Raw genomic sequence first — 115,000 nt, 5'->3', positions numbered from 1 at the left:
TCAACATGGAGCCCCTTCAGGAAGGAACGGTGCATTTGTTAGCTAGTTATTGAACAACACGTCATGATTGAACCCTTTTTGCAGTAACAAATGATTTTATCACCACGAGTCTGATCTACGAGTGGATCATCCTCCACGTCTCCACTAGCTAGTGGACCCCAACTCTTGTAGTCTATTGCGCGGCCGGGCACCTTGTCCTCCCTCTTCCCACGACCCACGCCTAGCTCCGACCCAGCCTCGCACATCGCATACCGCTCGCTCGCTTATGTTGGGGGGGTCCCCTCTGGCATATGGTTTTGTTTTGGGGGTCTATTCATTCCCCAGCGCTGCCTCCCCGCCCCGTACATGCATGCGCACGGACAGGCGCGTGGGAAAATTCTCCCAGAACAGAACCATCCCGCCAACACTAACTGTATGCTCGCTAACCTTCATTTACGAAGTGGTCCTGTCTGAAACAGATTTATTTGTCTTTTTTAAAGATCCGGTTACTATAGAAACGCTAACATATTACAAAGAGCTCTTAAATAGAAACCTGGGATTTCTAGCTGCACAAACATCAGACCTGCTAATCCAATCAACTCCTTCTCTCCTGACCAATCAGACTCCACAGTGCTACTGGAACCTGTACACCTATTACCTGATTTGTGCTTTTGATACAGAAACGATCTGATAGTTTGGTGTTGTTTTGTTCCACAGTCTGCATGTACCGGGAGCCTTCGCTGCACGAGATCGAGGAGAAGCATCGCTCCAGGAAAAGCTCAGGAACTCCAGCCATGAACGGAGGCAAAGCAGTGAACCAGAACTCTACATAGCAGGACCTGGACATGCAACAATAACAACAACAACAACAACAACAACAACAACAACAAATCCACACACACAAAAAAACACACACACACTCACACATCACCTGCTGAAGAGAACAAGCCTTCAGAAAAACACCATGGAACTCAGCGCTCAACCGATACGACCAAGTCTCACCTGTGAAAAGTGTTCGATACCAAGACATGCTTTCGGAGGAGGAAGAGGGGGTGAGGAAGGGGGAGGGGCTTTATTCTGCAACCGGGGAAAAAGCCGCCAATCAGGGCTCGAACTCTCCTTTTATGCAACGAATCGATGATGACGATCGAGTCAGTTCTGAATCAATACTGTGTAGACAAAAGCGGGCTTTAAAAAGCGGGCTTCTCTCTCTCTCTCTCTCTCTCTCTCTCTCTCTCTCTCTCTCTCTCTCTCTCTCTCTCACATACCTTCTCTTGTATTATTAGTTTTGAAGACAACAATATCTTCTCCTTCTCCATTCATCCTCTTGTTTGTGTTTTTATCCAGACTGCACATGCTTAAACAAAAATCATCATCGTCATCATCATCGTCATCATCACAATTCTTATTAATCAATCAATTAACTATTATTTAACTTGCGAAACTAAACAAATCGACAGCGGTGTCAGTTTGTGACTGTGTTAAAATCGTACTTAAAAAAAATTGGCCTGTAGGTTATGAAGGGGAAATGGGGATTTGTTATTGTTTGTTTATTTATTTATTTATTTATTTATTTATTTATTTATTTATTAATCTGTCTTCCTGGATGCTTAAGCAGGCTTGCAGCGAAGCTTGTGAGATGCGTTCAGCTGCAGCAATCATGTTCGTTTGCCTGCTTGTTGCTTTGTTTGTTCGTTTGTTCATTTCATGCAGAGCTGCTGTCTGTCTTGAAAAAGCAATATCGTTTTGATTAAAGTGCAGTCACATGAGACGTCGTTCTCCACCTGCTTCGACCTGGAACAAACTCGGATGGACGCCCTGGTGTAAATAGCTACAATTTGGATTTCGTCCCCAAATCTTCCTGGTATTCTTCTAATCCCTGATGAGCACTACTGAGCTGGAGAAAAAAATAAGAAATCTTCGCTGCGCCAGCATAAGCCTCACCCAACGGCGAAATACCTCTTCTCCCAAACGTTCTCCAACTCAGGAAGCCCTGATCTAAGAAAGGTCTAGCGTTTTTTTTTTCTTCGCCAACCCGCTCACCCCGTCTGGGCCAAAGCACAAAGACTGGCCTGTAGGCTGTAGGTGTGGACGGGGGAGTGGCTGGGCATGTGGTGGGCGGGGTTTGTTTGGGTGTCACAAACAAGCCAAGTTCCAGCAAAAAAAAAAAAGTTCTCCGTTTGAGAATCTCCGCACGTTATTCACCAGTCTTCCACTAGGGGCAGCAGTGAGCGCTGAACCCGAGAGTCTGCCACAAAAGAGGTGACGAAAATCATTTTATTTATTATTTTATTCTTGCAAAGGACTCAAAAACGCATGAATCAGGAATGCTGTGTTTCTTCTTAACCTAGAGTAGACATGCGAGGGGATTTTGTGCGTGTGAGGGTGTGTGTGAGGGTGTGTGTGTGAGAGGGTGTGTGTGAGAGGGTGTGTGTGAGGCGGAGGGTGGGATTCTTAGGACATGAATGATGAGCGTACTGTCTCAGGACAGATACTGAACGATGAGGATGAGGCTAATTAAAACGGCGAGATTGTTTTATCTTTCTTTCTTTCTTTTCTTTCTTTCTCTCTCTCTCTCTCATTTCTTTTCTTTTCTTTTCTTTTTTTGCCGTGTAAAAACAGAAGTTTATTTTTCATGTTTGCGGATGTTTTCACCTTTACCAGAACATTATGATATAAATATGAATATGCATTATGAATTATTATGAGATGTACAAAAAAATATGCATTGACATTAAGAAGAATGAAGTTAGAGATTGTTCAAGAATAAAGGTATGATAATAAGCTTTCACTCTGGTCCCAGGATTTATTTATTTATTTATTTATTTATTTATTTTGTATATCTTTTTTATTTATTTTAAATGCTAAGAAGGAAAGTATTTACAGTCTAATGAAAACGAGACGTCAGTTAAAGCTCAGCTCTGCTTGTCTCATCCCGTGTGTAAGGCTGGAAATTAAAGTGCCAATCCACTGTGTGAATTTTTTTGGGGATGGTGTTCCTGTGCCCTTCATCCTCCCGTTGTCATGGAAACAGACTTTTTCTCCCGAGAATGAGAATGATTTCGTGTCTGACTTGTACCGTTTGTGTGTGTGTGTGTGTGTGTGTGTGTGTGTGTGTGTGTGTGTGTGTGTGTGTGTGTGTGTGTGTGTGTGGGCAAGAAAATGTGTGTATGTCCATATTACAAATGAGCTGCTCACCTCAACGCCAAGCTCCAAATGTTATGTCAGGTTCCTCTAATGGCACTGTGTGTGTGTGTGTGTGTGTGTGTGTGTGTGTGTGTGTGTGTGTGTGTGTGTGTGTGTGTGTGTGTAAATGGGGGAGTGTATTTTCTCCTCTCGGAGATGCTATCAGACAGCTCAGTTCCTTCATTGACCCCCTCTGGTGCAGTCGGAGGTAAAACACGCAACGAAGGTCACGAGCGACCGCGAGGAGATGAAAAAACGAGCAGAAACACAGCTAGAGTTTAGAAAAGTTTCGTTTTTAATTAGAAAGATAAGAAATTTAACAGGAGAGACATTTTTTCTGCTACAGTTTACATCCCAATTTAAACTGATTCATAGCAAAATAAATAGAAATTGAAATATCATTATTTTTAAAATTAGGAATAAATATATTATTAATTTTTAACTGTTATTTTTATTCTGGATTTTCATTTTATTTATTTCATCATTTATATTTTATTGTTTTTTTTATTTCTTTATATAGAAATCTTATTCGTAAAGCTGCTTTGAGACAACATCCATCGGTAAAGTCAAAAGAATTTTGAAATTTGAATTTAAAGAATCGACCTTCTATCGTATATCGTATATCGACCTTATATCGTACTTTCTATCCATTTCTTATTCCGTTTAATGCTGTCCAAGTTCCTTTATCGCTTACGTTATAGCAGCTACAAACGATCGTACTGTCGCAAGCCCAAAGTTTATCAATGCCTTAATACGTTCATTTCGCTTTGATGAAATGTTTCAATGATGTTAAAGACTATCAGTTAACCTTCTACTTGTTAAGGCACAGTATTCATATTCATCCCTGATTATTTGTTTGGGTGTCACAAACAAGCCAAATTCCAGCAACAAAAATGTTCTCCGTTTGAGAATCTCCGCACGTTATTCACCGGTCTTCCACTAGGGGCAGCAGTGAGCGCTGAACCCGAGAGTCTGCCCCAAAAGAGGTGACAAAAATCATTTTATTTATTATTTTATTCATGCAAAGGACTCAAAAACGCATGAATGCTGTGTTTCTTCTTAACCTAGAGTAGACATGCGAGGGGATTTTGTGCGTGTGAGTGTGTGTGATGAAATGTTTCGACGATGTTAGCGACTATCGGTTAACCTTCTACCTGTTAAGGCACAGTATTCATATTCATAACTGATTATAAAAGCTTATTATTACATCCTGAGATTTTGCTCCTTATAGAATGACGGAAAAATCTTCCTGGATAGATTTAGTCTCTCCTCATGCACGACTGGCTCTGTTCGTCGGATCGCTGGGGAAACCGAGAACAGATTAGCTGATTGCTTTTTTGAGCTGATGAAGGACTTTTGGAATTTTGTACAAGGCATCCAACTTTTACTACTGCGGTGGTATTGATGTAAGCGCTTGTATAGCTGTAAGGCTTCGGACAGAGCCGATAAGTGAGGCCCTGGGGTCTGCTAAACATAAGTCTACAGCACCGGCTGAGAAAAAAAACAGAGATACACAACAAAAGGAGAGCAATAAATAAGGATAGCAATAATCCCGAGGTTTCCCTGCGATAAACTCTGCAGCCGTGGATCTGACAAGATCTGAACGGGGAGAAAAAAGCATGAGGGAGAAAGAAATCATATAACAAACGTGTTCCGTGGTTAAGAGACCCTGGATAAACGGTGTTGAACCCTCACAAGGGTCTATAACAGATAGATATACACCTACAAATAACTGAGGATCCTGGAAACCTGAAGGTAGAAGGTAGGACAGAAACATTAAAGTACTTGCATGGAGGAAGATAAAGGAAGAAGAAGAAGGAAATCAGAGACTGATATCTGTATGCCAAAGCTGCCGAGATCAGCACATGGAAACCTTGGAAGAAAATTGGACATTTAGAGCCTTTCATTGTTCTTTATTCCCTCAGAGCCAACGTTGAAATATTTAAAAACAATCAGTGTTTCCTTTTAGACAGATTTTCAGGTAGAACCTTATCAGAAGCCCAATGAACCTTTAACAAACCCACAAAGATCATTTTTTCAAACAGTCACCCGAGTAGCCAGAAGATAGCTGACATGTTCTAGGTGTTAAGGAGAAAACTAGAACTAGTTCCATAAAAGACCCTACACTCCTCATGGGTTCTTCAAGGCTAATGAACATCCAAAAAAGTGTTCTACCTAGCACTCATGTTATCTCATCTAACAGACGTTTGGAATTCGAGACCAGGGGACGTGTTACAGCATCTCAGGAAGAAGAAATTACTGTCTTTCTTTCCAAAGAACCACAACAGCTTTGTTTCATAATGCGTTTTCTTCTTGTGGTTAGATGCTGTGTTCCACGGGGATTCTCCCATTTTGTTTTATCCTCATCCTCTGTCTCTAACAGAGAGCCTCGGTCTCAGCTGGAATGCAGAGAGCCTCATTAAAAAAATAATCAGTTACTCATTATTACCATGTCTCTGAGTTTGAAGTGGGAAGAAAAAACAAACCCTGCTCAGGTTGAAAGATGTAATGTGTTCCCATGAAACGCTGGAGTTAAAAGAAAACACACCCAACCGCAGCATCAATAAAGAAGCTTCTTTCTTTGATGCTGACTTTCCTTATTTGGTTCTTTTGTTATTCTGCTAGGCCGAAGAACCAAATTCAAAACCCTTAATTACCCTTAAAGTTTCTTCTCATCTTAAACATCATGTGTGTTTCCAAGGAGCCTTTAATTAATTATCCAATTAACCCTTAAAGAATAGAAGACTTTATTTTGTCACATATGCTGTACATTACTGTGAAACTTTTCCTATACATAACCCAACTGTGGGAGGTTGTGGTCCAGAGCACAGGGTCAGCCATGATACAGGACCCTGGAGCCCATTAAGGGCCTTGCTCAAGGGTCCAACTGTCAGTAGTGCTGGGGCTTGAACCCTGATCCACCAATCAACCCAACCAATCCAGTGCCTTAACTGCATGAGCCACTATTGCTCTCACCATTGAAACCTAGAAGAACCCTAGGAGAACCTTCTCAAACATTATAACTAGTGCAGGTTTGTGACCTGTAGGCGGTAAATTTAAATCCCAGTACTGTCTTAAACATAAAGGTTCCAGGAAGAACCAAAAAAAAAAACAAAAACCAGGAAGAACAATATTCACACTGATACAACTCAAGGACCATATTTAAGTTCCCTAAAGAACCTTTCAGAGAATGGTTCTTAAAAACCCATCTTTTTCTCAGTGCCGTGAAAAACTTTCTCCTCTACAAAAAGTTTTTTATGTTCTATGGATGTTAAAGGTTCTTTAGAGAACAATAAACCCTGAGAAGGAACCGTAATTATTAAGGGTGCTTTCACACCTATAGTTCGGTTCATTTGGTCCGGACCAAAAGCAAATAATGATACATTGTATATTTTCAGCAGTTTTGGTTCCTTTACACACCACATCGATCGTTCTGTTCCGCACCAGTTGAAACGGACCAAAATGCAGTCATGTGATAACATCCACATCACTCATTGGCCACATGTATTCCCTAAACTGCTTCTCGATTGGTCAGAATAAACGTGCGGGAAATTTCAACAAAACTCCGGAAGTAAACAAAAAGAGGAAACTACAGCATACAGTACACCATGGAGAGACGACTGCGCTGCAGTTATGTTCGTGGTTGTAATCTACTACATCGCTCGTATACAGCATTCTATGCAAAGTCTTCATTTTCAGAATGAAGCGCGGATGCGGCTTGAAAATATCATTTTAATGCACTGCAATCGGCGAAGACGCATCGCAAGACACTTCAGGAGGCGGCGAGCATTTCTTTTGCGAAACGGTGACATGCTCATCTTCCGAAAATATTGCCAACGACCCACTACGGCAGCTGGTTTAGTACAAAATGCGCAATACTTATTGCAGTCAGGGCTATTCGATCTCGGATCGTGTTCTCACCACAAACTAACCGTACCAGAGTTCATTTGAAAGCATACCGAGACCACCTCTTCAAGGAGGTCTCGGTACTCTTGTTTGGTCCGCTTTTGGTGCGATTGCTGCGTTCTCACCTGCCCAAACGAACCGCACAAATGAGCAATCGAACTCTGGTACGATTCAACCGAACTAAACAAGGCAGGAGTGAAAGCACCCTTAGAGTCTAAATATTAGGAACCTTAATTACAACATGTTGTCTTTAGCGCTGTGTTTAGATTGTTCTTCACTGCACTTCAGTAGATGTGGATAAAGAACATGTTCTGAAATTTTTGGAAAATAATATCGATTTTTTTTTTTTACTGAACACATATTTAGAGAAGCAGAATGTCAAAAGTTTTATATTCATTGCTAAAGTTTTATATTCTGGACTGTTTTTTTTTTCCTTAATGGAGTGACAGGACCCAGGGAGGGCTGTCTGATTCTGTTCATAGGAGTCTGACACACACACACACACACACACACACACACACACACACACACACACACACACACACACACACACACAAACCTCATCTCATCTCCAGCTTATTCCCACACAGCTGACATGTCATCAAAATTCTGATGGGTCACACTGACAGAGTTTTTCAGTTACATTGCTGCTCCAACAGAAACCAAACAGTGTCTAAAACTCGAGTCCCAGAAGAACCAGAGGAACCAGAACCAGAGCAGGGACGTTCTCAAATCTTAACTTAAACCATATGGGACTCCAGCGAGTGAAATTCTTCATAATTTGGAATGTTTTTAATCATCACCTTCATCTCGTCTCTGGCTTCTTCGTTAGGGAGAAGTTTAGAAGAGTAAAAAAAAAATTACGCTGGAGTTATAGATTTCTGTAAAACTGCCTGGTGACAACATTCGATGTGTCTGGTGATCTTCAGACTGATATGCAACCCGAGTGTTAAAAGTCAGTTTAACTTTCTGTACAAACTGCCTGCTGGAACTCCTACGTCGTTCATGTGGTGATTTCATCTACAGCTAAAGCCTTCACTTTGAGCTCATATACAGTATTATGTATGAATTATTATTAGAAGAAGCCTTTATTTTGTCACACATCACTGTGAAATTCTTTCTTCACATATCTCAACTTTGGAAGTTGGGGTCAGAGATTATACAGCACCAATGGGAGTTAAGGGCCTTGTTCAAGGGCCCAACAGCAGCAGATTGGCAGTGCTGGGGCTTGAACCTTGATCCACCAATCAACAATCCTTAACAAAGCCTTAACCACATGAGCCACCACTGAACCCTGGAAGAACCCTAGAAGAACCCTAGAAGAACCCTCTCAACCGTTATAACTAGAGCAGGTTTTGTTACCTGCGGGTTGTGAATTCAAATCCCATTACTCTCTTAAACATAAATGATCCAGGAAGAACCAAAAAAAGAACCAGGAAGAACAATATTCACGGTGATTCCACTAAAGGACCATATTTAATTTCCATAAAGATCCCTTTTTTTCCTCAATGCCGTGAAAAATGTTTTTCCACTACAAATTTTTTTTTATGTTCTATGGATGTTAAAGGTTCTTTAGAGAACAATAACATCAACACCCCAGAGCCTTAAACACTAGAGCCTCCAAAGCCCCTAAAGCTATATAGAAACTCTAATATACTGTGGGAGGGGGGGCATGGTGGTTTAGTGGTTAGCACGTTCTCCTCACACCTTCAGGGTTGGGGGTTCGATTCCCGCCTCCACCTTGTGTGTGTGGAGTTTGCATGTTCTCCCCGTGCCTCGGGGGTTTTCTCCGGGTACTCCGGTTTCCTCCCCTGGTCCAAAGACATGCATGGTAGGTTGATTGGCATCTCTGGAAAATTGTCCATAGTGTGTGAGTGTGTGAGTGAATGAGAGTGTGTGTGTGCCCTGTGATGGGTTGGCACTCCATCCAGGGTGTATCCTGCCTCGATGCCCGATGACACCTGAGATAGGCACAGGCTCCCCGTGACCCGAAAAGTTCAGATAAGCGGTAGAAAATGAATGAATGAATGAATAATATACTGTGGGGACAAAAACCTTGTCAACGTCCAAATATTTATCTCACTGTATACATAAGAATTTAGTGTTAGAAGCTCATCCACAATTAATAGATTATCTGGAATGATTTGTTTTCCAATCATTTCCCAAAGTGTAGTCGTATGTCGTGGAACGTCTGTGAAACGTTCCTGTTCTCGGTCACGTACTAACAGCTGCTGTAAACAACTCTAACCTCATTTCTCTTATATAACGATAAAAACCTGCAGCTTGTCAGAAATCGTAAATCGTTCAGATATTTCTCAGTAGTCTATAACAGAACCGTGTGTGGGTTCACCTCTAGACCGAGCAAGTGAAAAAAGTTCTTCTCGTGAAGGATGTCGAGTTCAAACTTCAGCTTCATCCAGCTGGTGACGGCAGCTCGCTGACAGGAGGAGGAGAAAAAAGATTCCTCTGATCCGTCACATCCCTCTGATGCTTGGAATATTCAGTAAATCTTTTGGCACCGTGTCAGTGTCCTCGACTCAGCCCTGTCTCTCTGCTCAGGCTGAAAACCATGTCTCCTTAAACTCCTCAATACCACAGACACCTATTTATATCACCACAAGAGCTTCTTATCAAAATCACCCAAGCACAAAAGCTACCTTTTTTTTAAATCCATTAATTTTTATTAAAAAATAGTTTCATAAATCATCTGCAGACTCAAGTGAGCTTCGTTAATAATAATTAGACGATGGAACCGTTTCAGCTTAGTATCTGTATACACACCTTTCTCAACTATGAGCTTTATTTCTTTAATAATTCACATGATTCGATCATAAATCAAACAGAGCGTTATCGGCTGTTTTTAGAGCTTTTATACAATTAAGGCTTTAATATTTCTTATGTTGTTAACAGAACATTTATCGCTTGTTTCTAGGAATACTGAAGAATTCAAATAGAAAAGCCTTTTGTTTGTAAAATGTTTTATAATTTTAATAACTATTCAGATATAGGATTTATTCTACTACTACTACTACTACTACTACTACTACTACTAATAATAATAATAATAATAATAATAATAATGAATTATATTTAAGAAAGAAATATAGAAAGAAGAATTAAATTTTTTGTATTAAATGAAAAATATTACGAATAATATTAATGCTTCTTATTATTTTTAAAATCTACTTCTACTAATAACAATATGTAAGAAAGAAAGAAAGAAAGAAAGAAAGAAAGAAAGAAAGAAAGATAATAAATACAATTTTATTAAATAAAAAATTTTAATATGCTGCTGCTATTAATCTTTTAATATACTACTACTAATAATAGTAGATAAAAAAATTTAATTGAGTATTATAATTAGTAGCAGTAGCATTACTATTATCCGTATTAAAAATAATACGGATAATAGTAATGCTACTGCTACTTATTATAATATTTTTAAAAAAAATCATTAAAATTACATTTTATTACATTATAAGTATTAATAAATTGAATACTACAATTAACTAAAAATAAATATTATTATAAAGTTATTATTATAAATGATTGATTATTATATTATTATTTTTATAATTAAAAAGAAATACTCATAATAACACTACTACTACTACTAATAATAATAATAAGTATTATTATTATTATTATTATTATTATTATTATATTCAAGATATTTTCACTTGCTAAGATGTGGGGAGTTTTTTCCTTACAAGAAAAAAGCTGCAAAATAAGACACGTTAATAAGGTTCAAATGCTGCACAGAAATGTGTCATATCTAATAGAAATTATATTTATATTTATACAAGTACTCAATTAAAATGAGTCAGTCTAGTTTTAAATCCAGCATCACTGAAGAAAAAAACCCTTAACTTCATTCCTGCTTAAAATCTGCTGTGAAACACGATTACGCTTAGAGTCCGAGAGCTTCGGTGAGAGTTAACAGGAGCGTAATAAGGAGCGTGATACGTCTTTACAGCTTTGCGTACTGCACACGGCTGATAAAATTATAACCCAATTTTCACTCTGAGCCTGTTTTTTTTCTCTCTTTGCTATCCTGTGCACGGATGGATGAATCTTTGTATGGGGAACGGTGTGAAGCAGGATCCTCCATCCTCAGTCTACTATAAAGTCACTGATGGGAACTGAACGTCTGTTTAAAGCTAAATAAGAAAATAAAAAGGAAGTCAGACTCCGGGGTTCCTGTGTGCTGAACGTTATTAACGTAGAAATGTGATAAGATGCTATCACTTTATATTGTAAAGCACAGGTTTTTTTTTTAACGAGAAATCTATCTTTTTGAAGTCTACACGCTAGTGTTTTGAGACGTGAAGGTTAAAGCGATCGGTTCGGACGAGGTTCAGCGGGGTTTATATATATCAGGGCTGACACGGGAGATTCTGCATTTCTTTCTTATCTCTTGAAGAATAAAAACTTTCAGTTGCTGGATGGCTGAAAATTCAATTTCTTGGGAAAAAAAAACATCTGAATCCATTTCTTGCTCAAGCTACACATAGAGAAGTTTGAGAGAGAGAGAGAGAGAGAGAGAGAGAGAGAGAGAGAGAGAGAGAGAGAGAGAGAGAGAGAGAGAGAGCGCTAAAGAAATCTGACATCCAGCTGTAAACCACAATCCTACTGCTGGGGTGACGATAAGCCCTGGAGTAAAATAAGTACATTAGTTACAGTACAGCGGCTGTAGACGTTGAATGTGAATAGAGCTAATTCGGCTAATGCTAATGCTAGACACGAGTTGCTAAATCTAAAGGAAGTCATCACTCTTGCGTCATGCTGCGAACGGAATATAATCGACCACATGGTGGTGTGAATCATCCTATTTTTTATCCATTTATAGTTACATTTCATGCTCCATAGAAGGTTTGTACCCGTTCTCACTTATGCTATAGCAGCTGGAAAGTTAAAGTGTAAACAAACCTTCCTGAAAGCTTCCTAAAAAAGATACAGTAAACCTAATTACAAGAATCGTCTGTTATAGACGACAATATAGTTCAAGAACGAGAGCATCGCTGAACCGACACCTTTTCTACATTAACCAATCAGTATAGAGCTCTTGAAAAAAGCTGCAATGATAATTGGCTGACTGTAGGAAATGTTCGTCTGCTGGGATTCGTTACGTCATCGCTTCTTGCTCGTTAGAAATATTTCTGTTTTTGGTTCCGTATCTATGAATAAAAGAGCAATCGTTCTCTCAGGGACCTCCTGGTCACATTAGTCACACTGCATTGTTCTTTTCTGCTACACTGTTACACCAATTCCCCCATTAAGCCGTTGTGTGTATGTGTGTGTGTGTGTCTGCTGTCAGCGTTTATGATAAATGTTCCCTCTGACTGTGAGTCTCAGGTTTCTCCCCTCAGAGAGTTGGTGGACCGCCTCATATCCTGCTCTAGTGGCCTTGTTTTATTAGATTACGAGCTGAAATACTTCACTCTGGTAAGTCACCGGCGTCCAATCTTATTCACGACGCCACGTCGAGGCTGAAGCTTTTTCTGTTCCTAATCCTCCAGCTGGAATCGATATGTCTCGATCTTCTAACGACTGATGACTCGCATCGATTCGGCACAACTTTAAGATCTCGGATGGATCGAAATAAGAAGATGAATAAGACTAAGCTAACGGTGTCGGTGTCATGCTGTGAGGATGTGTTTATAAATCTGTGATGCATCAAATATGTGAAAACATTAAAGGGCTCTTTCAGGTGCAGAACATCTTACAGGTTCCTTATATAGAACTTTTTAGAGCTTCATTCATTCATTTATTCTTTGACATACATCGTTCTCTGGTGCTGAGTATCAACACGAAGGAGTGTGTGTGTGGGTAGAACATTACAATACTGCATCAACACTCTCTATTTAATTAGTTCCTCTCTATTTACACTATTTAAATGAGCCGCTGTTATGCTCGATTCTGATTAGTCGGAAGATTATCGCTTCGTATAAGAGCAGCTTCAAATCACACTCGTTAGAAGATGTTAGCGATTTTATTCTTTCCTATAATATAGGAAGAGTCTCTGGTGTCAGATCTAATTAACAGACAATGTTAAAAAAATATAAATGAGTAAAAGCCTGGGAGAGTCTAGAGAGGGAATGATACGAGGGAATGACATTTATAGCTGCAATAACATACAGGAGAATTTATTTCTGGAAGGTTCCACAGTTACACAGATGGATGTAACACAGTAACACTAGATGGATAAACAATATACGTCAACTTCACCTTAATTAAAGGAGCTTGAGGATATCATGTACCTCTAGAACTTATCCAAGGAATATAATTACACCGAGAAAGCTATTCTCATACTTTTGACTGCACATTTTCGTTCTTTATACTCTAGGAAGGAGCAGCGTAGCTGTTCGTGGAGTGTTACACTCTGGATAAAACACTGAAGTTATAGGAAAGAAGGTGTTGTTCTAAACATTAAATATATCTTCTAAAAAGCACTAAAAGAAAAGCAAACACACTCGGTGAAAATAGAGTCAGACACTTTCTACTAAGTCTATTCTAACGCTAAGCTTAAAGATAACAAATATCTTTTATTTTCAGCTCCTCGGGTAAAATTCGCTTCGGTCGCCGGCTGCCAAGTTCGGCTCCGACACCCTGAGAGTGTGGCTGAGACAAAGCACTTCAAGACAGATCAGCATCTTCTCAGGCAGGATATAAAGAGAGAGAGAGATGCTGGAACTCACTCAGCAATAAAAGTTTTACAGCTAATAGAATTCAACTAGGAGCTTTAATCAAATTATGCATAATTAAAGAGCTGCTTGCAGTTAAGAGGTCGACTTCTCTTCAGAATTCTTCAGCATTGTCCTGGAACACGACCCAAACCGTATTTCCTGCTAGAGACGATTCGTCACGTCTCAGAAAAGTATATTTTCCATCAAGAAATAGGCTGCTTTTAAGTGCTTTTTTAATCATTTAAAAATGTAATTTAAAAACTATGATTTTTGATTTGCATTCTTTTTTATTGAACAGTCTTTGCATTTTTTTCTGACTCTTCAAAATGGAGATCAAGTAGAGGAGAAAACTTTCTGGGAAAACTCGATTTATTTGGGTTCGCTGTCGGGGATTTTGCTTGGCCGTAGAACTATGCTAACTTATTAGCAATTTTTGCTAGCTTTGTCTTAATGTGGAGCACTTTGCTTACTCGTTAGCTAGTTTTGCTAGCTTTTTCCTGTAGTAGATCTTGCTTAGACAGTAGCATTATGCTAACTCATTAGCTAGTTTTGCTAGCTTTGTCTTGGAGTGGAGTAATTTGCTAATTCATTAGCTAGTTTTGCTAGCTTTTTCCTGTAGTGGAGCTCGCTTCAACAGTAGCATTATGCTAACTCGTTAGTTAGTTTTGCTAGCTTTTTCCTGGAGTGGATCTTGCTTAGACAGTAGCACTATGCTAACTCATTAGCTAGTTTTGCTAGCTTTGTCTTGGAGTGAAGCAATTTGCTAATTCATTAGCTAGTTTTGCTAGCTTTTTCCTGTAGTAGATCTTGCTTAGACAGTAGCATTATGCTAACTCATTAGCTAGTTTTGCTAGCTTTGTCTTGGAGTGAAGCAATTTGCTAATTCATTAGCTAGTTGTGCTAGCTTTTTCCTGTAGTGGATCTTTCATCAATAGTAGCATTTTGCTCGCTTGTTAACTATCTTTGCTATACTGTATTTGCCCCAGAATAGGTTTTGGTCTACAGTAGTACTTTGCTAGTTTGTTAAAGGCTCATTAACATTCTTTGTCATGTCAAGTTCTACTTTTTTTTATTTAGAACACATTTAACAGATGTTGACTGGTGAAGTTGACTGACATAACAAAAGCTAAAAAAAAAGTAGCATTAAAGTTTAACATTGGTATTAAAAGATGGACTGTCGAGTTGAGCACATGATCTTAGTGACGTTTACAGCTGAAGGAGATTGCAGATATAATCAGCAGACATTTTGTGTGTCAGTTTGTACCCCAACAGAAGTGTACCGTCTAAACTTCTGTCCCTTTTGTTCAGATTCAGTCGATGATCTCAGGCTATTTAGTTAGTTGCCTTACTGCTTATCCAGATAAAACGGGTGAATATCCCATCAACATACAACAACTCGATTCATTACATACTGAATATATCCTGTATCTGTAATTGAATCTCCCCAATGGTCTCCTGGCTTGGTTTTTTTTTTTTCACCTTTGTTAGAAACAGTGCTTTTATCTTGATTTAAAGGTTTCAGAAGCTTTACGTAGAATGTGCATTGATTTGATTTTTTGGAGCCAACATCCAACCCTGGCTTATCAAAGCAAATACTATTTAAATAATCATTTTAAAATATTACTTTTTTCCCCACATCAAGACGCAAAGATAATTTCAGTAATGGGTAATTATTTAATAGAAACATCGGCCAAGATTAGCATTACAAGCATTCTACAGTGGTTTATGAGCACCGTTAGGACGTAAAAGTAAAGAACAGCGATTCGTTCTGATGTGCTTTCTGCTCCGGTGGATAATCCAATACAGATACATTGATTTTCCCAAAGTTTATTGGGAAAAGTTCATTGTTTCTGTCGTCTCTAGTCGACTTCGTCACATTGTGAGGGACAAAAGGGAGTTTTTTTTATCCTCACTGTATTGGCTGTTGTACAGTATAAGATACTGTAGAATTGATTCAAATTGAATTGAACTTAATGGGATATGCCTAAAGTTTAAAAAAAAAAAAAAAGCTTGAGTAAAAAGAAATATAGCATTAGTTTAGGACAAGAAATTAAACCATGTGAAATGGCCAATTCATGATATTCCTCATATTCTATAAATTGCAGCATTTTCGTTGTTGTGTATCCTTCAGAATTCCCTTACAATTACTGTAGCATTTTGTAAAAACCCTTAACAATTAAAGTAAAAGAAAATTGTCTTTAAAAATGTTGTCTAAACACAATTAAGATTTCTTAAACTTGATCTATCCAAGTATTTTAGCCAAAAACTAGCGGCGGTACTTTCGAATAATCCAAGTGACTCATCAAAAATATTCGTTCTGATTCTTCACTGATTCATTACGTGATGTATGTATTTAATACATAAACTGAGTTTACTTATGCTTCGTGAACAGATATAAAACCTATCCAAAGCGCTATGTCCTCTTCACACCATAGCTCTGCCCCCTTTTCGTATCTCTTTCGTTCCTCTCATTCACGAGCCAGTTCCTTCGATTTGTAAAGTTTGTACCGAGCCACAAATCCAAATTCATACAGAATCAGTGCCATTTTCATTTCGACTCACTAACAATTCTCGTTCAGTACCAAGCTGATTCTTTCAGTACAACCGAGCCGCCACATGCTTTTTCTCACCCGGCTCTTTAACACCAAACTGACACGTGTTTTACATGCATGGCACTTTAGGTAATGAAAAATATACAATATACAAGTTTCGTTCACTTGAAAGATTCATTTAATAAGAATGATTCACGAATCACAACGCAGATACCCGACTGGTTTTCCCATACCACCTCACAAAGTGTACCTGCGAACTGGGCCACAATTGCATTTACATTTCCAGCATTTAGCAGAAGCCCTTATCCAGAGTAACTTAGATTTTATCTCCTTTTTTATACATCTGAGCAATTGAGGGTTTAGGGCTTTGCTCAGGGGCCCAGCAGCGGCAGCTTGGTATGTGGGAATCAAACTCACAACCTTCTGAATTGGTAATCCAGCACCATAACCACTAGACTACCACATCCCTCATTCACATATTCAAAATGACTCTTACAGACACATTTATTTTTCATCATTCAGAATATCTACAGTACATAATGTGTATATGTGTTGATCTGTGAATGTAAGAATATTTTCTCATTATCCAGCTAACTCGCTTCAGACAAGCAATCTGTCGAAGAAAAAAAACAAACAAACCAGGGATGTAAACTTAGGTTAATAGCTTTTCCAGAACCGGTGTCCATTTCTCTTCCTCTTCTTCGTATACGTTGCCAAGAACGAGCTGGTTCGCGCATTAAACGGATAAATTAACTGGAGGTTGTAATTTTTGAAATTTTGGTATTATATTTTGTTTTGTGTCTACATTACATGCATTTTTTTGCGCGACTTAGCACCTTGTACTCGAGTTCTCCCAAAGAGCTCATTTGGAAATCTGTCTGCTCGACCACCGTCTCGGTGTAGTTTCAAGGTATTCCCAAGCAAGACAAAACGAACTAACTACAAGAAAATGGACACACAAATCCATAGTAATGTTTGTATCTTCAGAGTAAATGTTGATATCAAGCCCATTTCTGCTCTCTGAGATGCTCTGAGTGTTTGTTCATCTAAAAAGCAGCTCTAATTTACCTTCAACACTAAAATTCAGTGTAAGATTATCAACAGAGGGACAAACACATGTCTCACACTGAAAGCTGACAAGAGTCCAGACTCATTTTAGATCAGACTCACAGCTTGAATTTTATTCGTCTGTTTATACGGAATGAAAAACTCCCATGAATAATGAGTAAAGGGTTAATGTTGGCCAAGAACCGTTCAAGACTCTAAATCTGTGCTTTTGTATCATATAGATGGGACTCTGTGCTGTTTATGGGGTTCTCTTTCTCTTTAATTAAAGGACAGATTTTATAATAATGATAATATTAACAATTTTTTATCATGTTTAGAATGACGAATGCCGTCCCTTTGTAACGTTTCTGTTCGTTTTGATGCAGTCTAGGTCCCTCAGACCACAACATCTCATTGTAACCCACTTCAGAACTTCCTGCATTGGAATGCAGCAGTTATTCCATTGAAGCTTTTTCAGAGGATCTCTGAAGCATTCGCTCCTCCTGCTGGCGAAGACGAGACGTCTCTCACGCGCTCGCAACATCCAGCCCATCGACTGTCATCACGTAGAGAATGCCTCCGAGGCTGTTAGTGATCTGTCTGCCGTTCCCCTGCACCCAGACTAAACAGGATGTCGGATTCATGTCGATTATGCCGTGCATGTGTTTGAAATGCCTGTGTGTGTGATACTCGTGGCTCTGCCTCTGATGGTATCGCTGAGTGTAATTCGGCCGGGGCGGCCAGCCGTCATCAGCCCGGGTGTGATTTTATTAGCGTGCGTGCACGGGGGGCATTAAAAGGTCATCCTCATTCAGACAGACCCTGGCAGTGATCACCGAGGCTAATAAAAGCTCCAAGGCCCAGTGATGGCCTTAAAATTAAACTGGACTGCAAGAGCACCATGACGAACACCAATCAGGTGCGAGAATCACATTAAACCGTTAATTATACATCCAATAAATCGCAGGGTGAGAGGAAAGCATCCAGCGGTCCTGGCACAAAGGTTTCTCAAGCTACAGGTTACAATGGGCTTCTAGGGAAGGGTGATGATGACGTAACTGGAAACAAGGGCCCCGATTGGACGGACGGGAACCCGAGAAAATCTATAAACAAGTTATTAGTGAGGGGCAGATGAGATAGAAGTGTGCATGAAGAGAGAAGGAAAAAGAAGAGAAGAGAGGTCAGTTGAATTAAAGGCAGTGAGATCTGAGTCTGAAGAAAGGTGAGAGAAAATGATGAATGATGGAATGATGAAGGATCCTTTTCTTTTTAACAGAAACGTTTTAGTATAAAATTGAAAGAAAGTGAAAGAAACTTTAGGAAACCATGTTAATGTACGTGAATTTGTGTATATGATGTGAAACGTTCTGATCGGATAATGAACTTTGTGAACAAATTGTGTTGATTGTTTACAATGTCTGCTTAAAATGCCTGAAATGACAAATCTTAATAAAGAAAGCATCAGAGATGAGCGCGTAAACCTATCAGCTCATTGTATTGTGCATGCAAGAACTCGTGATGTGTTACACGATCCGTATTAAGCACAATAACCTCTTCTTCTTCTTCTTCTTCTTTTTCATGTGTCAAGCCGTACACCTTAGAACGTGTGTTCAATGTCAAAGCGAGATGCTGCACGTCTCCGTCTCGCGTCTAATTGAATTTCCACTGGCTTTTTTTAAAGCAACATTTTCCCATAAACTATTTCTGGCGAGGGTCAGTCCTGGTTGAACCGATTAGTGCTGCATCCTCTGCTTTTTGACAGGTTTGAAGTGTCAGTCCGATGCTTAGGATGATCCGGATTGCTGCTCACATGGTGGGGGGGTGGGTAGCGGTGTTGGGCAGGATGAATGTTGATGGTGGTAGGGGGTAGGGGGGATTTCTCTAGAGGGACGCGGTGCCTCTCTGTTCAGAAATAGCTGAATTATTTCCATCACTTTGACCTTTTTAATGAAGATGAGACGCCAGGGCTTGGACACATGTCGCCGCCTGGGAAGGGCAGGACTAATCCCGAGTCGCATTCCATCGAAAAAAAAAAGGTCTCGCAGGGCCTCACGCAGCATGAGGGGATGTGGGTTTGTTTCCAGCGTGACTCTCTTGCTGAAGCTTTTTATTTTAGAGGAAACGTCCTCATGACTTTAATAAAACATGACTATTTCAGATCGCTCTCTTTTTTTCTCTTTCTCTCTCTCCTTCTTTCTCTTGGGGTGTTTTACAGATGCGGATCTGGGAGTGTTTCACCCTGTTCTGTATCTTCATGATCGGCCCGCCACACGCCAGCACTGCGTCTATCATCCAGCAGCAGGTAACTGGATAAAAGTTCATCATGAGATTTCTCCGAAAATCCAAATCCAAATCCATCCATCTGTCCGTCCGTCCGTCCTTCACCGATGAATGAAATAAATTTCAGCCTGTTGCTTGTTGCTCTTTAGTTTAACATCTAAAAACATTTATTTTTTTAAAAAGAAGAAAGAAAGTAATGATCAGACACACATTTTAACTTTGATCCAAGGTTAATTCCTTTCGCTGTTACACCACTGAGGAGAAACAGAACAGCTGCTCAGCTCTGGGTCTCCGTTAGAAGAGAAATTCTTCTGGAAAATATTTAGAAATATCTGTGGATGTCAAAGCAGTCAAGGTCAAGTTCACTCTTAATTTAACACAAACCTGCTTGTTAAAAAAAAAAATTTTATACAGTGCTTATAATGATGTTATGTATTGAATTAAATCACACAATAATTTAAGTGAACTTAATTAAATTTGGCTGTTGGTTTTTCTGAAACAATTAAAATATGTTCTTTGGATTTTCACCAAATAACCAGCAACAAAAACAACTGTGAATAGATAGATTTTAGAAGCAGAATTTAAAAGCATTTTTAAGTAAGTGTCTTATTAAATTTATTTTTATTGTCATTCTTCTTCCTCTTCTTCTTCTTCTTTTTCTTCTTCTTCTTCTTCTTCTTCTTCTTCTTACTATTATTGTTATTGTTGTTGTTTTGTCATTTTTCCTCTTCTTCTTTATTATTATTATTATTATTATTATTATTATTATTATTATTATTATTATTTTCTTCTTCTTCTTCTTCTTCTTCTTCTTCTTCTTCTTCTTCTTCTTCTTATTATTATTATTATTATTATTATTATTATTATTATTTTCTTCTTCTTCTTCTTATTATTATTATTATTATTATTATTATTTTAATACTTTGGTTTATTTGATTATTAACTCAAAGTGTTTTTTTAAGGTTAAAATGAGGCTTTTAATTTTTCTGGAAAAGCTGCAACTTGTTTAAGAAAGCAGGTAATAAAGCATTAGAAATAAAAGTGAGCAATAAAAAATGAGCTAAAGTGATTTAGGGATCAAATGCAACCCCGGAACATGTTTGAAGTGCAAATTAGGCACTAATGCAATCAGTGGAATTGTGTAGATTTGAACTGAAAGTGAACCAGTTTTAATTTTAGTCCTTAAAATAACTGAGATAAGATCTGATCAGAGTCTGACAAAAAAAACAACAACACTCAGTCGTCACTCAGTTGCTGTCTAGCTATCAAATATAATTTAGATTTAAGCTTTTAAACAATTCCTTAAGATCTTAATGAATCAAACCACCTTCTTGTCCTCATCAGCATTTGCTAACATTAACATTTTTTATATTTATATTTATATTCATATTTATTCTTTTGACGATGAACAATTCTGGAAAAAAATATTGAGGAAAAAAAAGAGAATCTTCTGCTTTTCGCAGCTATAAAAGTTACTGATTCTGTAAATCCTTTAAATGTGCAGCCAAAAAACAAGGATTTCAGTGCTAGCAGCACACTAGCAGCACACTAGCAGCACATTAGCAGCACATTAGCAGCACACTAGCAGCACACTAGCAGCACACTAGCAGCACATTAGCAGCACACTAGCAAAACACTAGCAAAACACTAGCAGCACACTAGCAGCACACTAGCAGCACATTAGCAGCACACTAGCAAAACACTAGCAAAACACTAGCAGCACACTAGCAGCACACTAGCAGCACATTAGCAGCACACTAGCAGCACATTAGCAGCAGGCTTGTTGTTGCTAGGTGAGTGAAAACTTAGCCTAAGTCAGTACACATGTTCTTTTTGATGATCAGCCTCTTTAAATAATCCGACAGTAAAACGTCTGATTATTGTAGTAAAGTAACAAATCTACAGAAAGGTTTTTAATTCCAAAACAATCCCTACATGAGCTAATGCAGCCTGCTAATACGTTTCAGTTAGCTGAGCTAGCTAATGTTAAAGCATTAGCATACATGCTTGGACTTGCACATGAGCAGTATTTAAATAGAACAGAGCTAATAAACATGTTCTAATGAATGCTAACTAGATTAGTTATCAGTGCTCGATAGTGCATAAAGAAATGGCACCCCTTCAATACATGGAACATAGTCGTACAAAGCGATACATTCACAGCATCAAGTTTGATGCATCATTTCCTTCATTTTTGCTGTGTTTCATTAGGAAATAAGACTTTAACGCTGTGATTTTCTGATTCCGTTCTCAGAATCAAACACCTCTGCCTCCGAGCTCGATCCGTCTGGCTGATGTCACCGTACAGCCTTGCGGCCAACCCGAGACCAACGGCAAAGTCCAGCAGGATCACAGAAAATCCCGGGGCTTTCCCGAAGGAAAAAGTCCTCTGGACCCTCTGTCTATCAGCCCCGTGAAGCTGAAAAGAAACCAGAAAGAGAAGCAGAGGTACCACTCTGGCAGGCTGTTCGTTTTGTTTTCGTTTTTTTGTTTGTTTTTTTTAATGAAAGGTCATTGGGTGCACTTTTCTCTAAATATCCATCACGCCATCGCAGACTTCGGAGAAGCCTGAAGTTACTCAGGCGGTGATGCTGAGATCACACAGCCTCTAATTAAGGTGCTACGTTACCAGACGGCGTGTTGTGATAACAGACTGAGCCAGTCACAACTGATCCGCCAGAACAGACCGTTCGCGAGGAAACGCTTCCCAATGGTCCGTCATCCGCCGTGAATAGATCTAACAGCGAGGGTTCTCTAGAGAGCAAACGCTTCAGGCTGCGGGTTAAACAGAGGATTAAAGGAATATGATTAGAGATATGAACGGATAAAGTGGAGGTCCTGTGGACCCCTGTAGTGGAAACAATCTACACTGGCCCACACACACACACACACACACACACACAAGCTAGCATTCAGTTTATAGAATGAACTGACAGAAAATTTCCAAATGGCTCTATAGTTTTATATACAACCAGAAACTGCTTCCTATAATTTCTTCAACTGAGCTGCTGAATTGTGGATTCTGATTGGTTAGAAGAGTTTGAATGATTAACAGCTCTGACTTTACCACAGTTCCAAATTGCAGGTTTATATTAATGCACATGTTCTAACATGTTATAGTTCCCATAGTAACCGCTGGTTCGTAGGAACTCGTCCGGTGAGTTATTAACACTTAAAAGAATGGACTAGCAGCGAGATATTTCATATATCGTATAAGCAGTGTCCCATATGACGTCCTACGCACTTCCAATATGCCATACGTAATCTATCGTATAGCGCACGAATGTTAGAAGAGCGTATCGTATCGAATCGTCTCTCATGCCTATAACACTAACAAGAAGTATACAATGTTTTCAAGTCCAATGCACATAATGTGTAGCTTGGGATCATTTCAAAGTCTGTAAGAAGTCTCAACCACTGGCGTGTTGTCGGCCATCTTGAAATTTTCTCCCCTAGCATCAGCACCTGGTCTTCTACTGTATGTTACCAAAGCTGTGAGCGTCAAGTGTGTAAAGTTTGTGTCCAACATTCTACAGTGGGTTTTTTCAGGGTTGAGTATCCAGGTACTTCTTAGAGTTTTCAGCATGAAGACACTTCTCACACTGTTTATACTACACAATGGTGTAAGGTGTAAGTTTACAATTTGCGACACAACCTTAGATTCCAACACCACACGACTCCGCTTGTGTCCGGTTTCTCTCAAGGTTTTGTCATCATATCATTTCATCACCGTTGCCTCAGGCTTGTTTTTTCAGATTAATAAAAATGTCTTTTTTATTATTATTTATTTTTATATTTCTATAAAGCTTCTTTGTGACCCTTTGTCCATTGTTAGATGTGCTAGAATAATCGAATCGAATCAAAACACTGGTATAAAATATTTACCCAATGCTTTTGTTCGACATTCAAACATTAAATAGTTCCTCTAGATAGATTTTTTTTTATCTCCAAACCAGATCAAACCATCTATATAGAGAGAGATAGAATTGATGACCATATCGAACAATATAGCCATGTATTAATAAATCATCACACAGCTAAATCCATGCTAACTGCCTTTATTCCCCCAGCAGGCGGCCCAAGGGCTCTCAGAAAAGGCGAGGAGGAGGAGCAGGTTCACTTCAGATCACGAGCGGGCAAAACGCTTCATTCACCGAGGTCAGATCTGAGCAGAGTGCGTCTGTAGGTCCAACTGAAAAGACCAACAACACCGCCACCATCACTACCACCAGAAGCACCCAGCAACGTTTGGAGACATCCGGAGCCACGTCCATCACGAACACGGAGAAAAATCCATCTGGCAGAACGAGAACTTCTAAACCGGGGTCCAGGACCGGCTTCGTTCTTCCAATCGATCGCATCGGGCTCGGACGCCTACCAAGTGGAAGACGCTAGAAAATCAAACTTTTTTTTTTAGTTGTTTAGTTTATGTCTAAATGCTAAAGTTTTAGAAGTTTCAGATTGTTTGCAGTGGAAAATCTGTTTATTGTCTGAGAAATCACCGTAATATCGTGTTGCACTGAGTATCCAATACAGAAAGGGTTTGATTTCATGCAGAACATTGCACGAGTAGATCTCTGAGTGGATTTTCTGGTTTATTTAATGCAGATAAAAAAACTATTTTCAAATAAATATAAGTGGAATCTGTCAGAGAATGGGAGCCTTTTACGAGAAAACAGAATCCAGACCCAAACACAGGGATAGAAGACAGATGGGGTTTTATTAATAACAGCAAACAGTAAGAAACTGGGAGAAAAAAAACGAGCAACTAAAATACAAATTAAAAAACAAACAAACACATAAAACCGAGAACACTGGGTAACAAACGAGGGGACTGTCCAAACCAACATCACCAAATCGATGTTATTTTTAAAAGAAAAGAATGTAGTGTTCATTAAATGGAATTAAAAGACTTTTTTTTTCAATTGTGGTATTTATTTCTCTGTATAACAAAATCTTATTTATTGGATTTCTAAACCTATTGATAGTATTTGCACATTACTTTGAAGACACCATCCTAAATGTTGTAGTTTGAAGCTAAATCCGACAAACAAACATATAAATGTATAAGTTTCATAAATCAGCTTGATATTGATAAGAATTCTTAATTTACAGCAAAATATAGATGTAAAAAACAAACAAACAAACAAAAAAATTAGGCCTCAATCGGGTCCCAACAATAACATTATACACAAGTTTATCATGTGGAGTAAAAAAAAAGAAGGCAACAATTCAGTAAAAGTGTATAAAAAAATACTAAAATTAAACTTTCAGACTTTTGGGATTCATCATTTCTGTATTCACTTGTAATTCCCATCACAGAATAATCCACTTTTTAAAAAGAAGAAAAGAAGCTTATTCATTTTTTAATCCTGTTATAATTTTATACATCATCAAAAAGAAATACAGTGATATCCTGCACCACTTATATCTTATCTACACTATATATTTAAAAAAAAAAGTTTTTTGTGCATGTGAAGTTTATAATCATCATCTATAGGCAACTGTTACATCCCAGCTGTGATATACTTACAGTTTAATTATACAATACACCAAAATTATAAAATACACCTTGGGCTTGATTGCAGTTTTAACAGAAAGGAAGCAAGAAAAACCAGCAAAGATTCAGGAAAGAAATGGACAGAAAATGAACAGAAACATCAAGATCCTGAACTGCATTTATATATGGAGTCTAACTGATGAGTAAAAAAAACACCAGCGACTTCCCCACACGACTCAGCAGGAGGTGTAAAGCAATAAAATCCATTTAGCAAGATGTAGATGTTTCTACAAGAGCGTTAGGTCTCCTCTATAAAATGTCCAATGACCATTTCGTATGAAATAAAATGAGGCTTAAAATATCCATGCTTTGGAGAAGTGTGATGTTTTAAGGACCCTGGAGAGCTCCACACAGCAGCGCTGTTTCTAGCAACCTGAAACATTTAGCTTCTGTAAAACGCTTCATCCTGACCAGGGTCACGGAGATCCAGAGGAGAAGTGATGATGCTGCCTGGAAGCGACACCGGTTTGTCACGAAGCAACCTGAACTTTCATTAGAAATGCTATGAATGTAAAGCGTGGATCTTTTCAACAAAAATGCACATTTAATTCACTAAGACTAGCTCCTGTGTTAGAGGATTTTTATAGGTTTGAGCAATGTGGTATTTTTTGACCTTGGTGAAGTGTTTCACAAAGAAAATTTTTAAAACTAAAAATCACTAATAAAGAATCTTTTGCTATGTTTTTACCAGCAAATACTGAAATATATTACCAGAAATATATTTATCTAAGAATATGTTTTAGGATGTCTTTCTTTTGAGGCCTGGTGAGCTTAATATGAGCTTAATAATATAATAAGAATAATAATGAGATCAGCAAAACTACACACAGGTTTATGACATAATGAGGCTTTGTTTGCTTGAGTCAAATGGGACATGTCACAAGCAAACGAGTTGGCTCATTGACTTTTGGGCTCTTTTCTTTTTTATTTTCTGTCAGTTCATTATTCTTTCTTTCTTTCTTTCTTTCTTTCTAGGCAATCTTGTATTTCTTGTACTGTAATTTAATCAAGTTGTTTTAAATGGTTGTTTTTCTTTCTTTCTTCTCTTCCTTTCTTGCACAGACAGAGCAGCACAATATGATGATGATGATGATGATGATGATGATTATTATTATTATTATTATTATTATTATTATTATTATTATTATTACTTGTTTGTAGTTCCATTCTGGCTGATTTTGTTTTCTAGTTTTTATAACTTAATCAAACTTTATAGAAATTAAAAAAACAGTGTCACCGGTTACACTCTCAGTAAGCCGTTTATGTCGACTAAGCTGAATCAAATGAGTCGACTCTCTGTAAAGAGCCAAATGAGTTTTCTCTGTGTTAAGAGCCAAATGAGTCGACTCTCTGTAAAGAGCCTATCAATAAGACGTGTCGGATCATGATTGTGACCTCACTGTTTAGCGCATGCGCTTTGCGACCGGAACGAGCTTCGTTCTCTTCCAAAACAGATTAGACAACCGTGTGAGAGAGAAAAACAACAGCGCTTGAATAATTTCACGCGTATTGGATTGTTTTCAGCAACATGGGAGGCGGTGATCTTGTACGTATTTTGCTAAGCTAACTAAATAATTTAAATAAATATGTTAGAAATTTTCCGCCTCGATAAAGCTGTTTAGCTTAGCTTGTTGTGCTAATTAGCCTAGCAAGAAGCTAATTAGCTTAGCAAGCAGCTAATATACTGTTAGGCTAATTCGTGTGCGGTTATTTCTTTCATTTTAATGATTAATATGTGGTTTATGACATAGATTCATGAACATAAAAACGCCTAGGAATAAAATGTGTACTAAAAGTGTGCTGTACATTGGGGACTAAAAGACAAAAACATTAGCATTACTACATCCTGAGATCTACATGGCATTGTCACCCTTATTTGTATTTTAATATGATATAGTGTTTTGGTGTATAGAAGGAAAGATGTAAAGAAGAGACTATACTAAAGTAAAGATGAAGTGAGGACTAAATTCCACTACACGCCTGATAGAATGACGTGTGACAGAACAGATTTTAATAGATGTAGGTCATTCAGGATTGATTTGATGTCAATCAGACGAGCTGTTCAGTTTATAATATGTGAATTTAATCTATGCGCATGTAATCCATGGCTCTTAGTTTCATGTTTTATTTATTTATTTTTTCATTTCCTCAGAACTTGAAGAAAAGCTGGCATCCGCAGACGCTGAAGAACATCGAGCGTGTGTGGAAAGCCGAGCAGAAGCACGAAGCCGAAAGAAAAAAGATCGAGGAGTTGCAGAAGGAACTGAAAGATGAGCGAGCTCGAGAGGAAATCACGAAATATGCGCAGGAAACCGGCGCCGTAAAGTGCGTTCAGAGAATTCTTAGTTCATACAGTAAAAACACAATATATTTTCTGCATTATGTTGTGTCTGAGTCTCTTGTAAAACTGCATTATTTTGTACATTCAGAAAAAAAGATGAGAGACTGGACTGGATGTACCAGGGCCCCGGAGGACAGATCTCCCGCGATGAATACCTCCTGGGCCGTCCCATCGATAAGCAGATCACAGAGCAGTACGAGGAACCCGAGAGTGGGCCGTCCGCTGAAACCGGCCTCTTGCCCGGCTCCATCTTCAACTCTACCACCTCCGTCTCCACCCTGGACATGGCCTGTAAGATACGAGAGGATCCGCTGTTCGAGATTCGGTGAGCAGAACCTGGGTCTTTAAAATTCATGTTGATTCACAGTGTAACAAAGCTCTTGTGTGTAATAACATCTCTTCTGTCCATTTCTAGTAAACGAGAGGAGGAAAAAAAAAGGAGCGTTCTCACAAATCCTGTTAAAATGAAAGAGATCCGCAAAATGGTGAGTCCTCTAAAAGTCCTTCAGGTCTTTACAAAGCGTACAAAATTTCTGCGATTACAAAGCGTCACGCTGTTGTTTTTCTTTCCGTAGTTACGTGAAAATATAGAAAAAGACAAAAAGAAGAAAAGGAAGAAGGATAAAAAGGAAAAGAGAGACGATAAGGAAAGGAGGAAGGACAAGAAACACAAGCGGAGGAGTTCCAGCTCTGATGAGGGAGACAGAAAGCACAGGTAGAGATGAACTTGTGATTACTTTTGGTTTGTTTATTTCCTGTTGATCATATTTCTTTTCATGCTTAAGGACAGTTTGACAGCCTAGAATATTTCATAGATGCTTTAATTAGAGTTAATATCACCGCAAATCCTGAGAATCCCGTTTTATTGACATCAAATTCTGTTTGTTCCATAAGGTCAAAGGAGGAAAATGGATTCTCAAAGTCACATTCACATTCACAGAAATCCGGTTACGGACTGCAGGTGTGTATCTTCGTTCACTCGCGCGTCCTTTCAGCTCATGCGGTTAGTCAGCAGCTGATTAGGTTTTTGTTTTCTCGTAGTTACCAGCAGGAGCATGGTCGGAGTCGAGCCACAGGAGGGACCGGAGTCGCTCTCCACTGTGTTCCAGAGAAGAAAAGAGGAATCGTTCACCTCACGATCCAGACAGGAAACACAAACCTAAAGCGCAGAGTCCAAGCAGGCCCAGACAACGCTATCAAAGACCACAGAGCACCAACTACAGCAAGTACGCTTTAAATCACGCACATACACATGCACACACTAACGATGCTGCTGCTATTTAAATTTCTTTTTATATATAAATGTTCCAAAGAATCTCCATTCAGGTAAATGTGCGATAAATTGGTTATTGCATTTAGTCCAGAGTCACTGATTTACAAATGGGAACGTAAAAGAAACGTTTCTCTTTTGTTTCATTCATTCATTTTACAAAGGAATATTAGAAATATCCAAGACCCATTTTGTATTTCCCCATCCATCTGCCTCCACTAAGATAAACTCGCACTGTGTCTCAAATCGGATACTTCTGTACAATTCTAGACTGTTTTTATTTTCGAACACTGACCAATTTTTCTTATTAGAGTTAATATATGATTTCAAAAACCTTTCACGTGACTTTCAGACCTACCAATATCTCTGGTTTATGTACCAGCACTCTGGATGTTTTATACTCACTTGTATTATACACATACATGATAAAATGTTCAACAGTAGTCCTACATCATAAATCTTGCCTATATTATAAAAATGTACAGTGATCAAAGGCCTGGGTTTGCAGAACACTCAATCGTTTTCCCTGAACGTTCGGGAACATCCGATTAACGAGTTAATATCTCCTCTCTCAGGCGTCTCTCGGCCGAAGAGCTGGAAAAAAGGAGGAAAGAGATGATCGAGTTCGCCAATGAGAGAGAGAAGGAGAGAGAGAGCAATGTGAAGAGGTACAAACGACAAGACGAGCAGGAGAAGGAGCGAGATAGCAGGACCAAGCAGAGCGACCAGGCCACATTCATACAGTAAGTGTGAGCTGCGACACGTGACCTGACGTGATGTGACGTCCTGATGTCACGCGTGATACATTCTTTCTTCTCTCTGTGCAGTAACATGAAGCTGGAGAGTGCAGCTACCTCGTCTGTGGAGGATCGGGTGAAGAGGAACATCCACTCCATTCAGAGGACCTCTGCCTCTCTGGAGAAGAACTTCATGAGAAGATGAGCGGCGATAAAAAAAAATGTAATAAAACAGGAAAAAATTGGATTGTCTTTGTCATGCGTTGTATTCTGACCTTTTTTTTTTTTACTCATTTTAATCATTCATTTCTGTATATTTTTGTATTTTTAAAGAGATTAAAAAAATCCATGTACTGTATTTTATTCAGTGTACAGAATCCTCATGTCGCAAATACACAATCATTGTATTTATCTAAATAAAATCAGCAGTGAAATGTCTTATTTTTAAATATATGATATGGAAAAAATGATCTAAAACAATCGTTTGTTGGATGTTAGTCTTGTTATATTCACACTTTATCACACGAGCCGATTACTTTCCCGTTTGTAAATCAGGAACAGAATCCTGAACAGTCATCAATAAATACAATTAGAGAAAACCTTAGAACTAATTGAAGGCTGATTTTAGACGAGACCTGAGCATCAAGACCATGTAATTGGATGTTTTATTCCTCTTGTGAACATAAACTGGCCTTGTTTATGTAAGGAGACTTTTCATGGTTCACAGAGATGCTAATCTGTTTAGCTACAGTTAAGTCTGTCCACGTGGCAGCCATCTTGCTAAGTCTGGTGTTTATTGTTAGAATCTTTGCCAACAAAACTAATATCTTTTTTATTATTATCTCCGCATCAGTCACCATTTTGAGCTTTACACTGTACCTCAGTTATAATTTAAACCCTGTTTTCTCATCGCCAATACAATACAATCCTTATTGCTCACTAGAGGCTAAGCTAATAAGTTTTGGAAGCTTGTAAGAGGTTGTTTGTTAGCTAGCTTAGCCGAGCGGTACCTTGAATTTAGTTAAGATTGTGTTTGGTATTTTATGTTATAAATGTCTTTCTTTTTCTTTCAAATCATTAAAACAATAGTCATTGCTATCTACAGGCTAAGCTAATATAAGTTTTAGCCCCTATGGATAAGTGGTTGCTTGTTAGCTAGCTAGCCTTAAGATGTAGTTAAAATTGTGTCTGTTTAGCATTTTTATCTGTTCTAATGTTCTTAAGGTTTTACATAATGGTATATTTTTTTCCTGAATGTTTTTGTAGATTTGATCAGGGAATAACGGCGGATCACGAAACATCTTAGCTTCATGCGAATCTTCCAAAACCGAGCCTTAGCACAGATACACGCAAACACACACACACACACTTCTATTCGTTGATGCTGTATTGTTTATTTTAAGCAGTTTGTGCTTCAGAGCAGGATAAAACCGGCACCCAATATTGAGACATGTTCTACAATTTCTACAGCTGCTAAAATGAGAAGAATTAACAGAGGCTCTGGTGTGCTTGAAGTCAGACTATGAGCATGTCTGCTTGTGTCAGAGGTGTAAGCTGATGGGAAGGGAAACAGTGAGTGATTCGCAGCATAATAACGGTCTAAATGGTGCCTCTGGCTCCTGGGTCTACATCAGCTCAGCATGCTGTCCTGGACTTCCAGAAGTAGTTCATACAGTTGACTGGTTTGGTCGTTGCCGTGTTGTCTCTCCTCACAAGCTCCATCCTGCTATGAGGGGCTTCTTCCACCTGAACGGGCGTGAGCTCGTTGTTACTGAGCATCCACTGGAGCTCAGGGAGAGTGAGTCTCTCTGGTACCTGAACAAACAATTAAACACCACAGTTTCACTGTAAGAAAACTGGCATAAAACTAAACTGAAATACTGTATAGTAAAGACCTTCTGCCCTTCAACACCACAATCATCAATGAATCCCTAACATCTGGTTATGTTCCAACTACCTTCAAGAGAGCAAGTATTATTCTCAACCTGAGGAACCTGCTCTGGATCCATCAGACATTAAGAACTAAACATCAGACCGGTATCACTTCTGCACGACTTGTCGCACAATCTCTCAGGGTAAGATGTAGATAAACATCAAGACTCTTTTCTGTTCTGGCACCGAGGTGGTGGAACGAACTTCCCCTAGATTTCACTTACCATCTTCAATCGACAGGTGAAGACCAACGTCTTCCTGAAACATTTAAACTTTCCCTGTTTGTTTATGTGTTTATTTAAAAATGAATCAGCACTCAATGTGAAACTAATGTCCGAATATATTATATATATTCTTCATATTAAGAATGTTGCACAAAGGTTTTTACAAAATGGCCGCCATCCTGTCACAATGCTAGAGTTTTCAGCTTCATGGTTTTGTGCATGTTCTTATTGATTATCGTTGGTCACAAAACTAGATGTAGTTTGCGACGGATTTTAATTTACTCATTCAGCTGTTTTGTTTGTGTAGTTTAAAAACCTGACATTTCTCTGAGCAAAATGTTTATTTGTTTTCAAGAACAAACGCTATATAAACTAGCATAAAGCTAGCCAGCTACATTTAGCCTCTGATTCCACTTTGTGTCCAGTCAGTATTATTGTTAGTGCTTGAGATGTCCTGTTACTGAAACTGACACAATAAATAAGAGCAGATTTAAAGCTTATACTATTTTACACTTAACCTTAAATATTAAACTGAAGCACGTCTGAAAAATACACGGCTAAACACTTGGCCAAAGTCATTAGCTTTTTTAAATTCAATTTGATTCTTTCCACACAGAAACCTGCTCTATGTTGCTCTAGAATTGCCACATCACTATCTGATGCATTTTACAGACGTTCTTGAGTCATACCTCTTCTCCGAGCGGGATGTTGCGAGCATCTTCCAGAGCTGAACTCAATATCACGTGAGGCCGACCGCATGACACGACGCCGACGGCCGAGACCAGGCACATGAGGGCCAGAGCGAGACGTAGAGGTGAAGACGACATCTTCCTGGTCTGTTTTAAGTACCTTTGTGAGGATTTTGTGCTGTTTTTGATTTCTGTTGCTTGTTCAGTTTCTCTTCGGTTTGTGGGTCTGATATTTATACTCCTGCCTCCTTCACCTCCTAATGAAATCATTTTCGCTTGGAAAAGTTTTATGACTCGGAGTCTAGAATTCGACCGGATTACTGATCGACTTTGTAATTTTTCCATCAGCTAATAGGTCTGTCATCGCTGCCCAAACAAAGAGTGCCGTCACATCAAGTGACTCGAGTTAATAAACTGCAAACCGGCGTCTGCTGCATTGCTGTGTTTCTACAGTGACCAATTCCTCAATGACCCCATCAGGTCATCATCAGGGCCGTGTTACCTGGATACATGCGGTCGACTGTGGCTGGTTTATATCATCCACTAGCATCCAGATTTAATCGACTCATCTCTCTGGTAACGGTGCAGCGTGGCCTGTCCATTTTAAAAGAACTTCATCAGAATTGCATTACTTTATTGCTGACTTACTCGCGGCAGTTCCGCACAATCTAAACTTAATTAAAATGTAGTTATTTTAGCCTAAAGACAGGAAAAGATATCTGTTCTAGGAGAAGGTTTAATGTTTCAGTGTCAGATTTTTTTGTCTTCTTCTTATTATTATTATTGATTTGTCTTATTTGTCTTATTAACTTGAAAGAAATTAGCTTTTATAGTGTACATGATGACATGGCTAATCCTGTCACTGTTTTGGACTTGGGCTTAACTTTAGGAGAACACAGACTTATGTAAACTGGATTTACAATATCATGGGCTTTGACCTTAGCTTATTACCTAAACATCTGGATAGTAGCTGAAGGAGTCGAGGTAATAGATCCGTCTGCCACGGCTATAAAACTTATTGAAGGGGATTTGAATGGGGACTGTGGATGTTCTGATGCACATGTGTTTACTGAACTGTTTAACACAAACATTATGAAGGTCCTTGCAGCTACTAAGACAGCTGACTTCAGATTGGACTAAACTTTGGATCTCCTGGTTCTGGTTTGAGTACAACGATCGATTTTCTCAGTTACTGAATTGTCAGTAAAGTGCAAAGTTTACAACCAGAGACTTGCTTTTCAAGTCAGTTTTCAACAAAAATATAATTTAATATAGTATGAGCTTTGGGTTTGGGGTCAAGTATTTGCTTCTGCTGCTGTTATTGCATAACTGCCCTTGAAGACAAAAACGTCTCTCTAATTTGAGCCTTTTCTGATGGGTCACAAAAAGCTGTAGTATTCATTCATTCATTCGTTCATTCATTTTCTACCGCTTATCCGAACTTCTCGGGTCACGGGGAGCCTGTGCCTATCTCAGGTGTCATCGGGCATCGAGGCAGGATACACCCTGGACGGAGTGCCAATCCATCACAGGGCACACACACACTCTCATTCACTCACACACACACACACACACACACTACGGACAATTTTCCAGAGATGCCAATCAACCTACCATGCATGTCTTTGGACCGGGGGAGGAAACCGGAGTACCCGGAGGAAACCCCCGAGGCACGGGGAGAACATGCAAACTCCACACACACAAGGCAGAGGCGGGAATCGAACCCCCAACCCTGGAGGTGTGAGGCGAACGTGCTAACCACTAAGCCACCGTGCCCCCCAGCTGTAGAATTATTTAAATCTTTTATAGTTTGTATTGTGCATGTATTATATTTTGAGATCTCTATCTCGGTTATAACAGAAGAGTTACATCACCTGGTTCACATGAGCTCTATGCGCTAGAGTTTTCAGTTTCAACAAAAATCAGTCAAACGACTCATTCACGTACAAAGTCATGAATCGCATAGAATTTATTGTTCAAAAAAAAAAGCAAATCACTCTCCGCTCACCAGGAAGCCCCGAGTCATCTGGATTATTATCTGAACTTTTACTCTTTATAAGGTTTGGAATCATTTCAATAACTTTAATAAAAAGGCAACAGGTGAACATGTCTTAAATTTTTTTTAAATGTGCCGACTGTTTTCTTCACAGTGTAATGTTGGAGGTCTTGCCATCACTCACACACTTTCACAGTTAGTATTTCTGTGAAGACAATTCGCATGAAGCTAAGATGGGTCAGATTTATTTAGATATGGCAGGACAGGAGGTGCAGTTCGTGGCCTAATGGTTAGAGTGTCTGATTTGTAACCCAAAGGTTGTGGGTTCGAGTCTCGGGCCGGCCACGACTGAGGTGCCCTTGAGCAAGGCACCAACTGCTCCCCGGGTGCCACAACATAAATGGCTGCCCACTGCTCCGGGTGTGTGTTCCCGGTGTGTGTGTGTTCACTGCTGTGTATGTGCACTTTGGATGGGTTAAGTGCAGAGAACAAATTCTGGGTATGGGTCACTGTACTTATTCGTATGTCACGTCACCTTCAAACTATATGGACAACCAATTCATTTCTGGGTTAGAGAGCATCGTGTCATCGGCCACCCCCCACCCTCCACCCCAAACTTTTCCCTGAGGATTTTCCTGCATGTCATTAAACCTGTACAATTCATTTAAACGAACCTCTTGTCACATAACAAGAATCCAGAAAGTTTAAACTCCTGTTCTGAAGATTTACCTCACGGCTTCACCTCCGACTGTTACTAAGCCCTGACACTGGAGACTCCTTCCCTTCCATAAATGTTAAATGAACATCAACGAAAAAACAAAAAACAAAAAACATAATAAAGATTACATCTATTTCTGTAGACCAAATTAGTTCATATAGAAATGATAATGTGTCGACGCATTGACATATTAATATTATAGCTTCTCTAATAATATACGTATATTGTAGATATATGTGTGTATATTACAGGAAATATGGAAAAATAGTTATAGAGAAGAGCTTTTGTTTGCTGAGCCAGTAATGAGGTAGAATTTTTGTTATTTTTAACTATTGATAATAATAATAATAATAATAATAATCATCATCATCATCATCATCATCATTTTATAGATTTTATTTAAGAAATTGAATCTCTTTTCCTATCTTTCTCCTGTTATAGTACAGACACGCTGTGGCCGCTAGGTGGCAGTACAGGAAAGAAAAGAAAAGCTCTCTAGTAACAGGTTCTTCGATCTCCTCTAAAGGCTGTTGAGGCTGGAAGCTTATTAGATCATCATAGTATTATTATTTTGTGGTGCTTCTTAGCAAATACCTTGCAATGAGTTAAAAAAAATTTATTTAACATGTTAATTACAGGGGGTGCACGGTGACTTAGTGGTTAGCACGTTCGACTCACGCCTCCAGGGTTGGGGGTTCGATTCCCGCCTCCGCCTTGTGTGTGTGGAGTTTGCATGTTCTCCCCGTGCCTCGGGGGTTTCCTCCGGGTACTCCGGTTTCCTCCCCCGGTCCAAAGACATGGATGATAGGTTGATTGGCATCTCTGGAAAATTGTCCATAGTGTGTGAGTGTGTGAGTGAATGAGGGATTGCCCTGTGATGGGTCGGCACTCCGTCCAGGGTGTATCCTGCCTCGATGCCCGATGACGCCTGAGATAGACACAGGCTCCCCGTGACCCGAGAAGTTCGGATAAGTGGTAGAAGATGAATGAATGAATGTTAATTACAATCAATAAAATAATCAAAAGCATCTCTGAATTTAAAAAAATAACCAAAACTACAGCTTGCATCCGGTAAGTCTTATGAATTTGAGAGCAGGAATTAAGTTGCAGCTCTTTAGAAATAAAACTAAATGGAATAGTTTGGTGAAAAATTCACTTAGCCCAGGACAGATTTGGTGTCCTGAGTTTACTGCTTTCTACTTTAGATCTGCTGCAGATCTGCAAGGAAGATCTATGGTGCAGATCGCTAAAAGGCCTCTTCTGCTTTTCTCATGCTCTCGGGATGTTCAATAAGCGCTCGGTTATCCTCAAACCTGATTTACAGCACAGCGTGTCTCGCTTTTCTGAGACGTATGAAGGTGCTGAAAAACTTTAAGAGCTTTAAAAACCAATAAACGGATTGTGAAATCAATTCTAATTGAAACAGTCCGAGAGTGTGGAGATGCTTAAACAGATAGAACGGAGAGGTTTAAAGTGATTCTCTGAGACACTCGCTGGCTCCGACTGCAAAGTACTGAACACGATATTGAAAGACTTTCAGCCGTTCCTGGAAATAAATCATTATAATCGTCTAAGTGAGAAGAGATTAAAGCATTGGGAGTCTTATTAACTCATACTGTTAGCTTGTGCTAACTGAATAATGACAGATATGCGAATATTAAATCTGACTGAAGAATGACTTCAGGTCAGGTCCTGGGCTCCTGCTACAGCCTGTACTTTACTTTACTTACATTTTCTTTCTTTCTTACTTTCTTTTTTTTTATTTCATTTTATTTGTTATTGTTGTCCTCATGTTTTTAGCATTTTTCCTTGCAATCTAAGTCTTTTTTTCTTCTTGTCATCTTAAAGCTGTGGTCCCCAACCCCCGGGCTGCGGACCGGTATCGGTCCGTGGACCAAATGGTACCGGGCCGCCCAAGGAACATTAAATTATTTCCATTTTATTTACTGTGGTGTATTTCTCTTGGGTTTGTGCGACATTCCATGGACGAGAGGTTAACCGGGAGCTGAGAGACGTCACCTAAAGCCGCACCAATACCGCGCATGCGCAAAATATCGTGATATCGGGCCGGGTTTAGGTGACGTCTGGAGCTGAGCGGCTGCAAGCAGTGGCGTTGTAGCTTTGGTGGAGAGAGAAGGTGTGTATCGCTGTTCTCTCTGTTCACCGGTACTTTCTCCCACAAATTTGTAAAAATGAGTACGAAACAGACGTCGTTAAAAAGTTAGAAACTCTGCCGGTGTTCTGGATTAAAGTCATGGCGGAATACCCTGAGATTGTCACCACAGCACTTAAATCCCTATTGCCATTTCTGACATGCTATCTGTGTGAAGCGGGGATTTCTGCAGTGACGGCAACCAAAACAAAACAACGGAATAATCTGGACATAAGCAACACACTTCGGGTGTCATTGTCTCCTATTACCCCAGATGGAACCGTCTCGTTGTAAAGAAACAAGCTCAGGGTTCTCATTGATTTAGCGTTGTAGTGAGTTAAAAAGGCGTGTTTAAATACAATTAAATTAAAATTATTAATTTTAATTTAATTGTATAGCCGCCAACCCCACCCCCAGCGGGCCACGGTAAAATGATCAAACATTAACCGGTCCGCGGCGAAAAAAAGGTTGGGGACCACTGGCTTAAAGGATTGACTCCTTATTACTTCTGTGGTCATTAATGGTGAAGAAGTGAAACACAAGTTAAAGTGAATAAGTTTTTATATCATTTTGACTCCAAACCATTGGTCCAGATTTACACGTTTATGCTAAATATTTCTGTAAGTTAAGAGGAGCTCTTTTTCCATATTCACTTTTCTAGGCCCCCCGGGGCCCGATGGAGAGCCAGGTTTTTCAGGGCCAGTTTTTGGCACTGTGCTCACCCTTCTCTCGCTGTGACAATGGCAAATCCTAATGGCTGAGCACCAATAACCCTTTTCCCATAATTCTTGTATCGTATAGAGCAATTTATGGATACATCAGCTGCTGTGTGGTGTAAGAAGCTCCGGGTCCAGCAGTTGGCCATCCACAGCCAGAACATCAGCGTGCCCGGCTGTCCGATCGGCCGGAGCAGTCTATGGCTTGGCTACTCGTTCCTCATGGCGAGAGTGTCCTTGCTGTTACCATGTACTCTTATTGCTATATCTGTGGGCCAAAAATGCATAATAGAAAGAAAGGCAGTGCTTTTGGAAGGGAATTTTTTGGAAGGCTTGTTTGGTAGGTTGACTTTCCCCTAATGAGGTCCAGTGTTTAATCAGGTCACCTTTAAAAGCCCTTCACTTAAGTTTTCTATTCTGATAGTGTAATTTGAATACATCAGTTGATATTTGGGCCAGATATCTTTACATCATTAACATCCTTGTTTGTGTTGTTGTGTTATTTTTTCTGATTATTCTTTATATTTACTGATCAACATGAATATTTCTGTCCGGATCTGCTTTTGGATTTAAACCTGAAGCATTATATCTAGTGTATGCTGCATGTTACACTACTATTGGAGTCGAAGCAAGACCTGTGTTTTCTATCCCGTCACTCTGTTGATGAAAATTGTGGTCAGTCACTCACACACTCACACACTACAGACAATTTACCAGAGATGCCAATCAACCTACCATGCATGTCTTTGGACCGGGGGAGGAAACCGGAGTACCCGGAGGAAACCCCCGAGGCACGGGGAGAACATGCAAACTCCACACACACAAGGCGGAGGCGGGAATCGAGCCCCAACCCTGGAGGTTGGACTGGAACTAGAACCTAACATTTCCTGGCCAATGTCTACAGCTTCTGCCATGTTTGTATGAAGCAGTAATGACCTAAAGTGACCAGGTCAGCGAAGTTCATTACCAAACGTCTTCAATTTATGATTTATTCTAATGAGCTATAATATTAACAGTCTGACTCTAGAAACGCATCTTTAGTATTCTAAACATCGTGAATTCACACATTCAAATCACGCTACATGTTTACCTAAACATAGCTATTTTTATCATTCGGTTGTTTACTTAATTCTCTGTTATATGACTCCTTTATTTGTGGTATGGATCTTTGTATCTCATTTATATGCCATCAGTAAGGTTCGGAACATTCCAGAAACATTTGACTGCACTAATCTAGTGCACTTGCTAAATGAGCGGAAGCTTTTTTTGCTATTATTTTTAGCTAGCTATCTTTTTAAATAATAGACAAAATTTAAGCAGAAACTTTGATGTGCTAGAAAACAGGTTATCTTCATGGAAGCTTGGCTGTGGTCAGCAAGATACTGATCTTATTTGTAATAAAATGTGAATATTTGTTTCGTTTTGTTTTTATTTTCAAAATGATGGTCCCTCTTTGGTACTGATGTTCAAACATAAGCTACATAACTAGCTAGCTACCGGATGCTCGGTCCGGCAGCTAGTGTAAACTTTAAAGCAGATGGATTTGGTTAAATTTCAGACAGAAATTCTATTATTTCTAGCATAAAGCTGTATTCGAGCTGGATATACAGTTTTAAAAAACAGAAAGACTCGCTGTAGGTTTAATAGCAGATTGAAGTTCATATTTATTTCTCTTGGAAAGACCCTCGTGACAACCAGCATTCTTCATTTTTTTCCTCAAACATTACTATACAGATAAGAGAACACTCAGTGCAATAAGACAAAGGACGTAGTCTTTCTACCAGTCACAGTGCACATTTTACATACAAAGAGATTGTACATTGTTACAGCGTTCCTTAACCAGCACCCTCAAGGGATCTCCGGAGTAAATGTTACAGTAAATGATCGTGTAATAAATGTGCTGCATACATTGTAGACACACAGAATAAAAAAGAAAATATATCATAGTATGGCCACAGAGTCATAAACCTTTATTACCTCATTGTAATACAGCCATGAACGACTCCAAACATTTCTCTAGTGCCCCTTTTCCACCTGAGTGCTGATTAGGAGCCTAATTTAGAACCAGTTCCTTCTTTTTCGACAGCCAAAGCACCGGCTCTGAACCAGGAAAAGTGGAACTTACGTAGCAAAACGTCGCTGGTCTAGACTTAAGAACCGCTTGTGTCAGGGGCTGTGGGCGGGGCTACTGTTAGCGCCTTTGATAATATACCAATGTTTAATACACTTTAACTTTACCGCAATATGATCAGTTATCAGCACACATGATAGTAGGTAGCTACATGCTAAGGCTAACTTTTTTCTGTGTTAATGATAAAATAATGTTATGTATTTTCTCGATTACAACCTCCGTTTATACAGATTACATAGAGCTGCACCGTACACGTCGGATGCTAATGTAGGTTCACAAAGCCATGAGCGTTAACAGTAAATCGTTGATGTCATGTTTGTGTTTGCCGCTGCTGAGCTAACGTTGCTGTGTAACGTGACACGTATACGGCGATGTCAGACTCGGCGCTGTGATGGCTCTCTAACCGACGGAAAGGCAAACCGGTTCTTAGAAGGTTCGCCAGTGGAACCAACTTTGAACCAGCACCAGCGCTAGAGCTGAACCAGCACCCGGTTCTTTCCGGTGGAAAAGGGGTATAAGTGTAACACTGCTGAGGGATCTTCTGTGAAAAATCTGACATGGCCAACATAATTTCTCATTCTGTTACTGAATTCAGCAAGAAATTTATTTAGATAATTTCATATAGTGTGATAAATAATAATCATGATTTACACCAGGCTTATACACAAGCTTCTTAAGATCACTAAAGTGACTTATATGAATAATTTTTCCTCTTAGAAGCGTGAAAACAATTTATATTTCTACCGATGTGAACCATCCATTAGCTGTTGTAAGCTAAGCTGCACCGTTTGATACCTTTCGGTCATTTTGATTGTACAGGTATTACCTTTATCTACTTGAAGAATGAACGGGGATGGGTTTCACTTCCAGGGGTGGGCAAATCAGGAGCCTGACACAATCAGAAAAACAACTCTAGTGCAAAGCAGTCATATAATAATACTCTTGCTAGCACAATGCACAGCCACTTTGTTTCTGAACATATCAAGAGAAATTATGGACATTGGCAACTTGGTGACCTTTGCGTCATCCATCCTAACACAGTGTGCTACATCAAAAATCAGGCTACGTCAGGAGAGAACGGGTACTATGGTTACGCATTCATCCCCTCTGTGGCAATTCATGCATTTAACTAAATAACTAGCTCTCTATACCTTATACATTGTTAGCTGCCACTTGTCAATTAGATTTCCAGGCAACCAAAAGAAAGGACTGGGCAGCAAATTGATTGATTGATTGATTTATTGACTGAGAATTCAGTTTTGAATTGGGCTAGCTAATGAACCCTTCATTTGTCCACCCCTGATTACAAACTCTCAGATCCATGAATACTTTGGAGATGAATAACCACTTAATCTGAATGGTTGAGGTAGACGGAGGGTGACAAGTATCCAACCAACTGATGCAGAAGATTATGGGAGTGCATTTCTTTCCCTCTGTTATTCCCAATTACTGAGTGATGTAGCTACAGTCGCTACGTCCTTTAAGGCTCAAGCCGTGAGCCATTGGTCATTGGTTTCAAATGCCCAGACAGGGCTGATTGTGTCCATCACAAATCCATCACATCACACTTAATAATACAGTAAGCGTGATCATGCTAATAAATCACCTCCTTCTAAAAACCTCCTTAAACAAGCACAAAACATTTTAAATAGTGTTTAAAGAATACTTTAAGATTACAGATTGTCATAAATCTTTGGGCAAACACATACCCAAAGTAACGGCTACAACACCTTCTGCCATTTACAAACAGAAAAATTATCCAATGGAAATAGGATCGCTAGGTTAAAAGGGATCCTATTGGGATCCTTTGGGATCCTTTGGGTCTACATCCCAGTCTTATCTTCCATTAGCCTTTCATAAACTCGCACTGGTTACCCTTATGCTGTGCCATGTTTGTACATTGAATTCAATCATGCTTCCACAGCATACAAAACCTTCGATTTTGTCTTGCATTCTAAATCCAAAGCTCGCATAAAAACATAAATTATAAATAAAAATCTCGTCAACTATCTCGTTTTAAATAAAACTGTTAGTCATTAATTGCACATTTCTATCAAATCCATAATGTGGCAAGGCAGCGAAAAGGAAGCTAGCCCTAGTCCGATTTCACATCCACTGTGAAAATACACTTTTATATTTTTATATGGCAATATACCACATAAATTTTGAGAGGTCTGAACTATGAAGGCCTGCGAAAGTTAACGGTTGCATTTTTTAGTTTGCGTTACAGTGTAAAAAAAAAAAAAAGGCAAAAAGTAAAAAAGAACAAACTGTATTGTGCTAACTTTACATAATCTTTGCAAAGATATTCCATTTTATTTAGAAAATATCTGTTAATGCTAGGTTCCATTTACAAGGAATCACAATACAAAAATATTAGATAAAGGATAATACAAAAACCTGACGATCGGCACGCTCAGAAATATTGCTAGGTTAATCCCATTGACTGTCTTTTAGCAGAAACAGTGCTGGGGATGAATGGGTGATCCCTTTGTCCTGGTGACCGTGGGGGGAGCAAAGCTAAATCCTGAAGTGCTAAGCGACCAATCAGATTGCAGTGTCCCAAAAGACAGTAGTCTGAGTAGAATAAGGGGGTGGGCCGTATTTCTTTTGCCCGTTGGCTTTCTTGCAGCTGGGCATGCTTTCCATCTGGCTCCGTTCAGCAGGCTGCTGCCGGGACCGGATCTCACGGCACAAACGCTGTTTCCTTTCAATTGTCTCCATCATGGTGCTGTCGCCACATAGCCAGGGGAAGGGTGGCATCTGCAAGTTTTGACAAAGAATGAATACAATCTTTCATATCAGAATGATTTTATGGCAGGAGTCTTCGAAGTTCATGCTAATCAGACACTTTAAAACGGTACCTCTTGGGTCTCAGAAGGTCGTCTCTGTGGTGTCCCTAATGGAGAAGGTGCAATTGGTGCATACAGGAACTGGGCTACCTTTGGGACCATCTTTAAATCTGCAAAAACAGATGCTATTCTGTTATAATCATTTAGATTAGTCAAGTAAACTACACAGTTTTATCATGAAAAAGTGCCCCAGAACATAATTTTTTGTGAAGTTTGTCAAATTCTTACAATTTGTAATGGAGCATGGGCTGATTTTCTTATCCCTTAAGAGCTAGTGGTGCTGATTATTTCAATCACATAGAAGCCACACCATAAGGCAATGGTTTATGTAACTGGTTCTGTATTAGCCAACACTGATGCAAAAAACCCGATGATCAGCATCAGATTAGCTCCTAAAGTTCCTATGTTTACCTGTGGTTCCTATTCAAGTGAAAGGAGAACCTATTCCTAGATTGGGACCCCCCGGCTTCATTAGTTCTTCCACAGAAGAATACATGCCTCTCAGATAAGACTATGCATTGCCTCTTTTCCAAAAAACCGGGTGCTGGTTCAGAGCTAGCGCTAGTGCTGGTTCAAAGTTGGTTCCGCTGGCGAACCATCTAAGAACCGGTTTGCCTTTCCACCGGCTAGAGAGCCATCACAGCGCCGAGTGTGACGTCACTGTATACGTGTCACGTATCCCAGCAACGTTAGCGCAGCAGGGGCAAACACAAACACAACAACAATGGCGGATGTTACTTTACTGTTAATGCACATGGCTTTGCGAGCCTGCATTGGCATCCAAACGTGGCGAAAAAAATGTGTACGTGCAGCTCCGTGTAATCTATATAAGCGGAGGTTGTAATCGATAAAGTACATAACGTTATTTTATCATTAACACAGAAAAAAAATTAGCCTTAGCATGTAGCTACCTACTATCATGTGAGCTGATAATGTATCATATCGCGGTAAAGTAAAAGTGTATTAAACATTATTATACTTAAGGTACATTATCAAATGCGCTAACAGTAGCCCCGCACACAGCTCCTGACGCAAGCGGTTGTTAAGTCTAGACCAGCAATGTTTTGGTGCTACTTAAGAACCACTTTTCCTGGTTCGGAGCCGGTGCTTTGGCTGTCGAAACAGAAAGAACTGGTTCTAAGTTAGGCTCTGGCTCCAAACCAGCACTCGAACTGCCTCGGTGGAAAAGGGGCACATGATTTGTGGTATAGGCTATGCTTGGAACACTTGATGTATGGGATGCCAGGCCATCACAGAGCACCTGGCAGAAACTCATTTGCATGGTTGCTCATAGTGACGACCAATTTCCAGTGGCCAGTTGACCTGTTGGCATGTTTTTGTTTGGGGGGGGGGGGGGGGGGGTTAAGGTAATTGATAAGAATGAGGGGAGAACATGCAAAGCTCCTCACAGACAGTAAATTGAGTTCAGCCTACCTGTGGTAGTGCCATGCCACCCAGCAGTCACACCAGCCCTTTTTAGGGGTTTCTTGTGATTAGTTGTTTCTTCTTATGATGCCTTTCATATGTTTGTGAGATTAAGCACATGCCTAGTACCCTGATACTATATTTTACAAAGATGACCAAAAATTAAAAATGATCCAGGCGACCAAAAAGATTCAAACCTGTAGGGTACATGTAGGTTAATGGACCCCTCAGATGCAGTACTCTACTCACCAGAATTCCCCATCATTGTGGTAGGACTAACAGGTGATCGTCTGCTCCGGCTGGACAACCCGGATGGAGGTCCAGACCTTGCATCCCAGTCATGTGCTTTAGGGGATTCTGTACCATAGCTGCTCTTGTCCTTACTCTTGTGATGGGGTTCTGTCAAGTGTATTCCTTTATCTTTGTAGTCTCTCTTACTTACAACATCTGTCCCATTACTCACCCATTCCTTAGAGTCCCATCCAGAATCTGCTATGTTGCTGTTACCCTGAAGAATATCCACACTGTTCTTTCTTCCTTCTTTGCTGTTGCGCCGAGCCTCTGGACCAGTTCTTCCCTGATCCTTACTACTGTGCCTGATTAACAAGTCTTGCCCATAACCACTTCTGTCTCTGCTATCATGTCGTTCAAGACCATTCCTCAAAAGGTCTCTGCTGTCTTGTCGGAGCATGTGCTCCAAGCCATTGCAGATCCTGTCCCTGCTGTCATGTCTAGGTATAGGTTCGATATTGTTACTGATCCATTCTTTGCTGTCATGTCTCACTATGGACTCACTGGTGCTGCACCCCCGGTCTTTGCTGCCCTGTTTTGGAAGTAGCTCTGGACCACTACAGAACTTGTCTTTACTGTTTCGCCTCACTATTGGCTCAACATTGGTGCTCTTGTCCTTGCTATTTCGCCTCACTATTGGCTCTACATTGCTGCCCTTGTCCTTGCTGTTGCGTCTGGAACCTACCTCCACATTGCTGCCCTTGTCTTTGCTGTTGCGCATTGAAACTAGCTCCACATTGCTGCCCCTGTCCTTGCTGTTGCGCCTCGGTACTGCCTCCATGTTGCTGCCCCTGTCCTTGCTATCACGTCTCACTATTGGTTCTGAATGGCTGCCAGTTCTGTCTTTGCTGTCACGTCTCTGTAAGGCCTCAATGCCACCGGGCTCTCGATCTTTGCTTTCACGTCGATGCGAGGATTTCCCGCCGCGCTCCTTGTCCCTTTTGGACTCCTTGTTGTGATGGCTCCTCTCCTTATGCTCCCTTTTGGATTCGGAACCATGGCCCTTCCCTTTGGCTTCACCTTTTGGAGAACAAAAACATCAGATTACAAACCTTCATTTGTAAAAGGACTTAATGTTGGTCTTGAGTGCCAAAAAGATTTGCTAGAATTGTTTCTGTAAGGTTTCCCTTGACCAGTAATAATGTAGAGGTTACTTATCTAAGACTATAAATTGACCAAAGGTTACAAAAAAAACGACTAGAATCGTTTGAATATATTACGGGCAGGAACTAACAACACAGATAACTGCAGGAAGAGGGAATGTTGGTCAGAAATCATCCGGACACATAAAAAGTGCCTAACTCTAGATTAGACAGTTTAGCTATTTTTTTCATTTGTTGTTGTTTGTTTGTTTGTTTGTTTTATTCATTTACACACGATTGCTTATGAATAGCATTTGACCACTTGGTGTCACTTTGCTCCTAAAGATGATTTGAGCTTATTTTGCCATGTAAGTTTGCCTTGCAATTCATATCGGTGACGTCTTTAGTGTTTTTATTTCTTGTTAAACAGATGCAGTGCTTACGTGTCAAGAAATTTGGAAGAATTCATGCTATGACTATATTACATCTCTGTATTACAACAAATCGTGTTTAACAGTTGTTATTACAATATAATATGAAACAAAGACTTTCTCGGGTTATACAAATGTTCCTCAAATGAGCTTTTAATAATTGCTGATAAATGTCTGTCATTATTCTTTCCACTCTCTCAGGGCTTCTTAGTACAGTTTAATTTGCACATCATTGATCGGTGGCCTGATAAATGAGTCACCGATGATGTTTTTCACCTACAACCAAGACCGATGATGTTCTGATCAAACACACTCCCTAACCGAGTCCAAATGCAAACTGACGTTAATCCATATGAAAATGACAACAGAGTCAAATCAGGTGACCACATGCCACAAGGCAGGACAACAGAACATAATAAATCTGCATTATATATATATTTGCTTTAAGGCAGCACAAGGAAATTAAGCTTACATGATGATGAACAGCCGGGAAAAAAAAAATCAGGCCATGATGGACCTAATTAACACTGGACTAATTGCATGAGCTGAAAGCACTATGAAAAAAAGCAGTATTTTTTTTAGCATAGTGCATGTCTGTGCAGGTAGTGCAGTGCTACGCTATCCCAATCAGAGCTTGTTTTCTCCTCAGAGAACTTCATATGTTTGCTGAAACCTAGTGCCTGTGACCTGCATCAGGATTGGTCTGCTGTTCCTCAGAGAGTGACTCAGTAGGGAGTTCCTTTCCTCTGTTACCATGAGGAGCAAAAGCTTGCCAACAAGAGCTGCGCTGCATGCACGTGACTTTATCCAGACACACACACATCGGTGCTGCATCTGTACAAATTCACCAATGCTCATGCAGATCAATTGGGACCATTTAAAATGATTTTTTTTTTGTGCTTTTAATGCTTTTAGTGAGGTCAGCGCTCTAGAGATAAACTCTACCAGAAGCGACAGTTTGCAGTTTGTCACATTTCCCTGAACCTGAATTCCATTTTTAGGGTTGTATTAAAATACCTGCAGTGTATAATAAAATGTAAAAGGTCGTCAGGTCAGGGGGGCACGGTGGCTTAGTGGTTAGCACGTTCGCCTCACACCTCCAGGGTTGGGGGTTCGATTCCCGCCTCCACCTTGTGTGTGTGGAGTTTGCATGTTCTCCCCGTGCCTCGGGGGTTTCCTCCGGGTACTCCGGATTCCTCCCCCGGTCCAAAGACATGCATGGTAGGTTGATTGGCATCTCTGGAAAATTGTCCGTAGTGTGTGAGTGTGTGTGTGAATGAGAGTGTGTGTGTGCCCTGCGATGGGTTGGCACTCCGTCCAGGGTGTATCCTGCCTTGATGCCCGATGACGCCTGAGATAGGCACAGGCTCCCAGTGACCCGAGAAGTTCGGATAAGTGGTAGAAAATGAACGAATGATTGAAGGTTCTCAAGTCTCACCATTTGTTGGACCATCCAAATTCTTCCATTCAAAATGTTTTTTTCCTCCAGCACTGCTAACAAAAAAATCCCAACAAATAGGAAAAAAAAAATCCTAGAGAATGTTGTGCACCAAGCAACAGTAAAAAACAAGGAGACAAAGTTTCAGTGTCATGCTACTTAACCACCTTATTTTTACCAAACATGGAGCCGGCAGTCACATCTATATAAAGTTGTGCAAAGAAAAATGATCTGCTAACATGCATCTTTCTTGTGCCACATCCTCTTTGACTTCATTCATTTCTGGTTTAACAGAACAGCAAGGTTTGAGGTGTCTGCTGTAATGTTGTACCGAAGAGTCAAACATACTAAATGCTACTACTAAATTGTCCATGTTGCTGCATATATTTTACTGTGGCTGTACACAAACGGCCATGTAAAACACCACCATGCTCTCCGTCAAGCCCAATGCAAATCCGTCTGATACACACGGAAGATTCCTCCAGCATTGTGGATCTCAGGTTTTAAACACTGTTCACATATGTAGGCATAATATGCTGCCGTAGCTTAATGCTTCCAGAACAGGCCACAGAGTTCTACAAACTACTTCGGCTTTTAATCTCCACGGATTAAATCATATGATCTGCACTAGCCTATTCGCAGCTCCTGGATTAAAGCAGCTCAAAGAGCAAGGCAAGCAGGCCAAATAAATAACCAGAACATAACATGGATGTCGTCATCCACACTGTACAGCTTGCTGTTTTCTCTCCTCTGACTCGCCCGTGTTAACCAGGTTTAACCCAGACCTGCTGATGATGTAGACGATGAGTCGAAAACAGCAGAATGTGCAGGGTGGTGGTACTCAACTGTTTCAAGACAAATCAGTACCTAGCATAAGTATTCACCTCCAACCCCTTTAAGCCTTTCTGCTTTTTTTTTTTTTTTACACAATATGGACAAGAAATGCTGAAAATATACAAAGCAAGTTTGGTAACATTACTGTAATAAATGTTTTGCACTTTAATGCTAGTTGTAGTTGATATTTTGCTTTAGCACTTTATTATCTGGTAACGGATGGCTTTGGCTGAGACATATGACATTTTATGTACTGTATCTTTGCGAGCTCTATATTCTCCCTCCAACTGCCCTGATTGGATAACACAAAACTCAATTCCTTTGATCCAGCCATTGATCCAGCCATTCATTCTGAGTGAAAACAGCGTTGAGGCCTAATTAATCATTTATCTCATTGACTGCTCTATTAAGTCTCTATTGATTAACCCATCGATCGACAAGGATTAGTGAAACTCACTCTCAGAGGGTTCTTTGCTCTTCCGGCCACTAGAGCTCTTCTTTAGCATATTCCTGCCACTTGTGAACAAGTTGGTGAGTTCATCCAGAGGGCTGGTGGGAGTCCGTGAACGTCCTGCCGCAACATTCTGCGTCGAGCTGTGGTGTCGTGGCAATGCAGCTCCACTAAACGACCCTTCAAAAGGTGGGGCCCTCATGAGGCTGAGCGGCGTGAGGCAGCGGCCCATGCTGACCGGAGACGGGCATGCCGAGTGGCTCCGCTGGGCCCCTGCAGAGTTTGAGGAGCCCCTGTAGAGAGCGCATGGCAACGGTGGTGCTGAAGAGCGACCTGAGACTGTGATAGTGGGTGTGGCTGTGAGTTCCCGTCTGAGGTGAGAGGACGAGGCAGAACTAAGGGGCTCCATTGAGGAGGAGGAGGAGGAGGGTGACTTTGAGTAGGCTGCGTTCTCCAACATAGCCAGCTTGTTCACGTCCACCGGTGTGAGTGGGGATTCGTCGGAATTCGGCGAACACTGCGCAGGCACTGGTGGGAAGACCAGCAAAGGTGGACGGTGTGTTAGCAGGTTGGGGAACGGGGCAGGGATGTCACAATGGGATGCACTACGAGGAGTTTGGGTGTAGTTCATGGCAGCATGGATATCCATATCAGATGGACATGGGGTGATGCACTGAGAGCGGTACCCCATAAGATCCCAGCGCGAATCAAAGTCATCAAAAGTGGGGTACTTCATCTCCTCGTAGACTGCCTCGCCCGGCTCCTCAGGCTCGGAGCGAGAGGGCGTATCTCGCACTGTGTTCCCTGACATCTCGATATAAACGGGTTCCTCTGACTCTGAGTCCTGCTTTGGGCTCTGAGGTTGTGGTGGAGAAACAGGGGAAATGGGAGAAGGAGCCATTGGGGGAGAGTCTTTCGAGTTCAGGATGTAGGACTCATCAAACGAAGTGCTCAGCTGTGTGTTGGGATTCCTCTTGGGCTTTGGAGGTGGAACTCGTCTACACTCCTCGCTGCAGCCCTGAGTCGCTGGATGAATGGGGAGAAAAAAAAAACAGGAGCAAATATTAGCATAAGCATTTTAGCATCAGCAGTAAAGTCACCTTTAGCACCTGTTTTGGAATCTAAAATGATTGCCGAAATAGTTGGTTACATGATCTGCATTTGGTATATAAGGTTCCCTAGAAAGAGTAAGAGGAGAGGCTGGTGTTTATAAGTGATAACATGAAGTAACTTGTCCTTAAAGACAACAACTAATCATTGGCTGTTAGAATCGATGTAAAGAATCACAGTTTGCTTTTATCAGAAATCCAGCTCATTGAAATAAGGTGTAATTTATAAGTTTTCCTATTTTTGTATAACGAAGGCTTTAAGAATTATACGCTAACAAAAGAAATCGGTCTGATTCATTTAGACATTTTTGTGTTTAAACACGTTCGACCGATCAGCTAGCCGTTTGTAAATATTACCTGATCTAGTTAACTAACATTCATTTTCATATCTGGTCCTGTGCACCATGTGACCTGCTCGTTCTCCACCATCGTGCTCTTCCGAAGTTAAATCAGAAAAAGTACAGCGATGTCCCTGATTTGCTGCATTGATTACCAGCTTGATAAACTATGCTCTCTTATCTTTGGAGAAAAAGAAAAGATGTCGAGGGCGCAGATATAACTGAGAAGGGGGGGGGGGGTAGTGAAACTGCACTGCAGCCAGATTAAAGTCATTTTTCAAGCCCCTTCACAAGCCTGTGCTCTAATAAACATCACTATATATGTGTTAATGATGTGTAAAGGGGGGGAAGTGCTGGAGGGGGGGGGGTCGTGGTTTTCTCTATTTCTGTATTTCTGCATTTCTGCATTTTGGTAGGCCAGTTTAGCCCCGCCCCCTTTCCCAGATCTCTTCTAAATCTAGGTCAATCTCTCATTCTGAATGAATTCCGCCTGACCTCATCACTCCTCCCCTTTCCGTTGATCCCACCCACTTTTCCTCTTGCTCGCAACACACAACCATCAACAACACACATCCCAACGTTGTCAATTCCCTATTGGATTAGGCCGCACCAAGCTCGATCACAATTGGTCACTGTCTCTCCCTGACATCCTGTCAGCTTGTTGATGATTGGCTGAAGCTGATGTCTGACGTTGGGATTGGTTTAGCACCGAGAGGGGGGGTTCTCTGTTTCTGTGGGTCGGTTGCCGTGGCATTGAGGAAGATCTGCATGCATGCTGTGCTCCCTACAGTAACACACGCCTCACTACGCTACACTTAAATCCTGCATGCTGACATCAAAAATCTTTGCCTGATTCTTATCTGATTACTGTGACTAAACCTTGCATGAAGATCTTTTTTTTTGTGCACACGAATGTTACTTTAATCACATTGAGAATGCACTACACCATCGATATTACACATAAAAACTAATTGTTTTTTCCCCCTTTTCTGGTTTTTTGGATTTTCCTCTCCAAAAATAACATCTATAACCCAATAGCATGCTCTGAAATCCAATATCTCGCTCGGCACAGGCTTGTAACCCGATTAGTGAAGGTCTGCTGTAAAAATATCGCACCAGTATTAAAAACAGACCCACGCAGAAATGTGTAATTACCAAACAAAGAGAAAACGAACCACTAAAACAATCTTTTATTCAGAGACGAGGCTGTATATCAAACCGGATGACACAAGACGACGCACACGAACACGATTCACACCTGAGGCGTCGGTTCCTTCGTTCACTACCAGACATTTGATACGTGATCTCTAAGCGGGTTCGGGGTTATGATCGCGTCCAGGTCGATCCATGACTTCTTTCTTCTCATTAATACAGATGCCATAATAATAGGGCTCGAGTCTTTAGTAGTGTGCAGTAGTGTTAATTAGATGGACATTAGGGCAGGCGGTAAAATTTATGGCAGGCAACTTTTTTTAGTTTAAGTTTCTGATTAACTGGTTTAAAAAACTAACTGTTTGAAATAACGTGAGGTTAAAAAAAGTATAAATAACTGAAATGAACTCAACACAATGGAACTCTAATATAAATAAAATGTTATAAAATAAACAGATAAATAAATAAAAAAAATATATAAGAAATGTACCTAAATTATCTATGTAAATGAAAAAAAAACTATAATTTATGTATGTAAGTAAATCACATTAGATAGATAGATAGATAGATAGATAGATAGATAGATAGATAGATAGATAGATAGATAGATAGATAGATAGATAGATAGATAGATAGATAGATAGATAGATAGATAAATGCAAATGACAAATCAATAGAGTTCAAAGAGTAGATTAATGTACAACTAAATAAAAGTTATACATAAATAATTAAAGAAATACAACTTACTAAGTAAATGAATGCATGTGAGTAATAAGAAGAAAATTATACAAACTAATATTAAGCAGTAGATGAATGAATGAATGAATGAAATATATTTTTAAAAATATAATTGTGGAATAATTATGTGATTAGAAAAAATGAAATGAAAACTAACTGAAAGAAAATAAAGTATAAAAAAAAGTCAAACAAAAAAAGGTGTTAATGGAAAAGAAAAGCACTAAAGTAGATGTTCTATGTCATGAATTAACGCTCAGTCTCATCACTTGTCCATGTTGGTTCCACAGACTTCACTGTTTCTGGTCTGTAAACTTACCATCCCACTTGTGTGAGTGTCCTCCCTTGCAGGTGGTGGCGCTGTGGTCCACGGCTTCAGAGGAGGTGCTGAGTTTGGTGTTGGGGTCACGGCGCGGTTTGGGTGGAGGTTGTTTACGTGAGTTCGGGCTGCCTTCATCCTCCTCAACTCCTCCTACAGAGTTAAGAGACTGAGAGCGAACGGAAAACTGCTGCTGCTCCGACATGGTTGTAGATCCCATGCGCAGGTGTTTCCCCTCCACGGCCACCTCCTCACTCGTCCTACAGAGAGAGAGAGAGAGAGAGAGAGACAGAGAGAGAGAGAGAATCAGAGAGATAGAGGGAGACAGGGAGATAGAGAGTGAGAGAAAGACAGAGACAGACAGACAGTGGAAGAGAGAAAGAAAGATGGAGATAGACAGGCAGAGTGAGAGTGAGACAGAAAGAGAGAGAAACAGAGAGAGAGAGAGAGAGAGAGAGAGAGAGAGAGAGATTTCTGATATGGTGCTGATACATGATCACATTCAGCCCCATCGTGACATGACCGAGATCATCCCTACATTTTTTAAAGGTGCCATCTGTAATAAGTAAGATTGTATATAGAACAAAACAACCTCAGACAATCTGTGATTTACAATCTTGCCATACAACAAGTTCCTTCCAGGTTTTTTTAGTTAATATTTAAATTAGAAATTAGCCCCAAACAGACAAGAATTTCCGACTACAAAAGAAATTTTACTGTAAATATCAATCTTTTTCTTTTGTAGCTGGTGAGCAAAATAAAAATATTAACTAGCAGAAGCAAATGTGTGTTCTTCACATCCTGCGTTTGGAATTTTGTTGTTGTTTTTTTTTTAAAATTAGACTGAAATGTTGTATACGTGAGTACAGTTTTGTTCAAGGGCAATAAACCGTGCAGACGTTGTATTGCACTAAGTGTCTGGTCTTACTGTGGTGAGGAAACAATGTGTAACAGCTGCGAAAAAAAGTTAGTGCAACACATTGGGAGAAAAGTGCTACGTAGTAATCTGCATACGTGAGCGCAACGGAGCCTGTGATTGGTGGACAGTGGGTTATGCCCCTCCCACTCAGAGTGATCACTTTACTGATCTCAGCAGAATCTGTACATTCCTTGTATACACTGTGTGTGTGTATGTGTGTGTGTCTGTGTTTGTGTGTGTTTGTGTATGTGTGTGTGTGTGTTTGTGTTTATGTGTGTTTGTGTATGTATGTATGAATGTATGTGTGTGTGTATGTCTGTGTGTGTTTGTGTATGTGTGTGTGTGTTTGTGTATGTACAGTATGTGTGTGTTTGTGTTTATGTGTGTGTGTAAGTGTGTGTATGTCTCTGTGTGTTTGTGTACAGTATGTGTATGTGTGTTTGTGTATGTGAGTGTGTTTGTGTGTGTATTTGTGTTTGTGTATGTATGTATGAATGTATGTGTGTGTGTGTGTGTGTGTGTGTGTGTGTTTCCTCAGCACCTCCGTTGCTAATTTATCCTGTTCTGGAATGTGAGTAAACGACTCAGTCAGAGGAATGGATGTCGCCGTAGCGCACAGAAGGACGCGGTGAAAAGCACAACACAGCGGGAGTTGATTTGTGTAGCGGGATGACTTCGCTGAAACGGAGGGGAATCTGTGGTCTTGCTCATGCACCACACCACAGTGGGGTTTTCTCTTCCGAGCGCAATCAGAAAGCAACGTATGCTAACACACACACTCACATCTTGTATATGTGAAGTGTGACAAATTATGCAGGATGTCACAGTACAACACACATCAGGGTACAGACTCGGTGACGAGTGACTTGGGGGGGGGTCATAAAATTAGCAGCAACAACACTGTAGAGACTCTGTTCTTTCTCTGAATCCGATTATTGCCCTAAAACTCCAAATTCTCGCCAGAACGTTCCTTTGTTTGGTTGTTGTTGTTGTTGTTGTTGTTGTTGTTGTTTAGCAAGACACCAGAAAAAAAAAACGCAAAATCAGGTGGATGTTCATCAGTTCATGTCCTGCTCATGTAACCACAAGGAACTACAAGGCAGGTTTCCACACACACACACACACACGCACACACACTTATATGCACACAGCTGGTGAACAGCAGGAGTTGGAAGGGAAGAGTTCATTGGTCAGGGGTTTAACTTTGCCTGGCAACAAGGTCCCTGTGCAAACACAGACACCAAATCTGCTACTGCTGCTCGGCACAACCAGTTCTCTCTCACACACACACACACACACACACACACACACACACACACACACGTGACAGACCAGGCCCTTAAGCTCTCATTAGGAGGAGGAGTGCGATGTTACAGCAGCTGTGTGCTCGGCTCCGCTCCGCTCGGCCTCCGAGCTGACAAACTTTCACTCTGTCAAGATTTCCGCCTTCTCGATCCGTCACTTTACCAGCCCTTAATTTTCACTAACCGCCCTCCTCCATATTTATATGAAAATGTTAACGATTTTAACCCGTACGCAGGGGTAAAAATAAATCTAATTACGCATTGTAATCCTGGCAGAAATATTTCACAGATTGTTCGCACGAATATTTTTCTCAGTGGTTAATTATTCGTATTTACTTTACACCACCTTCTTAAACCTGCCGAAGGTGTTCGTTACCATGCAATCACTCGTACAGTCGGGGTAATTCACCGGGATTGGTTTCTGTAAGGAGATTCAGTTTAATTTAACAAGAGAAGGAGTCTCCAGTGTCAAAAACTGTTTGTAACGGTAACAAGCTGCATCGATTAAAATATTAACTGCATGAAAAGGAACACGAGGGAACGACTGGTTTATCGGGTAAGCCATAAACGATCGAGCTGTGTGTGTGTGTGTGGGGGGGGATAAAACTTTCCAGAGAAAGCATTAAATTCAAGATGGGTCACTTGATAGATTTGTTTTTAAGTTTTGTCTGAGCAATCGTACAGATAGTTAATACCAATGTTTATGTAGATAAGAAATATAACTGATCATAAAAGAAAGAAAGAAAGAAAGAAAGAAAGAAAGAAAGAAAGAAAGAAAGAAAGAAAGAAAGAAAGAAAGAAAGAGATAAATGTGATAAGACAATAGATGTGTTTGCTGGACCCCTGGTGGTCACCAGACCCCATTTTAAAAACCACTGATCCAGATAACCCAGGATGATTTGATTAGCGAACCCATTAAAGCACCACTACAGCAGCTTACCAGCGTGCAGCAGACTTCAGATATCATTACCGAGAAGTCACATGAGCTTCACGTGTTCACGTGTAGCGTGCTTTCATTTCCACACCATGTTTTTACCCGCATGATTTGTTTCTATTTACACGCCTATTATGATTCATACAAATCCCATATGATTCATTCAGCATGTGATTCATTTGCACGTTTCACATAAGAGGTTTTTTTTTTCCACTGCTTTTCTTCATACGATTCCTCTGTTTGTTTGTTTTTTTACACGTGCGTTGTTCGTTATCATTTGATTATTTATGACATACGGTTCATAAATTCCCAGATGTTATTTCGCACATGATTCATTTGCTCATTTAAATTTTTTTGGCCCCACACACGATTCGTTTGACATCCGATTTCTCTCTTTGATACGATTCTTTTGTTTCAAACACACATTGTTTACTTTCGTGTGTTTTTTTTCACAAATGTGACGTTTTTTTACGATTCTATTTTTCATGATTCTTTTATTTTTCACCTCGATTTGTTATCTGTGACGTTTTCCCCGCGCGCGATTCATTTCATATCCACGTGTTTGTTCACGTGATTCGTTCTACAACCTCGTGTCATGTTTAATCATTTTGCACGATTCGTTTGTTTTTTATATCGAATTTTCCTGTGTATTTTCTCTCATCATTTCACATACGATTCTATCATACGGTTCATCTATTTACGCAACGTTTCTTTTTTAAATGTTTCACACGTGATTTGTTTTTTTTTTTAATGATTCACTAGTTTTCAAAGAGATTCATGAGATATCACTGGCACGTGCTTTTTTTCACACGATGAATTTTTTCTCACAATTCATTTCCCCTGTGATTTTCAGATTTACAGATCGTGTCCCATTTGATGACTTCATCCCATACTGTGGTATCATGGTCGATGTCACCTTCACCATCCAACGGGTGGAATAGATCTGATTATATTTTCCATAAAGGAAACATTGAGGATCAGATACAAACCCTATCAGGATTGCAAGCAATTTTGTGTGTGTGTGTGTGTGTGTGTGTGTGTGTGTGTGTGTGTGTGTGTGTGTGTGTGTGTGTGTGTGTGTGTGTGTGTGTGTGTGTGTGACAGCACAGTGTTTTATTTATAACATGTCTACCCGTTTCTGCCGGCAGCTAGAGACCTCAGAGCAGGTGCAATGTAGATCACGGGATGTGTTATTACCGTATTCCAGCCTCGGGTCAGGTTCTGCATCACACCTGACACTCAGATAACAATAACAAACTTTGTGGAGTTTACAAAGGAAATAAGATTACAAGGAATAAAAAGACTATTCAAAACACAGGAGAGTGTGTGTGTGTGTGTGTGTGTGTGTGTGTGTGTGTGTGTGTGTGTGTGTGTGTGTGTGTGTGTGTGTGTGTGTGTGTGTGTGTGTGTGTGTGTGTGTTCTTCAGTATCTTCAGTTCTTTATCTGCATCAGTATTTTGGTGCACAGCTGTTCACTCCCAGAGACACAAGGAACCAATGAAACGACAGAACCTGCGCCAACTCCCGCCTCTCTTCAAAGGAAAGGAGCGAGCTCATTGGCTCGTGGCTGCACCAGCTGTCACCAGGCAGAACAACATCGCCTGCTAGGACGCTTTTCACACTCAGGTCCTTACTGACAGCTTTTCTCTCTTTCTGTCTGTCTGTTTCTCTCTTTCTGTCTATCTCTCCTCCTCCTCCTCCTCCTCCTCCTCCTCCTCCTCCTCCTCCTCTCTATCGCTCTCTCTATACAAAATCTGGGTCGTCTCACTGACCCACTTATATGCTTCATAATAAAAAAAATCTTTTTTTTTTGTTTTTTTTTTCCTCTATCCACTGTGGATGAAATATTTACATCACAGTCAGCTGAGAAGAGCAACATTCGAATTAGGACAAAGAAATATTGTCATATACAGTACAGTCACTGCCTTGCATAAATATTTACCCCCTTTTCCACAGTCGATTAATACCTTTTCAGATCTTTACCTTTTAATAACTTTTTTTCTTTGGAAAGCTCATTGGTCTTTACGCGGCTGCTTGTTTACGTTCTCTGGGAACAGGTGCGTTATGCGCTATGGATGTCGGCTAACAGTGTGACTTCTGACGGTTCCACATCGATGGAGGTGAATAGTTTTTGTTTTTTTGTTGTTGTTTTTTTTTTAAATTTGCCTGTAATTCCATGTTTGAGTGGGTACTGTGGAAATGTTCAAGGGGTGTGATTACTTATGCAAAACCAGGCTGAAAAATACAAATGTACACAAAGCTGCGGTTAAATCTTTTTTCTTTTTTTTTTTTGCATTTATGCAAATGTATTTTTTGGAAATATAAGACATGATATAAGTGCTGTGAGAAACAGAAGGCCACGCCACTTTTCCTGGAACTTTCCCTGAACTTCTTTACACATTTACACATTTACACATTTCCACAATCAAGGACAAAATGAGTCCTAAATATGTCCAAATATGTCCACGCTCGCTGGAGAGAGGTGAGAGGACAACCGCGCCATCGCTACATCATTCCTTACTTTCTTACTTTGTGGTCTGTTTGTTGCTAAAAGCTATAGCTTTACCACCGGACTGTTACAAATTGTTGACCCTGGAGACTCCATCTGAAAAAGTTCGACCTTACGACCAATCAGATTTGAGCGTTCCTCATGCTAAATGAATGACATGGATCTTCACACTGACCTTGAACCCACCCCAACCCCGTCTTGGGATCTCCATGGATATATCGTAACTTCACAACTTTCCCAGTTTCAAAGCGATGATGTTCACTGACCTTTTAGCGACCTCCTCCTGCTTTCTCTTCTTGTCGTTCTTCTCCGGAGCGATCCTGCTTTTCTCATTCCACACCAGGTCACGAGTCACTATTCCGCCGTACGCCCTCAGGCCGCTGTCTTCGATGTACTGGAAAAAACGCAGTGCTTCTTCCTCTCTGGAGCTCATCATGGTCAGGGGCATGCCAACTGCACTTCCTGGAACATACAGAACAACACATGGACAACCCGGTTCTCCGGTTTATTGATCTGATGGTTCTTGTCTTATTGTAGCGTGTGTGTTATCAGTCACATGAGTAGTGTGATGTGGTGATTAGGGTTGCATCATTGCAGACATTAGAGGTTACATCACTGTCTCTGGGGCATTGTGGTAACACTCTGGTTGCATTTATATTGGCCACCAATTTCATTTAGATTTCACTGGCGTCTGAGCAGAAAACACTGAAATATATGTAATTTCATTATAGTACTTAAGGACGTGGACGGCTGTAACAGCACTTTCTTTTGTTCGCTTGAGTTTTTGTTCGGTAAAATGTCCGGCGTTTATTTCGGATCAGTGTTACACACTTGAAATATAACAATTTGTTCAACAGCAGAAGATAAACCAATTGAAATCAGGTATGTGTGTACAGTGATCCCTCGTTTATCGCGGTTAATGGGGACCGGAACACCTCGCGATAGGTGAAAATCCGTGACGTAGGATTGGACCTAAGTTTGACCTTTTCACTGATGGTCATCATCTTCCTCTTCCTCTTGGGCTCACTAGAGGTATCTTTCACAGGTGCATGGTGCTTAGGAGGCATCGTAAGGGCTTAAGGAAAAGTTCATTTCGAACCCAATACGCGAGACACGGTTGACAGCGTGAACGAGAGCGGCGAGATACGACAAGGGAAGAAGCTGGGAGAGGATGCGATGATGCGCAGCCAATCAGCTCAGATCTCGCACCGAGAACCAATCACGTGCCTTGTCTGAGTGCCCGTGGGTGTGTACAAAGACTCTGAGAGAGTTTCTCTCTTTGTCTGGCATCCTTGGAAACCGTTTTTATTTTTATTTTTCGATGAATATTTTTGAAAAATCAGCGATGCGCCGAGGCCGCGAAACTTGAACCGCAAAACTTGAACCGCGAAGTGGCGAGGCATTACTGTACTTATAATGGTTCAGTTTGGGTGATCAACTGAAATCACAGTCCCGCTTTAGGTCCCAAATGCAGGAGTAGCAAGGTCTGGGACGGTGCAGACGGGTCCGAAGAGCTTAGCTGACAAATAAAGCCATGGACCACCCAGGACTCATCTAACTTGTACAGGAAACACATACAGTTTTTTTTTCATTAGCTAGCTAAGGCTAACTTTGAAGTTCGTTAGCAATTTCTCGGTGAATGTGTCTAAGTGCTTAAAGGCAACATCCAAAGACTTTGCAAACTATGTAGCTAAAAATATTTATGAATCCGTATGGGCGAGCTAGCAAGCTAACGAATCTAGTGAAATTGACTAGACAGCTAACATTACCTAATATTCAACCTTTATACAAAAAGGATTTCTTCTCAGGTTGGAGGTCAGGTGACCTCACGTGACTGACGGAAAACCGACAGAACAAGAAATCTGACCGGAATCTTTGAAACCATACATCAAGAACCACCATATAAAAGCATTCCGGAAGCACAGGAAAGGAAAAAAAAAGTCCAACGTGAGAGTCAACACAGATCTGATCCCTCAGAGACCTGGGTTCTTTCTCCGTCCTAGAAGTGACTCGCACTAACCCAGTTGTTTAGAAGTGTGCTATTTTAGCTGGTCCCTGTGCGTATTTGTTGCGTGAGCACGTTGGAATTCTGGGTCAGTGAGATTCTCACGCTGTCAGTTCTCACGCCTCGGTTTATCTCGTGGGCTCTGGAGTCGTTTCTCACGTGCAGGACAGATTCTCTTGCTTCTGTTACCTGATAAAGCTGACTTTACACTGTGATATTCAGCCTGGTGTTGCAGGAAAAATCACACGCTGAGATTTTATGGTGTATAACGTGGTGTGTTGTGTATATTTTATGTGGATGTGGTAGCTCAGTGGTTAAGGTGTTGGGCTACTGATCGGAAGGTCATGGGTTCTGCTAAATGCCATAAATGTAAATGTAAATGTTATGCCGTTACCATAGACCAAAGTCTATGGTATTATTATAGACTATTATATAGGGGAAGTCTTGGTCTAATGGTTAGAGAATTTGACTCCTAACCCTAAGGTTGTGGGTTCAAGTCTCGGGCCGGCAATACCACGACTGAGGTGCCCTTGAGCAAGGCACCGAACCCCCCCAACATGTCCGAGGTCCGAGCGTGTGCCTCGGACATGGGTCGGGTATAGTAATAGCGGCATCATGTCTCGGGTAATTTAAAATGAATGTGTTTTTACCAAACGGACCAGAGAAGACCTGAACTACTGTATCTCGCGTGTGTGTCGACTCGAGTCCTTTTCCAACCTCTCCTCTGTTTGCCAAGACCGCTTGCGACACAGTGTTGCTGGCGGTAAGCTTATTTTCGTTGAAACAGACCTGTCAATCAATTTTGAATCCACACTGTAGCGGTTACTTTTCTGTCTGACTGGTGCATGCAGGGCTGCATCGGTGTGTGCAACGTTCGGGTCCAGTCGGACCGGTCGGGTCGGACTCAGGTCAAATTTTTTCGGGTTTGTCTGGGGTCGGGTCTTTCTTAAAAAAGAATAAAAATTATGTACGTCGGGTTCGGGTAAAAAGTGATTCGGGTCACTTCGGGTCGGGTACATTTCTTTAGACCCGAGAAGACCTCTAGTTCACGGTGTGTGTGTGCACATTTACCCTGCACTTCTAGGTTTGGGGGCTTGATTCCCAACACTACCTGTCCATGGTGTCCCTCAAGTCCTGTGCCCTGAGCCCGCTTGTATAGACTCCAGGCTCCGAGTGACCTCGTGTAAGATAAACATTACATTTTTTTTTTGTGAAAGTTTTAAGAATTTTTAAACACTGCTTTGCTATGATGCTCATCTAAAATCCACCAATTGGAGGACAGCAAAATTACAGAACAGCTACAAATACTATAGCAGTACTGAGCAAAACATGTTAATGGATGAAGAAATGTCTTTAATACCAGAAGCTCACGTTTCCTGGACACACAAGGTCACGGTCTGCTATAGAGTTCATTAATAAGCAGTTATATGAAGAACATAAGCACATAAGGGTTTGCTGAGTATTTGATTGTACTGCAACCATGGCAACAATCTGCATGTTTAAATTCACAGAGAAACCACACCAATGTTTGTCCCCTGACTGTATTAATGTAGGTCGTTCCGAGGTGAAGTGGGCGGGGCTAATCTGGTATTAACCTTACGTTAACTCTCGCCAGTCCCAGGACAGTTGTAACCCTAAATTGTTCTCATTTTTGAACCTTGTGGTTTGTGACATGCTGAGGCGTTAAACAGGCTGTCAATCAAACACACTCATTAGAATTTTAGGCCACACCCACTGCGACTTTATTTTGGTCAGTGGCAGTTCTGGGGTTTAATTCCATCTTAATCTTGCATTACAAACTGATGCAGTCTCAAAAATTCAAGTGCACTTTCTGGTATTTAAGTCTTAAGCATGTCGACAAGAATGCAAATGAAGCAAATCAAAACAAATGAAGCAAATCAAAACAAATGAAGCAAATCAAAACAAATGAAACAAATCAAAACAAATGTTTATATTGTATAGAAGGAACCTGGGAGCACCGAATCTGTGATGTGCGCTGGGTTATTCATGTATGGCAGATCTGTGATGTGCGCTGGATTTGTGACGTATGCCAGATTTGTGACAATTGCTGGATGTGTGATGTGCACCAGATCTGTGACATGTGCCACATATGTGACATGTGCCAGATCTGTGATGTACACCGGATCTGTGATGTACACCGGATCTGTGACGTGTGCCAGATCTGTGATGTGCACCAGATTTCTGACATGCCAGATTTGCTACATACGTCAGATCTGTGATATGTGCCAGATTTGTGACATGCCAGATTTGCTACATACGCCAGATCTGTGATGGACACCGGATCTGTGATGTGCATGATTTTCTACATACACCAGATCTGTGATGGACAATGGATCTGTGATGTGCCAGATTTGCTACATACACCAGATCTGTGATGGACACCAGATCTGTGATGTGCCAGATTTGCTACATACATCAGATCTGTAATGTGTTCCAGATCTGTGATTCGCACCAGATCTGTGACATGTGCCGGATATGTGACGTGCCAGATTTGCTACATCCGTCAGATCTGTGATGTGCACCAGATCTGTGATGTGCACCAGATCTGTGATGTGCACCAGATCTGTGATGTGCACCGGTTCTGTGACATGTGCCAGATTTGCTGCATACAGTACATCAGATCTGTGATGGACACTGGATCTGTGATGTGCGCCAGATTTATGATGCGCACCAGATCTGTGATCCACGTGTTTGTATTTCTGTTGACTCAAGCACTAAAATATGCCCTTGTAGCAGTGCGGAGATGCGATACGTCATTCACATCTGAGAAAAAGAGCGTCAGCTTGCCTTTATACTTTATGTAGGTCAGGGTTTAAAAGCAGCCCGGAGACTTGCTTGTTTATGTGTGTGTGGGATGGGGGGGGGGGGGGGGGGACCTAATGTCTCCAGAAGGAGAGGAATATCAGAGAGGTTTTAACAAGTGAAACGGCAATTATGGCTAGGTGTCCTAAACACGATAGAAATATCTTGACCTTGTGGGGTCCAAACAAGGACAACTTTAGTTAGTGTTTTTAAACTTTTGTTGAAGAAATATCTACAATGATTTATCTGAGGTTACAGAGTTAATGGCTCGACTTAGCTGCATTAGTGTGTCAGTGTGTGTGTGTGTGTGTGTGTGTGTGAGAGAGAGAGAGAGAGAGAGAGAGAGAGAGAGAGAGAGAGAGAGAGAGAGAGAGAGAGAGAGAGAGAGAGAGAGAGAGAAAGAGAGAGAGAGAGAGAGAGAGAGGCTGGCAGAGATGGAGGAGGGGGTTAATGAGGGCAGCCAGATGGGAATCATGCTGCCAAAATCTGACACACAATTGCATGAGATTTCTTCATTTTCTAATCATCCTGATGTAAAACAGGTGTGTGATCCAAAGTCAAACCCTCTGACATGGTGCAGTGTTATGAGTCATACTAGATACCAGAGGCAGGTAGGTGTGTGTGTGTGTGTGTGTGTGTGTGTGTGTGTGTGTGTGTGTGTGTGTGTGTGTGTGTGTGTGTGTGTGTGTGTGTGTGTGTCTTTGTGCATCTGCAGCAGCATTTCTAAAATGATCCCCGTTTGACTTCACACCCTGCAGATGTTCTCTCTCATTAATCCAGGCCTCTCGGCTCCCTGCGAAACTTCTGCCTCGTGTCTACATCCCGCTTTCGCTTTGCTCCTTGCACGACAAGCGACTTTCTATAACCGGAGAATGTCACCAGCTCCAGCAACGTGTAGCTAAGCAACAGGGAGCTGGATGGAGGATGATGCTGGTGATGAAGATAACAAAAAAAAAAGGATGCTCAAGATCCTAAATCTGACTGACGATGACGGTGATGTCGATATTGCTATAAATTGCATCACGATAAAAATCAACACCGTCATCAGCACTTCTCTAACTCCGAACAACCTGCTTGTGTCATTCCTCCCTGATTAATCACTCACCACTCGCTCTTCTTTGAAGGACGATAAAAACTTACATTCTTTATTTTTAAGAGAGTTAAATTTAGATTACAATATCACCAATATTATAGTTTTTTTTCTTTTAGTTTAGTTTAAATGTAGTGCAAATCTTTACTCATCAAAAAAAAAACTCTCCAAATTTTCAGATTCATTTTTATGTATTAAAATAAAACATCTTAAATTAATATTTCTAAATAAGTGACAGTTTAAAGAAAAGTGCCTTAGGCGTTGCTAGGCGTGATTAATAAAAAAAAAGAGAGAGAGAATTAAAAATAATAAAAAAGATGAATCGTGCATTTTATTAAAGCTCCTCGTGCTGTATTTTTATATCTAATCCTATTTATAGATATTATTCGTTTTATATATTATAAATTAAAACATGTCGTTTTTTTAATACATTTAAATGGAACGTTAAAATAACTCACGTTATTAAAATGAATATATTATGAATATTATTTTAGAATTTGTATGACGATTTTTGTTAGTTTAACTCAATAAATTTATATAATATTATAGAAAATTCCCGAATAAAAGAGCCTTTTTTTCTGACCCGTATATTAACAGAAAACAGAAATATCTAAGCAATTAAATATAAAAGACGTGAATGAATGAATGACAATAAATAAAGCAACAGGCATCAACAAGCTACACATCCAGCAAGAGGATTATGAATGTAAACGTAGCCGATGCGAGTTGGTGAAGTTGTGTAATGCAGCATGTGCAGCGATACTTACAGAGCAGCTGCGTCCCTGCAGGCCGTGCATCACACCTGTTCAGGTGAATCCCGTGCAGCAGCCGTGCAGCCTCGGACGGAGCCTGGGGAAATTCCTGAGAATCCGACTCCAGTCCCGAACGGAGCACACTGGCCATCGTCCGAGTCGCACAGCTCTCCTGATTTCCTTCAAGCTGCAGGATTGGCACAGTTTGGGCACGAGGTTCTCCAGAACTCCTTAAACCTGCAAACCACTTAATCCAAGTCTGACAGATTGTCAGTACAGCAGGCTGAGCGGGAAATCGTCATGGTGACAAGGGGACGGCGTCTTCCAGCTCCTTCACCTGAGTCGAGATTCAAAAATCAAAAGTCTACCAAGACGTATCCGAGAACGTGGTGCTCCAGATGATATCCTTATGCAAGCATCATCTCACCCTAGTGCTGCTTTTGCTCCTGTGTGTGTGTGTGAGAGTGTGTGTCTGTGTGTGTGTGCGAGAGAGAGTGAGCGTGTGTGAGTGAGAGCGGATGCCACGGCAGATTAACTCAGGCACCAAAACACAAAAAAGCACGCCTCCTCAACCCTCCTCTCTCTCTCTCTCTCTCTCTCTCTCTCTCTCTCTCTCGTCCACACACTCAATGTTTTTGCTCTCAGTACCACGGACAGCTACACAGCTGCTCAAGGGCTATAGTAAAGGGGCGGGGTCAAGTACATGTCATTCAAACTCAAGGGGGCGGGTCAGGATGGCCGCAATGACCGCCAGGGTGTGACCTGATTACCTCGTTTGGTTCAGCGCCCTCACCGTGGCAACGGGACGAGCCACTCCCAGGGTGTTCAGCCATAAAACGTGACATCAACAACAACAACAACACACACACACACACAAACACACACACACACACACACATACACACACACACACACACACGTTAATCTATTGACACAATTATTAATTTATGCATTGACTTTTTAATTGAGCTACAGTTTTTCATTAATAAATTAAAATATAAACAAATAACCTTTAAAAACTGACAGGTATTTCTGTCGGTGTGGGGACATTTACTTGGTTCTTACTAAGATATACAGTAACAATATGCCACACACACACACACTAAAACAGAGGCACTTTTTTTGGATTACTTCCATTGTTATGTCTCGATTAATAATTTAATAATCTTGTACATTTACATATCAAAACATTCTTCGTTATGTATCGACAACTCCAAGTTTCATTCAAATGTTTAAATGTTTAAAAACAACAGGAAGTGGAAAAAAGTAGGAAAACAGCAAATAGGAGTAAGAGAGAGAGTGTGTGAGATTTGTTTACGAGGCGAGAGTGGACAGGAGCCTGAGCTTGGTGGATTAACACCGTCAACACAAAGGGATAAAGAGGGGAAGCGATCTGTTGTTTTTCTTCTCATATGTCCTCTCTCACCTACTCCCTCGCTCCCCCTCCTTCCCTCCTTCTCTCTCTTTCTCTCTTTCTCCTTTATTTCTGGGTTTGTTCCTGAACAAGCATCCAGCAGAGAGGAGGAGGAGGAGGAGGAGGAGCAGGACGATGACGGTCATGAGCAAAAAAAGCCAAAATATTCTGTGTACACACAAAGAATCAGGCCACACACACACACACACACACACACACACACACACACACACACACACACACACACACACACACACAAACACACACACAAAGCAGGGGTTTGCTCAGTCTGACCTCCTGTTCCATCACATTGTCCTGGGTCATCTATCCTCTTCTATTAAATTTAAGGCTTTATGAAGGATTATAAACAGGCAACTGATTTTTTTTTGACGTTTATGTTTTATTCCATTTGCAAATGGTTCCATTTTGTTAACGACGTTAATAAGACAACCGAGATAAAAAACCTAAACTCACAAAGTTACATCTTTATGTCTGACCGACGCTGACACTGGAGACTCCTTCCGTAAACTTTAAGATCTAGCGGTTACTATAGAAACAGTAACGCAAGTGCATTAATCTCCTTCCTCGGGTCTGCACAAATTCTTAATAAAACCACAAAACTCACTGCGGCAGTAAACATAGCTACCGAAAACTGTCAGAAAACAAGCTAGCTAGCTAGCATTACTAGCTTTGCAGCTAATATTAACATACAGCAACACATGTGCAGGGAATTATATAGCAGAAATTCACTATGAGTGTGTGTTTTTTTTTAAAACCAGGTTTTAACAATTACAACATCTTTGTGAGTTTTGTGCTTTCTGGATAAATAGCGATTTTCCTGTTTTGCGATCGTTAGCAAAATAGTGTAAGTACAAAGGGAAATGTTTTTACGTTCGGATTCCTGGAAGCAAAATCTCTCGTGATTCGAAACACTAAGCTGAATATTTCAGACTGTCATTAAACTTTCACAGCCTCTTAGTTCCACATCCGTGGCTCGCTGACCAAACTGGGACACCGTCTCCGTGGCGCTTTCACTACTCTCTGTTCCTGGATTTTGCAAAAAAAAAAAATCTCTTCCATTGAACAAGACGCCTTCACGTCTCCGGTTTTCCTTAATTAGCCGACAGAAATGATTACATCGTGTAAACTGGCATCTTTCAGTGGGTGTGAGAACTACAACACAACACAGCACACATGCAAACACACACAGACACGAACATACGCTCAGCCCACGGCAGTGACTTAACACATGCATGCTGTGCCCAGAGCTCACGAGGTGCTAATACGAGAGCGCGAGCGATAATCTTCAAAAGAGGGAGCTGACTGAAATGATGGTTTAACCCCTAAGCCCTTAAACCCATTTTTCAGGGGCAAGAGTGATGCGAATGTCACACACACACACACACACACACACACACACCTCTGACAGTGACATGGATTTGATCCAGAATGACTAAACGTAAGCGATGTTCAGTAAGGGTGTGTGTTAGTGTGTGCTAATATCCTATGAAGCAAATTTGTGTGTAAATGTAGCTACGCCATCCAGAATCACTCTAACGCTATAGATCGCTCCTGCTAATGTGACCTTGTTGAATAAATAACGACGCTCCACAGTGCTCTAGAGTTCTGCATTCTGATTTGTCGAATGGTGTTGATTACTCCAGGTTAATATGAATGTGTGTGTTCCAAAATGTTATCGTTTCTATAGTAACAGCTAATTCACATCGGACGCCATATAAGCATACATACATTTACATGTACATTTACGAAATGAGTCTTCAGTGTCAGCTGTAGCGTTTTCCCAACACTTTAAACTTTAAATTTATTTACAACCGAATAAAAAACACAGCATGTGTGTTTTGCGATAAATTTAACATTTTAATCTTGCCAATTTGCTGAGGTATAAGAGAAATGAAACACCGCTGGGAATCCTGTTATAGGAAAATAATCTTTTAAAATGTTGTTAAAACTAGTAAAAACAGTGATTTTCTTTCCTCTGAGTGAGAAAGCTTGTAGTAATCAATAATTAGGTACGAAGGTGTTGTTTGTGGACCCCTGACCATCACACCTCACCCATTTGTGGCTCTTCACCAAACTGTTTCCACAAGTTGTAAAAGCACACGGTTGTCTAGGATGTCCGTGTGTTCTGCAGCTTTACATTTTCCCTTCACTAAAACTGAGTCCAAACCCTGTTCCAACATGACAATGCTGCTGTGCATGAAGGTCCAGAGCTCCATGAAGTCATGGTGTGGTGGTTAAGGTTGGACTTTAAGAACTCGAATGTCCTGCACAGAGCCCTGACTCTGACTCAACCCCTCTGAACGCCTTTAAGATAAACTGAAATTGGAGTCTCTTCAACATCCCAACATTTGATCTCACTAATGATAATTGTGATTAATTGATTGGTTGATTGACTGATTTATTGATTGGTTGGTTGCTTGATTGATTGGTAGATTGATTGATTTACTTATTGGTTGATTGATTGGTTGATTGATTGGTTGGTTGGTTGGTTGGTTGATTGATTGATTGATTGATTGATTGATTGATTGATTGATTGATTGATTGATTGATTGATTGATTGATTGATTGATTGATCACAAATCCACACAGCCACATTCAACCGTCTAGTGAAAAGTCTTCCCAGTGAAGTGGAGAAATTGTCTGCCATGAGATTTCTACAAGCACATGTGGCTCTGACAGTCAGTAAACACGATATTTTGACGCTGTTGTGTACGACTCTGGACGATTACTAGCGATTTTGCGCCACCTGCTGTCGTTTTGTGATTTCACCACTAAGTCTGTAACCCACAGTTAAGTCTGTAACCCAGACTGTGAACAAGAAGTAACAGAAACGTAAAAGCACTTTTTATGCGTCACTCTGGATTTTGCCAAATTCTGTACATGTAAATGTATAAGAAAACAAATAAAAATGATTTATTTCTAAACCTTGTGTTGGGCTACGTTGCAGTCTGTTGTTTACAACCAGTCGGTGAGTTCGTTTAAGGGTGAAAGTGTAAATTCAAAAATGACTATGTTTAAATATGTAAATGTAATGTAAATGTTTAAAAATAAATAATTTCGCTATTTCCTTAGTATAAAAATATGAAAGATTAAAAAACAGCTGTTCCCGCCCGGTTTCGAACCGAGGACCTTTCGCGTGTTAGGCGAACGTGATAACCACTACACTACGGGAACTGAGCTGGGGACACGGTGGTCTCCCCAGCTCATTCAAGCTATAATTCAAGCTATATTTAGGTAATGTATATATACAACAAAATATTGAGTATAAATCTACTTAGCTAGCATATACCAACTAACCAGCTAAGCTACCTAGAAAAAATAACAACCCTTGGCTTAGTGTCGTTAAAGCGCACTTAAGAAGGCGGCCGGTTTTGCGCCCTAAGTAGGTGGCCTAAGTAGGCGCCCTAACACGAATGCGGATTGGAACGCAGCCCCACAGCAGGATGGATGTATGGATGGATGGATTCACGCCTCTTACACACCACCAGGTTTTACTCGCTTTATTGAACTCGTTCAAATATTTTGACCTGTTGATCTCGTTTGTAAACTAATCCGGTAAGTGAAGCTTCTGTCATGTAAAAGCGGAAGTGGAGACGAACCCCAACATCCGGATCGGTCAAGCTAGCAGGTAAATAGCTGTTAGCTGTCAGGCTAATTAACATACATCTTTTTTTTAATTATTATTATTATTGATAATAATAAACTTAAGGTTGATGATGCTAATCCTGATAATTAGTTACATTTTATATATATATATATATATATATATATATATATATATATATATATATATATATATATATATAAAATCATAAATCATTTATTATTTATATGTATTAATTTTTTTTTAGTATTTGATTAATGATTTATGTAATATTTGTCAATAATCGCTGTTAAGCGTTAACATCAGAATCAGAATCAGAATCAGGTTTATTGGCCAAGTGCGTTCACACACACAAGGAATTCGATTCCAGCTGTTTGTGACTCTCAATAGTACAGACATAAATAACACTATACTATACATTTAGCTTGGAATATACAAGATAAGACAATACAGACGATGTGATATAATAGACAGTATGAGTATTAAACATAAATACAGAATATATGACTGATCAGTTATGTACATAAAGAAGTGCATGGTAGTGCAAATAACAATAGTGTGCAATATTATGCTTTTTGTACAATATACAGCAATGGTAGTGTGTGTAACGTATACGGATGATGTGATGACTGACAGTTCTGATATTGCAGTACTTATAGATATGAAGCAGGGAATATAATTAAGGTGAGTTGTTAATCAGGGTGATTGTCTGGGGAAAGAAACTGTTCCTGTGTCTGGCAATTTTGGTAAACAGCTCTGTAGCACCTGAGAGAAGGGAGGAGCTGAAAGAGGTTGTGTCCAGGATGTGAAGGGTCACTAGTGATTTTTCCTGACCGGTTTCTGGTTCTTGTATGGTACAAGTCCCATGGAGTGGGCAGATGAGGACCAATTCTTTTTTTCAGTCCTCTATCATCTCCACAGATTTGAGGGTGTTTATCTCTACACTGTTCTGACTGCACCATACAACATACACCAGCCGCTTCACCTCCTGCCGATACGCAGGCTCGTCGCCATCTTGATTGACACAGACGAGCTTAGTGTCATCTGCAAATTTCAGGAGTTTAACAGTTTGTTCACTTGAAGTGCAGTCATTAGTGTAGACGTCCAACCAAAATATCAGAACTCGATATTCTACGATACACAAAATAAATCATGGCGTTGTTAAGGTAGCTCTAAAGGGATAAAAAGTACAAGATGTCTTTGTAATTAATAAGCATCTGTAATCATCATTAAATTGCTGTATTAGAGAGGATTAAAACAATTCAGGGTCTGATGTCATGGGGGAAATAATCAGCTTTGAGGTTGACGGGATCTCTGTATACGTTTATCTCGCAGCCGGACAGAAAATGAGCGAGGAAAACTTCGCCGTCACGGCCGACATGGCTGAAATAAGCCGCGTGCACTACGAGCTGGAGTACGCCGAGGACATCAGCCTGCAGATGAGGATACCGGACAGACTTAAAGTCGGACCGGACTCGTCGATGGACAAACTACTGGACCAGTTCGCTGAGGAATCCCACAGCACCATGATGCAGGTTCCAGACAGGATCGTAGTGGCAGGTAGTAGATCGAACGAATGTGCACAAGAAGATTCTAGTCAGCTGTCAGCCGTGTGACTAACGAGCAGCAGATGAACATCTCATTAATCTCCACGGTTGCATGTTTCTCTGACTGTAGGTTCGTGTGTTATGTTTGTTTTTTTTCTTTTCTTTGCTCCAGGAGATGAAGCTGATCTTCACTTCAGGCCACGAGAGCTCGATCTGATCCAGACCATCCCAGCGGACAGCGTGGAGCTGAAGGCTCCTCCACGGGTTCTCACTCTCCAGGACCAATTTCTGGACTTCCTGGAGCCTGAGCAGCTACCAGAACCTTCTCAGCATAAAGAGGAGGTGAAGCAATGCATCGAATAAACCTCATTAGGACCGAAACATAAAGTCCATCCGAAGTATTATGGTCTGCTTTTAAAACCAAAACGTGGATGAAGTTTATTAAATCAGGGGATTAGATGAAAGTTTAAGACATGGTCCAGAAATTTGGTCGAAAAGTCTGGAGTCTGATTTGTACAGAAGATATTCTTAGTGTTTGTTTTCTTTCTCTCTCTGCAAAGATTCGCTCTCGCACGAGATCCCGGCGTGAACGTTACACCAACGAGACTCGTCAGAATGTCCAGATCGCCAAATACAACACGTAAGAACACACACACACACACACACACACACACACACACACACACACACACACACACACACACACACACACACACACACACACTTTAATACCGACTCTGGTAGAAGAATGTGTGTGTGTGGGAGCGTCAGTCCTTTAGCGTGTTTAGTGCTAACATGTGATTCCTCTCCCTCCCTATGTGTGTGTGACGGTCAGCGTGAGCCCGTCTCCCAGCGCTACTGTGCGTGTTCGTCCCGCTCTCGTGTCCCACGACGACTGGCCGAGCGTTGGCACTGTGGGCGGAGTCCTGTCCTACATCCAGCTCACCACACGCAGGGCCTACGACCTCGTCCTGGCCATGCTGGATGACTCGCGCCGCAGGTGAGCTCTTGCACACGTCTTCAGAGCGATTGCGCCGCATAGTTACTTCCTGTTCTTGGATGCTACACGCAGTCGTCTCCATAGAAACCAGTGCTTGTGAATAACAATCTAAATCACAGGGCAAACACAGCTAGATTACATTCAGCCCTGCCTGCTGCAGCAGCTTAACGTAAGTCAGGCCTAAGAGTAGCCGGAGCAGCACTTACCCAGAATTCATTGCGCTTTTACGGTTTATATTCTTCATATACGTGATCTTTCAGACTGGGCTTTATGTAGAAAAGTCTGTAGTGAGGTCTGTAGTGAGGCTCAGTGAGTTGTGAGTGTTTATCTTGTTTCTATCTCAGGACCGCACTTGTGACTCTGGATGCTAATTTGGAAGGAACTCCCGACGACCTGGCGTTAGCCGACGCCCCAGCACTGAGACGACAGGTACGAACCAGCTCGGTAAACACGAGAGAGAATAAAGAGAAATAATGGAAGCACTGAACACAGAATGAAAGAAAGAATTGAGTGCTGAAAGGAAGAATGAATGAAATAGAAAGAAAGAAAGAAAGAGAGAGAGAGAGAGAGAGAGAGAGAGAGAGAGAGAGAGAGACAGTATTTATCTTTGCATCTGTGTATCTGACTCTTGTGTGTCGTGTCGATCCAGATCGTGAAGCTGAACCGTAGACTTCAGGTCCTGGAGCACGAGCAGAAAGAGCGAGTGAGGAGGGAGATGGTGGTCTACTCCCTCACCGCCGCATTCTGGTTGGTGAACGCGTGGATGTGGGTACGCCGCTGACCGCCGGAGCCATCGTCCGCATCTCCTCGTCGTCTCAGGCTGCTTTTAATCAGACTCTCAGAGCTTCTTTTTGTATCTAACTATATCCGATATCGCCGGGATATTGCTCTTAAAGTCTAAACTCAGACATGGGCTAGAAAATAGCTCGGGAAAATTAAAACGATCGTTTTAAATAATATAGTGTGAGCAACAACAAAAAAAATAAATAGAGAGAGGGTGCCAATAGTTTTAAGTAAACAGAGCTGTATTGATGTATATGGATATGACTATTGTAAAAAAAAATAATAATAATTCTCAAACTTCATGTACAAAAAAATAAATCACTTCTTGTAGGTGATTGGTGCTGAGAACGTGTTTAGATTAGCTACGTGTAAAGAATAAATCACTTCCTGCTGTTCCTCGTATAATAGCGCAGCAAACATTCCACCCTTTAACTAACGACATGTTGCGCTTCTTATCCGCTTACGTTTACATTTAATGTGTCACTTACATTCCAGCAGCTACAAACAGCCACTGACACCGGAGACTCCTTCTGTAACTCGTACATAAACGTGTGCTTATAGAGCGAGAGTCGAACGCAACACAGGAAAGGCGAGAAAGGAGAAAAGAACGAACGAATTCGGAAAGAAAGGCCGAATTCGATCGAATGCTCAAAGAAAGAAAGAATGAAATGTAAAAATAAACAAAGGATTAAATGGAAAGAAAGAAAGGTTTCTAAAATAAGATGTTCGTCACAAGAAGAAGCGAAGGAAGGAAGGAAGGAGTTTGTTGTCGTTTCTCGCCCGCAGCAGTAATGAATCAGGAGTGTGTACATTGTGTGTGTTACACAACGCCAGCAGATCGTGGTGTATGTGGTGTATTTATTATTTATTTAAATAAACGTTTTGTGGATCTTGAGGTTTTTTCTTTCTGTTGTTGGTGTTGATGATGATGATGATGATGATGATGGAATCCAATTAAAACTCTTAATCTCTCCTAAATCCTATGTCGTTTCACGCATTCATAAGTATTAGCACCCCCTCTTTTTTTTTTATTATTATTATTATTACTATTTATTTATTTATTTATTTCAAAGACGCTTTTTTTTACACATTTTTTGTGAAAGGTGTAAGTTACCATGGCAACGTTGACGTTTCGGAACAAACAAAAAAAACGTACATTAATTACACTAATTTTATTGGTAGTTAAAAATGACAAAATAATAGTATTAAATAAATAAAGTCGACTAGGGGTCGCTGTGTTGAAGGTGAAAATAAATGTCCTAACTTCCGGGTTTGAACCGGAAGTGTGTGCTGCTGTGTAGCAAACCGACCGTAGACGTGGAACAGGATTTGTAGCTGTCGCTGCAGCACGAGATGTTTGTTTATATGTTATTTTAATTTTATTTTCCATACTTTATAATTCTATTTATATATTTATTTATGTATTATGTTATGACCGAGTAACTTATTGGACGTTTGAAGACGACCTGAGGTGATTTCTCATTAGCTACATTAGCCGTTAGCTGTGCTAAGCTAATAGGATCATGGGAGCTAATGCTAAAAGCTAACGCACGACACGTCGGTGTTGTTCGATATTAACTGGTGTTCAGGATCGTCTGCGGTTATAGAGCCATATCTCAGGTGCTGTCATGGCGCCTATGGGGATCCGGTTGTCCCCTCTTGGTGTCGCCGTGTTCTGCTTGCTCGGGCTCGGCCTCCTGTACCACCTTTACTCCGGGGTCCTGACTAGCAGACTTGCCGCTTTCAGACAGAGGAAGACGGTGGATCTGAGGGACCTCCTCGCCTTGTCCATAGAGGCTGCTGTACAGGGAGGATGGGAGGTGAAGCGCATCCGTATGGAGGACACGCTGGAGGAAAAATCCAAGGGCAAAACTAAAGAAGGAGCTTCGGAGAAGTTCACCATGGGGGATTTAAACTCTCACAGGAAAATGTACTACCTGATCAGGAACACGTATCCTTACATACAGGTATCATCATCTAACATCATATACACTCACTGGGCACATTATTAGGTACTGATACTGGATGGGCTTCTCAGAACAGCCCAAGTTGTTCATGCCATGAAAACCACCTTCTTGTACTCCTACATCTCAATGATGTTCTACTGAAGACCTCTGAGCTCATGGATCATGAAACCATTCTGACCACCTGCACTAGCTTGGGCCGTTCACACCTTGGTTGGTGAAGTCGGTGCCGAGTTTTGTTATACGGCCGAATCTCGTAAATTAGAACGTCGTGGAAAAGTTGGTTTATTTCAGTCATTCAGCTCAAATGGTGGAACTTGTCTATTATATACATTTCAGTACACACAGACTGACATAGTTTAAGTCTTTGGTTCTTTTAATTGTGGTGCTTTTGGATCACATTTATCAAAAATCTCAAAAAATTAGAGTACGGTGACATGTCAATCAGCTGATATACTCAAAACACTTCGAAAGGTTTCCTGAGCCTTCTCTGAATTTGGTTCACTAGGCTACACGATCATGGGGAAATCTGCTGATCTGACAGCTGTCCAGAAGACGATCATCGACACCCTTCAAAAGATGCACAACCAACCGGGAGAACGCAGCCTTGAGAGGCTTGTCAAGCAAAATCCGTTCAAGAATTTGGGTGAACTTTACAAGGAAAGGACTGAGGTTGGGGTCAAGGCATCAAGAACCACTACACACAGACGTGTCAAGGAATTCGGCTACAGTTGTCATATCTCTCTTGTTAAGCCTCTCCTGAACCACAGACGACGTCAGAGGTGTCTTGGCTTTGCTCAGGAGAAGAAGAACTGAACTGTTGCCCAGTGGTCTAAAATCCTCTTTTCAGATGAGAGCAGGTTTTGTATTTCATTTGGAAACCAAGGACCTACAGTCTGGAGGAAGGGTGGAGAAGCTCATAGCACAAGTTGCTTGAAGTCCAGTGTTAAGTTTCCACAGTCTGGGATGATTTGGGGTACAATGTTATCTGCTGGTGTTGGTCCACTGGGTTTTTTGTAAACCAAAAAGTCACTGCACTCGTTTACCAAGAAATTCTAGAGCACTTCATGCTTCCTTTTAAAAAGCTGTAATTAAAGCAAAAGGAGCCCCAAACAAGCATTGAGTACATGTACAGTAAATGAACAAACTTTCCAGAAGGCCAACAATTCACTAAAAATTTTTTTTTTTTTTATTGGTCTTATGACGTATTCAATTTTTTGAGTGTGAGAATTGGGTTTTTGTTAAATGTGACCCAAAATCATCACAATTATAAGAACCAAAGGCTTAAATTACTGCAGTCTGTGTGTACCGAATTTATATAATACACGAGTTTCGCAAACTGAGTTGAATTACTGAAATAATTGAACTTTTCCACATTTTAATTGATTGAGATTCACCTGTATACATTGATGCATCATTTAGTCATCTTTCACGAGTCGTCTGCTTTTAATAATTGGTCAGCAGGAGGCTGCTCTCGGGTTTTAGAGCCTGTTGAAGAAAACATAAAGCTGAACTGAAGCTTGTTGTAGACGCCCATATTTACACTGAGCTCAGTAAGATCTACAGAAAACTTTCTGCTCAGTGAATTCCCTTATTTATTTAGGAATTCAAGACGTGTTTTAACAGCGCTCTCACACACACACAGTCTCTTTGTTTCACCGTATTAAAGGTTGCACATGAGCCTTACAATAAACCTGTGAGGTGATCTGATGTAATGTGATGCGTGGGCTGTGATGCCGCTGCCAGGGCTGCTGATAAACCTGAATCAACATCTTCTGACCAATCAGAGCCTTGTGTTGTTAACACGCTCCGTGACTGTTTGTCAGGTGAACTCTGAGGAACACGACAACTCGGAAGGCGAGGCCACGGTGTGGACACGTAACATCCCGGAGGAGGTCGAGAGCAAGATCCCTGAGGGGAAAGTGGTGCCTGCTGAGAGCGTGACGGTCTGGATCGACCCGCTGGATGCCACGCAGGAGTACACGGGTGTGTGTGTGGGGTGTGTGTGTGTGTTCTTGGGGGGGGGGGGGTTCGTGTGGGTGTATAAGTTGCTTTACATTTAAGATGTGTTGATGTTTTTTTAAGCCCCGCCCCCTAGAATTTCTGATTTGTAGTATTGAATTTTAAGTCTTTATTATTTGACTTTAGGATCATAGAGCTGCTTAAAAAGGCTGCTGTTAGAATTCATCCTTGTTCCTCCAGAAAACCTGAGGAAGTACGTCACGACCATGGTGTGTGTGGCTGTGGACGGGAAACCTGTTGTAGGTGTGATCCATAAACCTTTCACCGACTTCACAGGTGTGGATTTGCGTGTTTCTATTTGTCTATTTGTGTGTCTTATTGTTTGTGTCTGTGTGTCTATTTGAGGGCATGTGGGTTTTTTTGTGTGTGTATTCGTGCATGTGTATTTGCGTGTGTGTGTGTGTGTTAGTTACTGACCAGTAAACTCAGTCAGTCACACGTGTAAACACTTCCTCCATCTTGTTCTTCTCTGTTGTTTGTCTCTCAGCGTGGGCGATGGTGGGTGGAGGAGCGAACGTGGCACTGCGAGACTCCTACAACTCTCAAAATCCCAAGGTCATAGTGTCTCGCTCACACGCGGGTAAAGTGAAAGGCTTTATTCAGCAGGCATTCGGGAACGACACAGAGATCATACCAGCAGGGGGCGCAGGTGCTGCACTGTTGCATTTATACACACACACATTTCTCTCTCTCTCTCTCTCTCTCTCTCTCTCTCTCTCTCTCTGCAGGAAGTCTGTAGAGCCATATCAGTGTGTTGTGATATTCTGTAGTAACGACTTTAACACATTAATAAACAATAAATCACCTGTCATTGATTTTTTTCTCTCTCTCTCTTCACTTCTCTCTGTCTCCTCCCAGGATACAAGGTCCTCACTCTGCTGGACGTCTCGGACGACGATTACGAGAAGGCAGACATGTACATCCACGTGACCTACATCAAGAAGTGGGACATCTGCGCAGGAAACGCCATTCTAAATGCACTGAGTGGTCACATGACCACGCTGAGCGGGGAGGAGATCGACTATTCCGGCTCGGAGAAGAACCCAGGCGGCGTGCTCGCTACGGTCGGCATCGACCACGACGCCGTGGTGAAAAAGCTGCCGGCCTGGGGAGAGAACAAAAACTGATGACTCGGGAAACACGGACCGAACGAACAGAACCAGTGTTGGACACGCAGATACGTCAGCTTCAGCAGGACCGCGCGTGACTGCGGCTGCGTGGCGTGTTTAGCATTTAACTTCTCTAGGAGTCACATTCGACGGGTATAGGAAGGGCTCTCAGCGCGTGGTGGTCTTCTTTATTTATCTCCACATCAAACACGCACTTTCATGATCACTGGTACATTGGATACGTTTATACGTTTCAGTATCGATGCATCCCTAAAGAACAGGACATGTAGCTGCATACAGATATTACATCTTAATAATATAACACCACAGACCTATGAGTCTGACACTCGACTTTAAATATCTCCCGATTTAAGGAAGCCTGTCTCTCAGGAGCACAAACCTGTCCCAATCGGGGGGAAGCAGTGGCACTAGGCGTTCATGTTTCCCTAATAATGTCACGACTGGAACTTTTTGCTTCACAATAATTTACACGCCGCTGTCATGTGCGTGTCATCGAACCTCCACAGTTCGGTCAGTTAAAGGGACGGTTCAATGTAAGGTACACAATCATCTTCATCTGCAAAAAGAACTCTGTGATCTCATTTCGTCCACCTGCGAATATATTGACACCCACTTACGAATTCTCGATTCTGATTGGCCAGAAGCTCTAACAGCATAATAATTATTAACCTGGCCTAACATCACCATATAATGTTTCCATGGTAACAGCTCATTCACAGGGGTAGGCACTTGTACACATACACGTGCACGTAACTACATGATGCTTTATTTAACATTTATGGAAGGAGTCTCCAGTGCCAGAGCTTTGTAACAGTAACTCCGCTTCATCACAACACCACGTCGTCGATTATTGTCCGACAGCTCGACCCCGGGTGTGTGGTCTGTTACTTCACCACGTCACTCTGCTGATGTTTTTTTGCTCAACTGTTTCTTTTAAACCATTCTGTTTGTAAGCCGTTATAATTATTCTAATGTGATGGGTGATGATTTTATTTTATTTTTTCAATCATAACCAATCGGCAGACGAAGGAACAGGTGATGAACAGGGTTTTATTGTATGAAAGAGTACTGTATGTGAGACGCTCCCTGACGTGTCGTGCATGAAGACGGAGTGTAAATACACACAACACTTTAATCAACGTTTATTTGCTGTTTAAAATCCTGCATGCGCTCGGTCAGATATGAGGCATGACGTGTGATCTCATTGTGCTAAATTAACTTTGGTTTTCTTTGGGGTTTTTTTTTTTTTTTTGGATTGTAATAAAGAACAACTCTGTTGTCATTGTTGTGGTGCGTCGTGTTTCTCTTCGAAGAGGATTTTTCCAGGCGGTGGCTCGACCTTGTGGGACGATGATGAGAATTAACGTCTGGTGTTTGTGGAGGAAGTGAAGAAATAAAGCGATGTAAGTTGGAACCTTGCCGGTGAGCTCTTTATACAGGGTGCACACGTTTATATCCTGACACATGTGCACCGGATGTGCACTAGGTGGCGCAAATGAGTTTCCTGGCAGTTCAGTGAGTGAGTGCACCGCAACACACACCAGAACTTTTTTTTTGTCCGCCCGTGAGACAAAAGATGGAAAAACTCCCCCGTCCGTTTTTAGCACTGATACGAACGGATGAGCTGTTGCTATAGCAACGAGTACATCGATACGAGCCGGTGGTTTGTCGGAGCTGCTGTTCTAGAAAACACCTTCTGACCAATCAGACTCCAGAAACCTGATGGTCTGTACACGATACGTGGTGTTTAAAATAAATCTGGTGGTTGTGTAAGAATAAATACTCCAAATATCTTCAATCAGGAACAAGATGTTTTTGTCCAAGGTTTTTCCTGCCAAAAAAAAACCCTTTAATGAATAAGAAGAAAATTGCAGTGAGCTGAAATGTGCTTTTAGTAAAACCCAGGAGTATTAACGACTTTCTGATCTGGGAATAAATCCAGACTCTTATAAACGACTGAAAAGCACTTAGTGGTTTATTTTTGTGTTGTTGTTTTTTTAAATCTCTGAATATACGGAAGCTCGAGCGTATCGATGATGCTGCAGCGGAAAATGTGCAGGATCGTTTGCATTAATTCGGTCTCTGCAGGTGATGCGGTGTGTTGAGCCTCGAGCTCGGGAAGTTGCCACCTCCTATTAGCACCATGCTGACATTTCATTGTAGTCTTTTAGTCCTGTTTACGGAGGACTTGTAAAAAGTTGCAGGGGGAAAAAAACTTTTCCCAGATGTCACGTTTACACGTCGCCACACGTCATTTAGCCATGATTTTAGTTCCAGGGTTGCCGGTTTGTCAGGTCCAACCGTCATACAGGTCCCTCTAAATCGATATAATTACAGACTACTGCCTGTTTTTGTTGATTTGCACAAAGTATTACTCGAAATCCTTCATTGGTAGAAAGTATTTTCACGAATGGATTGATTAAAGGGGGCAAATACTTTTTGCGCAAAGCAAAATAAGCATACAGTCACTTAACCTCTAAAGGAAACGGTCCCGATAAATAAACTCGGTTTAACGTTATACTCAGTTTATTATCGATAATATACAGTTAAATATTTTTACGTGGTTGTGAGACGAACCCTTCTGATCAGTAGCTAGGAACTAAACAGTACGCTGGAGAAAACCACCTGCTAAATCTGTAAAGGTTCTGTTTAGAACATTTTCGATAGATAAGAACCCTTAAAGAGCCCTTAAATGCCCCCTTTCCACCAGAAAGAACCGGGTGCTGGTTCGAAGTTGGTTCCACTGGCGAGCTTTCTAATAAGAACCGGTTTGCCTTTCCATGGGCTAGCGAGCCATCACAGAGCCAAGTCTTACGTCACTGTAGACAACCTTATACAGCAATGTTAGCGCAGCAGCAGCAAACACAAACACGACACCGACAATGGTGGATGTTGCTTTACTACATTGGCATCCAAAAGCGGCGAATCCTGATTTAAAATGATTTAAAAATGGCACTAACGACGTTTTCTTTTGTCTTGTTGGTCACAGTAACCCCTCCCACAGCCCCTGACACAAGCGGTTCTAAAGTCTAGACCAGCAACGTTTTGGTGCTACTTAAGAAGCACTTTTCCCGGTTCTTTGGGTGTATAAAAAGAAAGAACTGGTTGTAAATTAGGCTCTGAACCAGCACTCAAACTGCCTTGGTGGAAAAGGGGCAAGATCTGAGTGCACTATATGGAAAGCAGGTTGGTTCCTTTAGAACCCTTAAAAAATCATTAGATGTTTCTTTAACATAGTATAAGTCCCAAGCAGAACCGTAAAACACTGTGTGTTCAGTAAGAAAGGTTGCACGGAAAACCCTTTATAATCGAACGAAGCACTAAAGAAAACCCTGAAGGATTCGTTCAGGCTTTTCGAATCAATTCATTTCAAAAGAGTCGTTTCAAAAAGAACGATTCGTGAATCAGATGTTTGTGAAGAGCAGCTTTCTGGGCTGATGGAGTTTCACGGTCTTTCTCACTGCGTTGTCTCTACAGAAATCCTTAATGGTTTCTCGAAACGACCAGAAAGTGCTGTGATGAGAACGTTCTTTACTTTTTAGGAAGGTAAGCTAGGAAGCTGTTGTTTGTAAGAGAAACAACACCTTAAATTATCATCTTCCTTTTGTAAAAAATGCAGAATGTTAGCACTTAGCTGTCTTGTGGTGAAGTGTGCTGAACGATCGCTTAAGTGTGTGTCACGCTAATCAGCATACAGTATATACAGCGCATACAGCTAGCGTGGATAAGATTCATTCATTCATTCATTCACTCATTCATTCATTCATTTTCTACCGCTTATCCGAACTTCTCGGGTCACGGGGATCCTGTGCCTATCTCAGGCGTCATCGGGCATCGAAGCAGGATACACCCTGGACGGAGTGCCAACCCATCACAGGGCACACACACACTCTCAATCACTCACACACTCACACACTACGGACAATTTTCCAGAGATGCCAATCAACCTACCATGCATGTCTTTGGACCGGGGGAGGAAACCGGAGTACCCGGAGGAAACCCCCGAGGCACGAGGAGAACATGCAAACTCCACACACACACAAGGCGGAGGTGGGAATCGAACACCAAACCTTGGAGGTGTGAGGCTACTCACTAAGCCACCGTGTCCCCCGGATAAGATGTTAAAAATAAAAATAGTGTGAAAGTTTAAGTGTGAATAAAAAAGACGTTACAGAGCAAGAGAATTCAACTAGAACCTACTGTAGATCTGATATTAATGCAGTTATTATTGTCACACGATATGAGTTTCTCGCTAATAAAACTGACTAGCGAAAAATATGAAATATGAAAAATATAGAAAATAGGGCTTTAAGGAACCCCTTAAAAGTGCACTCGCACTAAATGGAGAACCATTGAATGTTCAGTCTGAAGCTAAGAATTTTTAATTATCTTTTAGAATCAAGTTAGCTAGTCAGTACAGTGCGCTTTTAGTAAAGTAAAGAACCTTCAGGGTTCCTTGGATGTTCCTCTTCGGACGATTCTATGTAGAACCCTAAAGAACACATAAAGGAGCATCATTTAATACACGTTCAGCTCGTTTCTTCCTTTTCAGAAACTCTTAACGAACCCTACAGTGAAGTGATTTGGTTTCAGACTAAAACTTTACCTGGAAGCTTAAAAACAAACCTTCATATACGACGAACCCTTAAAAAACCCCATAGAAGTATAACATAAAAAACAAACTCCTACAATTTATACATTTAGAACCAATAAAGGTTCCTATGGGTTTCTTTGGAGACTGAAAAGGGGATAAGATCCTAATGTAGAACCTCGAAAAACAGAAAAGGTTCCAATAGAACATTGGGGCTCCACCCCCTCCACCCCCATATTGGTGCATTAAAGGGTTAATAAAGTTTTAGTATCCAAAAAAAAATCCCTGTCCCTTCATGGAAAATCAAAGATCTGACGTCTTTCGCTCGTTCGTGACCGCTGTGTTGGTTTTTTGTTGTTTTTTTTTTAACAGACGCTTCCTTTGAAGTGCAAACAGAGCTGGAGTTTTGGAGCAATTACAACATGGCAGTCATGCAGTCACAGGCTCTATAAACTGGAGGGCTCACAGCGGTGTAATTATCTTCAAACAGGCAATGCGGAAAATGATAATGTCTGTTTTGTCACCTTCGTCACGGTCGCCACCTACGTTTAATACGGTACGACTAATTAAAATAAAAGCTGAATCGATGCAAATCCTGGACAGTTGACTGGAGGATTTAATTAACCAGCTTTATTTATCAGATGCTGAACGCTTGCTCTTGTGTTATATAGGATATGGATAGATGGATGATGCGGAATAAAGCCCGAACACTCGATCCGGTAAGCGATGAGCTCTGATATTACCCTCAGACTACTAGAGCTCATAAACGATATCTCACTGACAGGACGATATCAGCTACATCGTTTTCATCACCGATCTCTCCGTCAGTATCAGAGATACACAGTTAATCATTTCTCAAGACTAAATGACTAATAAGATCATCTCTAAAAAATACATTAGCATTAACTTTTAATAATAATTGAATATTTTTCTATACAAAATTATAATTACTAACACTGTTTTCCGGGGGACACGGTGGCTTAGTGGTTAGCACGTTCGACTCACACCTCCAGGGTTGGGGGTTCGATTCCCTCCTCCGCCTTGTGTGTGTGGAGTTTGCATGTTCTCCCCGTGCCTCGGGGGTTTCCTCCGGGTACTCCGGTTTCCTCCCCCGGTCCAAAGACATGCATGGTAGGTTGATTGGCATCTCTGGAAAATTGTCCGTAGTGTGTGAGTGTGTGAGTGAATGAGAGTGTGTGTGTGCCCTGTGATGGGTTGGCACTCCGTCCAGGGTGTATCCTGCCTCGATGCCCGATGACGCCTGAGATAGGCACAGGCTCCCCGTGACCCGAGAAGTTCGGATAAGCGGTAGAAAATGAATGAATGAATGAATATATTTCTGTTAAATTAAGAAATATCAATTTACCTGGATGTCCCTCTTTGTAAACTCTTAAAGATTCTATGTACAGCTTTAAAAATAACAAAAAGTTCCAACAAAATCCTAACGTTTTAAAAAATTATTTAAAAAAACATTTAAAACAATTTAATACATTTCTATTAAATTAAGAACTCTTAAGAGAGCATTGGTTGTTTCTCTGTGGAAATGATTCTATGGAGAGCCCTAAAAAACATTAAGGTTTCTAATAGAACCCTCTTCGGAACCCTTAATTATCTAGTGAGCCATTAAAGAATCCATAAAAGTAAAAAATGGAAAACCGGTTTCTAGAAACCTTAAAGGTTCCTTTGTTTTTTCTCATCAGAAACTCTTATAGGTTCTATAAATTTAGAACCAAATAAAGTTTCAATGGGTTTCTCTGGAGACCCTTAGATTAAATCTCCTGTAGAACCTCGAAAAACAGAAAAGGTTCCGATAGAACCAACTCTCTTTGGAAGCTAAGAACCCTTAATTATCTTGTGACCCCCCCCCCCCCCCCCAGAATCGGTGCATTAAAGTGTTAATATATCTTCAGTGTCCAAAAAATATCCATGTCATAACCAGTGAACCATTAAAGAACCCCTAAAAGTACACCATGAAAAACAAGTTTCAAGAAACCTCAAAGGTTCCTTGGTTGTTCCACATTGGAAAATCTTGAAGGTTCTACATAGAGACCAATAACGAATGTTGTAACTTTAAATTGAGAACCTGTTAAGAGTTCTTCAGTTGTTCTTCTGTAGAAACTTTAATAATCAAATGAACCACTAAAGATTCCATCCTTATTTTTGACATTATAAGTCTTTCAAAAATGCTTCACTTTTTAAGGAGTCATTTAAAGAGAACGACTCACGAGTCGTTTGTGAGACGCAGCTCTGTGGGATGTCGGAGGTTGCAGATAAGCAGAATGTTTAGGTAGCCTCATGACGTAGTTTTTCCACCTCGCTGACACAGATTAAGTTTTATTTAATAGGAGTTTGAAGGCAATATTCGAGCACGACTCAGAGAAAAACTTTCTCCAATGTCAAAGAAACGCTCCGTCCTTTCTCTCATGACGACAGTCACGTGCTAATCTGTAGGTCTCGTCTCCTACGTAGCGTGTCCCTCCCCTGCAGCCAGCTCCAGGGCCTTTTAATTCCATCGTAACGTCTCGTCATGTGGTAGTCGGCATGTCTGTCTTCCTCAGGCATCAAATAATTATCCAGACCATCTGCCTGCAACTCAGATACAGATGGAGGGAACTTGACACCCCTGTGCTTTGCCCATAAGATAAAAAAAATGTCTCTCTGAATCGATGAGACAGACATTTTTGGTCAGCAACAAAATCTGAACAAAAGATGAAGCAAAAGAAGTGAAAAGTTAACACAATTTTTTTTATTTTAGCATAAAAAATTGTGTTGAAATGTCAGAAATCTCGGACACAGCGTCGTGCACAGAACATGTGTTGTTTTAGGGAGAATCCTTCATCGCTTTCAAAATATTTGGAACCAGTTCATTCAAAAATTATTTAGAAAGTAAATACATGTAAGACATGGCAGTGCTGTTAGGTGCATTTTAACACAGTGCATTTTTTTTAATATATATTGTCTGTGGATTGTCTGTGTTTTAGTGCAGTGTTGTTTATGTAACAAAGTCCAGCATCAAAAAATACCATATCTATATTTAAAAAATGGGGCACGGTGTCTTAGTGGTTAGCATGTTTGTCTCACACCTCCAGGGTTGGGGGTTCGATTCCCGCCTCCGCCTTGTGTGTGTGGAGTTTGCATGTTCTCCCCGTGCCTCGGGGGTTTCCTCCGGGTACTCCGGTTTCCTCCCCCGGTCCAAAGACATACATGGTAGGTTGATTGGCATCTCTGGAAAATTGTCCATAGTGTGTGAGTGTGTGAGTGAATGAGAGTGTGTGTGCCCTGTGATGGGTTGGCACTCCGTCCAGGGTTTATCCTGCCTCGATGCCAGGCTCCCTGTGACCCGAAAAATTCGGATAAGCGGTAGAAAATGAATGAATGAATGAATGAATATATTTTTTAAAAAAGGCTGTTGTTAGCCATTTCATGCAAACAACTATAAAGATGCTTGCTATAACTTTGGCCTGTTTTTTTGAAGGGGGGTGTCAAAACTTTTGGAATCAACTATATTTGAATGTGGTTGATGTTATTTAACCTTTCGAGAGAAAAATGTAGTTTAGTTGTGCCTCAAAACCTACATAATAAGAAATTTTTTGAATCCTGTCGCAGCTGCTGTTGTTAGCCGTATGCTAACGCTGCATTGAGAGAAAGAGAGAGGAGGTGAGAGAGAGAGAGAGAGAGAGAGAGAGAGAGAGAGAGAGAGAGAGAGAGAGAGAGAGAGCTGGATGAAACATTTTGCTCAAATATCCATCATGTGGTGTAATCAGTGCCTGTTTTATATTCCATTGAGAGCCTTTCACCATCCAAAACATAGTTAGCACGACTTCAGTCAGCAAAACAATTACTGTGAGGCTAAAAACAGCCATGAGAAGCTCATTTACACCGTTACCGCTGCGTTGTTTGTCAAAACCTGTGCAAGTTAACAGATAATTGTTTAATAAGGATTTAAATGTATCTGAAAACAAGGTACTAATTAAGGAAAATTGTGTTTGACTTAGAGAGCTGCGTTAAACTACTGTAGCTTGGCTTCTCCATCACACTCCCAGGTCTCCATTCTTACTGTAATGTGTTATTATAAGACTTGAGCTATGAGTAGACCGTTTGTAACAGGCCGTTAATGTGAGTAATTATTTAACTGTATGAATAATTCTTCTCACTCTCAATCTTTCAGGATCCCCCAACACATAAACACACACACACACACACACACACACACACATTGCCGCTGGATGGACCTGAAGGCTGAAATATGGAATGACACTCCAGCAACTGCGTTATTGTGCACTTAAACACCCAACATGAATCAGAAGCCTGACAAAAAACAGCCCCGGTGGGTTTAGCGGGTGTGAGTGACGATCGTGACTGAAGATTGTGTCTGAACGTGAAAATGGACTATTGATGGATGAGAGAGGAGGAGAACAAGAAAGACAGAGGCTCCGCGGTAGGTTTTCGGACCTTCGGGCTGTGTGACAGTCCAAAGAGGACACAAGAGAAAACTCTGACTTCTGGTGACAGAAACTTGTAATCTGAAAGCTGGTGACTTCTAAATGTATGCAAAAAGGATTCCTGGTCTCATCAGAAGAGGAAGGACTTCTTAATCATTGCAAAATGGCATGAATAATAATCAGAGGGTGCAAAAGGAAAAGAAAGGACGCTGCGTGATAGCAGGAAATGTGCCGCAATCCTTCCAGAATATTCTATGAGATATGTCCCTCAGGCCTTATATTTTTGTTAATGTTTTATCGACCATGAGGTACAAACCACCCCTATTTTCACACTACTCCCATTTTAGTATCAGTTCAGCTTCATGGCATAAAAGCCCATTTTTTTCCATTTCAGATGAATAATAATAAAAAATAGTCCAGATAAATGTACTGCATGTATAAAAGTACACAGAGGGGTAAAAAATTATGCAGTGAACTGCACCATGATGTACCGGACAGATTCTCACTGTATTCTGTGGAAAAGGAAACAGGAGAATTAAAGGTGATGACCGGGCAGAATAAAACTTTAACACGTTTATCATAAATCCTAATCTGATTACGCTTCGTAACGCGATTCAGACGTGGGGTGCTATTGATAGTTCTCTCTTCTAGAAATTTCCCCATGATTCTCAAAGAGGATCTGAAGAGGTGGACACCAGATGACCGGTCTCATGACTCATGTCTCATTATTCTGAAGACCTCCAGTCTGATGTATTATGCACTCTATTCACAGGGGCATGCTGATAGCCGGAGAAGTTATTATTCAGTGAGAGCAATCTAGAAAATGATAACTGTTAAGTCGATACAATCGAGTGGGCAGACACAAGTGGGACGGAAAAGCAATCTGCACCTTTCAAGCAGGTCTGAGAAATGTGCGCAGCATCAAGCCGAAGCTCGGGTGTCTTTATCGTCTCGTCAGCCTGTAATAGATTTATTAACAATTTAGTCGTTTCTTTTGTACAGACAAATCTCCGTCGGTCGTTCTCAAAGCCATACAGGGAGCTTTAAAACCCGAACGCTGCGGAGTTCGTCTGCTTTCTGACAAGACTGATGGTGTATACAATGCCGATCAAGAACTCGTTTCAAGCCTTGAGTAGTGAGTGGCGGTGCCAAACGTTTAATGGAGAGAAAATGGCAGCAAATTGGAAGGAAGTATACTTACCTTCAATACACAAACAATTATGATGCTGAGAGGTGTTTGGGAAAAATGAGAGCTCTTTCAGACAATCACTGTTCGCTATCACTATCGAGCGGCTCTGGTTAAGCGAAGCTAAGTGTGGTTTTAACCCTTAAAGCCCGGAAAAACTGATCCGTACATACATGATACAGAAGTATTCCTATAATGATTCACAAAAAAAGTTTCTTCCATTTTTCCTGTGTCCATGTTGATCACTGAATGTCTTTCTGGTTAATGTGAAGCTCATATGAAAGACTTTATCGTGTTTAATTTGTAGTGTTTCATCAGTATTCCTGTTTTTCCCTAGATCGCTATGGACAATTTGTTCATAGAAAAGATCCAAAAAATGTTGACATCAAACCCATAAAAACTTCTCACACTGGAAGCTGACTCATTAGTGTATACAGTATATCAGACTTGTCTTGATAAAATAATTCATTTGTTTATACTGATTGAAAATGTCCTATAAGTCGGAATGGAACAGCCGCATGTGAGCCTATTGGTTAAGGTGTTGCTCTACCTATCAGAAGGTGGTGAGTTCAAATCCCAGGTCCATCGAGCTACCACTTGTGAGCCCCTGAGCAAGGTTATCAAATTAACCATCAACAATAACCATCAACTGCTGTATAAAATGTAAGTCACTCTGCCTAAGGGTTTCCGCTAAATGGCCTTCCGCTAAATCTAAAGTCCACCGACATTGGAAAAGTTGTAAATTCTGACAAAAAGTGTCAGAAATAAATTAGCGGCATGAAAACAATCACGGAAATGACATCCATAAAATCGGCATATCTTTGTTCATTATGTATAAAATCTTTACCATCGGGACAATTAGCTATTTTTGCTAAGAGGCAGGACTTACATAATGCAGCCGCCGTTTACAGTACAATAGTTACACAGGTATTAGTTTTAACACAGAGAAAAGGTTAAACATTTTAGCTAATTTTGCACTACTTTGAAATCATGCGTCCTTCCACCACCCAAAAACTATCATTACAATTCAAAAGGAATGTCATTATGTATATGATGTATATATTCATAATGACATTCCTTTTGTACAGCTATATCTGTCATACCACTTCATACTGTATCATACTTATATAAAAACCACACTATATATACCCTTATTCAGTTATTACTACACCTTCTGTATAACCTCATACCCTTATTTATTACACTGCCACTTGTAAATAAGCCATCTATGCACTTCTGGTTAGATGCTAACTGCATTTCATTGGCTCTGTACATGTACTATACTTTGCACAATGACAATAAAGTCTAATCTAATCTAATCTAATCTAATGTAATCTAATCTAATCTAATCTAAACAGCTAAATTCAGCTAAACAAGCAGCTAATCTAACCGCCATTGTTAATCTAGAATTAGCCTAATGCTAAGCATAGCTAATTGACAGCAACAATGTTTTGTGATAACTCTTCCAACAATACTGCAAAGGTTAGCATCCGAACACTGTTCTTAGCTATTCCCATGGAAGGAAACTGAAACTTTAAAAAGATTTACTTCTTAAGTCCGAAGCTGTAACAAAACCCACGTTGTTTTTTTCCCCTTTGCTACTTTGATGGCTGTGATTTTCCCATCAGTTCTGTAATAGCGCTTTTTTAGGGGGAGCGAGACAGAGAACAGATGCAGCACGTCTCATTTAGACCCCCCCCCCCAAAAAAAGAAAAGACAGAGCCATCAGGAGGGATGAGAAAGGGTTTAGTCATTTCCGACTGTGCAATTGCGCGATGTGGAATCACACTTTCATCCACGAATAGTCCTTTTTTCTCGAGCAGACCTTTAATGCAATCAGTTCTAATAGAAGAATATGCAAATGGCTCAATTTGACATTTTTTCTTCACACCCACTTCTCGCAGATGAGATTAATTCAGTTCGAGATCCGAACTTTTGGTGCTCGGTATAAAGAAGGTTGCGTAATGTCAGAAAAAAATGGCAGAGACTGCGTGCTACAGGTTCTGAGAGAGAAATAATGGCTGTTAGCGAGTAGCGTGACAGCTGTTAATGCGCATTTGTGTTGGTTTAATCGCTAATTATGGGCTTTGATCGTTCCTGGCCTGGTTTACAGAAACACACCAGCATTCGGGCTGACAGTTAACCTTCCAAAATGTCAAACTGCTGGTGGAGAAGGTTTGAGCTCGGCTAAAGGTTGTCCTCCTTAATTCTGTTTCACCGGAAACAAAGGTCATGCTAGGCTCGCTTTGCTATGGTGAGGAGTAAAGTTTATAAGCTTTGACCTTAAACGTCTTAGTGTTTGTATGCAACAGAACGATAAGTCACCTGGAAACTACTTTTTAATAAAGATAACAGTGCTAAAAATCAGCTGTGTCATGCTAGCTGACCAGATATGCAACATTTTTAGGCTAGCAAAACATAGCTAGATTCATCTTAGCTTGTTTGCTAGCCACCTTTCCTGCTGGTTTACAAATCAGTAGTCAGCTGGCCTAATGACAACCATCTTACTGTTTGTTGGCTCTTGGTTGTTATATAATGATATAACATTTAGCTAACCTTTAGCTAGCTTGCTATTATCTACTTGGCTATTAACTTCCACACAGTGAGAGTTAGCTTAATGTTTGCTAGTGCCTGGTTTTAATTTGAATGATAATGATTTCAATTTAAGCACTTTCGCATGTATGATAATATTTAGCTAAACATTAGCTAGTTTGTTACATGATAGTTAACCTAATGGCTGTCAAACTGTCAAGTTAGCTTGCTAGTAATGTTATCCTAGTGGTTAACATGAAGTAATAATGTTGACTTGTGAAACAGTGAAACTTGGTAGCAACCTTGCTTCCTGGTTAGCATTGATCCTTGTGTTTCCTCTCATGCTAGTTCAGTATGCCAAGGTCTAAGAATACCATCAAGCTAGAAACCCTGTTACACAGAAGAGATTAGAACAGTGAGAAAGGATTTTAATAAAGTTGAAAATAGTTTGGTGGAGATGTAGATCTTCAGGTTTAGTCATGAATCTGATGTTTAGACAGCCGGAGGAAGTTCATTCCACCTCCTGGCTTCCAAGACAGATCTGAGTCGTAATTTTTGCTTTCCTTGTATTGTGAGGGATGGTGGGTCTGGTCGAGAGAGCGCGTGCTGGAGAGCGAGATACCTTCAGCTAGGTAGGAAATCTTATGGAGGCAGCTACAGGAAGCTAGCGAATGTACTGTAGTGAACGTAGCAGTGTGTTGGTGTGGGGAGAGAACTAAGTGGAAGGTTGACAAGAAGTTGCATTCTGAATCAGTTGCAAGGGTTTAGGATGCACCTGTCAAAAACTAGAGACACAGCCGAGGAACCGAACAAACACCCGAGTGTACAGATCCTCCTCCATGTGACAGGGTTGTTTTAGAGATGACAGCATTTTCAGACATTTTAGTGAGCACAAAAAATGTTTGAAAATGACAGTGTAGACAAAAAGCATTTTTTTAAACAATTGACAATTTTAAACAATTAAAGTTTTCAGATCTTCCCTGATTAACCTGGGCAGGTTCTTGGTGCAATGCCAAGTTTGAACAGCTAGCATAGTTAATGCTGTCGTATTATTATTATTATTATTATTATTATTATTATTATTATTAACAAAACATACAATCATGATTACAAAAAAAAGACCCTAATCCTGGTCTATATAGAAACTGTACAAATTAAAATTTGTGTTCTGATTATCTTTTAATTATTGCTTAAAGTGTCAGTGAGTGAAAGCAGAGAAAGCTTCTGCTCTTCATATCGTCCGTGTTGAGAACCAGGACCATCTGCCATCCCCGGTCTAAATCAACAGCTATCTATCCATCTCTACATGGCTATTTTGAAGAATTACCTCCATCAGCATCCACTAGCTTTGATGAAAAATAATTGTAATTATCCCAATTGTCGACTGGGCCAGCATAAACATGGCTGGTAATGCATTTTCCGACCCCTGGTGTACGTGACGGTTGCCGTCGGGGGCCACACCATCCACCGCTCGCCAGTCCGCCTCCAAATTGGAGCGGCGCATCACAATTACCGAGCGTCCGTTCATCAAAGCAGCGGCTACGTTAAGTATTTGCGCCTGGATGGGAAAAGGTGGCAGGGGTGATTTCAAGCTGATGCAGCAGTCTGAGGCATATACGGTAATGGATGAGTTGGTAATAAGGGTGTAGGAGGAATTTGGGTGTAGAAACTCTCTGGTACATGGTATTGGCAGTCTGGTTGGAAAAAATCGCTAATTAATGTTGTTTATACTTGTTGACTTCTAGATTAGTTTTTCTTTTACAGAGTAGCTTCTGATACGTTATCGTTTCCATAGCAACACAGTTAGTTGTATGGCCAAAAATCTACCAAATCAACGAATCTTTGAAACTCTAAGGGTGCTTTCACACCTATAGTTCGGTTCATTTGGTTCGGACCAAAAGCAAATAAATGATACATTGTATATTTTCAGAAGTTTTGGTTCCTTTACACACCACATCGATCGTTCTGTTCCGCACCAGTTGAAACGAACCAAAATGCAGTCATGTGATAACATCCACATCACTCATTGGCCACATGTCTTTGAGCGTATTTCCTAAACTGCTTCTCGATCGGTCAGAATAAACGTACGGGAAATTTCAACGAAACTCCGGAAGTAAACAAAAAGAGAAAAATACAGGAAAATCCAGCGTACAGTACACTACAGAGAGACGACTGTGCGCTGCGGTTATGTTCGTGGTTGTAATCTACTACATCACTCGTATACAGCGTTCTATGCAAAGTCTTCATTTTCACGACCCACTACGGCAGCTGGTTTAGTCCAAAATGCGCAATACTTTTTGCAGTTAGGTCTATTCGATCTCGGATCGTGTTCTCACCACAAACGAACCGTACCAGAGTTCATTTGAAAGCATACCGAGACCACCTCTTCAAGGAGGTCTCGGTACTCTTGTTTGGTCCGCTTTTGGTGCGATTGCTGCATTCTCACTTGCCCAAACGAACCGCACCAAACGAGCAATCGAACTCTGGTACGATTCAACCGAACTAAACAAGGCAGGTGTGAAAGCACCCTAAAACTCTGCCCGAATATTGCAGAGTTTGCTTGAAGTCGTTTCATTTCCGCAAAAACACAAATTCACCGGATCCGATGGAAAAACGAACGAATAAAAAAGTTTCAAAAGTTTTTAAAACATATAATCGTGGAAACAGTGAAGATTTTTGTGTTTAATTCTCATTTCTTAAAGGAGTCTTCAGTGTCAGAGCTACAGTCATGAGTAGTAAGTTTTCTACCATGGGATTTATTTTTTTTGTTTTGTTTTGTTATTTATAATTCTAATTATTTATATTACAGCATAATCGTCAGCGAAAGTGAGAACACGAAATTGTTTTGTGTTTGTTCCACAAAGTTAGATGTAGCTATAAATATACGGGTTAATTGTTTTAAGTGTCATTGTAGTAGTAAAATGTGTTGTTTTTGAAAACCTTGTTAAAAATTGAGTGCCACTCCACATAAAACAGATAGAATAAAATGGTTTACATTTTTCCTTCTCCTCGAAATCTATCTTGAATTATTTATTATCTTTCTTACAGCGCCGTGCTGTGTTTATTGCGACACGTTAAGTGGTGCGAGGATCCGCTCTGCCGTCGGGTTTTATGTAAATATGAATTAATGTCAATAAAGTGCAGGCTGGATTTTAGTGGAATACAGTTTTAATTATGTATTCTAATCGGGTTCATATGAGGAACATAAAATGGTTTAAATGTGTTTCAGAGGGACGAGCGTCGTTTCTGCTAAGTGCAAAATTAAACAGAAAGAGCCACGAGTCAGACTCGTGTTAAATAAACCTGGTTAAATCACAGTGCCATTTACAGCAAGGGAACGATTCCAGCAGCTGCGGGGCCGCGATTTTAAAAGGAAGAGAAGCGTCTCACGTCTTTAAAGATACTCCTTCGGAAGAGAAATATAGCTTCTCGTTTTACCTCCGTACACTGGGGGGGGGGGGGGGGGTGTTGATGGAGAGTGACCACGCCTTAAAGGCAAATCTCAAGCAGACAAGCTCACGATGATGGAAAAGCAACAGGAAGGTACCAGACGCATCAATCCCCCACTTTGGATCTCTAATTAGGTTAATCAATAATAATTCGAATCCATGTTGCACATAATCATCATCTCAGCACTGCTGCTTACAGCTGTGTCGGTCAGAGAGATGTGTAGAGATTTTTATAACGAGTTGGGTTTCAAAACTCATCTTCTGCTCATTCGCAGCATACACACATCCGTGCGGAATCATCTAGCAACTTCATGAATCGAACCGAGAGTCACATCCGACAAGCCTGCTTTTGCCACCGGCGATGAGTCGTTTGAAAAAAAGTCGCGGCTTCGAACCGAACTGAATTTTTTTCAGTTAATCGCAATGATACAGTAAATAGATCACGATGTTTATTACAGAGGCGAATTACTTTACAGTGACAAGCTGCATGTTTTTACAAAAACAGAGAGACAGCTAGAGGAACGGCTTTTGCATAAACGTACAGTAAGTGTTTCAAAGATGTTCCACAGCATTACATGTAACAATAATTGGATAAAAAGTATGACCTGTGGTTTGGGAGATTGCTGGTGATTCGGAGTCATTCACAAATGAATCGAATCTTTAAACCGAATCTTTTTTTTTTTGTAGAAGTTCAGAATAGATGTGTTCTCTATGGAAAAGTTTATTTTCCTAAATTTTTTCTTTTTTCTTTTCAGAAGGAGTCTCCAGTGTCAGCGATTCGGGGAGGTGACAGTAACCCTGCTTCATCACACACCAGTCCGTCGTTAATTATTTCCCTTTGTTCACATGACACAGACTGTCTTTAATTGGCATTTTACTAATGACTCTATTTTACCATTTTTTTGTGACCAGAGAAAGAATTACAGGTTATATGTCACATTTTGTAAGAGTGAGAAGTTTGAGGAAGAGAAAAGGTTTTTGGTGAGCAGACATCCAGTGACACGAACTTGACATGCGATCGGTCATATGACTCCGGTGTGAAATGTACACGTTCTCGTGTCATGTTCGACAGGTTTTTTTTGTTTTTTTAAATAGATTCTTAGTGGGGGGGTTTTCTGCTTTTCATGTGTTCATGGTTGTTTATTTACATGATCCGGTTATTAGCTGAGTACATGCTGAATTTGATCCGGTGTTACTAACAATCACATTAAATCACACACACACACAATGGTCAAGTCCGACCATCATTCATTCATTCTCTACCGCGTGGAGTCTGTGCCTATCTCAGGTGTCATCGGGCATCGAGGCAGGATACACCCTGGACGGAGTGCCAACCCATCACAGGGCACACACACACTCTCGTTCACTCACACACTCACACACTACGGACAATTTTCCAGAGATGCCAATCAACCTACCATGCATGTCTTTGGACCGGAGGAGGAAACCGGAGTACCCGGAGGAAACCCCCGAGGCACGGGGAGAACATGCAAACTCCACACACACAAGGCGGAGGAGGGAATCGAACCCCAACCCTGGAGGTGTGAGTCGAACGTGCTAACCACTAAGCCACCGTGCCCCACGTCAAGTCCGACTTAATTGAGAAAAATATTTACACATACAACAAGTGTAGCATGAACGTTAAACAAAAACTCAAATCTTTTATATATGTATATATCACCATTATTATACACGATAACGCTTTCAAGAGCTGTTTTCAAAATTTTAATTAACCCTCTTTGTTTGGTGAGTTTGGGCCGCAGCCTGAGCGACACTGTAATTACGCCACTGATCCTCGTCCCTGCAGGAAATTGCATCTGAGAGCTGATTAAAGCGCTGCTTACTCAGACCGTGGACTCAGGCGCAGATGTAATTGTGTCCCAATTATTGCGGTTCAAACATATGGGCGTTATCTCTTGCACTTTCGACCTAGTCGAGCTGATCCGATTGTAAAGTGACAGCCGTCACTTGTCATAGCTACAATTTCAATGTGGAAAAAGCGCGTTTGAGGGTCGGGGGAGAAGAAGGGGGGCGGGGAAGTTAATAAATAGATTTGTTCCTGTTGTCGTCGTTTCGTCTTGTCTTTGTTTACGGACCCAAAGATAGAAGCTGAAGAGTTGACAAGTGAGGTGGGTTTACGAGAAGAGCATCTGTTTGTCCTCTATTGCGTCTGCAGAGAATTTCACTTTCGTGAGATTTATTTATTTATTTATTTTTTCAAAATTGTTCCAAATAGCACGTGCAAAAAAATAAAATGTGAATTTTTTTTTTGATCCATGAACATCTGATAAAATAAACACGAGTCCTTCGTGTGAATCATTTAAACATATATTTTAAAAAGAAATGTAATGGATCGTGAGGACATTTAAAAATAAAACCACGTAAAAAGAAACAAATTATAGGCGAAGAAAATCACATGGAAAATAATAACACATCCGCTACGTTTTAAAATACGTGATTTTTTTGATAAAGTTTTTTTTAAATATGTAAAATAAATAAATAACAATGTAAAAATACAAATAAATGAATTGTGTGGGAAAAGAAATACAGTCACAAGAAAAAATTTGGTTTAAATAAAAATCTCAAACATATATAACGTTTTGAAAAAAATGACATGAAAATGAAATAATGTGAATTTTTTCTACACACAAAATTGAATGTGCAAATAAATAAATTCTAAAAAAATTAGAAATTCTAAAAGGTGAAAATTTATTTTAAAATATGCAAATAAATAAACAAACAAACAAACAAACAAATAGATAGATAGATAGATAGATAGATAGATAGATAGATAGATAGATAGATAGATAGATAGATAGATAGATAGATAGATAGGCAAATAAATAAATAAATAAATAACTAAATAAATAAAATGTCCTCTGTATGTGACAAAAAATAATTAATTAATATAAATAAATCATGTGGGGGAGAAAAACACGACCTGCTCGACATATCAGCAGAATTAGTTTAAAAGCTCCGTCTTTCTTCCTTCCTCTTCCTGGTGATGGAAATCTCTCTCTCTCTCTCTCTCTCTCTCTCTCTCTCTCTCTCTCTCTCTCTCTCTCTCTCTCTCTCTCTCTCTCTCTCTCTCTCTCTCTCCCTGTGTGTGATTCTGTATCCTCAATGTCCTGATTCTAATCTAGCGGCGTTAAGCTCTTCCTGTCATTATAAGATAACGATATAACATCGATATTTTATTTCTGACATCTGCATCACTCTTCTGTCTTAATATTATGCGATTGATATTGTTTTTTTCCTCAGAATTGCATTTTCTTTCTTCAAATTGCAATTATTACACAGTCGCAACTGTTTATCTCAGAATTGTACGTTTATATCGAGCAATCCTCAACCCTCCCTGCTCCAGGGGTGCTGTATCATAGCTGCCCCTGCACTCTGACCCCAACCTCCTCAGTTGGGGTATGTGAAGAAAAGTATTCCACTGTGCTGTAAAGTATATGTGGCGATAATAAAGGCTTCTTTGCCCCGTAACAAGCTTTGATACAGAAGCGTACTGTACTGCTCTGGCCCTGTCTGATCTGATCTGATCTGACATCTTTGCACAAGTTCACACCTGAGAGCAGACTTTTGTACTTCAGATTGTTTTTTATTGCAATTCATTATACGACCAACATATTTAAAACAGTCTGGATGATAAAAATTAATGAATGCAACCAGTCACACAAAGTGCCGGACCACGTGCTGCATCGTGTCAAACCCGGCCTCTATCAGACCTCGCTGCTTTTCCCTCCAATTAAAATTAATTGACACTTTCCTTTTTACAAGGTCTCCTAATTAAATTAAAAAAATATATGAAATATTCAAAAGTTTTGCCTTGTTAAATCTTTGTGTGTAATAATTCATTTTAGCATCTCCTAGTGTTGACTCATCTGCGTTGCCAAATTGGGAGGTTTTAATTTCATTGTGAACTATTAAAAAAAGAACTCAGCTAAATCCTAGTTCCCTTGTAGCTGAAAACATTTTCTAGTTAAATATCGCTTGATAACGCTTGGGCGCTAGCAGAGAACGTTCACAAAAAGACGCTTTCGTGCTAATGAGGAAACTTTTTATCTAACTTTTCCTCGTTAGCACGAGCAGTTGGGGGGTTCGGTGCCTTGCTCAAGGGCACCTCAGTCGTGGCCAGCCCAAGACTCGAACCCACAACCTTAGGATTACGAGTCAGACTCTCTAACCATTAGGCCACGACTCGTTGTAAAGGTAACGTCCTCACTGGATATTATTATATAGGAAACATTTAGGGTTAAGAATGATGAGGATGATGTTAAGGAGGTGGAGATGAAGGAGGAGAAGGGTGCTAAGGATAAGGAGGAGGTGGAGGATGACGATGATGATGATGAGGAGGAGGAGGGCGACAGTGTTACATTAGTGTGTGATTAGATTTATGGGTATTATTAGATTTGCTTCCTCACATTACTGGTTGAAGTTTACTGTAATGCCAGCTGAACATGTAGGATGATGCTCTCTCTCTCTCTCTCTCTCTCTCTCTCTCTCTCTCTCTCTCTCTCTCTCTCTCTCTCTCTCTTATATGTGTCTCTAAAGTGCTGCTTTCCATAAACTTTTCATCATGGAACAAATGTGGCTGAATCTAATCAGCATGAGGAAGTTCAGTGAAGCTGTGGGAATTCACACACTTCATCATGAGGACAAATGTGATTAGCATTAAAGACCCAATCTCTCTTATCCCCACCGCAACCCCACACACACACACACCCACACATACACACACACACACACACACACACACACACACACACACACACACACACACACACACACACACACACACACACACACACACACACACACACACATAAAGGTGTACCCACTTTATTAGGTAACTACTGTAAATTTCCTGGTTGCTACAGGTGTGTGTGTGTGTGTGTGTGTGTGTGTGTGTGTGTGTGTGTGTGTGTGTGTGTGTGTGTGTGTGTGTGTGTGTGTGTGTGTGTGTGTGTGTGTGAGATGTGTGTGTGTGTGTGTGTGTGTGTGTGTGTGTGTGTGTGTGTGTGTGTGTCTGTGTGTGTGTGTGTGTGTGTGTGTGTGTGTGTGTGTGTGTGTGTGTGTGTGTGAGATGTGTGTGTGTGTGTGTGTGTGTGTGTGTGTGTGTACACTGTACCATTCATTGGCTTCAATGAAGGAATTGGCTTCATGTTTCAAGTTGGCATGGTGTGTGTGAGTGTGTGAGTGTGTGTGAGTGTATGTGTGTGTGTGTTATATTAATTAGGGGGCGGAGTTAGTGCTTAAAGCATGGCTGAGTATAAAGATTTAGATTTAAAGCGTTTATTGTCGTATGCACAGTAAGCTAGCCAAATGCTATCCAATGCTAAACCCAGTTGCTATCATTAACCGAGTGAGGCTGAATATTTCGGAGACGTCAGTGCTTAGCATTCCGAGCCCCACTGCACACACAGATTAGTTATAAAACACCTCGTGAACTCTTTATTAAATGAAATCGTGATCTGTGTTATCACTGTCATTTTTCATATTCCACGTGAGCCTACGATATGAGTCAACATCTCACTTCCTGTTGGAGATAATGGACTTTAATTCCCAATGGGTGCAAAACACAAACTCTAATATCCTGTGACAGTGTGAGGCTGGGTTTAATGATATCATCTGTCACGGGAGATGTTTGGAAATGGATCGAAATGTGGTGTGAAAATGATTGAGCGATGAAACCGTGGACATCTTCGAGTTTTCTATGCTGTAAAAATATTGTGTGGAAATGAGGAAGTGTGTAAAATAATCAGTCACATGAACCTTTGGTGATGATGAGAAGGAGGAAGAGGAGGAGTCAGGATGGAGGTGATTGGTGTGGGATATGAGGAGAAGATGATGATGATGATGATGATGAGGAGGAGGAGGAGGAGGAGGACCATAAAGATTAGATAATTTGGGGCAATGAAGATGAAAAGGGTAAGGACAAATATGGATGGGTATCATATGGACATGATTAAAGATGATGATGAGGATGATGATGATAGGGGAAGGGGGAAGGAGGAGGATGAAGACAGCAAGATGGATTAGGATGAGAGATGAGGATCATAACGTGTAATTCATCATTTGATCTAGTAGATGAGGATGAGCATGAAGGTGACAATGAGGATGATGATGATGATGATGATGATGATGGTTATAACTTTAATGAGAGATCATGTGGTGGATGATAATGAAGGAGAGGATGAGCAATATGGTGCTGATATATGAAGTTAAGGTTAGCAAGGATTAGAACTAAGATGGGGATGAAAATAAGGTGACGGCGATGCAGATAAGAACAGTGAGGATTTCAAAGATACTGTGATGAGGATGAGGAGGATTAAGGAGTTGATAATGGTGACAAGGATAATGATGGTGAGGATGAGGTTTGGTGACGGTGATGAGGATGAGGATTGTGAGGATTATAAAGCTGATGATGAGGAGGAAGATTTATAAGACAATAAGGATAAGGTCATTGAGAATAAGAAAACTGATGAAGATGAACATGATGTAGATGATGACAGTGTGGATTAGAAAGATGATGATAATGATGATACGATGATGATGATGATGATGATGATGATGATAAGGTTTAAGTATGATAAGGATAATGTTAAGGAGGAGGAGGAGGATGATGATGATGATGATGATGATGATGATGATGATGATGATGATGATGATAAAATATGTTCACTTCATCCTGAAACTCAGTTGTTGATTATTTTCCTACAACAATGTTACACAAAGAGTGTGATTGGATTTATGGGTATTATTAAATTTGCCCCCTCACTATACTGATGGAGGTTTACTGTAACTCCAGCTGGACATGTAGGATGAAGAGGAGGATGATGATAAGAACCAGAATATGGATCTCTCTCTCTCTCTCTCTCTCTCTCTCTCTCTCTCTCTCTCTCTCTCTCTCTCTCTCTCTCTCCCTCTCTCTCTCTCACACACACATATATGTCTCTAAAGGGCTGCTTTCCAAATTGCCATAAACTTTTCATCATGGAACAAATGTGGCTGAAGTAAACAATCTAATCAGCATGAGGAAGTTCAGTGAAGCTGTGGGAATTCACACACTTTATCATGAGGACAAATTTGATTAGCATTAAAGACCCAATCTCTCTTTTCTCCACCGCGACCACACACACACACACACACACACACACACACACACACACACACACACACACACACACACACACACAAAGGTGTACCCAATTTATTAGGTAACTACTGTAAATGGCTGTCATTTTCCTAGTACATTGTGTGTGTGTGTGTGTGTGTGTGTGTGTGTGTGTGTGTGTGTGTGTGTGTGTGTGTGTGTGTGTGTGTGTGCACTGTACCGTGTGACAGAGAAGTGGCATCACGTTCCAAGTTGGCATGACGTGTGAGTGTGTGTATGTTAATTAGGGGGCGGAGTTAATGCTTAAAGCCTGTGCTGTCAGTGGAGTGAACACACACACACTCTCACACACTCAGAGCGGTGGAGTTAAAGCCCGAAAACAGTCTCGGCTCTTCATCACAGTGCTGCTGCTGTTGCCGTGTGTGTAAGTGAGTGAGTGACAGAAGACGTGTGTCAGGGAGCGTGTGAGTGTGTGTGTGTGTGCAGCTCTCTGATCTGGATCCTCCAACAGGGACTTTAGACAACTCCACATCCATCCAAGCTTCTGCTCCAAAAAACCTTCATCCATCACTCAGAGCTCCGGAGGACCGACAGCACGAACACAGGTAAGGTTTCAGAGCAAGAGGATAAAATCACTGACATTTATTCAGATCTTTGTTTCTTGGGATGTTTATTATTGGTGCTCCAAAAGACCTGAAGAATCATTTTCACTTATTGAAAGGTTCTTCAGAGAATAAAAAAATGCTTCTGCATGAACATTTCTGGCACTTCTACAGTATGTCTTTTAGTATCAGGAACATAAACAGATGTCAGTTCTTTACACATTTTTTTTCCTTTCTTTGTTTTAATTGAATTTAAATTAAAAACAAAACAAAACAAAACAAAAAACACAAAAATATTTTTCACTATAATTTTTTTAAATAGTTTTGAATTTCTGTAAATGTAAGAAATATATTTAGTCACACTATTAATTTTTAGATTTACAAACAAACAAACAAACAAACAAACAAATCAATAAATAAATAAACTTATTAACTTATGAAATTCTTCCTTTTTCTGGTCCCACTATTCATTTTCAGCATATTTTGTTCCACTATATCTCCTTTAATTTAATATAAATTCTTACAGTTCACACACAGACAATACACACACACACACACACACACACACACACACACACACACACACACACACACATATATATATATATAGTTTGACATTTTTTGGTCAGAATATTATTCTACATCTTTGTTACTCCCGTGATCATTTAAAACGATGTTTTGGTCTCTGTGTACTTTTTTTATAACATGTAGTCTTTACTAGCTCAATGTGACAAAAATAATGTTTAAAGAAAATTGAAAACAGCTTAGAGAGTCTGAGACAGACAAACAGACAGACAGACAGACAGACAGACAGAGAGAAAGACAGACAGACAAACAGACAGACAGACAGACAGACAGAGAGAGAGACAGACAGACAGACAGAGAGAAAGACAGACAGACAGAGAGACAGACAGACAGACAGAGAGACAGATAGACAGACAGATAGACAGACAGACAGACAGAGAGACAGACAGAGAGACAGACAGACAGACAGAGACAGAGAGAAAGACAGACAGACAGACAGACAGACAGAGAGAAAGTCAGACAGACAGAGAGAAAGACAGACAGACAGACAGACAGACAGAGAGAGAGAAAGTCAGACAGACAGACAGAGAGAAAGACAGACAGACAAACAGACAGACAGAGAGAAAGACAGACAGACAGACAGAGAGACAGAGAGACCGACAGACAGACAGACAGACAGAAAGACAGACAGAGAGAAAGACAGACAGACAGACAGACAGACAGAGAGAAAGACAGACAGACAGACAGACAGACAGAGAGAGAGAAAGTCAGACAGACAGACAGACAGACAGACAGACAGACAGAGAGAAAGACAGACAGACAGACAGACAGAGAGAAAGACAGACAGACAGAGAGAAAGACAGACAGACAGAGAGAAAGACAGACAGACAGACAGACAGACAGAGAGAAAGACAGACAGAGAGAAAGACAGACAGACAGACAGACAGACAGACAGAGAGAAAGACAGACAGACAGACAGAGAGAAAGACAGACAGACAGACAGACAGACAGACAGAGAGAAAGTCAGACAGACAGACAGACAGACAGAGAGAAAGACAGACAGACAGACAGACAGAGAGAGAGAAAGACAGACAGACAAACAGACAGACAGAGAGAAAGACAGACAGACAGAGAGAAAGACAGACAGACAGACAGACAGACAGACAGACAAACAGACAGACAGAGAGAGAGACAGACAGACAGAGTTCTGAGTGATGTTCTCAGTCATTTTAATGACTATCTCAGTGCTCTGATTATTATACAAAAATTTATAATAATTTAATAATAAATAATTGGATAAATTAATAATAGTGAGAAAATTGAGAAGTTGAATTTTGACAATGGCTGAATTTTTCTCCACCGGACATTTGAATATTTTGTTTATAAGTGTTTATATAATTTATTTACATATTTATGCTTCAGCCATCATTCAGAATTGTGTCATATTACAAAAATTAAAAGTAATATTTCTTATGTCAGTTATTTTATTATTAATTATATATAGTTTTATTTAATATGATTTACACAATAACATTTTTCCTTTTTCCATTTTGCCTTATAATTCTTCTTCTTTTTACAATGATGATGATGATGATGATGATGATGATGATGATGATGATGATGAAGTGCTCTAACCCTGTTCTCTGTCGCTCTCTCGCTGTTCCGTTCCTGTGTGTGTTACAGCTCATGGCGTTGATGGTGAACGTGTGCTGGATGTTGGCGCTGAGCGCCTGCTCGGTGCTGATGGTGCGAGCGGAGTGCACCAGGGAGTGCGCACTGTGTCTGTACGGCTCGTTAGCGCCGCAGCAAGCAGACAGCAGCACCGGGGTACAAACACACAATCACACAGTCGTGCAGGTTTAACACACACACAGTAACTCTACACTAACACACACACAGTAACTCTACACTAACACACACAGAGTAACGCTACACTAACACACACACAGTAACTCTACACTAACACACACAGAGTAACTCTACACTAACACACATAGAATAACGCTACACTAACACACACAGAGTAACTCTACACTAACACACACAGAGTAACTCTACACTAACACACACAGAATAACGCTACACTAACACACACAGAGTAACGCTACACTAACACACACACAGTAACTCTACACTAACACACACAGAGTAACTCTACACTAACACACATAGAATAACGCTACACTAACACACACAGAGTAACTCTACAATAACACACACAGAGTAACTCTACACTAACACACACAGAGTAACTCTACACTAACACACACAGAATAACGCTACACTAACACACACAGAGTAACGCTACACTAACACACACACAGTAACTCTACACTAACACACACAGAGTAACTCTACACTAACACACACAGAGTAACTCTACACTAACACACATAGAATAACGCTACACTAACACACACAGAGTAACTCTACACTAACACACACAGAGTAACTCTACACTAACACACACAGAATAACGCTACACTAACACACACAGAGTAACTCTACACTAACACACACAGAGTAACTCTACACTAACACACACAGAGTAACTCTACACTAACACACACAGAGTAACTCTACACTTTAACACACACAGAGTAACTCTACACTAACACACACACAGTAACTCTACACTAACACACACAGAGTAACTCTACACTAACACACACACAGTAACTCTACACTAACACACACAGAGTAACTCTACACTAACACACACAGAGTAACTCTACACTAACACACACAGAGTAACTCTACACTAACACACACAGAGTAACTCTACACTAACACACACAGAGTAACTCTACACTTTAACACACACAGAGTAACTGTACACTAACATACACAGAGTAACTCTACACTAACACACACAGAGTAACTCTACACTTTAACACACACAGAGTAACTCTACACTAACACACACACAGTAACTCTACACTAACACACACAGAGTAACTCTACACTAACACACACACAGTAACTCTACACTAACACACACAGAGTAACTCTACACTAACACACACAGAGTAACTCTACACTAACACACACAGAGTAACGCTACACTAACACACACAGAGTAACTCTACACTAACACACACAGAGTAACTCTACACTTTAACACACACAGAGTAACTCTACACTAACATACACAGAGTAACTCTACATCAACACACACAGAGTAACTCTACACTAACACACACAGAGTAACTCTACACTAACACACACAGAGTAACGCTACACTAACACACACAGAGTAACTCTACACTAACACACACAGAGTAACTCTACACTTTAACACACACAGAGTAACTCTACATCAACACACACAGAGTAACTCTACATCAACACACACAGAGTAACTCTACATCAACACACACAGAGTAACTCTACACTAACACACACAGAGTAACTCTACACTAACACACACAGAGTAACTCTACACTAACACACACAGAGTAACTCTACACTTTAACACACACAGAGTAACTCTACATCAACACACACAGAGTAACTCTACATCAACACACACAGAGTAACTCTACATCAACACACACAGAGTAACTCTACACTAACACACACAGAGTAACTGTACACTAACATACAAGGAGTAACTCTACACTTTAACACACACAGAGTAACTCTACATCAACACACACAGAGTAACTCTACACTAACACACACAGAGTAACTCTACACTTTAACACACACACAGTAACTCTACACTTTAACACACACAGAGTAACTCTACACTAACACACACAGAGTAACTCTACATCAACACACACAGAGTAACTCTACACTAACACACACAGAGTCACTCTACACTTTAACACACACACAGTAACTCTACACTAATACACACAGAGTAACTCTACACTAACACACACAGAGTAACTCTACACTTTAACACACACAGAGTAACTCTACACTTTAACACACACAGAGTAACTCTACACTTTAACACACACACAGTAACTCTACACTTTAACACACACACAGTAACTCTACACTTTAACACACACAGAGTAATTCTACACTTTAACACACACACAGTAACTCTACACTTTAACACACACACAGTAACTCTACACTTTAACACACACACAGTAACGCTACACTTTAACACACACACAGTAACGCTACACTTTAACACACACACAGTAACTCTACACTTTAACACACACACAGTAACTCTACACTTTAACACACACACAGTAACGCTACACTTTAACACACACACAGTAACGCTACACTTTAACACACACAAAGAGTCACTCTACACTAACATACAGAGTCACTCTACACTTCATCAACACACACAGAGTAACTCTATACTAACACACACACAGTAACTCTACACTTTAACACACACAGAGTCACTCTACACTTCAACAGACACACACAGAGTAACTCTACACTAACACACACACAGTAACTCTACACTTTAACACACACAGAGTAACTCTACACTAACACACACAGAGTAACTCTACACTAACACACACACAGTAACTCTACACTTTAACACACACAGAGTCACTCTACACTTCAACACACACACAGATCACATTACTGACAGCATTAAGTGTCATTTCTTCTTCTATATTTACAGTAAATAACTGTGTAAATGTTAGATTTCGTCCCTGTAATATTTATATACATTTAGAACAGTTGATTTAAATACAGCTCGATAATCTATTTCATGTTGACATCAGTAAAACCTTATGATTCGACATTGGATCATTTTTTTCTGATCTAAACGAATCAGGGTTTTACCTGAATGAAACCGTGACCCGTTAGATTAGACACGATGTCTCCAAACACTGCGCATTTGTTTGCCTCATTATGGCAGACTGGGGACTTGAATCTGCATCAGCTCTGAACTCTGACTGGAGACTGGAGCAATCAGACTGCTGTGAAAGCTCTTTAGCGCTAAATGGGTTCGTGTACAGGAGAAGATTAGGCAGCTGTTGTCTTCTCTGTGCGCCGTTAGCTCGATGTCCTGCGTTTTCTCCTGATGATTCCAGCTGTTTGTACAGATGCTCTTGTTTGCGGCACGGATTTATCATTGCGCACCTCTCTGTGTTTTGTTTTCCCGTCGGATTAAAGAAGCACAAGGTGATGGTCTTTATGTGAACAATGCAGCACGATGCTGTAAAGTTTATTGACTTTTATATAAAAAACCTTCATACTGTAGTTAGGAGTAATGAATAGAACGATGTGGAGCATCAGGTTGGGCTTCCAGGCTTCTTGTGCCACCTAGAGGAGACTGCAAGATGATATAAAGAACATCTGAATCTGAAGATTTTTGAAAGATATCCGAAAAAAAAAAGATTATTTACCGCAACAAAGGATTTCATAGGATTATAATTTCCAAAAAAAAAAAGTGTTAGCACTGAGAGAACACAGAATCCCCTGATAGAGAATGAGGCCACGCCCCCTTCACTAGAACTAATTGCACATATGTCACGCCCACTTTACTTGGACTGTTGGCACAGAGGCCACACCCCCTTCAAACAGTCACATTCGTCTATCCAACCTGCACACCTCCTTTAGACCACTCCTCCTTTAAACCACGCCCCATTTAGACCACGCCTCCTTCACTGCACATTCCATGCCTTCTTTAGAGTGATTATTCGAACATATGCCACGCCCCCTTTACTAGGACTGTTGGCACAGAGGCCACACCCCCTTCAAACACAGTCACATTCGTCTATCCAACTTGCGCGCCTCCTTTAGACCGCTCTTCCGCCCCATTTAGACCACGCCTCCTTCACTGCACATTCCATGCCTCCTTTAGAATGAGTAAATCGAACACCTCATCACTGAGATTGACCACACCCACTTCACTGGAACTGACAAGCCCAAAGTCAATCCCCTTTTTATTGGAATTGACAAGAACATACAGTAGGCCACACCTCATTCAGTGGAACTAACAAGCACATGAACATGTAGAGGCCACGCCCCCTTTAGGCCACACCTCCTGACTGTCAAGTACTGAGGCCACGCTCTGCCACTGTTAAAAATAAATAAATAAATAAATAAATAAATAAATAAATAAATACTTTGGGGGTGGAGGGGCGTCGCTAAACGCATCACAGACATTTTTATCTAAATATTTGATGTATTTCAGATGGTTTCATTTAATGTTCCTAACAATTAGACCTCCGGTGATTTACAGTATGAAACTTCCACCTGAGTACTTCTTAATATGTGTCTGAGTATCTTTCCATCTGTATTTTATTCTCAGCCCTGCACACTGGAGTGCGGGAGCAGCGTGGATCTAAGAAAACTGGGTCTCTGTCGGAATGCTCTGAGTGAAGACGAGCGTGCTACAGAAGATCAAAAAAAAGAGCCTGACAGCACCGAGCACCTTCTGGCCAAGAAATATGGCGGCTTCATGAAGCGCTACGGTGGCTTCATGATGAAGAAGAGCCCAGAAGATCTCACCAAGGACGAGGCTGACGGAGTTTCTGAGGAGGAGCTGGACATCTTGAGGGAGATCCTGAGGGTAGGCCTGAACGCCAATGAGCATGGCAAGGAGCTCCAGAAGCGCTACGGAGGCTTCATGCGCAGGGTGGGTAGGCCGCAGTGGCTCGACGACTCCAAACCTTACGGCCTTCGCAAGCGCTGGGAGGATGAGGGAGCGGAAAGCGTGTTGCCTGAGACGCACAAGAGATACGGAGGCTTCATGGATTAGGCGCCGATGAGAAGATTCAAAATGGACATTATTCGTCGTTAACGATCCCAAATGTGTGCCACAGCTTGCGACTTAACATTACCTTATTATTGATGTATTAACACGTGCCAAGTCGGTTTTTTTTTCTTTCTCTTTTTTATTTTTTATCTTCTTTTTTGCCTTAGCTGTAAAAATGAGTCCTGACAATTGATTCTTTGAAAGACTATTTTAAGTGAATCATATTAGTGAATCTATTTGCAAGCAAATCTAAAAAACAATCTACTTTTTTTAAAATCTAAAAAAAACGATATATAGATCTATTTCAGTCCCAAAAAACTGTCATTTAAATAAACAATAGTGATAAAATAAACCCATGTTGTGGTTTGTTGAACGGTGAAACCGAATTAAAAAGAATCATTTAAAAAGAATCAAAAGAATCAAATCACTAAAGTGATTCGTGATGCCAATGGCTTATTTGCTAATGCAGTCTGTTCAGTAGTTGAAGTGTGTGTTTTTAGTGGTTTATGTGAATGTCTACACCATGCCTGTATCTATCTACACATCTCCAGCATTTTTGTACAGACAGAGAAACCCGTTGACAACGAATCATACTTTCTCCATTACGTAGTGCAGTGGTTTGTTACACAAAATCCCCAAATAAGTGAATTCTTTTAATTTTTTTGATGGACATATTTAAAGATTTTGTCGCCGTGTTGTTGATGACGATGGTATGTTGTGTATCTGTCGTTTATCTCATGATGTATTTCAGCCATTTCTGATTAATTGGCTGTGCAGAGTACAATAAACTCATCTGACTGCAGGAATCAAACCTGTGAGCTTGCAGCTTCTTTCTTGTGGATATGTACGTAGCTATTGGACCGTGTGAGTGTGTGTTTTTTTGTTTGTTTGTTTGTTTAATTAAATAATTAATTAGAATCAGGATTTGTTGCTTGAATTACAATTCACATACATGGGTTTGCATTAGATTAGCAATAAGCATAAATTTAGAAATGTATACAGTTTAAAAGAGAGAAAAAATTAAACAAACAAACAAACAAATAAATAAATAATAATAATAGTGATAGTGATAATATAATAATAATAATAATAATAATTATTATTATTTTTTATTATTAATATTATTATTATTATTATAAGTGATAATATAAGTGATAATATAAAATATTATCTAAAAGTGATAATAATAATAATAATAATAATATAAGTGATTAGATGATCACTATTATTATTATTATTATTATTATTATTATTATTATTATTATTATTATTATTATTATAGTGATAATATAAGTGATAATATAAAATATTATCTAAAAGTGATAATATAAAATAAAACAATAATATTGAATAAAATTAAATTGAAATAATAAAGCAATCTAATAGCAATAAAATGAAGTCATTATTGATTCACACTATACACGGTGTCTGAAACCGGTTTGTTTACTACTGAAAAGAAAGGCAGTCGATTTAGGACGCGCCCCGAGTCACGTGACCCAGATTTGGTGTTCAGTAATGTTAGTGTGAGTGACTTTAAATTCATCCCACAGCTGTTTAACACCATACAGAAGGAGCAGGTGAGCTCAAGGACTCTTATTCTTATTCACAATGCTCAGGATGTTGTTTAAGAGGCATAACATGAAGAATTTGTCTTCTTTGTATAAGAATAACATATCAGCTGTTTACAAGCTTCCTGTTTATAGATATAAAATAATTTATATGCGATTGCTGTCTATCATCAATACAACGCCGGATTGTATATATAAAGACTAATAATATGGGATTTAATGGGTATAAAATGAGCTTTATTGTGCCATTAGGGACATGTTTTATGTTCATTGTGTAGGTGAAGGAAACTCTGGAAAGTTAAATCTCGCGATACTTGAAGTGTCTCGTTGAAATGTTCGAACTCTCGCGATATTTTAGGGATATTTGTTTAAAAGTTAAAATAGTGGTTTCTTTTGAACAGTTCGGCTTTTGTTGTTGTTGTTGTTATGTTTTCTTATCTTTTATTTTTAAACGTAAACACTACAAGACAATAAAAAAACAAGAATCTTTTAAAACTGAATGTAATGTCTAAGGATATAAGACATAATATATAATAATATAATACAATACAATATATATAATATATAATGTAATACAATATATAATATAATACAATACAATATAAAATAATAATAATAATACAATATATAATATAATATGTAATATATAATCTAATAATATATAATACAATATAAAGAAAGGGTTCTACTGAGAACCTAAACTTCTTAAAGAACCCCAAAGTTCCCTGTTTTTATATAAATAAATTAATTATTAACAGAAAGTGTTTGGTACAAACTCATTATTTTCTTTTTAAAATCTAGAACCTGTCAGGATTTTAGCATAAAAATAAAGGAACCTTCAGCGTCCTTTAAATATTCTAGGCCTCGTAAAAGAAAATGTTGAAACTTTCAGAGAGCGAAACACTTTTTATTACCTTCTTTATTGGAAAATGAAGGGTCACATCTCATCCTCTTAAATGGGTGTGTCAAAAAACAATTTGAAAGGTTTTTAAAGGTTCACTGAATTAATAATCAATTAATTAATTAATATAATAATTAATTAACAGTTTTAATATGAATCACTTCTTTAAAAAAGGTTTTGTTTGTTTGAATTTATTCATTTATTTGTTTGTATGTATGTATGTATGTATGTATGTATGTATGTATGTATGTATGTATGTCCAAAAAATAGATAAATGTTATGAGAAAAGCTGAAATGTTTGTTTTATACAGTGTTTAGAAAAGTGAAAGCATTTCACAAGAACCAAAAATGGAAATTAAAATGTTTGGACAAAAAACATTTTGGACATTTTATCATCCAGAAATCATCAAGATACAGAAAGCAGAGAAAACTGAAGAACCGCTGGATAAAAGCGGTGACTTTTTAAGCTCTGTTTAGAGTCCAGTTAATGTTTAATCTCAGTGCTCTACTGTTGATGTTTACAGACTCATGAAGTTCATGAATGTTCTAGATCTGCTCTGGAAAGTGTCTCATGCAAGTGTACGTGCTCATGCTTCCTCACCTCGACTTCGACGTCATCATCCTCTTATCTCCTCTTATCTCCTTCATCAGGTGGCGTTCAGCATGAATTTCCTCCTGGAGACTCTGCGTGTGTTGGTGCTATCCGTATACTACATCCTGGAAGCCTTTGTGAAGTTCCTGGTGCCGCTGAGGAAGAAGAGCATTGCCGGTGAGACGGTGCTGATCACGGGGGCAGGCAGCGGCATCGGACGCGTCATGGCCATCGAATTCGCTGTCATAGACGTCACGCTGGTGCTGTGGGACATCAACCTGGACGGGGTGAAGGAGACGGCTCGGGTGCTTAAGGAGAAGGGCGCTCGCAGTGTTCACTGCTATCAGGTCGACTGCAGCAACCGGGCAGAAGTGTACCGAGTGGCAGAACAGGTATGAGCTCAGTCACTTCCTGCCCTGAAATGTGCCCTTTGTTTAAGTGAGCCGTGTAATTGAATGATGTCAGTACCACAAAATCTATCAAAATTAAGAACTAAAAATCAAACCACAAATTTCAACCTTAAAATTGATAAAAACTGAACAAAAAAAAAGTTATGAGACGAGAAGTCAACAGGAAGGGCTGAGTGATAGGAGTATGATGTGGAGAGCTTCCAGAAATCAGCAGTATATTATTATATACTTAAATATTTATATATTTATTTTATATATATTTATATATTATATTATAGATAGATAGATAGATAGATAGATAGATAGATAGATTAAAAAAATAATAATAACAATAATACCTAATGGTAAAGTTTTACATGTTTATAAAAATGTAAATAAAATATATAAAATAACATTTTATATTTAAATGATATCTTTTAGAACAATAAAGAATTTTTAAATGATATTTTTTAATTACAAACTGTGTATAAAAAATTGTATTTTACATTTAAAAGTTTAGTTTCAGTCATTCATTAAATTACCACTAAAGAAATTATTCTTTCTTTCTTTCTTTCTTTATTCTTTTTTCCTCCAGTATATTCTACTGAATTTCTTTAATTTTTAATTTTTTTTATAGTCCTACACATTATAATAAAACTATTTTTGTCTCCTTCTTTGTTCTCCTGTAAGATATAAAAAATTAATGTTTGTAATTATTTAAAAAAATATATTTTTTCCCCAAAGTCTCAGAAAGTCATATTGTTGTCATAATGTGTAGGTGTTTTTTTTTTTTTTAAATCTATTTCCAGGTGAGACAGGAAGTCGGTGATGTCACAATCCTCATAAACAACGCTGGCATCGTCACCGGCAAGAAGTTCATGGATTCTGCAGACGGCCTCGTGGAGAAGACGCTCCAAGTTAACGCCATGGCTCACTTCTGGGTATTTTTTGTTTTGTTTTTGTTTTTTCTTTAGAATAATATCGTCTAAAATCCTGAAATGTAGCTACAAAAGGATAAAAAGTAAGTGTTTACACATGTGGTGCTGTGAAGTTAAGTCTTCTTATAGCAGTCTGGTCCGTTTTCTTCTATCAGACGTATAAAGCGTTCCTTCCAGCGATGACGGAGAAGAACCACGGACACCTGGTCTGTATCTCCAGCTCTGCAGGACTGATCGGGGTTAATGGTCTCGCAGGTAATCTGTTCATCTTCTCCACAGAAGAAAAGATAAAAGTGTGCTCACTGATTTCACTCATTAATGCATGATTGTGTAAAAAGTGTCAAAAATATCATACTACAATCCCGTAACAGGTTTTTACACATAAACAAATGACCAAAATGACCAGATTTGTTAAAACAAACAAACAAACAAACAAACAAACAAATAAATGTCTACAATTTTTAGGTTATAAAAATATATTTAAAAAAAAATATCTATATTTAATACCAATTTTTAAAAATTCTTTCAATTCTTTAATTGAAAACGTAAAAAAAAAATAAACACATGAAATATGTTAATGTATTTATATTTTTAAATATATATATTTTTTCAATTTAAATAATTAAGTATATCGTTGTGACAGATTACATCGGCTGCCTCTGAGCAGTTTATATATATATATATATATATATCTCACAGTACATTAATAATAAAAGAAAACAGTATGAAATAAATAAATAACTAACACAAATAGTCAAATCAAAAAGTACATTAGATCTTTTATTTATTTGTTTGTTTATTTATTTAAGTAAACATTTAGTATTTTCAGGCTCTTGCATCTCGTTCCTCCTCCTCCACGTTGGTGTAAATGAAATTCTACAGATTTCAGGTCTGAACTTGCTTTCCTTCAGCTGGAGGGCCTGGAGTTGAGCAATCATGGATTCCTGAGATATCTGAGATTCTTCTAACTCATTTTTTCCATATTTTCTTTTTCTCAGATTATTGCGCTAGCAAGTTTGCTGCCGTGGGATTCGCCGAGTCCGTGGCGCTGGAGCTCCTAGCCACGGGGAAAGACGGCGTCAAGA

At 40.1% G+C, this 115,000-nt stretch overlaps 9 protein-coding genes and 1 non-coding gene across 20 annotated transcripts in view; 7 read left to right on the top strand and 3 right to left on the bottom strand.

The window, feature by feature from the left end:
- The window catches only part of fgf12a (fibroblast growth factor 12a), a 51,169-nt gene extending 49,925 nt beyond the window's left edge, over window positions 1–1,244 (top strand). For all 8 annotated transcript variants that reach the window (XM_047806679.1, XM_027158324.2, XM_047806678.1 and 5 more), the window contains one exon: window positions 697–1,244. In XM_047806679.1, coding sequence (XP_047662635.1) covers window positions 697–812 — 116 coding nt within the window. In that variant the 3' untranslated portion in view covers window positions 813–1,244. The remainder of the gene's footprint in view (window positions 1–696) is intronic.
- A 17,098-nt stretch (window positions 1,245–18,342) lies between these two features.
- On the top strand, window positions 18,343–24,537 carry LOC113650120. 3 transcript variants are annotated; one of them, XM_027158209.2, is made up of 4 exons: window positions 18,343–18,578; window positions 19,572–19,658; window positions 21,891–22,084; window positions 23,710–24,537. In XM_027158209.2, the coding sequence occupies exons 2-4, from the start codon at window positions 19,572–19,574 to the stop codon at window positions 24,029–24,031; spliced, it is 603 nt and encodes a 200-aa protein (XP_027014010.1). In that variant the 5' UTR covers window positions 18,343–18,578; the 3' UTR covers window positions 24,032–24,537. The 3 variants fall into 3 exon arrangements, with proteins under 3 accessions (XP_027014010.1, XP_047662108.1, XP_047662107.1); XM_047806152.1 differs by having other exon boundaries at window positions 18,347–18,536; window positions 23,707–24,535; XM_047806151.1 differs by having other exon boundaries at window positions 18,351–18,578; window positions 23,707–24,533.
- Window positions 24,538–26,583: 2,046 nt separating this feature from the next.
- On the top strand, window positions 26,584–29,982 carry cwc25 (CWC25 spliceosome associated protein homolog). Its single transcript, XM_027158178.2, has 9 exons — window positions 26,584–26,742; window positions 27,349–27,521; window positions 27,626–27,862; window positions 27,953–28,022; window positions 28,113–28,252; window positions 28,432–28,498; window positions 28,579–28,763; window positions 29,383–29,550; window positions 29,635–29,982. Exons 1-9 carry the CDS (start codon window positions 26,725–26,727, stop codon window positions 29,747–29,749), a joined length of 1,173 nt encoding a protein of 390 aa, XP_027013979.1. The 5' UTR covers window positions 26,584–26,724; the 3' UTR covers window positions 29,750–29,982.
- Window positions 29,983–30,918: 936 nt separating this feature from the next.
- On the bottom strand, window positions 30,919–32,643 carry sst2 (somatostatin 2). The gene is made up of 2 exons (XM_027158296.2): window positions 32,390–32,643; window positions 30,919–31,359 (listed from the first exon to the last, which is right to left on the bottom strand). Exons 1-2 carry the CDS (start codon window positions 32,525–32,527, stop codon window positions 31,180–31,182), a joined length of 318 nt encoding a protein of 105 aa, XP_027014097.1. The 5' UTR covers window positions 32,528–32,643; the 3' UTR covers window positions 30,919–31,179.
- A 7,571-nt stretch (window positions 32,644–40,214) lies between these two features.
- On the bottom strand, window positions 40,215–65,476 carry nyap2b (neuronal tyrosine-phosphorylated phosphoinositide-3-kinase adaptor 2b). Its single transcript, XM_027158189.2, has 7 exons — window positions 64,911–65,476; window positions 58,492–58,687; window positions 52,560–52,819; window positions 48,913–49,932; window positions 44,629–45,690; window positions 42,967–43,064; window positions 40,215–42,865 (listed from the first exon to the last, which is right to left on the bottom strand). The coding sequence occupies exons 2-7, from the start codon at window positions 58,671–58,673 to the stop codon at window positions 42,650–42,652; spliced, it is 2,838 nt and encodes a 945-aa protein (XP_027013990.2). The 5' UTR covers window positions 58,674–58,687; window positions 64,911–65,476; the 3' UTR covers window positions 40,215–42,649.
- A 3,955-nt stretch (window positions 65,477–69,431) lies between these two features.
- On the bottom strand, window positions 69,432–69,504 carry trnav-aac. Its single transcript has one exon. It is a non-coding gene; the product is annotated as a tRNA-Val (tRNA).
- A 97-nt stretch (window positions 69,505–69,601) lies between these two features.
- On the top strand, window positions 69,602–74,159 carry mffb (mitochondrial fission factor b). Of its 2 annotated transcripts, none has more exons than XM_027158134.2 (7): window positions 69,602–69,818; window positions 71,270–71,494; window positions 71,654–71,823; window positions 72,042–72,121; window positions 72,317–72,481; window positions 72,826–72,910; window positions 73,131–74,159. In XM_027158134.2, the coding sequence occupies exons 1-7, from the start codon at window positions 69,782–69,784 to the stop codon at window positions 73,260–73,262; spliced, it is 894 nt and encodes a 297-aa protein (XP_027013935.2). In that variant the 5' UTR covers window positions 69,602–69,781; the 3' UTR covers window positions 73,263–74,159. The 2 variants fall into 2 exon arrangements, with proteins under 2 accessions (XP_027013935.2, XP_027013937.2); XM_027158136.2 differs by having other exon boundaries at window positions 69,608–69,958.
- Window positions 74,160–74,540: 381 nt separating this feature from the next.
- bpnt2 (3'(2'), 5'-bisphosphate nucleotidase 2) lies at window positions 74,541–79,660 on the top strand. Its single transcript, XM_027158297.2, has 5 exons — window positions 74,541–75,231; window positions 77,055–77,214; window positions 77,431–77,526; window positions 77,738–77,899; window positions 78,109–79,660. Exons 1-5 carry the CDS (start codon window positions 74,893–74,895, stop codon window positions 78,375–78,377), a joined length of 1,026 nt encoding a protein of 341 aa, XP_027014098.2. The 5' UTR covers window positions 74,541–74,892; the 3' UTR covers window positions 78,378–79,660.
- A 22,367-nt stretch (window positions 79,661–102,027) lies between these two features.
- penka (proenkephalin a) lies at window positions 102,028–110,338 on the top strand. The gene is made up of 3 exons (XM_027158198.2): window positions 102,028–102,305; window positions 104,511–104,654; window positions 109,081–110,338. Exons 2-3 carry the CDS (start codon window positions 104,514–104,516, stop codon window positions 109,528–109,530), a joined length of 591 nt encoding a protein of 196 aa, XP_027013999.1. The 5' UTR covers window positions 102,028–102,305; window positions 104,511–104,513; the 3' UTR covers window positions 109,531–110,338.
- A 635-nt stretch (window positions 110,339–110,973) lies between these two features.
- Window positions 110,974–115,000, top strand: part of sdr16c5a (short chain dehydrogenase/reductase family 16C, member 5a) — an 8,763-nt gene continuing 4,736 nt past the window's right edge. The window contains exons 1-5 of the mRNA XM_027158300.2: window positions 110,974–111,104; window positions 112,648–112,980; window positions 113,787–113,918; window positions 114,071–114,170; window positions 114,914–115,000. The exon at window positions 114,914–115,000 is cut by the window's right edge and continues 58 nt beyond it. Of these exons, the coding sequence (XP_027014101.1) occupies window positions 112,660–112,980; window positions 113,787–113,918; window positions 114,071–114,170; window positions 114,914–115,000 (640 nt within the window). The 5' untranslated portion in view covers window positions 110,974–111,104; window positions 112,648–112,659. The remainder of the gene's footprint in view (window positions 111,105–112,647; window positions 112,981–113,786; window positions 113,919–114,070; window positions 114,171–114,913) is intronic.

The sequence above is a fragment of the Tachysurus fulvidraco genome, chromosome 22 (genome assembly GCF_022655615.1).
Source record: "Tachysurus fulvidraco isolate hzauxx_2018 chromosome 22, HZAU_PFXX_2.0, whole genome shotgun sequence".
Classification (NCBI taxonomy): Eukaryota; Metazoa; Chordata; class Actinopteri; order Siluriformes; family Bagridae; genus Tachysurus; species Tachysurus fulvidraco.
Note: the sequence above shows the minus strand (reverse complement) of the source record. Positions and strands in the feature narration are given on the sequence as shown.

What these genes read in the sequence shown, in the direction of transcription:
- sst2 (XM_027158296.2), bottom strand. Translation starts at nt 32,527, where the DNA reads ATGTCGTCTTCACCTCTACGTCTCGCTCTGGCCCTCATGTGCCTGGTC. An exon ending in ACATCCCGCTCGGAGAAGAG is followed by an intron (nt 31,360 to 32,389) that starts GTATGACTCAAG and finishes TTGTTTGTTCAG; the next exon opens with GTACCAGAGAGACTCACTCT.
- nyap2b (XM_027158189.2), bottom strand. Translation starts at nt 58,673, where the DNA reads ATGCCCCTGACCATGATGAGCTCCAGAGAGGAAGAAGCACTGCGTTTT. An exon ending in GAGCAAAGAACCCTCTGAGA is followed by an intron (nt 45,691 to 48,912) that starts GTGAGTTTCACT and finishes GTTCTCCAAAAG; the next exon opens with GTGAAGCCAAAGGGAAGGGC. An exon ending in GACCTTCTGAGACCCAAGAG is followed by an intron (nt 42,866 to 42,966) that starts GTACCGTTTTAA and finishes CAAAACTTGCAG; the next exon opens with ATGCCACCCTTCCCCTGGCT.
- mffb (XM_027158134.2), top strand. Translation starts at nt 69,782, where the DNA reads ATGGATGGATGGATTCACGCCTCTTACACACCACCAG. An exon ending in CTTCTCAGCATAAAGAGGAG is followed by an intron (nt 71,824 to 72,041) that starts GTGAAGCAATGC and finishes CTCTCTGCAAAG; the next exon opens with ATTCGCTCTCGCACGAGATC. An exon ending in CAGATCGCCAAATACAACAC is followed by an intron (nt 72,122 to 72,316) that starts GTAAGAACACAC and finishes TGTGACGGTCAG; the next exon opens with CGTGAGCCCGTCTCCCAGCG.
- LOC113650120 (XM_047806152.1), top strand. Translation starts at nt 19,572, where the DNA reads ATGCGGATCTGGGAGTGTTTCACCCTGTTCTGTATCTTCATGATCGGC. An exon ending in CGTCTATCATCCAGCAGCAG is followed by an intron (nt 19,659 to 21,890) that starts GTAACTGGATAA and finishes TTCCGTTCTCAG; the next exon opens with AATCAAACACCTCTGCCTCC. An exon ending in AACCAGAAAGAGAAGCAGAG is followed by an intron (nt 22,085 to 23,706) that starts GTACCACTCTGG and finishes TTATTCCCCCAG; the next exon opens with CAGGCGGCCCAAGGGCTCTC.
- penka (XM_027158198.2), top strand. Translation starts at nt 104,514, where the DNA reads ATGGCGTTGATGGTGAACGTGTGCTGGATGTTGGCGCTGAGCGCCTGC. An exon ending in AAGCAGACAGCAGCACCGGG is followed by an intron (nt 104,655 to 109,080) that starts GTACAAACACAC and finishes TTTTATTCTCAG; the next exon opens with CCCTGCACACTGGAGTGCGG.
- bpnt2 (XM_027158297.2), top strand. Translation starts at nt 74,893, where the DNA reads ATGGCGCCTATGGGGATCCGGTTGTCCCCTCTTGGTGTCGCCGTGTTC. An exon ending in ACACGTATCCTTACATACAG is followed by an intron (nt 75,232 to 77,054) that starts GTATCATCATCT and finishes ACTGTTTGTCAG; the next exon opens with GTGAACTCTGAGGAACACGA. An exon ending in TGCCACGCAGGAGTACACGG is followed by an intron (nt 77,215 to 77,430) that starts GTGTGTGTGTGG and finishes TTGTTCCTCCAG; the next exon opens with AAAACCTGAGGAAGTACGTC.
- cwc25 (XM_027158178.2), top strand. An exon ending in CAGGAAACCGGCGCCGTAAA is followed by an intron (nt 27,522 to 27,625) that starts GTGCGTTCAGAG and finishes TTGTACATTCAG; the next exon opens with AAAAAAAGATGAGAGACTGG. An exon ending in TGAAAGAGATCCGCAAAATG is followed by an intron (nt 28,023 to 28,112) that starts GTGAGTCCTCTA and finishes TTCTTTCCGTAG; the next exon opens with TTACGTGAAAATATAGAAAA.